The 121,013-nt window shown below is 33.4% G+C and overlaps 2 protein-coding genes and 1 pseudogene across 2 annotated transcripts; 2 read left to right on the forward strand and 1 right to left on the reverse strand.

The window, feature by feature from the left end:
• Nucleotides 1-6,238: 6,238 nt before the first annotated feature.
• Dtwd1 (DTW motif tRNA-uridine aminocarboxypropyltransferase 1) lies at nt 6,239-23,763 on the reverse strand. Its single transcript, XM_005316922.5, has 5 exons — nt 23,616-23,763; nt 18,508-18,818; nt 16,071-16,214; nt 14,487-14,745; nt 6,239-6,550 (listed from the first exon to the last, which is right to left on the reverse strand). The coding sequence occupies exons 2-5, from the start codon at nt 18,763-18,765 to the stop codon at nt 6,306-6,308; spliced, it is 906 nt and encodes a 301-aa protein (XP_005316979.1). The 5' UTR covers nt 18,766-18,818; nt 23,616-23,763; the 3' UTR covers nt 6,239-6,305.
• Fam227b (family with sequence similarity 227 member B) lies at nt 23,720-92,793 on the forward strand. Its single transcript, XM_078049018.1, has 11 exons — nt 23,720-24,018; nt 38,245-38,364; nt 43,530-43,583; nt 50,681-50,909; nt 51,192-51,194; nt 52,436-52,500; nt 56,076-56,111; nt 56,584-56,688; nt 58,298-58,396; nt 67,972-68,098; nt 92,648-92,793. The coding sequence occupies exons 2-11, from the start codon at nt 38,317-38,319 to the stop codon at nt 92,791-92,793; spliced, it is 912 nt and encodes a 303-aa protein (XP_077905144.1). The 5' UTR covers nt 23,720-24,018; nt 38,245-38,316.
• LOC101974971 (replication factor C subunit 4 pseudogene) lies at nt 81,452-82,717 on the forward strand (annotated as a pseudogene).
• Nucleotides 92,794-121,013: the final 28,220 nt, after the last annotated feature.

Raw genomic sequence — 121,013 nt, forward strand, 5'->3', positions numbered from 1 at the left:
GAGTTAAGATAAATCAAAGGCTGCACAATCTTTGCAAAGACTTTACAATCATTTCAAGCAATGCTTCATTAGGCCCTGTAGAACAGAGAATCTATGGGCATTTTCTACAGCACCTGATTCTCAGCCCAAGCGAAGGGGCTTATTTCAAGATTTACAGAAGTAGCTTTTTGTCCAATAGACTGGACTAATTTAATACAAAAGCTCAAAAGCTGTTTAAGAAAATGGTACCGATGAAGACACTACCATACAGTTAAAAAATAGGTATCTACCTCCTCTCCCACCTACTACAGGTCTTGTCCCCTCCCCCTTAACCTACCTTCTACAAAACAAAAAGACTGCTATATAAGTTATCAACTTCTATGAGATGAACCACTCCAAAACCTATCAAATGATTTTTAAATTTCTCATAGTTCTGTGACTTAACTAGTGATTCTTTAGCTTTAAATGATGCCACTTAAGGTGCCCCATAGAGCTGTATCCAGGTGCTGGCTGAGTTAGAGGGTTCAAGACCTCTCATACTTTGCCTAGTAACCTGATGGTTTCTACAGACTGAATATTTGTTTCCTCCCCAAATTCACATGTTGACATCCTAATGCTCACTGTTACAGTGTTTGGAAGTAAGACTTTAGGAAAGTAATCAGGTTTTGAGAGGTCATAATGATTGCACGCCATGATGAGACTGGTGCCCTTAATGAGATTAAAAAAGAACACTGCCCACCATGTGAGGATATAGTAAGAAGATGGCTGTCTGCAAACTAGGAAGAGAGCTCTTACCAACCCCCTAAACGTGCTGGAAACCCAATCTAGGACTTCCAGACTCCCAGCTCCAGAAATGTGAGAAATGAACTTCTGTTATTTAAGCCTCCCAATCTAATATTTTTGTTACAGTAAGCCAAACTGACTAAGAGTGTTGATATCCAGGTATCGCAGTCCTTCCCTATGTGGCTTTCCCTTCTATGTGGTGTCTCTGTACTCTCCACATGGCCTTCTTTCCAGCAGGATAACTTGGATTTTAATATGGTCACTCTGGAGAGTGAAACTAAAACTATCAAAACTTACTTTCATCATATTAGCCAATTAACTTAGGAGGCCATGCCAGATTGAAGGGAAAAGGAAATGAACTTCACCCCCGGAATAGAGGGTATGTATATCAGAGGAATGTGTATCAGAGGGTGTTTGAGAATAAAATTTGAAGACTATCACAAGTCCACCTTCTGGCCATAGTTCTCAGCCCACTCACATGCAAAAGTATATTTATTCTGTATCCTAAAATTCTTACCCCCTTACAGCATAAGTTTAAGTTCAGTATCTTATTATCTAACTCAGGTCCAGAAATGAATAAAATCCCTATTATTGTTCCTCAAGTGCAGATGCTGGGAGTGGCTTTTCTCAGCCAAAGTTTTCTAGGAAAGGAACACAACAGAAAAGGGGGTCAAGGAAACAGAAGGCACAAAACTAAAATTATTGTCAGTGTCCTCTACATTAAAGTCAGGGGATATTCTGCCAATCCTGGGAATAGTTTCCTTTACATTGCTCTTCTTGCTTCTTGGCTCCTCCCTCTGGGATTTTGACTACACCCCCCAGTCATCATTTTTCCACCCCCCCCAAAAAAAAATCACAACTAATGGGTTGGAAATATTTCCTCTAAATTCTGCTTTCAAATTGAACAATTTCTTCAGTTCATTTGTATCTTCCTATACATCACCATAAGTTAATTGGTACCTGTGATATTCACTTGGAAATTTCCTGAGGAGATCTATAAGCTCATAAGGTTTATTTTCTATATTTTATGTTAAGACAAGTATCTTGTCACTGAAAAAATTATTACTCCAACATATAATAATTGCTCTGCTTTCCATCTCCTAGTGTTTGCTCATTATTCCTCAAAACTTGGCTAATAGCTCATTACTATTTTTCTCTTGCTTCTGTAACAAATTACCACAAATTTAATATGTGTAAGCAACACAATTTATTATTATATAGTTCTGTAGGTTAGAAGTCCAACACAGATCTCACTGGACTAAAATCAAAATGTTGGCTAAACTAATTCCTTTCTGGAGGCTCTAGGGAGAATCTGTTTCCCTGCTTTACCTAGCTTCTTAGAGACTGCGTGCATCCCTTGGCTTATGGTTCTTTGTCCATTTGCAAAGCCAGCAATGGTGTGTTAAAAGCTCCTTTTTCATCACTCTGACTTCCTCTTGTGTTATCTTTCTTCTACTTTTAAGGATTCTGGTGTGTGTATTAGGCATAAGTAATCCAGGATAATCTTTCCATTTCAAAATTCTTAACTAAATCACATCAACGACAAGTTCCTTTACCATGTAAAATAGTATATTCAAGGTTCTGGGGATTTGAATGTGGACACTTGAAAGTAGTAATTATTGTGCCTACTATACTGTCTTTTCAGCATCCACTAACAGTTTGTCACTTAGCCCTTTCAATAGTCACTGAGGAAGCCTTTTGTTTTTCAGAGTGCAGAAGTGGGCCAAGGATTCTAGGCATATGGCTAATTGACCTAAAGCAGAGCAATCACATAAGCCTGCTGGTAATCTGTCACTGCATAAGGTTATAACTAAGGCAAAATGAGTGGTCAAGGGCTCAAGATATAGTGAGGCTGAAAACCTTTTCAGGTGCTTGAGATGTCCACTGATACTATCCAATGATGAGATATTTACATATATCTACAATAATGCTGTATAATCAACAACTAAACCTCAGTGGCATAACAATAGGCATAACTTGCTCACATATCTAAAATCAGGTAGGGGTTAATTAGGTGACACTGCTGATCTTGGCTGGGAATCATTCGTATATCTGGGGGTTGGTTGGCAATCAGCCAATCTCAATAGGATTTAGCTAGGTTGATGGGGCAAGCTGGCTCTTCTATGGGAACCTTATCCTTCAGTAGGCTAAAAGCCATGCATGTTTATATGACAACACCAGAAGTACAAGAGTAAGTAAAAATACAATAAATTTTTGGAAACACATATGGCCCAGATTCAGAGTCAAAGGGTACTTCAAAGGAACCTGAAAAAGCACCATGAATGGGAAAGAACAAAGAAGTACAGCAATTTTTTGCTGTCTATCACACCAAGGAAAAAAACAAAACAAGTACAGTCAATTCTTTGTTCTAACAGGTATTATCATCTTTTTTTGGAAAGAACTTGAGATTTTATTTGGCTTTAGTTGTGAATTAGCCTCTTTTGAAGTCTGTGGGTCATCTTTCTTATGCCAGCTGTGAGATGGGGGCAAATAAATGATAGGAATATTCTCTCTATTCTTTTCCTTCTCCCTTTCAAGTGTTATGTTTAGTTGGTTTTTAAATGGCAATAGATTTTTGGCTCAGGGAAGTCCAAATATAGCTCAAAGAAATTCAAGTTTGGCCCTGCTTAAATCAATTGAAACATTCTTCTATTTCCAGGGCCAAGTTTTAAATGTGAAGAAATCTCTTTTAATTCCATTCTTGTAAAATAACTGCTAATAAGTAAGCCAGTTAGTTTATCCTGCTAAGATTATGGAGCTAGTAATGTTCAAATCTCATATAATCCACTGTTATGGTTTAGATGTCAGACAAAGCAAGATTCAGAGGAGAAATGATTGGGGTACAGCCTTAACCTTATCAGTGAATTAATCCCTGATGGGATTAACTGAGTGGTGACTGGAGGCAAGTGAAGTATGGCTGAAGGAAGTAGTTCACTGGGTGCATGGATATGGGATATATATATATTGTATCTGGAGAGTCTGACTCTCTACTTCCTCAACATCATGTGTGCCATGTCACTCTGCCATACATGTGTCCCTCTGCCACACTTTTCCACCATGATATTCTACCTTAACTGGAGCCCTGAGGAATGGAGCTGGCCTTCTACGGACAAAGACCTCTAAAACCATGAGTCCTCAAATAAACTTTTCCTTCTTTACAATTATTCTAGTTCAGTCTTTTAGTCGCAGCAGTGAAAAAGCTGACTATAACATCCACATTCCTTTTTATGAATAGCAAAATATAATGGTGATCTCACTAAACAAAACCAAGTCAGAAGTCCCAGACTATCTAGACCAAGTTTTGCCACTAACTGTATGACCTATTGATAATTTACCTTATCTCTTTAGTTCTCTGTTGCTCAGGAGCTGCTCTAAACCACAATATCCTAAATATTATATTTCCATGGATGCTAAATAGGCATTATGTATTCAAGAAAGCTTAAGATATATTAAATGAAGTAAAAGTACAGAACGCTTATTTCAGGACTTTTCAGAATCTTTAATATGCTGTGCCTTTTGAATTTTCAAGAAATATAATGTGCAGCAAACTAATTTTGCCAAGAACTGTTTTATTTTTATGAATTTTGTTTTTTATAAAACATATTATATGTCCCAATGCATAAGCTTTGAGATATGTACTATTATTCCTAGTGTCTAATACATATTAGTCAGAGCCCCAGAAAGAAACCGAAACTTCAAGTGAACAAAAGCATCTTCAAATGAAGTCACTTTATTGGAGCATAATAAAATGAGTATTTATAAAAGTATGAGTAGGGATAAGGGAAAATAACAAAGGATAATGATCTACCCTGAGACTTAGCAACAAGTAGAACCCGTTACTACCTTTAAATGAAAATGTGCAAAGGGAAGGAGCATGGATCTGAATTTAGAGAAAAAACTGGGATAATTGCTTGGGAAGGGAAAGGATACCTGATAAAATGGCATTCTGTAAAAGGACACAATCGACCCATGAGGACCTGACAAGAAAAGGGCAGGGAAATAAATGATTTTCCCTTCAACCTCTAATTTCCTGCTGATGCATCTCATTTGTTGAATCAAACCAAAAGTCAGAGAACAAGGGAACATATTTCACAGGCAGGGAGCAGAACTGAAAAGAGTTAAGGGTAGATATAGAGAGGCAAACAAAAGCTATAGAGCATGGTAGGGTTCCATTCAAAAGCACTTACATCTGTTCTTAAGTCATCAAAACTCAGTCTCTCTTTATCTCTCTACCCTGTTTTCTTCTTCTGCCTTCATTCTAACACTGGATCTTTTCACCTGGTAGCATAAGTAGTCACTAGCAGCCCTAGCTTTAAATTATTCTTAGTTCATAATGCCAAATAAATAATAAGGGCTGGGAATATGGCACTTAATATTCTAGGTGCTGCTGAAAGCCCTTAATATACATTCATTCAGTTAATCCTCATAGTAATTCTATAAGATTGCCACAGATGAAAAAATTGGCATATGGCTGTTACATAAAAAAGCAAAGTTGAAATTTAGATTCAGTTGTCTAGTTCTAGAATATGTGCATTTAGCCATTGTACAATATTGCCTTTTGAAATGTAAATCCTCTCTCTCTCTCTCTCTCTCTCTCTCTCTCTCTCTCTCTCTCTCTCTCTATCTATCTATCTATCTATCTCTCAGTATCTCACTATTAAGGATTGAATCAACCCTTTTTGTTTGTTTGTCTGTTTTGACAGTGACTCACTAAGTGGCCCAGGCTGGCTTCAAACCTGGATCATCAAGCCTCAGACTCCACAGTAACTGAGATGATAGTCCTGCACCAATGTGCCCAGTTTAAACCCCATCTTCTACAGCATCCACAGGACTCATCAAAAAGGACTCTTTTACTACTGGGTCACGTGCTCAGCCCTGGATCAATCACTGCATTTTGGATGTGCTATAACACTCATCTTCCTAGGTCACATATCCCATCTCAATGGAGGACCATATGATTATTAACAATCTTCCCTTCAAAGAGATAACAGGCAGATGCAATAGGCAGTAAATGTTCATCACAGACAGTGAAGACTTAGAGAAATAGCACTAGAAACAAACTAGAGCTCTAATTCTAGGTGTGCCTACATTTGTCACTAACCTCAAACAAATCAGTATCAATTTTTTTTTTCAGCATAAACATTCTGACCTCATCTAAATCCAAAGGCAAAAATGTATAGGTGAAAAAGAAACAAAGACCTCTAATCAAATATTTAATTATAATTACATAGATAAAATATTTTATTAAAATATAGCAATAAAACTGATATGCCAAAATTGAGCAAATAACTTTCAAAATAAGGTTTTTTTTATTTTTTTAAATTTTTTTTATTGTTTGTTGCAAAATAAGGTTTTTAAATCAACTTTATCTCTGAAAAATTGCTTCAGATACAATTTTGTTTTAAAAAATATGGGTGAAAATGGAATTTTTTCAAGTGGTATTGCAGCTATTATACACAATTATTTCCCAAGAATAAACAAAGCACAACTATAAGTTTATTAATTTTAGCAAAATAAAATGATAGGTGGCTTGTTATCAACTACTAGGTATGTTTTGCTGTTTCCTTATCTCCAGAGCACTTGGCATTCTTTATCAAGTGGTACATAAAAGAGTAGAAAAATAAAAGATTGTCATATTGTCCTTTGTATTTTTCTTTTAATACATCAGTATGGTAGTCTACTAGAAAGTAGTAAATGGCTTCAATTGTGGAAAGGAAAGTATCTGGCTTTCCTTTTTGATGGCGCCAAAAGCAAGTTTTTCTTGTTTTCAATTCAACTTGTAACAACCCTGCCATAAAAAAAGAAAAAAAGAAGAAGAAAAAAAAAAAAAGAAAAAATATAAATACTTTTAAACCAAGGGTGTGATACAATAATAATGAATTCTTTAATTATTTTAAGGACTTTAAAGAAATACATAGGTAAGTTGCTTCAATCCAAGTAAGATTATGATTTTAAATGTACTGAGGTATATATAGAAGCAATATAAGACACAGAATAAAATCTTAACCATGAGTCATCCACCTTGTAGCAATGGAGGAAAAGTAGGTAACTTTTAATATACAAGTACTAGTCTTTTAAAACTTCAACCCACGACAAGACTAAATTTACCAGTGTTCAAAAGGATTTCATTTCTCTGAAAAACTGAATTTAAAATGTCATTCTTGAAACTTAATGGTTCTTAATACTGATAAAAGTTTACTTTTAGATTGTCACTTTTAGGCTACATCTTCATGATCAGACTACATAGAGCTATTTCTTTAGCTCCATCACATCCATGCTGCTTAGCCTCAATTACAGTCAGCTAGAATGACTTGGTCTTATACATATAAAGAGGAAATGATTAATGATGCAGAACTCTTTATCTTTTACAACTCAGATGTCAGCATGCAAACCCAAAAAGCTTTCAGCTCATCAGTTCAGTACTTAGGTTTGTGTTATATTCATTAGCCATATTTTTAGCATATTGTATTTCAAAGGGAAAAATAAAAGGGAGAAGGTAGCATCAAAATCAGTTAGTCCACTAACCAATTAGGAACCTCTGAGTCATAAATGATTTTTTACTGTCAGATTTCACTTTTACAACAAAGCTACCTCAGAAATATAAAAAATATTGGTTCCACAGTCTAGCTATTGTGAATTGTGCCGCTATAATCATTGATGTGGCCGTATCCCTATAGTGCGCTCTTTTAAGGTCCTCAGGGAATAGTCCGAGAAGGGCAATAGCTGGGTCAAATGGTGGATCCATTCCCAGCTTTCCCAGGAATCTCCATACTGCTTTCCAAATTGGCCTCACCATTTTGCAGTCCCACCAGCAGTGTACAAGTGTGCCCTTTTCCCCACATCCTCGCCAACACTTATTGTTGTTTGACTTCATAATGGCTGCCAATCTTACTGGAGTGAAATGGTATCTTAGGGTGGTTTTGATTTGCATTTCTCTGATTGCTAGAGATGGTGAGCATTTTCTCATGTGCTTGTGGATTGATTGTATGTCCTCCTCTGAGAAGTGTCTGTTCAGGTCCTTGGCCCATTTGTTGATTGGATTATTTGTTATCTTATTGTTTAATTTTTTTGAGTTCTTTGTACATTCTGGATATTAGGGCTCTATCTGAGGTGTGAGGGGTAAAAATTTGTTCCCAGGATGTAGGCTCTCTATTTACCTCTTTTACTGTTTCTCTTGCTGAGAAAAAAACTTTTTAGTTTAAGTAGGTCCCATTTGTTTATTCTTGTTATTAACTCTTGGGCTACGGGCGTTCTATTAAGGAATTTGGAGCCCGACCCTTCAATAGATGAGTGGATAAAAAAATTGTGGCAGCTATACACAATGGAGTATTATGCAGCACTAAGAAATGACAAAATCATAGAATTTGCAGGGAAATAGATGGCATTAGAGCAGATTATGCTAAGTGAAGCTAGCCAAGCCCTAAAAAACAAATGTCAAATGTCTTCTTTGATATAAAGAGAGCCACTAAGAATAGAACAGGAAGGAAGAGCATGAGGAAAAGACTAACAGTAAACTAAGACGAATGGGGGGAGAGAAAGGGAGAGAGAAGAGAAAGCATATGGAAATGGTAGGAGACCTTCAGTGATACACAAAATTATAAGAGGTTATGAGGGGCAAGGGGGAGGGGGAAAAAAAGGGAGAGAATTGAACAACAGCAGAGGAGGTAGAGAGGGAAGATGGGAGGGGAGGGGAGGGGAGGGGGGATAGTAGGGGATAGGAAAGGTAGCAGAATACAACAGTCACTAATATGCCATTATGTGAAAATGTGAGTATGTAACAGAAGTGAGTCTGCAATATGTATTTGGAGAGTTCAAAACCCAATTGAGTCAAATGTATGAAAGATGATATATCATGAGCTCTGTAATGTTTTGAACAATCAATAAAAAAATGAAAAAAAAAGAAAAAGTTAAAAGAAAAAAAAGAAATATACAAAATGAACAAGAAATAAATAAGAAATTTTAAGGTATTAAGAGATATGGAGGATCAAATGTTTAATAGGAGTTCAAGAAGGAAAAAACAAATAGATATAGCATTTAAAGAGATGATGCCTATGACTTTTTCAGGAATTATTTTTAAAAATGCAAAGCTACATATACATGAACCATAATGTATCTGAAGCAGAATAAATTCAATCTGTCTAGGACCAATACATAGTAATGTAACTGTGAAACATCAAGGAGAAGATTTTAAAAGAAGTTATTTAAAAGGGACATATCACATGCAAAGGAATGATAAGTGACAAGAAACTTTATTCACAACAAAAGAATGTTGAAGACATTGAAATAATATTGTCAATATGTCAAAAAAGAAAAGAAAAAAAACCTGGCAACAAATTGCATACGCAGCAGAATAATGCATCAAGGAAAAGCATGAAAACATTAAAAACATTAATAAACAAAAACTGAACCATGCCAACAAGAAACCTATTTAAAAGAGTTCCTAAAGAATATATTTCAGCAAAGTATTATATTATAAGAATGCTGAGCAAATAAAATGGTAAACATCTATGCAAATCCAAATAAAGGTTGCATGTATAAAACAAAAATGATAATATCTAATTTGTGGGCTCAAAATAAAGGACAGAACAAAAATAATGAATAGTAATAATAAGACTGTGAACCAGGAGAAGGCTGAATGAAGCATAAGTGTACCAAGTCCTTACATTGTCTAAAAGGACAGGTTAAAATATTGTTTGTTTTTGAACATTTTAAAGTGACATATCCACAATCCTCTGAAAGAATTCAGAAAGGAATTTTAAAAAAATGTCATTCAATCAAAGAAAAGCCAGGAAAACATATTTTAAAATATTCAAATAGAAATAAAAATTAAGACAGTAAAAACAGATCCAAATATATCAATATTCACAGCAATTATAAATCTGCTACTTAAAAGATAGATTATCAGCCTGAAACATGAGAAATATAACCTCTACAGAGTTTTCATTCAATATTGCATGAGGTCTTAGTTAACATAGCAAAAAGAAAAATAAAATTAGTTAATGAATTGATCACATGAGAACTGGAAGGAATACAAGTGATATTATTTGCACAGAAAATGCAAAAATCTATAAAAATTTAAAATATACTAACTTAAGTTAATTTTCCTCAAAATCTACCAAAAAGAAATTACAAAGATGAACCAGACTGCAAAGATATTTCAAAACAATAGAGGATAAATAAAACACTAGAAATTTCACAGAATAGCATGTGTATAAGGCAAAATAAACAAAATGCTGCTCAATACAATTAGTAACTAGATAAATGCAAATTATACCATAACAAGACAGCATTTATACACAACAGACTTGGAAAAAGCAGACACATGACATATCAACATAGGAGGGATTATGAATCAATGGAAACTTTTATATATTAATGATTTGATTATGAATTTATAAACCCACTTTGAAAATAATCTGGCATTGTCGTACAAAGCTGAACATTTTCATATTCAACAACCAACCAAACAATTCAACTGCTAGGTATGTTTCCTAGAGGAGTTTGCATATGTACAATAATGTTTATAGAAGCACTATTTATAATAGCAAAAACCTAGAAATAACCCAAGTGCTTTATCAATAGGAGATGAGACTATATGAGTATATTTATGTAGTCAGACATCAAATAAGACAACACATAACTTATGAAAACACATGCATATAATATTACAATCAAAAAAAACCCCAAAAGAATGAAAAACACAGAATTCAGGAAAATAATTTACTGTCAGAGGGAAAGGGGAATGATATGGAATAGAAAAACCAATAGAAATTATTGATATTATTCTGGTGCTGGGGCTCTTCACTGTTCATTATATCATTCTGCTCTATAACTTAATATTACATATTTTAAAAATAAACATAATAACTTACTTTAAAATGTAATAACATTCCCACTCTCCCACATCCCCCAAAATCCCAACTCTTTGCCAATACACATAGTGACAGAACTGTTTCTGGAAGTCAACTCCCAGCTCAGTTCTTTCCATTACACTTAGAATACAAACTAATCACACCCCCATGGATCAAAGACCAAATTCCCAGGCATGATATCTAAGGGCATTCACAATTTGAATTTCTCTAGTTTTTTCTGCCATTTGCATATGTATATATTGTAGACCATATTAAATCAGTTTTTTAAGTGCTAAATTATTTTTAATACCTTTATGCATAGGTCATTCTTTTGTCCTGAAATGTTACCCCTTACCAATTTATTCAATATTTCAACAGATAGCAACTCTAAGAATCTTTCAGAGATTCCAGGCAGTCTCCTAAATAATGCTACTGCACTTCACACCCAGTGAATTTTCTTATCTGTTTACCTGTTTATCTGTTTCCTAAAATCGATTATTTAGCAGAAAATGCCCAATACTGCTTGACATCTACTCTCTTTTTTTCTCATGTTAACCAACTTTCAATTCTTTTCAGTGTGGCATGTGTCCAGCTAAAAAACAATTATTCAGCCTTCCTTATAGCCAAGATAATCATGTGAACCAGTTCTGGCCAAAGAGAAAAAACTAACATCTATAAGGAGAACCTTCAGGAATGTAATTGTTTTCTATTTGTTTGACTTTTGTACTAAAACACACACACACACACACACACACACACACACACACACACACACACACACACACATATATCTTTTGCCCCTTGTCTTGCCTGGAAAAAATGTCCTATCTCCATGACAAGCTATATGAGGATGGAAGAAATAGTGAATGAGGAAAACAGAAGTATGAGCTCTTAATAGCATTGTGAAGTCCCTATACCAACCCTAGGCTATACACCTCTGGACTTTTTTGTGTGACAAGTAAACCTGATACTTGTTTAAAAGGTTCTAACTAGGCTTCTGTTCCATGCAGCTGAACACAACTATAATTGATAGCTACTGTAATCATTGAGAGGGCACAGTTTGCCTGTTTCTCCTTTGCTTCCCTCAAATCTAGGACACTGCCTATCCAGTAATAGGTATTCAACAAATATATGGCACAATATTCAATAAATAATGGAATAAATGGAAAAATTTTTAAAAAATCTGCATTTAAAGCATTCTGTCTAGGTAGTTTAAAAACATTTCAATTTAAATAATTCTGATTCAAAGACAAACAATAGTTATACCAAACAAAACTAAGACTAAGTCCTTTTAAAACATTTGTATCAATGTTAATTACCATCAAGAGGTAAAGGCAGACATTTGAAAATGTTCTAAGTTCTTAACTATCCTTAAACTCTTGTTTCTCTAATATTTCTAATATATTCTAAAATATGTTAAATATAAAAATAAATTTTTAGTAGTTATCACCACTAATCCAATATGTTTTTAAAATATGCTTTAAAATATATAGGAATCTTTAAAAATATGTTGAATTACATAAAAATTAACATTTAAAAATTCAACATATACACTTTAAAAATTCCCTTTCTAGTATATCTAGCAATTAATAACTTTTAAAGGAGAGAATTACAAATAGTTTTTCCCTCCAAAACTGTTCCTGAATTTCTCCAACTGCAAAATGAGAAATTCTTAACCTATCTGTGGTTGTTTTAAGAACTGAACAGGGTAATTCGTACAAATAGTCTTCAACTCAGAATAGTTTGACTTATGACTTTTTTTGTTTATAATGGTACAAAAGCAATATGCTTTTTTATAGAAATTATTCTTCCAATTCTCACCTTTTCCCAGGCTAATGATATGTAATATGATATACTGGTGAGATACTGGGCAGCAGCAGCAGAGAGGTGCAGCTTCTAGTCAGCCATGTAATCTGGAGGGCAAACAACTGTTTTTTATAGTCTACAGTGTTGCTAAGCTATGATGTTTGGTAGGTTAATTATTTAATTCAATTTCAACTTAATGATATTTACAATTTATGCTAGGTTTATCAGAATGCAACCTACTATAAGTCAATAAGCATCTATATACAATACAACACTTATTAACACAGTGAGTATAATGTAGGCAATGCTTATAAAAAGTACCACTTTAAAGATTTTGTCAGTACAATCAGAAAGAAGGCTAATTTTCATAAGAAATTAGAGTATACATAATTTTTAATAATTTGGACCACCTACTACAAAAGGAAACCAATTGTCTTCCTTATTTCCCCAAAGCTTCTATGGTCAATCTTCAAAAATGTTATATCACCCTATTCTTGTAGTTTTAGGTTAACCTTTTGTGATTAAATTAGGCACTCCATCTTCCTCTATGTAATGATTTAGATCTTAGCTGTCCCCCCAAAGCTCATGTTTAAAACAACTCATAGAAATTTAGAAGTGAAATTATTGGATTAGAAGAGTCTTAACCTATATCAATGAATTAACATTTGAATGGATTAATTGGGTGGTAATTATAGGCAGGTAGGTGTGGCTGGAAGAGGTGGGTCACTAGAGGCATGCTTCTGGGTTTTATATTCTGTCCTTGGTGAGCCAGAGCTCTTTATGCCTACTGATTGCCATGTCCTGAACTTCCTTCCTCCACCATGCCCTTCTGTCCTGACGCTGTGCCTTACCTTGAGCCCAGAGCAATGGAGATGATCATGTATGTACTGAGACCTCTGAAACCCTTAGCCCCAAATAAATGTTTCTCCTCTAAAATTATTCTTGTCAGGTCTTTTGGTCATCAGTGGTGAAAAAACTAACTTCAACACACTGTTGTGTTTTGACACACAGAGAAAATTACCCCCAGAAATTTATTTCATGATGTTGAAGGGATTTAGAAACCTCTTTTAAAAATTATGATCTAGGGGCTGTGGTTCAGTGGTAGAGTGTTTGCCTTGCACGTGTGAAGCACTAGGTTCAGCACCACATAAAAAATAAATAAATAAATAAATAAAATAAAGGTATTGTGTCATGTACAACTAAAAAAAAGTTTTTAAAAAATTATGATCTAGAGGGACTGGCGGGTGAGCAGGAAAAAAAATTTTGATCTAGCACAGAATTGAAACATACACTTTCTATGTGAATTGGGAAGAAGTAACAGAAATCCTTTGTACAAATCTATTTTGGGCAAATCTAAAGTACAAGAGACTTTGGATAATCTCTTTCTTAAACAGTTTTGCCAAGGATTTTAACTTATCTTCTTTCATTTGCTCCTTGTAATTACCATGTTAAGGTAATAATTGGCAAAGCCCCAATTATTCCCTGCTCCTACTGGCTCCTTATTGTACCATGGGGAATTATTGGGGCTTTCCAAATATGACCTCTATACATGTGAAATACCAAGTTCTGGAGAAGCCAAGTTACTTCCACAAGAAACAATCCATTTTTGTTATAAATCATTGGTTTTTCATTTCAAAACATTTTATTATTTGATAGGATTAAGCTGAACAAACTAACTCTAAACCTCAGTCTAATAGAAATTATGCTTCATTATCTTATTATGAATTCTGAAATTAAGAATGCACTTAAAAATGTGAAAATGTACCTTTTGCCAGACTTTACAGAGAAAATAATTCCAAATGTTTTACCAGTGTAAAGTGTTGAGAAGCCTGCAACTTAATTTTCAAATGGTTAAACACTATTACACACACACACACACACACATCTAATATAGGAATAGAAATAAGGCAAATGTATACATATTAAATATAATTTTACTTTTTACTATAAATCTGAAGTTTTTTGAAAATAAACATTGATAGAGGAGGAGCAATCTAAATAAATAAATAAATAAATAAATAAATAAATAAATAAATAAAAACCAAACAAACCTTTTTTTGTCCTTACCTTGAAGTCGCTCATCAGAGAATATTTTGTTTGTTTGGTTCCAGGTGCTATCTATAAAGATAATTTTTTTCAGTATTGCGTTTTTGCACATACTATCATTCAAATCATAGTCCTCCTGATCTTCAATTTTTTTTCGTTTAAAAGATGGCTTGTCAAGGTCATCATTTTGGCCTCTACTTTTATTTTGACTCCTTTTTTGCAAGTGAAAAGAAATATCTTTTATTGAGATAGACTGAGGTCCAGGAAAAACAAGTACAACCTAAAACAAACAAACAAACAAACTGAGGTTAGTTGTGTGCTATGATCAAAATAAGTTCAAAAGTGACCTAAGACTTTAGGGAGAAAATATGTTGAATATGTGAGAAACAAGTATTAGGTTAGTCCTACTGTATATGTTTCTTCAATATTCATGATAAAGATTTTGGCTCTTCCCTAATAATCTAAAATCATAATAACCATCTTAAAGTATTACTTCAAAATAATTTATTCACTGATTGAGAGGGCAAAGTTAAATGTATCTTGAATTAAAAATCAAAAGTACATTTCACAAGATAAAAAGGCAAAGTGCATGATAATTTATAAAAGAACCACTGACTACTGCTCAATGATTAAATACTATTTTCACCTACATGATAAGCAAAGATACATATATAGTGAATGCTGGCAAGGAATTGATGTAATGGGTCTTTATAGCCATTATTAATGGCAGGGTTCAATAGTATAATACAATGTGTTCCATTTAATCAACATAAGTGTATCTAGCTGACCAGAGAAAGAAATAAAAATATATTCCTAGATCTAAAACTCAGATATTATTTACAAACACAACTTAGTAAATAAATTCAATCAAACATATGTAAATTGATAAGAAAACCAAGTTCTTTCTGAAACAAATGAATATATAAATTTTTTATTTTGTTTCTAGGTTAGCCACACTCACAATGGCCCCCAGGAAACCTAAAGAGTTTAATGCTTCTTTCAAAAGTACCCGAGGCCTAATTTCTGAGACCTATTTATTGTAAGACCAGTAATATCCCACTGGTATAATAATATAAACTATGTGAAAACCAACTGAGAATCTAGACATGAACAAGGAAAACATCTGAGCAGTCAAGACACATTATAAAAGCTACGTACTACGCTTTTATTTTAGAAAAAATTCATGAAAAACCTTCTATCTCAGTCTTTCTTTTCTTCTTATAGAGATACTCCAACAACATTTCTAATTTGGTATCCCAGTCTGCCTCAAATTAGACAGCTAGATGCTGTATTAGAGATGGAAAATGATGAGAGAAGAAAGAAAAAGCAGGCATTGTAATACTGGCAAAGAGTAAAACTCTAAAGAAATAAGATAGAAAAACTGAAAATTTAGCAGAAGATTCCAAAAAGCATAATAGTTTAGGATCACTTGACCTGTGAAGACACCAATGAAGTAAACTACATGTTGTTTAATGTTATATGAGCATAATACTAGATTATTAAGAAAAATATTAAATTGTGTTTAAGTTAGTTCAGAAAAGCAACTGGTGTTTAAAATTAATTTTTATATTTAATATGAAGAGTTGTAAAAAATAAGCTTCCTACTTCATGGTCTTTTTCTTCATACTCTGGAATACAAGGGTATGTGTAAATGTTCACAAATTCAGGTGCTAAGAGTTTTGCATGTATAGCAGTACTTTTGCCATCTGTTTCATTTGGATGTTTAATGATGTCAATCTTCAATGGAAGCTAAAGTGAAGGGAAAAAAAGACAAATGAACAAAACAAATATAAAAATTATAATTTTATGTTAATAAAAGTCTATAAAACATCAAGTTCACACTAAGTTTCTATAATCATATTTTTCTAAACCAGAATATTAAGAATGGTGAAAGTCAAAACAAAACAAACCCAAATTTCTTCCTCAATATTGTTAATCATATTATAGATCAAATATATTCAACTCATTTAACACACAATCTGCTCCTAAAGCAAAGATCTAGTGTTATTTTACTTAATTTATATGGGTAATGAATCTAATTCCTCACATTTCAGTATTTTTGCCAAGAATATTTTTTATAATTCCTATAAACTCTAGGTTTGTTTATTTTATGCTATTTTTAAAGGAAATGCAATGTTGAACAATACTTAAGATTTAAAAATCAAGCTGAAATTCTTTTCCTTACAGATCCTCTCAAGCCAAAGGTATCCTCTGTTTTGAATGTTGTGATTTTCAGCAGCATATTTTAACAGCATAAATAACTATCAATTAGAAAAACAGTAATAGGTCTAAGAGATGTAATCTTTCTATCACAAATAACTTTCTTCAAAATCACCTTGCCCACCTTCCCCTTACTATTCATTGTGTTATGGATTACACCTGTCTCTAGACAAAATATACTCTCTCGGATTTCTTGAGTTAGAGATTTTCATTATTTTACTTTGATTTATTTGGTTTAGCTCTCTTTATAATGCCTATACACATCATGTATTCAGCCATAACCATGAAAATGTAAGCTACATCTTCCCCATTATGTATAATAAGAACCCCTCCTGAGATGGGTTCTTTACTTCAGAATTTAAAAGACGTTTTAAAATGCTATTTAAAAACATATTTCCTACCATCTTCAAGTGCCCATTCCATACTAAACAGGCAAGATTCTAGGAATTTGCTCTGAAATAAAAACTATTTTTCTTGTATTTTAAACTAAACATTTTAAACAAAGTTACAATTCTAATAATTATAATGTATATTATACCTGTGAAGCAATTGCCACAATCAAGACAATGATTTGCCACTACCAAAAGTCTTCTGTTTCTCCCCCTCTTCCTCAACTACTACACTCCCAATCCTCAGGTAATCTAGATGTCACTTTAGATTGGTTTACTTTTCTATAATTTTGAAATAAATTAAATCATACAGTAAGTATTCCTCATCTTCCCTCTTTAACTGAGAATAATTATTTTGAGATTCATCCATATTGTTGTATCATTATTTCCAAAGCTTTTTAAAAGGAGCAGTTGCTGTACACTACAAGGTAGGCCCAATTTCATACATAACTTTTTTTTTCTGGACAATTATGTAAATAACATACACCAAAAAGACCTTAGCCCATAAATAAGTACTTTAAATAGTTTTCAGTTAGGGTTTCAAACACCATTATCTGCTACCCTTCCACTTAGGCCCAGGGATCAATTACACATTAGAGTCAATTGCTTCAATCATCAAACCAACTTCTATTTATAGAAAATTTACCATTTAAGTAGGCAGTTCACAAATGATTTTACATCAGTCTACTTCTGGCTGAGCTCTACATCAGACTTTCCTCATGAAGCTCAGTCTCAGCTGACACTATATTCCCTTTCCCCAGGATCTCTGAGTACCAGGTCAGCATTGTCTTAACCCAGGTAAAGTAGGAAGAGAATAGAAAGGAAAAAAATAGAAAGCAGATCATAACAAAGTACTTTTAATTCTATTATTAATAAAACTGACTTCATTATATAATTGATGAGTTGAATATTCCAAAAGCTATCACCAATATTTTTGACCACCTGGCTATCTTGAAGGATATAATTTATAGCAAGGATACATGACTCTCATTAATAAATTTTGAAAATCTTGTACCTAACCTAATTTATAAATTACACAATAAAAAGGGAAAGTCTTATGAACTAAATTATCTAAATATCAGACAATATGCAAAATTTGTGACCCCAGAACCCAATCCAGGTACTGTTAGTTCTCAATGAATAAGTCTAAGATTTCTGATGCTATGTACAGCACAAAAACAGATCAAATTATAGAAATAGATGTTTGAATTCTATATTCACATATTTTATAGGATGATATATCTTAAATAATTGAGGGGACAGTGTTAACAATAACTGTGTTTACCAGAGGGCAGTTTCAATTTTCATTAAAAAATTTTGTTTTCATAATGACATTATTTATCCAGCTTATCAATTACATTAGAACCAGCACATATGAAACATCTTTTGAAAATCTATTTTCCTACTTTCAAACAATTAAATATCTTACCAACCTTCACAAGTGGAATCTGTTCAATAGGTACATTTTCAACTGGGACATAACATGTATAGCAGTAAAACATCCTTGAACCACCACATTTGAGACACTTTGATCTCCCACTTTGCTGAGCTTTTTGAAGAACTTCTTGAGATGCTAAGCATAAGTTTTGAAGGGGATTTTCTGAAGCTATGGAAGTAGTTTTGTTTGTTTCCACAAATTTTGAATTATTTTCTTCGATTTCTTTAAGAAATACAGATGGATTGAGAGACATTCTTCCTTCAAACTGAAGTTTAACATCTACTTCTAAAACACATTATAGGTGCACTGTGAATAAAAAAGTTGAAAGGTACAAGTTAAAACAGGAAACATTTTACAGTTTCCACAAAGAAAATTACTCAGTTTAATTCACAATTGTATGCTGGTGTTAGTACTCATTAAGAAATATTAACAAGTTTTAAAGCCACTGAATTGGCATACTTTAAAACATAAAATTAAGAAGCAATAAACTCACAATAGCAAATTACAGTTATATCTTTGGGTCCTTCCTTCCATAAAAATAGAAAGATGCTATCCTAAAAAAAATATTTCAAATATAAAGTTTAGGCACTGACAATCAATTTTCTAACTCCCTTTTTTGTTCCAGAGATGGAAATTTTGTTTTATAAATATTAAGAATTCAGTGGTTTCATATCCTGGTATCAGCCAGGAATATATTCAACTCTACACTGACCTTGAATTGATACTGCATAATATCATGTCCCTAAATCTCATCCTGGACTCTAATGAAAATATCAGTAAAATTTTGTTGGATATTATAATATAATTAAGTATGTGTGTATGTATATACAAATATTTCTATCCACAATTCCTGGATCGTAACTCTTTCCCCTTCTTCCCAACAGATCACAGAAACTCTAATCTTAAATTTTCATACCCACCTTGTCTGATTGTGAATGATAAGACTCAGGATTTCAGAAAGGATTCTAACCCATGGAGGAAGGAAGGCCAAAGAATCTAATAGAAGGACTTACTGAGTTCCACATCCAGTCTATTAGCAATTATGCCTATACAGTATAGTCTCCTTAAAAATCCAAAGGCACAGGTTTGGGTGTTTCTGGATAGGTAAACACTTGGAGGTTCCCAGAAAGGTGAATGAGGACTTATCCACAAGCCAGGAGGCCCACCTCAGCTCTTCCACATGGATAAAGATCTTGCATTAGGAACTACTCAGACCTTTCCCTGTGTATCACTTTCTTGGCTGCATATTTGTATACTTTAAAATATCCTTTATTTAAAAAACAGCAAAAGTTAGTATAGTATTTCCATGAATTCTGTGAACCATTCTAATAAATTAATCAAGTTTGAGAAGGGAGTTGTGAGAATCTCAATTTATAGCTGGTGAGTAAGAAGTTCTGGGGCCCAAACTTGCAACTGTATCTGAAACTGGATCTTCCTTGGGAACAGAGCCCTCACTCTGTGTAATCTGACATTATCTTCAAGTAGTGTTCAACTGAATTAAATTAGAGGATACCCAGTTAGTATCCACTGCAGACTTGCTGGATGGGGAGAAATCTCTACACCTTTTGAGGTCACAGAAGTTTTCTGTTTTGATTATGGTGTGAGAGTAGAGGAAAAACAAGAAAGACACTTTGTATTTCCTAATACATATATGTTCTAAAAGATACATTCCTCTACAACTTAAAGCACATATAACATATCCACTATACAGAGAGACATCTATTATCAGTTATCATTTATAAAATATTCTATAAGGTGAAATAAATTATATTAAAATTTAAATTTTACAGAGTACCATTTGATTAACATTGTCCACTCAAAGAATTTCTACTGTTTTCTAAAATTATACCGCATTCAAATTCCTGAGTACCAAAGATAAAATAGTAAAATAAGTTTTCCACTTGTGTATTCTTCATGGAAGCATGATGGCTGCCAAAATTGCATACCCTCGATGCAAGATATCTTTCAAAGGAGAAGAAAGACTGGGCCTTGTTAATTTGATATGCATTCCACAGTTGTAAAATGATTCTCTTACTATAAAGCTATATGGCATTGTGGTGTTTATGAAACTCCAGGCACTGCTGAGTACAAACAGTAACAGGAGAAATGTTATAATTCCCAACAGGAAACTAGCTGTGGCTTCCTAAAGAAAATGTGAACAAGAAGTCCAGAGAAGAATAAATATACAACATAATTTGCCATCAAGAAGTATGTGACCTAATTTTAATTATTCATTAAGAGTTTCTTTTTAGATTGTAAATCCCAGTAAGCTTGAGACTCAAAGGTATGTTTTAAAAAAAAAAAAAAAAAGAATGCTGGTAGTCACTGAAGGAAAAGGAAAACACACTTGCCAAATTTATCCCAGGGAAAAACCAAAATATGCATAGTAGATATTTCTGCCATGTACTGATAGGCTCAGATTTATATCTGAGGTTGCTCAGCAAAGGTGATTTTTAGAATGAGCAAATAGAATACATCTACTTCGAATGCCACTCCAAATCGCCTTCCTAAATAAAAGTGGCTTTTTAGTGAACATGCTTTAACAACTAGTAGAATATGAGATATTTAGACACTACCCTTTTCTTTTTTGAGTCTCAGAAGAAATTAGCAACCACATGAAAATCTTGTTTATCTCTAGAAAATGTACATATGAAACCAAATATTTTCTATACATTTTCAGATATTTTACAGAGTCCACCTACAGATTAAGGGAAGGAAATAAAAAAAACCTTAAGATAAAAAATTTAATCTAGGGACAAAAGCAACATTAAAAGTTTGGGGAGAGATCCTCTAAGTCCCCAGAAATGAGAACTACAGTCAGCCAACAAAGTTTCAATAATCACAAGCCATCCAGTACAGCCTTGCTGCATTCAGGATGCTAATTATGTTTTGTCTACACCCTGTCAGTCTGGGTTTGTTCTGGTGTCACCTGAGGTACCTTCTGAAAAACATTTTAAGACTAAGCATTCTGAGTTATCCAAATCAAGGCCTTACAAAAAAAAAAAAAAAAAAAAAGGACTGGACTAATTCTGGGTATACATGTGCACATGTGCTGTCAAACAGCTTGGCCCAGACATAGTGGGGTTGAAGAATCCAATTCCTGTGGATGCTATGAAGTTCAATATAATTGCCCGATATTCAACAAAAAATTATTTGCAGATATTCCAGAGCTCACAATGTACACTCTCTTGAGATGTCTCAGAAATATAACCCTGAATGTCACTAACTTATAACCCTGATTATCACTAATTTATAACCCTGAATGTCACTAACTTTCCACCCACATAACCAAGTAGATATGTTTTTTTTTTTCCTCTACAAAAATCAAACAACAGAAATATCTGAGATAGTGAAAGGAAAATATTTCTGGCTCTTTCCAGTGTCTCATCAACACACTCTCATCTGTGGATGAAGTAGCCACATAAAAAAAGGCTAAGAGGTTGTAAATCATGAAGAGCTTCCTCCAAAGGTCTCTGAAACCATATGATTGGAAATATACTCTGACCTAGCCAGTAGCCTACTTTAAATGTGTTCAAATAGTTTGTTGCAAACATGACTATTCAAAACCTTCAAAACAAACTTGCTAATATCAAATATATTTGGAGAAATGTAACTGGAGTTGTGGAGATTAAAGATAAAACATAATGAGTATTCCTAAGAAACTAACAAATACCTGATAGTATATCCACCATTCTGTAACTCAAGCTGAAAAAAGGAATGTTTTCACTTCTCCTTTTATTTCCCAAAAAAACTAATTAAACTCACCAAATTGCACCATTTCTACCTTTCACATAACTTTCTATTTTCAGACTTTAAAAGTCAGGACACTAATTCAGTTTCTTATCAAGTTATATGTGAGGTAGGGCAATCTCTTACACCTGTTTACCTCTTAAAACTTATAATTAGTTCCACATATTTGACACAGAAAAATGTACTTAACTTAGAAGCAACCTTTCAGAGAAGATTCACTCCAAACAGTCAACTCTGCAAAAGCAGAATTCTTTCCTGATCTCAGATATTCCTAATTCTTATGTAACAGGAGATAATCAACAAATATTTGTTAACTCAATCAAAACCATTCTGAGAAAAAGGTATACAATATGCATCTCATCTCATTACTGAATTACCTAACAAACTACCTCTGAAAGCCATCTGCAGCCTGTACAAGCAGCAGCCTGGCAACTTTTTTCCCCACCCCCTCCCCGACACACAAAAAATAATGATGTTAAAAACTCCTCGCTTTTCCATTATTCTAAGCTGACTGGCTTCCCAACTGAACATTATCTAAAATTCCCCTGTCCTTTGTTGTGGACCACTTCCGTACTGGATAAAACTCACTTCAAAAAAAAAAATTTTTTTTTCTGGAGTATTTTCAAGAACTGGTCACATAATATGTACAAGTTCAACATTTTTTCTTTTAATCCAAGATACCAAGGTTTTTTATACAGGACTAATGGCTCCTTACACAGCATCCAACATACAGTAGGCACACTGTTTTAAGTTTTTCCAAGTAGATGGGGTCCAATCATAAATAGTTCTTACATGTTGCTATCTTAAGTACTGATTTTATCATTCAACTCCATAGAACTGGCACGTGAAAACAGACTTCCTTATTTGCCTTACATACCCAAAAAAGAATTTAGACAAATGAATCAAACGCCTCCCTATGCTTATTATGTAACCATAATCTTAAGATTTCAAATACACTGTATGACCTAAGTATCCCTGTGTCTGTTTTAAGCTTCTTCCACGACTACCAATTTCCCGCGAACCCCTCCAGAAACTAAAAATTAAAGGATGGGGTCCTTAGAGGACTGACTTTGCCATGATGAACATGATAGAGGGAAAGAAAGCATCGTGTTGGGGGAGGATTTTTTGTTTTGTTCTGCGGAAAAAATTGGGAAGCCTTTTTTCCCAAAGGTCCCTCAAGACTCTCAAGCGCCCGCGCAGGGACCAAAGTCCTCCTCACAGGTGACACCCAGCACACCTCTGCGAGGGTTCTGACAAGGAAGGTTCACTTCCCACGGCCGCAAGGCTCAGGCCATGCCACTAGTCTCTAGACACGCGCAGAGACCAGCACCGGGAGAGCAGAGGGATGCAGACCTGCACAACCCGCGAGTCCTCTCACGGCTCCACGCGTCTTCCGCTCCGCCCAAGGCCGAGGCGCGCTCCGGGCAGTGATCCCGCGCGGACCCAGCGGAGCGCTTTCCAGGAGACACCAGAGGGCGGAGCCAAGCCGTTGCTGGAGCTGAGCGCCACGCAGGCCCCAGAGCGGAGGTACCTACCGCGCCGAGAGCCAGGCGGAGTTGGACGGGAAATCCCGCCCAGTCACTCAAGCCTCTCAAGGCGGCGTAACTTTTGTTCCGGGAGACTCCAGCAGAGAACAAGGCCGGGACATCCGCGGCCTGGTCTCAGAATCGCCAGACTCACACAGTTTCCTTCTGAGTCTGGGCGGTGCCACAAAACTGGAGAAGTTCTCGAAGTATACATTCAAGCCTTAGTTGCAGTGAGTTGTAAAGAAATGCTGATCCCCAAGAGCACTTTCCACTTTATCAATCCCCAGAACATTTTACTCATGAGAATTTAGTTCAGTGACTTTTCTGTGACTGTATCAAGATAACATTTCGTCTGCTGAATAGTTATTAGAAAAAGTTTGTATATTGATGAATTGGCTTGCATAAAAACATGTAAACAGAGTTGGTACCACTTCGCCTTTTTCGGATTTGAAGTTAATATGTTATTAAACCATTTTTCAATGCCCCACATTAAAGAAATCCTAACTGAAGAAGTGCGTGTTGCCGATTGTAAGATTCAGAAGCACAATAGTCAAATATTGAGCAATGTATTTATTTATTAAGTAGTATACTATGAATTGAGCAAGTCAGAGCTAAGGGACAGAGCTTTGCCCTGGATATGCTGGATATGTTTACGATGTAAAGTTTGAGTTGTACAGAAAATACAATATGATAGGGATTTCAGAAAAGCTGAGAATAAGGTAGTCAATGAAGGCTCGTTGATTGGGTTTGGGTAAGGCTTCAAAGAATGGTTATTATTTAGAGCACTCTTTTCCAGCTGGAAAGAGGATTGTATAGGACCCATTGGTACAGGTCTTGACACATTTGTAATAAAGAAAATCTCTTTCGCTTTTTAAATAATGAAATAATAAAACAGAGTAGAAATGTCAGTGCATGGAACTTAGTAAAGTATTGCTTTATAGAGCCATATATATATACACACACTAGGTTGTTTATATAAATAAAATGTATTTCTTGTTGTATAGTATCTGAAGAGTTTGAAAGCCACTAATTTAGGGAGAAAGATGAACTTTCTGGTTAGAGAAAGCAGCAATGGTGAAAAGTCTGTAAGCCAGGAATAAATAATTCAGAAGTATTTTCATTTTGAAACCAACTCTTACCAAAGCAGTTCAGTTATACAGATTAAAAAGAAAATGATACTATTTACTAGAATACTGGGTTGCTATGTCTGTGTATAGATTACTGGAAAATATAGTAGCCTAAAACAATCATTTTATTATTTTCATAAATTACATAGTCAGTGGAGCACAGTGGATCAACTTTTCTCTGGTAACTCAACTGAGAAGTCTGTATACTAGCAGAGGTCCTGTTTATAACGTGCTGGGCTTCCTCACAGACTTCTTAATAGGCCCAGAGCTTCCTTCCTCCCACCCTTCTTCCCTTCCCTTCCCTTCCCTTCCTTTACCTTCTTTTTCCTTCCTTTCCTTTCTATCCTTCCTTCTTACCCTCAAAAAGTAACAGAAATGAGTCCTTTCCAGATTATAGGAGAGAAGACAAAACTCACTTCTCAAAAGATGGTCAAAGAATTTGTGGCCAATTTTTGTTAAACCAACATACTGAATTTACTGCTATAACAAAAGACCCCAAAATATCAGAGGCTCAATATTAAAAAAAAAATGTCTAACAAAAGAGCCATTGTGAATGTCCCTAGTCAGATGAACTATTATACTCAAGGACACAGGCTTTACTTTTTTTTTTCTTTTCTTTTTCTTTTGGTAGAGAGGTTCTGCTGCCTCCTAGGATTTAGGGTCCATAGCTTATTGATAAGAATGAAAGCCAGGTGTGGTAATAGGCACCTATATTCCCAGCTGCTCCCAAGGTACTTGGGAGGCTGAGGCAGGACAGTTGTAAATTCAAGGCCAGCATGGTCAACTTAGTGAGACCCTGTCTCAAAATAAAATAAAATTTTAAAGGATGGGTATGTTGCTCAGTGATACAGCATGGGCCTAGCAAGCATCCTTGGTTCAATACCCAGTATCACAAAGTCGGAGTAGGAGGAAATGAAGAAAAGAAGAAAGAGGAATGATGAAAATTATCGAAGTTAGTCCTAAAAATTGGATACATCAATTTGGCCAGAATTTGATCCCACTGCCCCGACATGAAATACAAGAGAGACTGGGAAATATAGAAAAACATAAATATTGATAATTACTAATAGTTCGCCTCTGTGTTCTCAGTTATTATCTCCAAAGGAAATTGCTTTGAAATATTTTGAATAATTCTTCTGATATTACTCCACCTGTCTTAATATACTGCAGTTTCTTGTTTTTCAAATTTAGACATTATCCATTGTCTTCCTCCTGTGGAGGAAAATGATATAGTTAGTTCTTTCTTGACATCACCCCCAAGTAATGAACAGTCACTCTCTCCCTATCCACACATTCTTCCTGTCCCCTCATCTCAAAATATTGATTGATAATTTTTTGTTAAGTAAAAAGTTAGTGTTACCTCTATTATGTTTAAGTAAATATACAATCCAATGTCACATAGTATACTGTGATCACATTGACTTTTAATATAAGATTTTACTTTCCTTAATAATTTACTTTTTATGTAATTATTAGTAATCTGTCCTCAAACACAGCCAAAATGATAAGGCACAATACATCACTATAGCAGATATTTTTTTTCCTTACATCTATTCATTGTACAGTATTACCACCACTAGTCCATTCAAGATGAGTAACTTTCACTAATCCAAAACTACTGTCCTCTGTTGGATCACTTGTACCTTTTTTTCTTTGTTTAAACATTTTTGTGTGTGTGAAAAACATTCTCTAGTACATTTCTGAAATAATGTAATGGGAGTGTAGGAGACAAAGTTATGTACCCCCTTCCAATAAGTTCATATCCTAGTTTTTATACCCTTGGCAAGAGGAACTTTATCAGTAATTACATTAAAGATACTGAAATAGAAAAACTACCTTGGATTACCAGGCTTTAAAGGAGGGAGAAAGATGTCAGAGATGGGAAAATATTCTACACTCTTGGCTTTGAAGTTAGAAGAAACAACTGTGAGCAAAGGAATGTAGGTAATGGCTAAAAGCTGGAAAAGAGAAGGAAACAGATTCTGCCCTAGATCCTCTAGAAGGAACATAGCCCTGCTGACCCATTTCAGACTTCAGACCTCTGAAACTAAGTTAAAAATTCATATTGTTTAAACTACTAAGCTTAAAGCAATTTATTATAGCAGTTATATGAAACTAATATGAGGAAAGTGATGATTTTTTTAGTACTTTGCAGATGTGAAAAATACCATAAACATAAATATTATCTGTCTATATTTAAATTTATAGGTTGAAAGTCATTTTCTTGGAATAATCATCTAAAGTCTTCTTCTTTCTGATTCTTGTTTTTCTTAACATGTTTTTTTCTTCCTGGTATCTAGATTCATTTTTTTCCACATGAAGTTTTTATTGACTATTTAATTTATACCATTATATTCATATTTTATTTTTTCTTATTCTTTATCCATTTTAACATGCTATTTTGGTATCAGGATTCCATTATCTGTTAGCTCTATAATCTTAAAAACCTTTTTAAAATTTACTTTGTTATCCACATTGTATTTTTCTCAGATTTTATTTTTACTTTTTTATCTTTTGCTTTTATATTTATTCCTAAATATCTAGTAATCTTTGACTTTCTAGTCATAATGAATAATGAGTATTAAAGTGCTTCAGCATTATGTTCATTTTTTAAAATATTAAATATTAAAAATATTAAAGACCAAGGATTAAAGTGGTAATGGAATATCATTGTATTTAAATGGATTGTTACACCAACAACTTCAGAATAGTGCAAGGTTTAGCACTGAGAGTTTCTCAAGCATCTGTAGAGGAAATCAACTCAGGAAGATAAAAGGGGAAATCAGTGCATTAAAAATAAATGTGCAGTAGAGAGAAAAGAAATAAGGCCAAAATTTGCTCTTTGAACAGATAGATGAAATTGATACAACTTAAGATAGACTGTCCAGGAAAAATAAAATTCAAACTACTGATATCAGAAATAAAAAGTGAAACATCACCAAAGAACTTACAGAGAGTAAAACATAGAATGTTAAGAAAATAATATTTGTGACAAAATATTTGACATTTTACTTTCATGAAAGATACTTTACCAAAACTGATATAAGAAGTAATAGACTATGTGAATTATACTGAAATTGATAAATTGTATCTGTATTTGTCTGCTCAGGTTATGAACTTTTATCATTAGCTCCAAATCTTTATTCAGACTGTCAGAATACCACAGACAAAATGCTTTAAACAATATAAATTATTATCTTTTAAATATTTTTATTAGTTGTGGATGAATTTTTAAAAATTTATTTATATGTGGTGCTGAGAATCGAACTCAGTGCATCACACATGCTAGACAAGTGCTCTACCACTGAGCCACAACCCCAGCCTCTAGAAATCATTTTATCACATTTCTGGAGGCCAAAAAGATGAAGGTGTCTTCAGGATTGTTTTCTGTTGAGTCCTCTCTTCTTGTCTTGAAGATCACTGATTGCCTTTTCACCATGTCCTTTTATGGTCTCTTCCTTATGTATACGTGGGGTAGGGGAGAAGGAAGGAAGAGAACATGGGTAGGCTCTGGTGTACCTTCTTATAAGGACAGCAGTTCTATTAGATTAGGGACCCACTCTTGAGAACTCATTTAACTTTATCTCCTCAAAGCCCCATCTTCAGGTTACAATCCCATTGAGGGTTAGAGCTTTAATAAGTAAGTGAATGAAAGACACATTTGAATCCACAACAATATACTTAATTTAAAAATTTCCCATAATTTCAGGTTAGGTAACATTAACATCAAGGTCCACCAAATATTTAAGGTGGGAAGGAAAAGGTAGTACTCATCTTTCAGATTTCCATATTCTTTTAGAGAATAGGGGGGAAAATGGAGGCTTTTCCAATTTTGTTTCTATTTGTTCCTTTATTTTAGGCCAGGACAACCTTTATTGCCAGTTCTCATGAGGACATTGTAAGAAAGAAATTTTCAGGCAAATATTTTTATAAATAATGTGGTAGCTTTTATTATTAGCCCCAATTCTCCATTCCTTTTGGATGCATGCCTTTTGTCTTATGACATTGTAGTACCTCCCACCTTCATAAGCAAAATATATTTCCCCATACTTTGGCTCTGGATTTATCCACATGACTTACTATGGCCAATGGGACATTAGCAGATAAGATGCAAAGAGGAGCTTGAAATGTGCTTATACAGTGAAGCCTTTCCACTGTGCCTCTGCCATCATTATGAAAAAGAAGAGCTTCTCCCAGCTAACCTGCTGCTTCCAGGAGAATCAAGAAACATTTGGGGCAGAGCTAAAAGCAGAGCTCAGAAACCTACAAAAGAAGCACAGCCACTCAGATGAGAGGCTATTCTAGGTCAAGTAAATATAAAATCAACCTACAAACATATTTGGGAAATATTATAAGCCATTGAGTTTAGGGTAGTTTATTACACTAACTAGTCAATGTAGAAATACTTTCAGAGACTCTAAAAAAATAGGTGCAAATCACATTAAGCAATATACTTTAAAAAGAGAATACACTATGACCAAGTAGGGTGTATTCTGGGAATTCTACATTGGTTTTACATTTGGAAGTCTATCAATATAATTCACCATACCATTAAAGTATGATTATCTCAGTAGGTGTTGAAAAATCATTTATATGTGTAATAGCATTCATATTAAAACTCATGAGCATTTTAGGACTAGAAGAGAATGTCCTTACTCTGCAAAAATACCTATAGTGAATAATATAATTATGTTAATATGTTAAAAATTTCCTCTAAATATTGGGAACTGAATAAATATAGTTATTATTGTATTGCCACTTCTATTCAGTATTATAAGAGGTCCTTATTCAGTGAAGTCTATCAAGAAAAAGAAAGAAAAGCTATAAGAAAGAAAAGCAAGAACCACCATTACTGGCAGACAATATAATTCGATTTTTACAAAGTCCAAAAGAATCTGCATACATTGTTACACTATCAAAATTAATATGTGCATTTCATTGCTGGATATTAAATCAGCATTTAAAGTAAACTATAAGAACCAATAAAACCTGACTTTAAGATTTACTATAAAATAATATTAATCAAGACAGTATTCAGAAAGAAGTAGAGATCTCAGAAATAGACCTGCACTAGTAATAGTCAACTGATCCTTGACAAAGGAGCAAACATAATACAATGAAGAAAAGATAATATACTACACATAGTGTTAGAACAACTGGATACCCACATGAGGGGGGAAAAAAAGCAAAATCTAGACACAGACCTTACACCCTCTCAAAAATTAACTCAAATGTACAATAGACTGAAACAAAATGTAAAAGTGTAAAAATCCTATGAGATAGGAGAAAACCTAAATAACTTTGGTTTTGGTGATGATTTTTTTATTTAGTTATAACACGAAAGGCGTGATCCATGAATTGACAGAGTTCATTAAAACTTTAAAACTTTTGAGCTGGGATTGTGGATCAGCGGTAGAGCACTCACCTAGCGCAGGTGGAACCCAAGTTCGATTCTCAGCACCACATAAAATTAAAAAAGGCATTGTGTTGTGTCCATCTACAAAAAAGATATTCTCTCTCTCCCTCTCTCTCTCTCTCTCTCTCTCTCTCTCTCTCTCTCTCTCTCTCTCTCTCTCTCTTTAAAAAAAAAACTTAAAACTTTAAGCTTCTGCTCTGAGAAAGATACTGTCAAGAGAATGAGAAGAAGATTGGGTGTAAGTAAGCTCTTTACTGTGACCAAAATACCTGAAAAGAACAACTTAAAGAAGGAAAGGTTTATTTTAGCTCATGGTTTCAGAAATCTTGTCTATGATTAGCTGGGCAGAAACATCATGGCAGAAGGATGTGGTGAAAGAAAGCTCCTTAGCACATGGCAAGCAAGAAGCAGGGAGAGAGATGAGAGAAAGAGAACAAGTGGTGAGGATTCAGAAACAAGATGTATTCCCCAAGAGCATGCCCCCAGTGACCCACCTGCTCCAGCCATGTCCCACTTACCTATAATTACTACTTAGAAGGCCATTCACCTATCAATGGATTAATCTAATTGCTGGAAAATTCACTTGCTGGATTAATCCAATGGTTAATCCAGTGATGATAACTAAAAGCCCCACTTCTGGACCTTGGTGTATTGGGGATCACACTATCAAAACATGAAACTTAAAACAAAAGGTCTTGGATTCAATCCCCAGTACTAAAAGAAAATAAAGGAGAAAGAAAAGTACATGGGCTTCCAGGAGACATTCAAGATCCAAATCATATCCTGGGTAAAAATATATGCAAAAGACATATTTTATAAAGTACTGTTGTCCAAAGTATACAAAGAATTCTTAAACTCAACAAGAAAAAGTGAAAGTTTTGTTTTACAACCATAAACATCGTAGAAAATTGGAATACAGGGAACTGCTGTTTAAACATATTGGGTAATAAGGAACTCAGGACTAAACTTTCTAAGAGAAAAGTGAAATGAGTCCTACAATCCTTTCAATATTCTTCCTGAAATGCTTTCTAAACATGGCACAGCAAGGCAGAAAACCAAGTAGAACACATAATTCTTGTTGAATTGAAGAGACAACCGTCAGAATTTATGGAAACCAAGAAGTTGGATTTTTAGGGAAGATATTAAGAGAATGAGGAGATACGCAGAGAAACAATGTCTGAAATTAAAACTTCATTAGCTAGACTCAGTAACAGATTAGCATTTCCTGAAGAAAAGCTCAGTGAACTTGAAGACATGATTTTGAAACTATTCAAAATGAAGCACAGAAATAAAAAAAAAGTTGTAGGTTTATAGGCTCAAGCTATCTAAAAATAATACAACTGGAGTCCTAAAAGGAAAAAAGAGAGACTGAAGAAAAAACTGAATAGAGAATATTAGAAAATTATCCAAATTTGGTGAAAACCATAAATGTACAGATTTAAAAGTTCAACAAACCAAAGCCAGGCTGAGGAAAGAAAGAAAGAAGGGTAGGATATAGGGAAAGAGGGATAACACAATCCCATTAACTGTTGAATATGGTAATAAAGAGAATTTTCTTAAAAGCAGCCAGAGAAAAGAGACATGTTACATATAGAAGAACAAAAAATAAAATGAGCTAGAAATTGTTCCTCCTTTCTCTGTTTTCTGCAAGAATGTGTGTACAATTGCATGATTTCTTAAAATATTGATAGAATTTACTAGTAAAGCCATTTGTACTTAGTTTTCTTCATAAAATTTTTCATCACAAATTTATCTTTTAAAATTTGACTTAGGAAGGGCATGTTGGCAGACAACTGTAATCCCAGCAGCTTGGGAGGCTGAGGCAGGAGAATCTGAGTTCAAAGTCAGCTTCAGCAAAAGGGAGGTGCTAAGCAAATGAGTGAGATTCTGTCTCTAAATAAAATACAAAATAGTGCTGGTGATGTGGCTCAGTGGCTGAGTGCCCCTGAGTTCAATCCCCAGTACCCAGAAAGAAAAAAAAAAATTGACATAGTTCAATCATGTGTCACTTAATTTGAAGAACACTTAACTATGGGGATACATTCTGGGACAAGTATCATTAGCTGTTTTGTCATGCTAATGTCAGAATGTGCATACACAAATCTAGATGATATAGCATACTACATACCTCGCATACATTGTATGCACTAAGTTTTTATATGACTGGCAACACAGAATGTTTGTAATTCATTGAACTATGATGTTACAATGCTGTCAAGCATTAGATAATAGAATTTTTCTTCAACTCCATTACAATTTTATGAGAAGGACATTATGCATGTGGTCCCTTCTTGACCAAAATGTCATTATGCAGTGCAAAACTGTATTACCTTAAGTAGTTATATAAGAAAAATCAAAACATGGCCATAGAACATGTGTTTTAATTTTTATAGTTTACTTTCATAATAGCTCAACTCAAAATCTGAAAACAAACCAAATATATTTACACACACACACAAGTATTATACAGCAATAACATGCAATGAATTCCTGACAATGGACACAAGAATGACTCTCAAAAATATTATATTGATCAAAAGAAGCCAGACCTACGAATACATACCTATAAGTTCTTTCTTATGAAATTCTAGAACAGTCAAAACTAACCTATAATGAACTAATTTTTAGTTACTGAAAGCAAATAAGTATTAGTTCTAGTAATGAGGAATAATCTCAACTACAGAGCAGCACAAAGGAATATTTTTGGGGTGACCTAAATATTACACTTTGTAACTAAAGATTACATGAATATACACATTTGTAAAAATTCTTTGAACTGTCACTGAAAATTGTCACTTAAAATTGGCAATTTTACATCCATATTAAATAAGTTGCTTAATAAAGTTTATTTAGATAGGAAAATTTTTTCTATTTCTGTTTGCTAGAAGGCAACAAAAGAAAGAGAAAAAATATTTAAAAATACCATTTGCAATCTAAACATTTAAAAAATATCTTACCATGGAAACAGATCCCATCAAAAAGCACTGAGATAAATCTAATGAAAGGTTATATAATATTTCTATATAGAAAACTGATAAAACAGTTTCAGAAGAAAATTTAAAAGATCTAAGAGTGGAAAAAATTCATAATTTTTATTGATTCTAAGATTTAATATTGGAAAGATGTTAGTTGCCAAATTGACTAATATATATCATGTAACCCCCATCAAAATTTCATCATAGATTTTTTGCAGAATTTGACAATATGTTTTCTAAAAACATATTTTATGTTTCTTAACTATAAAAGGCTTAAAATAGTAATGACTACTTGATAAGGAAAACAAAGCTAGAAGATGTAAATTATATCAAGATTTATTAGAAAGACACAGTGATTGAAACTAAATCTTATTGTGAAAAAGACAGACTATAAGACAAGTGTAACAGAACTGCGTGTTCAGAAAAGCTATTCAGTTGTCTCTAATCACTTAGATTTATGGATAAATGGCACTGTAATCAGCAGCAAATATAGTATTTTAACTAATAAATTATGGATCAACTAGCTATCCAAATGAAATAACAAAACAACACAACCTTGATTTATTACGTCACTGAAAACATAGCAATAGACACAATACAGATCATACACTTAAATGTGAAACATAAAGGAATGTAGCATTTTAGAAGGTAAAATGCAATACCATCTTTTTTTAAATTTTGGGGTAGGCAAAGATTTCTCAAGACAAAAATGAAAAATTAAAGGACTTCATAAAATTAAAAGCACTATTCATGAAAAACACCATTGAGAGAATACACATTATTTTTGTCCTGACAGTGGATCTGTATTTCATGTGTGTGTGTGTGTGTGTATATATATATATATATATATATATATATATATATATATATATATATATATTAAATATATAATACACACATATATATACACACACATGCACACACACAATAGTAAAAAATTTACATTCTTAGTATGTAGAATTACTGGAACTTTCATACACTTGTATTGAGAATGTAAACAAGTACAACCACTTTGAAAATCTATTTGGCAACACTATAGTTGACCCAGTAATCTCATTCCTAGATACATAAATATCAAGTGTCCCAAAAGACGGTAACAAGAATGTTCATATTGACTTGATTAGTAATAACACATAAATAGGAAATGATTCAAATGTCCATTAGGAGTAGAATGTATAAACAAATTTTGGTTATGTTGTATAATAGAGTATTACGCAGCGATGAAAAACATGAACTACTTTTATATGAAACACCATGGATAAATCTTACAGATATAATGTCAAGTGAAAGAACCAAAGAGGAACCGTTTACATAAAGTTCATAATAGGCAAAACTTATTATCTAGAGTGGTAGAAATTAGAACCATGGTTATGCTTGAGGGGAATGAATGATTGGAAAGAGGCAATAATATACCTTGGTTTACTGGTTTTGTCTGTCTTGATTTGTGAATTGGTTATTTAGGTGCAGACATTTGTAAAAAAGTTATCCTTCAATATAATTAAAGTTTGTACAATTTACTGTACATATGTTTTACTTTAATGAAAAGGTTAAGAAATCAGTTTTACAAACAAATGACTTGGAAAAATAATCAACAATAAATACAACCAACTGTGTTAATATAGGGACTGTAAAAGAAGACATAATTAAAGATTTTATTATGTTTTTGTTAGTGCATTATAATTATCCATAGTAGTGGAATTCATTTTGACTTTTTCATATATGACAAAACATAATTTTCTTCATTTAAAGGAGTTTTTAAAAAATAAATTATGGTGGTGTAATATACAGGACAATGAAAGAGAAGGAAGAGTCTAAGATAATTCATAAAATTTCAAACCTGGATGACTGAAAAATCTTTGCCATTGAAAATAATAACAAGTCTTAGAGAGTAAGGACTTCTTTCAAGATACGATCATAAAATATGTTTTGAAAATACTAGGTTTGAAATGAAAAATCCCTAATATAAAATCTTTTTCTGTATACCTTTATTTTATTTATTTATTCTTCATGTGGTGCTGAGGATTGAACCCAGTGCTTCACATGTGCTAGGTGAGCACTCCACCACTGAGCCACAACTTCAGTGCCCCTAATTTAAAATCTTCATGTGCAAGTCTTCTATAAACCTTTAGAATAATGTGTCTTCAAAAGTCTTATGAATAAAAATCAGTTAAAATAATTACATAGATTTAAATAAATTCATATAAGGATTACCACGTTTTGAATCATAATCCACACTGTTATATTAAATATATTATAAATTATTGTAATATAGTTTTTCATCCCCAAGATAAACCTCACTTGAGCACGATTTATTATTCTTTTTAGACCTCTCTGGATTCAATTTGCTGATAATTTGTAAAAGATTTTTAAACTCTATTTTCTTGAGGGATGTTTTAATCTATAATTTCCCTTTTTTATTATCCTTGTCAGATTGACTTCATAAAATGATTTAGAAACTATTCCCTCCCCTATTTCTGAGTTTATATTAAATTGTTATTATTTCTTTTTTGATTATTTTATGCCATAGCCATGTATATCTAGAATTTATGGGAATATTTTAAATTACTAATTCATATTTTTAAAAATTTATTGTAATATTCAAATATATTATATCTGTTTCATTTGTTATTATTTTTTAAGGATTTGTCCTGTTCATTTAGGTTATTTGACTTACTGACATAAAGTTTTTAATTATATAACCTTTAACCCCCTTCATCACTTCTGATATTGGTCATTTATATTTCTCTAAGTTTACCTCTACTAAAGGTTTCTCAATTTTTTCACCTTTTCAAGGAACAACTTTTATTTTCTTGACTTTTGTTTTTACGTTTTTATTTCTATTCATATCTTTATATTTTTCTTTACATTTTATTTTCATTGTTTTTCTTCTAAGCTAAATGCTTTCCTCTAAACATAATTTTATCTCTATGACACAAATGTTGATTTGTTATATTTTCATTACCTTTATCATTCAATTCTAATTGTCATTATTATTTATTTTTAAGCCATGCTATTTAGAAATTAAGTTCTTAATAATTAAGGATTTTCTGAATGTCTTCACAACTGCTTCTATTTTAATTCTAATATAGTCAGAGAACATACTCTGAATTCAAATGATTTCAAGTAACTTTAATTATTTGAAAATTTTTAAGACTTGTCTTATGGTATATAGCATAGGTCTATCGTGTTGCATTACTTCTTTTTAAGAGGACTGTATTACATAGAAATCACTTTTTTTTGTAGTTGTAGATGCATGTTTTTATTTTATTTGTTTATTTTTATGTGGTGCTGAGGATCAAACCCAGTGCTTCAAACATGCTGGGCAAGTGCTCTGCCACTGAGCCTCAGTCCCATGTTCTATTACTATTAGTTGTGGAGCAGGCTGAACAAATGTTACTGCAGGGTGGACTGAACATTCGACCCCCACCCATCTGGTGCAATGGAAACCCACTTCTGGCCCCTGCCGGATCTGCCTGAGGACAGAAGATGACACCCTTAGCAACTACTGTATGATCCAATCACTGCACGCCAGTCAACAAGGCAGCTTAGAGACCCCATTAGATTTTGGCTATAAAAACTCTCTCCTGCTGGCCACCCCCACCACTACAACCCTTTAGCTTTGCCCTCTTTCTCTCTCATTATTCTCTCACTTTCTCTCTCTGTGCTTTGTGCTCCTCTCCTCTCCTTCCTTCCTCTCCTCTCTGCTCTGTCCCTCCCTCTTTCTCTTTCCCTGCTCTCTTTCTCTTTTCCTGCTCTCTTTCTCTTTTCCTTCCCTGTCAATCAGACACCACCGCCTAAAGGTCTCTTGGTCACTCAGAATGTCGTGGTCACTTTCCTTTCAATTACTTTAAAAGACTAATATGTTTACAGTTGTGTGATATGTTTGTTCTGTAGACATCAATTTGGTTAAGCAGCTTGATAATGTTACTCAAACTTCTTATCTTCTTTTGTTTTATGTATATGTGTATACTTGATTCATAATTCAGAGAGGAACATTAGATCTCAAACTATAAAGGTGGTTTATATTTCTCTTTAGTTTTTACCAATCTCTGCTACCTTTATCTTTAAGCTCTGTTATTAGATACAAAAACATTTAACATTATTATGACTTCTTAATTAACTGACACTATCAGTATAAAATATCCTTATTTATGTCTGATAATACTCTTAAGTCTTGAAGTCCACTTTGCTTGATATTACTATAGACACAACCAGCTTTCTTAGTAGAGTATACATGGTTCTAGAATTTCTATATGTTTCTTTTTTAGAATTTCCATTTCTCCTGAAATACCCATTTACTATTGTCAACATACTATTGTAAAATATTTAACGTATTTATAGTAGTTGCTTTAAAGTCCTTGCCTACTTATTACAATAACTGTTTTCCCAGTTAATTGGTTTATATCGGCAGTGTTTTCCCTGGACTACACATCTCATTTTCCTCCTCCTCTGTTTATCTTGTTCTCTTGTGTGTTCGACATTATATAACAAACATTGTGGAGGCTGAAATTTAATTTTGTTTAGTTTTCAGACAGCCTTTTCCTTTGGTATTTTGAGTGGTGGCTGATCTCTTAAAATTCTTCCAAAGTTGATTCAAACTTTGCAGGGTTAGCTGCAAATTTAATTAGATTGAGTTCACTTGTGATTAACTCAACCTCCAACCTCTCTTCCTTCATATCTACCTCTTATTTCTTGACAATATTTCATCTGAAACAAGTTGGAACTAAAGTTTTAGATATTTTTGATTCATAAATGAAGTCAATTCTGTCAAGGCCCTGGAATCTAAGAATCATGTGAATGTGTGATCTATACAATTTTTTTTCTATGCCCTTCCTCCATTGGTGCTTTCTTTGACAAAAATTCAAAAGTAAGGTCTGAGGATAAGTGAAAAGGATTGTTTGACTAAGCCATTTGTTTTTGCATTTGATGTCTTTACAGTTTGTTCTCCCAACTCACACTGATTCCTAGAGCCCACCTAATTTCTGTTCATTTCTGCAAAGTTACTGCACCATGGCAGGTCAATGGAAGCCTCAAGGGAAAAACAGAAGTGTGTTCCAGGTAAGGAAGCTATCACAGCTTTATGGTTGTTTATTAAACAGCATGTCTCTTTTTGGAATTCAAGTTATCAAAACATCCAGGGAGAGTCAGACATGGACTTGAAACCTCTTCTGTTGCCCAGGGCCTCATGTTTTAAAGGACCCTGCACTCAACTTAATGATCTAATGTCAACGTCTTTAAATTCTTAATAATTTCTGAACAAAGGGAATTTTCATTAATTATGTAATTGGTTGTACAAACTGTAATCCACTGATTTTCATTAAGTTCTTAGAAAAGAATGATTTTTATTTCAACCATGTTTTACTTGTTACCATGGAGCATCATTTATATTCTACCAAAAGCAGAAGGCTGTTCAATTTATGCCTCATCTCCTTTTAAAATTATCCCAGAGAACTATTGAATTTTATTTTGAAATTAGTTGAAACTTTCCTGTGCAAATTCACTTCCTTAACTCATTTTACTAATTCCCTTTAATTGAAATATATTATTTTCAATTTATTCTAGTAGTAATTTAACAGCTATTATAAGCAAAAAATGTCAACATTTAAATTGTTTTACTTCTGTGCATTAAAAAAATACACTGTGCATTAGTTTAATTCTGTGCATTAAAAAATACACTGATGAATGGGGAATGGAAGGACAGCAGAATAAAATAGACATTATTATTGCTGTGGGTATATACGTGACTGCATGACCAATGTGATTCTGCAACCTGTACACTCAGAAAAAAGAAATTATATCCCATCTGATTCAAATGTATGATATGTCAAGATCATTGTATTGTTATATGTAACTAATTAAAACTAATAAAAATACACTGATAGTGCCTTTTAATCAAACTGTTATATGCAATATCCCTGATGATATATCATAAACAGTTTTCTGTCTCTAAATCTTTGTCTTCCATCTCGAATATGTCTTACCCTTCTCAATATGACTAGCCAAAGTCCCATTTTTTCCATAAAATTCAAATGACAGCTCTATTCATCTTTTGTTCTATCTGAACACTTATTTTTGTAATGGTTGTCACACATGACCTTTATTATTATTTCTTATAAGTCACATATTTATTTATATTAATCATATATTTTAAAATATTAAGAGAAGTAACTACCCTCTTTAATCTTAAATGTGTAATTTTACCAAGCACATCCCTATAATTTTATAATGTTGGCCATTTTATATATATGAAATATATGTTTTAGTAAATAAAATATATATTTTAGTAAATAAAAACATGATGCAATCTCTTCATTCATGTTCTCATGACCATTAGGGCATTAAACTTCTGAATTCCTCTTATTTTTGCCTTCTTTTTTTTTTCTTTTTCTTTTTTTTTTATTGGTTGTTCACAACATTACAAAGCCCTTGGCATATCATATTTCATACATTAGATTCAAGTGGGTTATGAACTCCCATTTTTACCCCAAATACAGATTGCAGAATCACCTCGGTTACACATCCACATTTTTACATAATGCCATATTAGTGACTGTTGCATTCTGCTACCTTTCCTATCCTCTACTATCCCCCCTCCCCTCCCCTCCCATCTTCTCTCTCTACCCCATCTACTGTAATTCATTTCCCTCCATGTTTGTTATCCCATTCCCCTCACAACCTCTTATATGTAATTTTGTATAACAATGAGGGTCTCCCTCCATTTCCATGCAATTTCCCTTTTCTCTCCCTTTCCCTCCCGCCTCATGTCTCTGTTTAATGTTAATCTTTTCTTCCTGCTCTTCCTCCCTGCTCTGTTCTTAGTTGCTCTCATTATATCAAAGAAGACATTTGGTATTTGTTTTTTAGGGATTGGCTAGCTTCACTAAGCATAATCTGCTCTAGTACCATCCATTTCCCTGCAAATTCCGTGATTTTGTCATTTTTTAGTGCTGCGTAATACTCCATGGTGTATAAATGCCACATTTTTTTTATCCATTCATCTATTGAAGGGCATCTGGGTTTATTCCACAGTCTAGCAATTGTGAATTGTGCTGCTATGAACATCGATGTGGCAGTATCCCTGTAGTGTGCTCTTTTGAGGTCTTCAGGGAATAGTCCGAGAAGGGCAATAGCTGGGTCAAATGGTGGTTTCATTCCCAGCTTTCCCAGGAATCTCCATACTGCTTTCCAAATTGGCCGCACCCGTTTGCAGTCCCACCAGCAGTGTACAAGAGTACCCTTTTCCCCACATCCTCGCCAGCACTTGTTGTTGTTTGACTTCATCATGGCTGCCAATCTTACTGGGGTGAGGTGGTATCTTAGGGTGGTTTTGATTTGCATTTCCTTGACTACTAGAGATGGTGAGCATTTTTTCATGTACTTGTTGATTGATTGTATATCCTCCTCTGTGAAGTGTCTGTTCAGGTCCTTGGCCCATTTGTTGATTGGGTTATTTGTTTTCTTATTGTCTAATTTTTTCAGTTCTTTGTATACTCTGGATATTAGGGCTCTATCTGAAGTGTGAGGAGTAAAAATTTGTTCCCAGGATGTAGGCTCCCTATTTATCTCTCTTATTGTTTCTCTTGCTGAGAAAAAACTTTTCAGTTTAAGAAAGTCCCATTTATTGATTCTTGTTATTAACTCTTGTGCTATTGGTGTCCTATTAAGGAATTTGGAGCCCGAAACCACAATATGTAGATTGGAGCCAACTTTTTCTTCTATCAGACGGAGAGTCTCTGATTTGATATCTAGCTCCTTGATCCACTTTGAGTTGACTTTTGTGCATGGCGAGAGGAGGGGATTCAGTTTCATTTTGTTGCATATAGATTTCCAGTTTTCCCAAAACCATTTGTTGAAGATGCTATCCTTCCTACAATGCATGTTTTTAGCTCCTTTATCAAATATAAGATAGTTGTAACTTTGTGGATTAGTCTCTGTGTCCTCTATTCTGTACCATTGGTCCACCCGCCTGTTTTGGTACCAGTACCATGCTGTTTTTATTACTATTGCTCTGTAATATAGTTTGAAATCTGGTATCACTATACCACCTGATTCACACTTCCTGCTTAGAATTGTTTTTGCTATTCTGGGTCTTTTATTTTTCCATATGAATTTCATGATTGCTTTATCTATTTCTACAAGCAATGCCATTGGGATTTTGATTGGCATTGCATTAAACCTATAGAGAACTTTTGGTAATATCGCCATTTTGATAATGTTAGTTCTGCCTATCCATGAACAAGGTATATTTTTCCATCTTCTAAAATCCTCTTCTATTTCTCTCTAGGTTATTGATTGTGATATTGAGTTCTATAGTTTCTTTTTTCAACTTTTGTTTGGAGGATCTGTCCAATGATGAGAGAGGTGTGTTGAAGTCACCCATGATTATTGTGTTGTGGTCTATTTGATTCTTGAACTTGAGGAGAGTTTGTTTTATGAATGTCTCAGCGCCATTATTTGGTGCATAAATATTGATAATTGTTATGTCTTGTTGGTGAATGGTTCCTTTTAACAGTATATAATGTCCTTCCTTATCCCTTTTGATTAACTTAGTCTTGAAGTCGATTTTATTCGATATGAGAATGGCCACCCCTGCTTGCTTACGAGGACCGTGTGTGTGGTATATTTTTTCCCAACCTTTTACCTTGAGCCTGTGTATGTCTTTTCCAATCAGATGTGTCTCCTGGAGGCAGCATATTGTTGGATTTGTTTTTTTAATCCATGTTACCAGCCTATGTAGCTTTATTGGGGAGTTTAAGCCATTAACCTTTAGAGTTACTATTAATATATGGTTTGTACTTCCTGCCGTGTTTGATTATTTATCTCTTTTTTTTTCTAATTTAGTTTGTTTCTCCATGATTAGCTTTCCCCCCGTCCTCTGTCTTTACCGAGGCACTTCCCACTGAAGGTTTTGGTTATTGTTTTTCATTTCTTCCTCGTATAGTGTTTTGCTGAAGACACTTCTGTGCTGGTTTTCTGGCTACAAATTCTTTTAGCTTTTGTTTATCATGAAAGATTTTTATTTTGTTGTCATACCTGAAGCTTAATTTTGCTGGATACAGAATTCTTGGTTGGCATCCATTGTCTTTCAGTGTTTGAAATACATTGTTCCAGGATCTTCTCGCTTTCAGTCTGTGATGAAAAATCTGTTGTTGACCTAATTGGTTTACCCCTAAATGTAACCTGCCTCCTTTCTCTTGTAGCTTTTAACATTTTCTCTTTGTTCTGTATACTGGATATCTTTATAACAATGTGTCTTGGCGTTGGTCTACTGTGATTTTGTATGCTCAGTGTCCTGTATGCATCTACAATTTGTAGATTGTTTTTTTTATTCTCTAGAAATGTTTTTATGGTTATTTTTAAATACCTTCATACTTCTCACATTCATCTACTCATTTACTTATTAATTGATGCACACAGCAAGTATTTATATATTGACTGTGGTACTGCCACTGTGAAATTTAGATATTCAGCCATGATTACACCATTATTTCTATCCTCATAGAGCTATGAAATCTTCATGTTAACATGAAGAAACTTTTGTGGCAATAAAACCTTCCTAGAAGAAGTGACTTTTAATTCAATATTTAACATAAGAGCTAAATAGTCAAGAATGGATTGGAAGGAGAGAGACAGAGAGACTTCTAAGCAGAAGAAATAATGTGTGCAAAGTTTGTAAGACAAGAGGAGCAAGGATTGGTCTCAATTAAAATTACTTTCAACTCACAAAAACTACTGGATAATAAAAATAGGATTATTACTTATTAAACATTCAAATATTTAAATTGTTTTTGTGGATCTCACTAATGTGGCTTCTTAAAGTACTTCAGCAAGAGGATAATATTATCCATGCTATCTACAATAGCCCAAAATTTCCTGAAATTCTTGAAGGAATTTGAGATGAGGACATTCAGCAAGAATCATGTCGAATTTTTCTATAGACTTGTGTATCAAAGGAAACTGTAGAATTTGATTTAGAGGCTCAGAATTTAAATGTTTACCTCTGTTCTTTTTTAAAGTTCAGGGGCTTGCAAGATGAATATTTAATACTTTATAGCTCTGAAATTTTAACCATATTTAAATATATAGAAGTATTCAAATATAAGTATTGTACTTATTTAAATAAATACAAGTTACAAATTATAACTTGTACCATATTTTATTAAAATAAATATAAGTACAATCTAAATTTATGTCAATGAACAGTATCTATTTTGCTTCATTAGAAAATACAAGTACCTCCAAAGAGCATTGAAGAATTCTTAAAGCTTCAAAATTGGGTGAGTGGAACATTCTGCTTTATGTGCCAATGTATCTTTCTTTTATAGTTTAAATTTTAAATTTACATTTGTAATAATATTGTCTCATTTGGAAATAATTACATCATATTTTATCTGTGTTTATGTTATATATTATGCACAATTATATATATATATATATAAATTAATTATAATTGTATATAATAGTAGGCTCATTAGGATATATTCATAGCTGTGCATCGTATAATTTGGTCTGTTTCATTACCCTGTGCCTCCCATTTCCCTTCTTTCCCCCTGGACTTATTTCTCTACTCTACTGATCTCCCTTCTATTTTTGTGAGATTCCTTTTTTCCCCCTTTTTCTCTCTAGCTTGCATGGATGACAGAAAACATAGGATCCTTAACTTTCTGAGTCTGGCTTACTTTACTTAGCATAATGTTATTCTCCATTTCCATCAGTTTACTAGCAAATGACATATTTTCATTATTATTTATGTCTGAATAAAACCTCATTGTGTATACATGCCACACTTTCTTTATCCATTCATCTCTTGATGAATAGCCAAATTATTCTTAATGAATAATTTGGCTATTATGAATTATACAACTATAAACATAGATATGCTTATAACACTACAGTAGGCTGAATTTAATTCTTTTCAATAAATACTGAAGAGTAGTATAGATGGCTCATATGGTGGTTCCATTTCTAGTGTTTTGAGGAACCTCCATACTGATTTCCTTAGTGGCTGTACCAATTTACTACCCCACCATCAGTGAATAAGTGTTTTCCTTCACATCCTCACCAGCATTTATTATTATTTGCATTCTTTTTTATTTGGTTCATTTTGTTATATATAACAGTAAGATTCATTCTGACATAATTATAAAATGTTTATAATTTTATAACAAAATAAATATTTTGTTCTAATCCAGTCCCCAGACACTTCCCCCTTGTTATTTGTGTTTTTGATGATGACCATTCTGTGGTGAGATGAAATCTCACTGTACTTTTGATTTGCATTTCTCTTTTTTTTCATGTATTTCTTCTTTTGAGAAATGTCTTTTTATTTCATTTTCCCATATATTAATTTGTAGGTGTTTTTGTTTTGTTTTGTTTTGGGGTGTGCATGTGTGTGTGCACATGCTAAGTTCTTTAATTCTTTTTCAGGATATTAATCCACTGTCAGGAGAGTGGCTGGGAAAAAATTTCTCCCATTTCCTCCACTCTTTTTATGCTCTTAATTGTTTCTATTATTGCACTGAAGTTTTTAAATTTGACACCATTCCATTTATTAATTCTTTGTTTTCTTTCTTGAATTTCAGGATTCTTTTTGAGAAAGTCAGTGCTTGAACATTTATGTTGGAGTATCAATTCTATTGTGTTTTGTCTAGCAGTTATAGATTTTCTAGTCTGATTCCTAGGTCTTTGATCTACTTTCAGTTGACCTTTGTGCAGAGTTAGAGATAAGAATATAGTTTTATATCCAGTATTCCCAGCATCATTTGCTAAAAATACTTTTATTCCAGATATGGTTTTGGTGGCTGTGTCAAGAATCATAACTATCTCTGTGGGTTTATCTCAGTGTCTTCTGTTCTATTTCATTGGTCTTTGGATCTGTTTTTATGCCAGGATCATGCTTTTTTTTGTTATTACAGTTCTGTATAATTTGAAGTTGGGTATTACGATATCTCCAACATTGCTCCTTTTGCTCAGAATTGCTTTGGCTATTATTTTATTCTTCCATATGAATGTTTGAACCATTTTTATTCTAGTTGTGTAATGATTGTCCCTGGGTTTTTTGATTGGAATTGCTCTGAATCTGTATATCTCTTTTGGTTCTATGGTCATTTTAACAAAATTAACTCTGCCTATTCAAGAACATGGAAGTCTTTCCATCTTCTGGTGTCTTCTTCAATTTCTTTCTTCAGTGTTCTATAATTTTCATTATAGAGGTCTTTCACAACTTTGTATAGACTTATTATTAAATGTTTTATTGAGGTTTTTTCAATGGGGTTGTTTTCCTGATTTCTTTTTCACAAGATATTATTTTTAGGATATTATTGTTTATATATTTTAGGATGTTGATTTTTTTATCTCGCTACTCTGCTGAATTTGTTTATTTGCTCTAGAAGTCTTCTGTGAAGCTTCTTTGATCTTCCAAGTATAGGAACATATTATCTACCAATAGTGGTATTTGATTTCTTCCTTTCCTATTCGTATCTCTTTTATTTCCTTCTCTTGTCTAATTGTTCTGCATAAAATTTCAAGTACTATATTGAATAAGCATGTGAAGAATAAACATCCTTCTCTTGTTGCTGATTTTAAAGAATATGCTTTCCATTTTTTCCCATTTACTATGACATGGGCTTTGTTTTATGGTATAGAGACTTTATGATGTTCAGGTAAGTTCCTTCTATCCCTAGTTTCTTCAGTGTTTTTATCATGAATTGGTTATAAATTTTGTTAAAGGTTTTCTCTACATCTATCAAGATGATTATGTGATTTTTGTCTTAAATTCTATTTATGTGGTAAATTACATTTTTTGATCTGCATATTGAACTGTCTTTGCATCCTGGAATGAAATCAACTTGATCATGATGTATAATCTCCTTAATGTGTTGTTGAATATGATTTTTATTGATGCATTTTAATTATACATAATAATAGGTTTCATTATACCATATTTGTGCAGGCACAAAACATAATTTGATCAGTCTCATTTTCTAATACCACCTCTTTCCTTCCTCTCTTACCTCCCTCACCCACTTGCTCTAATCTACTGATCTTCATTCTATTATCATTATTATTACTTTAATTAGTACATTATAGTTATATACATATGTATGTGATTAATTGTGGTATATGGATATACCATAATTTGATTTTGTACCCCAATATTTTCCAATACTCTCCTTTCCTTCCTTCTCTCAATCCTCTTCCTCTACCCTATTGGTCTGCTTCCTAATTTTGCAAGATCCCTTCCTTTTTTTTTTTCTCTCCATCTAGCTTCCACATGTGAGAGAAAACATACAACTGTTGATTTGCAGAGTCTGGCTTTTGGCTTTTGGCTTCTTTCTCTCTTTCTTATTTATTTATTTTTTCTTGTTGTTGTTGTTGTTGTTCTGCTATTGAACCCAGGGACATTTTACCAATGAACTACATTCCCAGTTATTTTTTATTATTAGACAAGCTGTCACTAATTTACTTAGAGCCTTGCTAAGTTGCTGAGGCTTGCCTCAAACATACTATCTTCTGTTCTCAGCCTGCTGAGTCACTGGGATTATAAGTGTGCAAAACTACACCAGATTTGTAGCTTATTTCATTTAGCATGATATTCTCTAGTTTCATCCATTAACCACCAAATGATATCATTTCATTCTTTTTTTGTGACTGAATAAAGTTCCATTGTGTGTGTGTGTATCTGTGTCCCATTTTCTTTATCCATTCTTCTTTTGACCAGCACTAGGCTAATTCTATAACTTGTGATTTGTACTGCTATAAACACTAGTAGGCATGTATCACCACAGTATGCTGATTTTAGTTCTTTTGAATAAATACCAAGGAATTGGACAGGTGAGTCATACGGTAGTTCAAGTCCTACTTTTTTGAGGGATTTACTTACTGCTTTCTAAAGTGATTGTACTAATTTTCATCCAATGTATAAGTGTGTCTTTTCATACCACATCCCCCAAGGAATTATTATTTTTATTCTTGGTGATGACCATTCTAATGGGGGGTGAGATGAAATCTCTGGTGGAGTTTTGATTTGCATTTCTAAGGATGTTGAACATTCATATATTTGTTGACCATTTGTATATCTTCTTTTGAGAAATATCTTTTTATTTCATTTTCCCAATTATTGATTAGACTATTTTTGTTCTTAAGTTTTTTCAGTTCTTTATGTGTTCTGGATGTAAATCTGTCAGAAGAGCAGCTATCAAAGATTTTCTCCCTTTGGATAGGTGCCCTCTTCACATCCTTATTTCCTTTGATGTGCAGAAGCTTTCTAATTGGATGCCATCTCAATTATTGATTATTGGTTTTGTGAATTAGCACCCACATATTGGAAAATACATTTGACCTGTGGTTCTTTGGGATTGGCTTATTTTGCTTAGCATGATATTCTCCAGCTTCATCCATTAATTGGCAAATGCCATAATTTCATTCTTTAAGGTTTGAGTAATATTTCATTGTGAGTATATACCACACATTTTCTTTTTCCATCCAACTTTTGAAGGGCACCTAGGTTGGTTCCCTGGCTTGGCTATTGTGAATTGAGCTGCTATACACATTAATTGATATGGGTGCATCACTATACTATGACGATCTTAAGTCCTCTGGTTATACACTGAGGAATGGGATAACTGGGTCAATTTAAAGTTCCATTCCAAGTTTTCTAAGGAATCACTGTACTGTTTTCCATAGGAGTTGTGCCAATTTGCAGTCCCACCAGCAATGTATGAATGCACCTTTATCCCCACATCCTTATCAACATTAATTGTTGCTTGTACTCTTGATAATTGCCATTCTGAGTGGAATGAGATGAAATTTCAGTGTAGTTTTGATTTGCATTTCTCAAATTGCTATAGATGTTGAACATTTTTTATGTATTTGTTGATTGATTGTATTTCTTTTTCTGTGGAGTGTCTGCTCATTTCCTTAGTCCATTTATTGATTGGGTTATTTGTTTTATTGGTGTTAAGTTTTTTGAGTTCTTTATATATACTGGAAATTAATGCTCTATCTGAAGTGCAGGCAGTAAAGATTTTTTTCCCATTTTGTAGGCTCTGTCTTCATGTTATTGATTATTTCCTTTCCTGTAAAGCAGCTTTTTAAATATTGAATGAAAATGGTTTCAGTGCTCCAATTAAAAGATATAGACTAGCAGAGTGGATTAAAAAACAAGATCCAACTATATGTTGTTTGCAAAAGACTCATTTTAAAGGTAAAAACAGCCACAGACCGAATGAGAAAAGATGGATAATGATATTACATGCAAATGGGGCCCCAAAGTTGCTACTTTTATATCTTACAAAGCATATATCAAACAAAAAATAATCAGAGAATAATGATGATGCTCACATGAAAACTGAAATTGAACATTTATCTCTTGTCATATACAAAAATTAACTGAAAATGGATTAAAAGACTTTAAAATAAGACTTGAAGCTGAAACTACTAGGGAAAGAAAACATTGGGGAAAGCTCCTTAACAGTGGTGTGGACAATGGTAATGACCACAAAAGCACAGATAAGAACAGCAAAAATAAACAAATGGGATCACATCAAATTAAGAAGCTTCTGTACTGCCACAGAAATAATTAGCAACATGAAAAGACAACCTACAGAATGAGAGAAAATATTTGCAAAATATCCATCTGATAAATGATTATATAAGGAACTCAACTTAGTAGCAAGAATACTTTATTAAAAATGGGCAAGGATATTTCTCAAAAGAAGCATACAGATAGCCAACAAGTTCATGTAGAGGTGTTCAATATTACTAATTATCAGAAATACAAATTAAAACCACAATGAGATGTCACCTCACACTTATGAGAATGACTATATCAAAACGACAAAAAAAAAACATGTTGTCAAGGATGCGGAGAAATGGAAACTTTGGACAGTGCTGTTGGTATTGTTAATTAATAGAGGAACTGTGGGAAGAATCAGTATAAAAAATTAGAACTACCATATGATCCAGTAATCCTACTTCTAGATATATCTTCAAAGGAAATGAAATCAGTATGTCAAAGAGATACCTGCACTCCCAAGTTCATTGCAACTGTTGTTCACAACAGCCAAGAAATGCAATCAACTTAAGTGTCCATCAACATATGAATGGAAAAAGAAAATGTAATGTGTATATTTTTGTGTATGCATACACATATATACATATATACCCATATAATGTAATGGAATATTATTCAGCCTTACAAAAGAAATAATTACTGTCATTTGCAATAACACAGATGAACCTAGGAGACATTATGCTAAGTGAAATATGTCAGGCCCCAAAAGACAATTACTGCATGTTTTAACTTACATGTAGAATTTTTTAAAAAAAGTGGAACTCTTAGTTTCAGAGAATACAGTGATGATTGCCAGAGGCTTATAGGGGGAGTAGGAGAAATGGGTTAAAGAATAGTTTTGGTTAGACAGAATGAATAAATTCTGGAGATCTATTGGACAGCATGGTGAATCTAGTTAATGTATATTTGCTGAGAATAGGTCTTAAAATTCCTTACCACAAAAACAAAGCATTATAAAACCTATATGAGGTAATGGATGTGTTAGTTAGTTTTACTTTGGTAAAAATTTCACAGTATATATATATATATCAAAACATTATATTGGCGCACACCTGAATTCCAGGGGCTCAGGAAGCTGAGACAGGAGAATCATGAGTTCAAAGCCAGCCTCAGCAACAGTGAGGTGCTTAGTAGCTCAGTGAGACCCGTCTCTAAATAAAATACAAAATAAGGCTGGAGATGTGACTCAGTGGCCAAGTGCCCCTGAGTTCAATCCCTGGTACTCAAAAAAAAATAAAACCTCACATTATATTGTGTACTATAAATATGTACATTTTTGTCAGTTATACCTCAATAAAGCTGGAAAAAAATAAAATTAAGAGAACTGCCTCATATCTTTCCTCCTCCCTCTCACCAACATACTGAGAAACTACGTCAGCTCCAAAGGGACTAAAATGACTCTAAGTTTAAACATAATGTGTGATTCTGAATTTGATTATTTTCTGTAGAGCACATCATTAGTTTAAGTGATAAAACTCGAATAGAGTGAGATTAGATAAAAACAAAATATTTATGCCAATTTCCTGATTCTGGTGTTATATTGTTATTTTGTAGGAGAATGTATTTGTATTTTTTTAAATATATGCTAAAGTATTCAAAGATGATGGGCCATAAACAACTTACTTTCAAATGATTCAAGAAAAAAATTTCTTATAAAAGCTCTAGTAGTTTTTCTGAAGTATTTTTTCTTACTTTTCTTTAAAAATGCTGTGAAATAAATCTCAAGTTTAGCTCATTGATTTTGAACTCTATTATTTAAATTTATTAAAAATGATTTAATTGTTTCCTCTCCATTGGCAGGATTATTGGCCCAAAGAAATCCACTTAATAGAAGATAAATATGTACATGATATGAACAGAATAAAAGAAGATAGTTCATTTACTTCAATTTATACACATCTATTGAAAAATGTCCCTCAAATATTTGAAGCAGACATGAACGTGGAGTTAAGATTAAGGGAATGTTCACTTCTTTTGCAAGACCATGCATCCAAAATATTTGAATGGGACAAAGTTATTTGCAAAACAAGTAAGCCTTATTTTTTTAAATAAGTAAAGTTATGGTATATGTGTCTGGGTGTCTATTAGTCTATCTTCTGCCTCTATATGTGTTCTCATAAAGAATGAAATACAAGAAGAATATCTTAAAATATAAAAGATATCTTAAAATATCTTAAAACAAGAATATATATTTTAAAACCTCTTCATTTTAAAATGATTCAGTATAGATTTTCAGCTAAACACAAACATGTAGTTTCAAAGATAGGGTTACTAGGACAACAGTTATTAACCTTGTAAAGTTAGAGTGTAGGTAGTAAAATATCAGGGAAACATGGAAACAAGATTTTATCAACTGATATTGAAAGTCACAAGCAAATCCTCAAGAGTCAGGATTAAAGAACATAAATTTCTAAAGCCGAACAGTAAAAAAGGGTAAGAGTTGATTACATGGGCTAGGTTAGGTTTTATAGGAGTATTCAGAATATGGTGAGGAATAAATGAAGGAGTAAAAAGCATTCTGCAAGTAATGATAATGATAATTTTTCCTTTTCAGGATTTGTGTACTTTTCTTAATTATGTTGATTAATACTTCCAGAATAATTTTAAGTATTAATGGTGGTTCTTATTCTTGATTTAATGAAACTTTGCCATATAGAAGTCTTGAAAACAATGATACTGGTTATCTTCTATTTTAAATAAATAGTTATAATGTTTAGATATTTAGTATTCTTCTTTGACTTTAGGTTTTTCAAATTCTGAGAACATTTAAATATACTATTAAATTCACTATTTTAAGTTTTCATGTTGTTTTAAATTGTAAAATTTTATCATTTTTTGAATTCATACAAATTATATATATATATATATATACCTTATATGTATATGATATGCAGATTATGTGTGGGATATATATATACACACATATATGAATATACATATATACAATATCTATACACAGTATATATACAGACATACATATGAAGCTTATGTGTGTGTGTATATATATATATTCATAAATTCTTTTCTTAAATAAAATATCTACAAGTAAAAGAAAAATAGGAACATATCTCTTCAAATATTCTTCCTGGTTTAAAAATAATAATTATAAATATATACCTATATATTCATGGTTCTCAGTATATAAATATCAGAGTTTATATTTAAGTCTAAGTATCTAACTTCAAAGCCATAACCTTTCTATCGGCCATACACCATTGTGCATAGTGCTTTATTTAAGGTAATCATGAAATAACCAAATCTAAGTCACTGAGCTGTTTGAAAACATGGACTTGTTCAGTAGAGATTGATTGAGATAAAAATTTAGATAGAGATAAGAGCCATAGACATGTTAGGTGGAATATGATATTTCAGAAAAACTAAAGAAAACAAAAGATATGTAATAGTTCTAGTTATTCACTAAGAGTATAACTAGTATTATGTTTATGAAAATCATTAGTTGATCTCAGTGAATAGTTTCACATAATTTCTTTAAACTATTGAAATTTTTCATTTCTAAAGGATATATTTACATATGTTTTGAATTCTGTTTTTAAGGTTATGAGAAATTGGAAAGACATAAGGCATTTCTAGAGAAGTACCATACACACAAAAAGATAATGGTATGATATTTATGTTTTTATCATTTTTCAAAAATTGTATTTTCACAGAAAATATAAACATTGTAATTTCACAGATAAGCACTAATAATATTTAAAAATTATTCTTTTTAGTCTTTGGTTATCTAACAATGATGTCTGTGTTTTAAGTAACTAGCTGGACTCTTCTTTTCACATTCAATTAATTACTGTTGGCCTCTTCACATTACAAATTATTTGAAGATTCATTTAATGTATAAATATTCCATCCTTTGGTTATTTAGCAATTTGTAATATACTTACTAGTATATTAGCCCTCTTCCTTTAGAAAAAAATAAAAATTTTTATGACCATTATATTTGTCAAATTTAAAAGTCTTCTTGAGATTTTGATTAAAATTATAATATACTTTTGAATTACTTATAGATAGTCCATAGTCCTTTTCAAAACTATGGTTTAAAAGCTGGATGTGGGGGCTGGGGATGTGGCTCAAGCGGTAGCACGCTCGCCTGGCATGCGTGCAGCCCGGGTTCGATCCTCAGCACCACATACCAACAAAGATGTTGTGTCCGCCGAGAACTAAAAAATAAATATTAAAAATTCTCTCTCTCTCTCCTCTCTCACTCTCTCTTTAAAAAAAAAAAAAAAAAAAGCTGGATGTGGTGACATGTGCATCCCAAGAACTCTGGAGGCTGAGGCAGGAGGATAGCAAATTCAAGGCCAGCCTCAGCAACTAAATGAGCCCCTAAGCAACTTAGGGAGACCTTGTCTGAAAATAAAACATAAAAAGGGCTGGGGATGTGGCTCTGTTGTTAAATGCCCCTGGGTTCAATCCCTGGTACAAAACAAAACAAAAGTTCTGAGATTACATAATGTTAAAGCAATAAAAAGACTTTGTCTCTCACAACCACACACCTCATTTCATGTTATTTTTAAAATTTCAAATAAGTTTTCATCTTACGCTTCATTATAAATTACTAAAGTAGTAACTTAAGAAAATTTATATTTTGACAATTGAATTTGTGATTGATACGTGACCCATTTCCTTTCTAATATTAAATTTTTTTTTTTTTGTATTTGGTACCCAGGATTGAACTCAGGGGTGCTTAACCACTGAGTCACATACCCAGCCCTTTTTTCTTTTTATTTTGATCAGGGTCTCCGTAAATTGCTTTGGGCCTCACTACATTGCTGAAGCTGGCCTTGAATTTGTAATCCTCCTGCTTCAACTTCCTTAGTCAGAGGGATTATAGACATTTCCACTATGCCCAGTTAAATATTTTATTTTTTTTAATGTATATAAACCTGATAGGCAAAATTTTTGATCATTTATGTATATGCCATAAATTGCATGTCTTTTACTAATAGTTTTAATTAGCTTTGTGTTTCTATTATTGTGAATTGCCTGTTTATGAACTTTGATTTTTTTTTAGCTTATTTTTATTTCTAAGAGCTGTTTATGCTTTAAAAATATTAGCTCTTTTCAATAATATGTTATTTTTATCCTACCTTCTCTTAACCCAAAAGTGTTTTTTACTATATTAAATTTTATATTTTCAATTATATGTAATTTTTACAAAATTCCTTCAGGGTTATTATATTTTAGAAATCTTCCTTTATCACAGAGTCATAGACAAAGTCACATGTGTTCTTTTGTATTATTCTAGTAGTTTTTTAAAACTTTAATTCTTTAATCTATCTGTTATTTATTCTAGCAAGGGCATAAATTGTAATCATGTTATTTTAAGTCCATCAAGAAATTTGTGTGATTTTTCTCCATAACAGTTCTACACATTCTTTGTTTTTATTTCCCCCCTAGGTATTTTCAATTTTCATCAATAATATCAATGTTTTTTAATCTGTTATTAACTGTGTTGTTCTATTGAAAATTATCATTGCTATATAGATATTATTCAATTGAAGGAGATATTACTGTTTACGGGTTTATCATGCTGTCTCTGACATTTATGATAAGGGTATTTGTACTTTGCTATTAAGTATAACTTTTAATATTTAGATACTTACATTTTCACATTAATAACATTTATTTTTATTTCTAGTTTATTAAACTATATATGTATGGGAGTAGATGTAGATTAAATGTAAATATCACTGGGCTCAAAAACTTGAAGAAATCTCAATGGTTTGAAATTAGAGGGAATGAGTCCACTGTAGTGAAAGCAGAAGTTATTTTCATCCTTTAATCTGTGAATATGGCAGATTATATTGTCAACTTTTCAGAAGTTGAATCATCCTCACATTGTTAGGTTGTACTTTTTAAATGCATTACTGATTTTATTTTGTTTTATTTAGATTTTTGCATGTATGTTTGATACATTATTATTTTTTCTGTTATCTGTAGTCAGTTTCAGTACCAAAATGATAATAACCTCAGAAAATAATGCTCTTAGTTTTAGCTCTCTTTCTAATTTAAAATAGTTTGTAGAATATAAAGATATTATTTTTCCCTTTGGATGTTTTATACATAATGATGAGTGAAGATAGCCAACCCCCAAAACCCAAAAGCCTAATGTTTTCTCTGATATAAGGAGATTGATTCGTAGTGGGGTTGGGAGGGGGAGCATAGGAAGATTAGAAGAACTCTAGTTAGGGCAAATAGGTGGGAGAGGAAGGGAGGGAGCATGGAAGTAGAAATGAGGATGGAATGAGATGGACATTATTACCCTATACATGTATGAAGACACAAATGGTGTGAATATACTCTGTATATAACCAAAGATATGAAAAATTGTGCTTTATATGTATAATATGAATTATAATACATTCTGCTGTCATATACAACAAATTAGAATAAAAACCTTTTTTAAAAGTAGCTTGCAAAAGTTATTAGCTAATTCATAATTTATGTTGCTCAGTGGAGTTAGGTTGCTGGAAAACTTTGTGGAAATTAACTAATTACCTAAATAGCAACTCTAGTAAATTGTCAGAACTAATATTAAGTGGGAAAAAGCAAGTTACCAAGTAATATGTGCAATTTATATCTTTTTAAAATTTCAAAACACAAAAGTCGTCTTGGGGCGTGTGTGGAGTATGGGTGTGTGTGTGTGTGTGTGTGTGTGTGTGTGTGTGTGTGTGTGTGTGAGAGAGAGAGAGAGAGAGAGAGAGAGAGAGAGAGAGAGAGAGAGTATTTTTAAGTGAATGGAAGGTATATAAGCCAAAAAGGAAAAAAAAAAGGGATTTTAGTGACTATCTCAAAGAAATGGGAACAAAAGAGTAGGACTAGAGATCATGGTCAAAGAGAATCTAAACTTTTATTATGTAAACTATTTTATTTTAAATCTGCTGTCTTAAAGCAAATTCTGAATGTCAATAAAAACCTATTATAGGTTGTGGGAACATTGGAACACTGGTAACTATATTATTCATTAAATTTTACGCAAGTTTTAAAAATTCTGACCCTTGAATTTTATGACTATCAAAGTCTCTTGAAATTACCCTTAGATCAATTAAAACCAACAAAAGCATTATTAATCATTGTAATTAAATATACATGTTTTATTGGACTTCTTAATTGGAATTTTAACATGTAAAAATTCTTTTACTTAGAGTTTTAAGCTTTTATTTTAAATATTTTCCAGCTTGCAGATGAAATGGGGACACAGAAGAATATAGAGGTATTCAAAATTTCTGTTTTTCTAGATTGTATGTTCGAAGTATTACATGGGGCTAAAAGAATGGTTGTAATAATATAGATGTAACTATAAATATAGATAGAGGTGCCAGAAAAGAGAATTGAGAACAGGTATAGAATCTTTCTCTTTCTACCTATTTCATATTTATATGTAGTGTAGTTTTGATCATTTTTATACAGGCCAAAGTTAGTTCTGAATTGTGGAGTATTTATTTATTGATTTATTTTTTGCTTTTGAATCTGTTATATGAATATGAAAGGGCTCTTAATTTTTCAGAAGCAAAAATATGAAAATTTTTCTTAGGAGGAATATATTTTATTCTTAATAGATTAACATGAAACAAAATAATTATGTTAGAATGAGTTAAACGTATGTGTCTTATATAGTCATATGAAACTACTATACTAAGAAGAGTGAAATAATTACTATTCTATAATATTTCCCATTTTTCTAGGGTTGCAACTTCTCAGGATTCAAAGCAAATGAGCTTACTCAATTACCCAGACATTTGGATGCTAAACGAATTTATCTTTTTATTTTAAAAGCCCATGACTTTGATGTATGTAAATATTATTTTTATTGTATAATAAACTTTAAGAATATGATTTAATGAATCACACTTTTACTTAAAGCTACTATAAATTAGGTGTTAAGCAAGATACATTTACCAAAAGAGAATGTATTAGACACCATATTAGTGCCTCAGGAGTCTGAGGATGCTAGTGTTCACTGGATTGACATGTGACCATAACAGGTACTTTTTCCTGTTTCTGCTCCATCAGCTTAGGATAGTTTAGCCTGCTACTTTGACCTTGAAATAACTTAATAGAGCCATTCTCCATAGGCCTTTTGTATGTTCCTTTTTAAGCCTAAAAATATTCTGGGGCATTTTTTGTAGTATCCCTACAGAGTAACCAATGGAATGATGAAAATATACTGGTATAGAAAGGTAACTAGGTTGTCAACTAGTGATTATCAGGGATGGGTTGAGGTTGGGATGTTTACAGATAAAACTGATCATTTTTTCCACTGCATTTAAATTTTCTACTTTTTATGTCTCAATACATTACATGTATTATTTTTCATTAAAAAGTACTAGATATAAGTTAAAACTCTACTGGTTACGTCCATACTATACTTAGTGGCCTATTTAAAAGAAGTACTTCACAAAATACATGATAAATAATTTTCTTGCTACAAAAGTTTGTATGATGTCATTTTTGTTGACTTTTATTTGAGGAACATGAATTGATATTTGTGGATTTTATTAAAATAGATGTTGAATTCTACTGAATGTATTATTTATAACCTTTTGTGAAGAACAAAAATGATCTTTGAATCTACAATTTTAAACCAAAATTGGTAAATAGATTTAACCTTGTGAACCAATTTTGATGAATTGTCTACTTAAAGGGAACATATTGATGAAGACAGCTTATTGAAATAGATATTTTTGATTAATTGTTGGCACTTGTCTTCAGTGAAAAATAGGAAAAATTATGGCATTTTTGCTATTATTGATCTATCCTAAATCATCTTTTGCATAGTTACTAGCCAAATGTAGTTATTGAGCATATGAAATATAGATGATATCACTGAGAACCTGAATTTTAATATATTTCTTTTAATAAATTTATTTACAAATCTGAAAAATAGCATATGACTCAATTATTTAATAATGCTCAATTGTGCAACAAAATTATAAATATGTATTTTATGAAGTCTACAGATTTAATATTTCTGATGAAAATAGTATTTAATTTGAAATATGCTATGAGTATAAATATATAATTCAAAGATCTAATACTAAAAATAATATAAAGTTATTTATTAATAATTATATATAAATTATTAATCATTAATCATTATATTAATCGTTATTATAATCAAATTATTAATCATTAATCATTGTATATGTTATATACAATGAGATATTATTTTAAATATATATTCAGTTTAATAAATAAAATGTGCAATTAAAATTAATTTTACCTTTTACTTTGTAAATAACTATTAGAAAGTTTAATATGTACATGGCTTATGTAAATATCTATTTGGCTGTGATAGTCTATGAACATTGAAAACACACTCTTTATAAGGCATATTTACACTAACATGTTTTTTTAATATATTTTAATTTGGTTTCTATGTATCTTTTTTCCCCATAGGAAAGAATATTTAAAATCTGGAAGAGTCATTTTCTCTCAGAATCTTCCATTGCTCTTTTGCATGACTCCTTTTGGTGGTGGTTTCTCCATAAATTTAAGGCAAATAAGATTTTTTAAGTTTTTTTAATAAGTTGATTTGTAGCATATAATTAATTTGTAGGTAGAGAGAACACTGGTAAAAATGTTTCTCTATCTTTTCATAGAGATTAGCTTTTGAACAAAATTATCATGTATGTAATATTTGTAGACTTTAAAAATCCTGTTTAAAGTCTCCTTTTTCAAAGGAGTAAGACTTTCATATGATTTCAAAGATCCTAAATCTTTTTTAATCAGAAAAAAATAGTGAAATAAAACACTGTAGTGAGCAATAAAATTGAGGATTTATTTAAAATTGTAATGTGCTGATAAACACTAAACAGAAAGTCCACTGTAAATCACTGATATTGAAAAAGTTTAGTTTGAAAATATAAGTATGCGGTTATAGAGAGTCTTTATTTGATTCAGAAGCATTAGAACTTTTGATTAGGATTAAAAGGATAAGGAGGGGATATTTGGGAAATAATAAGAATGGAAATAAGTGGCACATAGACAGTGTTTGACTAGAAGTAAGTATGTTCTAATATTCTTAATATTTTAAAAAATTGTCCATGGTACCTTGGTTCCCTCCAAAAGGTGCAAAAGAGTGAAAGTGTATCACTTCCACACAACTCCATACATTAACAAAAAGCCATATGACCTACAAAGTCACAATATTTTTTAACCTATTATACAAAGTAGATTCCAAAGCACTTAATATTACCAGGGATAGAGGGAATAAATACATAATGATAAAATGGTCAGTTCATCAATATGACATAAGAATACTAAATATTTATGCACCTAATAAAAAGTTCTTCAGAACACATTTAATAAAAACTTTTAACACTTCAAGGAGAAATAGACAAACTCATAAGTATAGTTCAAGATTTCATCATCTCACTCTCAGTAATTGGTAAAACATACAGAAAATCAGAAATTACGTAGAAGACTTGAGCAACACTGACAAACAACCTGACAATTATAAAACACTCTTCTAATCTTGCTCACTTTGTGTTGCTATAACAGAACACCACAGAATAGGTGATTTGTAATGACCAGAACTTTATTGGCTAACAGCTGTGGAGGTGGGAAAGTCCAAAATATAGGGGTCTAGGAGCCAGTATTTGACAAGGTTCTCTTTGCTATGTCATCCCATGGCAGAGAGCCATGAGGAGATATTATGGTTTGGATGTGAGGTGTCCCAGAAAAGCTCACATGTGAAAAAATACAAGAAGGTTCACAGAAGAAATGATTGGGTTGTGAGAGTCTTAACCCAATCAGTGAATTAATCCCTGGTAGGGATTAACTGAGTGGTAACTGAAATTCGAGGGTGTGACTGAAGGAGGTGGGAATTGGGACATGGGTTTAGGATATATATTTATATTTGGCAAGTGGAGACCTCTCTCTGCTTCCTGATCACCATATTAGCTGATTTCCTCGGCCAAACACGCTTCTGCCATCATGTCTTGCCTCACCTCAAGCCTTGAGGAATGGAGCCAGCCTTCTATGTACTAAAACCTCTGAAACTGTGAGCCCTTATATAAACGTTTCCTACTGTACAGTACACAGCAGCAAAAAATCTGAGCAAAACAGAAATTGGTACTGAGAAGCGGGGTCCTTGTTGTGACTAACCTGACCCTGTGGTTCAAAAGCTTTTTGATGTTTTTGGATTTGATGGGAGAAATTTTGAAATGTGTAGCAGTGTAAGCTGGAAAAGCTTTAGTTTGTTGCAACCGGAGATTAATGGTCGATTCTGGTGGGAGTGCAGAAGACCATAATGGTGATAGGACCATGGCCAATGAAGTCTGGGCTCAAGAGGGTTTAGAGGAAAAGGAGGAGACTATTGGTAATTGGAATAGAGTCCATTTGGGTTCTGTTCTGGCTGAGAAGTTGTCTGCATTTTGCCTATGTCCTGAGATTCTCTGTGAGGCCAATTTTAAAAGCAAAGGACTTCTTAATCTGGTGGAGGAAATTTCTAGGCAGCATAGCATTCACGTGGTGGCACAGATATTGCTGGCAACTTTTAGCCAAGTTTATTGTGATATTCAAGAGCAGAAAGAAAGCAGGAGGGGGGAGATTTGAAAAACTTAGACTTGAAAAGTGAAAGTAAAATTAAGGCTAAGGAAATTGCAGTTGTTAAAGACATTACTGCCACTAAAGAAATGTTAAAGACTTTGCACAGAGACAATAAGAAGATGGCTTAAGGGCATCTCAAGAGCTGGCAAGACCACACCCATCTCAGGCTCAAAGAAGTAAGGTGAAAATTCTTTTGAGAAGAGATCAGTGGGGCACCCTTCTTGCACAAAGGGACCTAGGAAGTTTTTTCAACGTACTCAGCTACCCTGACACTCCAAGGCTGCAGCAGCTATGGTCCCTGGAGGCTGGGCTATTGCTCAAGATGATGACAGACCTTGGTGTCAACCATGTGGTGTTGGTTCTGCAGGAATTCAGGATGCTGGAGTTAGGGGGTCTTGGAAGTTTCCAACAAAATTCCTGGAAAGGCAGGCAAGGTGCAGCAAGATTGGAGTCCCTGAGGGCATCCCTTGAGAAGACAGAGTATGGAGATGTGAGGAGGAAGCTAAGTAGCAATGGAGATCCCTGAGATTAAGAAATGCCAGTAACATGGGACATTGTCCTAGGAAAGCTGCAGGAATCAAACAGGGACAAGCCAACAGAAAGGCCACTTGGGCTGCAACAAACAAGACCACAGGGGCAGAGCTACACCAGCCCTTTGGAGAGGACATCATGCCATGTGCTCCAGATGGTGGACACAGACCTATGGGACCTGCTTGCCCAGCTGGATTTTGGTCTTGCTTTGGTCCTATCCCTTCTTTCTATGCTTCTCTTTTTGAGAATGGAAATGTTTGTTGTGTACCATTATATATTAGATACTTGTAGATTGCTTTTAATTTTATAGGAGCTCACAATGTAAGATTGCCTTGACCCTCAGGGAAAACTTTGGACTTGAACTTTGAGCAATCTCAGAACTGTTGAGACTATGGGGACTCTTGGGAGTGGACTAAATGTATCTTGCACTGACAGATGAATGTGAGCTTTTGGGGGCCAGGGGCAGAATGTTATGATTTGGATGTGAGATGTCCCCAAAAGCTCCCATGTGAGAAAATACAAGAAGGTTCAGAGGAGAAATTATTGGGTTGTGAGAGTCTTAATCTAATCAGCGAATTAATCTCCTGATAAGGATTGAGTGATAACTAAAGTGGTAAGGTATAGCTGGAAGAGATGGGAATTGGGGCATGGCTTTGGGATATATATTTATATCTGACAAGTGGAGACTTGCTTTCTGATAGCCATTTAACTGCTTCCCTCTGCTACAATGTCCTGCCTCATCTTGAGGCCCGAGGAATGGAATCAGCTGCCGGTGGACTTAGACCTCTGAAAGTGAGCCCCCAAATAAATAAACCTTTCCTTCTCTATAGTTGTGAAGGCTAAAACAGAAGGAGTTGAACCACTTCCATAATAGCATGTTCTCATGACACAAATGCCTGCTATTAGGTCCCACCTCCAATACCACAAAATCAGGAATCAGGTTTCTAACATATTTACTTGGGGAGACACATTAAAACCATAGTACCTATCAACAACAGAAGAATACACATTTTTCTTGAGTGCACATTAAATATTTACAAAGATATACAATTTTCTGAAATAGGAAAACATCCTAATAAATTTATAATAATTCAAACCATACAAAATGTTTTCATGCAAAATTGTATTATAAAATGAATAACAGTAAAGTATGTGGAAAAATCTCCAAATATTTGTAAATTAAAGAGCATACTTCTCAATAACCACAGGTCACACCAGGAATCAATATGAAAATCAGAAATTATTTTGAACAGATTAAAATTTGTAGAATATAGCTGAAGCTGTATTTAGGGAGAAACTACATTATAATGTATGTCTGTATTTGAAAAAAAAAAGGAGAACATTCTCAAAAACTGTGATCTCAGCTTCTTTTTTTATTTTTATTTTTTAGTTTTCAATGGACCTTTGTTTTATTTATTTATATGTGGTTCTAAGAACCAATCACACATGCTAGGCAAACAATCTGTCACTGAGCTACAACCCTAGCCCTCAGCTTCTATCTTAACAAGCTAAAAAAAGGAAGTATGAGTGAAACTTAAAGTAAGTGTAAGAAAAAAAATAATGATCATAGTGGAAGCCAACACAATTTAAGAAAAAGAAATTAAAGAAAAATCATCAATGTTTAAAAAAGAATGAACATAAAACTTCAGACTCTTCCAAAAAATTGAATCTCATCCTAAAAGTTAGGAAGCATGACCAAGGTAGCAAATTCAGACAAGATACTACAAGAAAAACAAACCAAAAATTACAGATCAATATTTCTTATGATGAGTATGGATGTAAAATTCATCAAAATATACTAGCAAACCAAATCCAGTAGCATATTAAAAGGATATACACCATGACCAATAGGATTTATTCCTGAAATGCAAGGATAATTTAACATATGTTAAATAACTTGATCTAATGGATACTTTGGTAACCCAAATGTCCAACAGCTGCAAGATACATTTTCTTATCAAGCATACAGGAAACATTTACAAAATAATGATTCTACCATTTTGCTATTTAGTTTCTTAAGATACACACACTAGGTTGAATTATATTAATCAAAAACATATCCTGGAAATTTCTGTCTTGTGCAAATTTCTTTTCTCCTCTTCACAGGTGTTAACTATAGATTATGTAGTTGAAACATGCTTTCTTGAGTAAATTATATTTGTATATATATATATATATATATGTATATATGTATGTATATATCACTTCATTTAATTCTCAAATAACTGTATATGTCAGAACCATTGACATAAGTAATCAAGAATTGCTATTAGTGTTATTATTACTATGATAACAGCAAAGAAGTTAATAAACAAGTATGCAAATTATATTGGTAGTTAATAGACCTGGATTATAGTCCAATTCTTGAGTATTTAACTGGATAGCTTTATGTGTAGAAGCTAACTCACAATAAGGATGAAAATGAAGGGAAGAATAGAAATGCAGTAGATAAGACAATGAGGAATGGAGGGAAGGGACGGGCTATAGACAAAGGAAAGACAGTAGAATGAATCTGGCATCTGACATAATTTTTCTGGGTACATATATGAAAATAACACAGTGAATCCCACCTCCATGTACCTCCATAATAATGGGACTCCAACTAGAATAAGATATATTCTGTGCTTGTATAATTATATTATAAAGGATTCTGTCATAGATGACTGAAAAGAACCAATAAATTTTTAAAAATAATAATTCCCCTTGATATTTCTGAGATCAGAGCAGTCACTGAAGTAGAAGGATTTAAGCTAGGTGATAAGTAATTTCATTTTAGGTCTAAGATCTATTAATAAATCTATCTATAAATCCCAGGTTATTTTGCTTGACGGTTTCATTACAAACTACCTTAAATTTGAAAATTTGGGGGGTTTTGTTACCAAAAATCATTAATTCCAGCTTGCACTTCTATAGCCTATGTCATAAATGAGTTGGAACTGTTTAATTCACCTTTATTGTGTAATGACTTAAGATGCTAATCCACCTCTTTGTTGCTTAGTAGTGCAAGAATCAGGGTGCTACATTGGCACTTTAATATTGACATTATTTTTATATATAGATGTGTTTCTTCTTAAAATATATTTCTTTTGTTTCCAATTTAGCTCTTTTATCATAATTGTATTAGTTCTGTCTCATTCCTTATTGCTTTAATTTCACTCTGTATTACTGATAATGAATGAATTAGAAATTTAGGGAACTGAAGTTAACTAAGCCATTGATTACCTTCTACATAATAAATACTGTGCAAGAACCTTCATTAACTCCTCATGTTTGTGTTTTCTGTGTACCAGGTATCACGTTTTTGAAAAACGTGATCTTTGTCCCTATTTAATTTTACTACACTTCTTTAATGCATTGTATATCTGTCCTACACCTGTCAGATAAGAAAACTGGGCCATAATTATCTCACCAAAGGTAATGCAACTAATAAATAACAGAGCCAGTATTCAAATTCAGGTTTGCATGATGCCAAAACCCATCCTCATTCCCTTATACCAATTGACTTCCCTTTAAGAATAGAAAAACTACTGATATTATACAAATATTCCCAATTGTATTTTCCCCTTATATTTTTGTGCATTATAATTATACATATTAGTAGGATTAATTGTAATATTGATTTTAATTTCATACATATTTTAATTTTCAGCCTAACAAAAAAAATCAAGATTGCTTATTTGATAGAATTTCAGAAAGTTATGTGACACTTTTCATTAGCATACCTTTAAGACGGAAAGATGCATTTTTTCAGGTAATGGTAGAAATGAACAGTTATGTTAATTATTTTTAGAGTGAATTAAATAGAAAAAATAGTTATTTTGTTTAAACATATACAAGAACACATTTTGTTACTTTGAAAGAAAAATTGTCTGATATACAGTAAGTAATGGCAATATTTTAAAAGTTATGCTCTTACTGTCACTCCCCACAAGAATATAGTATTCTCATGCCTCAAAGTCTTACAGAATATTTAGTATAATATTTTGTATGATATTAATAATTTGAAAAGTATTAACTTATCCTATATACATTCTTGGTTTTGTTCAATTTACCTACAAATTGATTTATTTTTTTCTTTATGATGAATCATTTGAATAGATTTCCTATATTATACTTAAGAACCAATCATTTGTTACAATAAAATACAATGCATAAAATTATGACTCAAATGCTTGTTTTGATTTTTTGCTGTTATACTATGAATAATATTAATTAAAATAATATTCTTGAGTAAAGTAAAATGAAGAATGTAGAAATGTTATTGGAAATGTTTATATTTAATAGCTAGCATTTCAAAACACAAGCCATATTCAAATACTTTGTTGCTTTGGCAATCTGTAAATCAGAAATACATAATTATTTTAGAATTTGTAAATGTTTTCATTGCTAATGTAGATTTAAAATACAAAGTGTCCTTTATAATGAAAATATATATAAACCTATATTCACAAAGTTTTCAAACATTTATGTTCATCCTTGACCTATCTTACTCACAAATGCATATGTAAAATGTGGTAGCGGACTTGGAATAAAGAAATTCAGCTTCATGTCTGTAATCTGATACAAATTACCTACATAATTTGCTCAACCTCTCAGGTTCATAAGTAGGTTTTTGGTTACATTAAATGTTAAATAATTGTCATGTGGAACAATATTGTTCTGAAAGATAAAGTAGGATTTCCTTTGCTAATATTGAAATTGTTTTTTCTTATTTTCAGGAAAAAAAAGTTAATGATTAAAACTTTGTTGTTAAATTAGCTGAAAATTTAAAAAATGTTTTTTTCTAACCATATTCTTTCACTAATATGTCCTTTTGTGGATTTTATATTAATGTGCATTTACTAAGTATACTAGCCTATCTACACTGCTTGATAAAATAAAGCAACTTCATCAAATGACTCTTTAATAAAGGATAAGGATGAAGTGGTCCCATTAGATATCCCCCATTCTCTAGTTCTTGGTCCTACTTTTGTGATCTAAATGTTCTCCCCCAAGATGTGTGTGTTATTTAATAGAAGATATAATTGTAACATCTCTCAAATCATGACTTGACTTTTTCTGGGTTCCTACTTTAAGTATCTTTTTCCAAAGGAAAATTAGAAGTTGTTTAATCAGGATTCAAAGCCATATTTGAGAACAAAATGTACATACCTTAGTAATTAGACTCATTGACCTATTCTTTCAATAAATCCTCTCCCTGCTTGCATGTTTGAGAACCAGGCCACCTTCCTGTAGGTTGCATATCCCAGCAGGAATATTTAAGTAGAGGTGGAGCTTCATCTCTTCTTGTCCATTTTCCATTATTTTACACTCATTCAACTAAGTGAGGGTTTCATTGCTCTTGGTTCATGTAATTTATCTTACAAAAGCCAGAGAAACTTATTAATGTTTAAGAATGAAAATATTTTCTTCAGTTCCCACTATTAAGTACATTAATATGAACCCAAATATATTTAGTGTGATGTTTACTTCCCTTTCTTCCAGTGTCTCACAACAATATTCCTTCATTCCTTATTCACCTTATTCAATATTTTTACTGTTTACATAATCTTATACACCACAGATATAATATGTGATCATTTCTGGTTGTAAAGATATTTATGGTTCATTCAATAAAATTAAATGCAATACATTACAGAGGGTTTTTTTTCTTTTTCTCATATATCCTCCCACCCCACAAAAAGATCTTGGAGGTCTTAAAAGATACACTATTTTGCTAGCAAATCTGAGTACTATTGGATTAGGTAACCATATTGTTTCTTATTGCTGCTTTAATAAGTTATTATGAACTTATTAAATGTAGTTGTTTAATACAACAGAAATTCATTTTCTTAGCTATAGAGACCAGAAGCCCACAGTGAATCTTACAGGGTGAAAATCAAGATGTTGGCAAGATTGTTTTCTCTAGAAGCCTCCAGGAAGAATCCATTCTTTGCCTCTTCTAGCTTCTGGTGGTGGCCCATAATCTTTTGTTTATGTTTATATCACTCTAGTCTTTGCCTATACTATTATCACATTACTTTCTTCTTTCTTATCTCATCAAATTTTGCTCAGCTTCACTTTTCTAATGACTTTTATGATTACATTTAAGAGCCCACAGGATAATCCAAGATAAATTTTCAAGATCTTTAATTATAACTATAAAATCCTTTTGTCTTATAAAGTAACCTCTACAAGTTCTAGAGATTAGAACGTATGTATCTTTTGCACCATTATTCAGTGTGCCTCGGGGACCTCTAAGGACCCTTCCATTTCTAAAATTTTACAGAATTAAGGGATTACAAGTTGATTGTAAACACTTATCTAAATGAAAATACTAAAATAGTGATATAAATCTCTTTAATATAAAAACTTTAACTTTCTGGATGTAGTCATAACCTGAGAGAAATTTAATGGTTTGGAGATTTGGAAGCTAATGAATACTAATAGTTCTATATATTTGATGACATATGATCATGGTTTTAATATTTAAACAATACTGGAGCTGGGATTGTGGCTCAGTGGTAGAGTGCTTGCCTAGCATGTGTGAGGCACTGAGTTCAATTCTCAGCACTGCATATAATTAAACAAAGTCCATTGACAAAAAATTATTTTAAAAAATACTGATTATATTATGTGAACGCATTGAAATAAGCTCCAATTATTTAAACTTATACTTTTATAATGATAACCTATATACATCATTTTCTAAGTGTGGATAGCAATACTAAGGTTTATGGCTAATACCAAACTGTCTTAATTATTAATTTCTTTCTTTATTTATTATTTTGTAAAATGTTAACACTTAAATTAATGTAATTTTTCAACTTTTTTTGGTTCATGCCCCTCAATTAGAGATACAAAGAAGTAATAAAATGGCTAAATACAAGCCATAAGAAAAAAATATATATATCTCCCAAGCTAGTAATTTCTCTGATAGTTAAGATATGTTATATAAAACATGTTTGTATGTTATATAAAATTAACATAATATGACTCCATTTTGGTAGATATATCCTGATTGTCTGGCACAAGCTATATATGCAACATTCCGGGAAGCATTTCCAGAATCTAGTAACCTCTTTAATGATGAATTTAAAGAAGACCTAGGGAATAACATTTTTCTTTGGATGTCAGGTATGAAAATATTATTTAAGTATTGGTTATTATTTTGGTTCCTAAAATTTGGGGATTGCAGTGTTTTATTTACTTTTCTCAAAAAAAAAAACCTGAGAGTTCTTTGTCTTAGAAGCATCCCATTTTGAAGCCTAGTTTTAAAAATTATTTTCTTCTGAAAATTTTATCAAAATTAACTACTTATTAACTTTAGAAGCCAAATATCTTTATAAATAGTGAAGTCATTATAAAAAATGGATTGCCACAGAAATAAAATAATTTAATGTGTATATAGAAGACAACTATTTTAAGCTGCTCTGAAGAATAGAAAATTTTTCTACAGATTTGTTATAGACTGAATTATGCTTCCTTCCAAATTTATACATTGAAATTCTGTAGTTTTAACCCACATTACACCTTGTAATGTGACTATATTTGAAAATATAAAGATTTGTTAAAGTGAGATCATATATGTGGGTCCTAGTCCAAAATTATGTGTGACCTTATGAGAACAGGGAGAGAAGAGTGATGTGAGCAAGATGACAGAATAGGAGATACCAGTCATCATTCTCCAACAACAAGAATAGCAACAAAACTATTTAGTTATCCAAGAACAAGAATAGTTCCAAGGAGGGATCAGGAGTCCAACTAAGAATCTGCAGCAGGGTACCCATTCTCATGTCAGAGAAAGTGGACTTTAAGCCAGAATTACTCAGAAGAAACAAAGAAGGTCACTTCACACTGGTCAAGGGAATCATCCAACAATAAGATGTAATGACTATAACTATTTATACCCCATACAATGGTGCATCTATGTACATAAAATAAACTATCTTTAATATTATGAATCAAATAGACCACAGATACAATAACACTGGGTGACTTCAACACACCTCTCTTTCCTTTAGATAGAGCACCTATACATATTAGGAGTAAAGGCTCTTCAGATAAATATATATATTAAAAAAAAATATATATATATATATATTGGGGATTGCAGTGTTTTATTTACTTTTCTCAAAAAAAATATATATCATTAACCAAATGGATCTAACAGACATAAATAGAATATTTCATCCATTCACAATGAATTCACCTTCTCAGCAGTGCATGGAACATTTTCTAAAATAGATCATATTTTAGGTCACAAAGCAAATCTCAGCAAATTAAAAAATAGAGATGATTCCTTGCATCCTATCATATCATAGTGGTGTGAAATTAGAAATCAATGCCAGTATAAAGGTCTGGAGTGGGGATGCTCAGTGAGTAGAGCACTTGCCCAGCATGCTCAAGGCTATGGTTTCAATCCCTAGCACCACCAAAAAGGAAAGGAAAGGAAGGAAGGAAAGAAGGAAGGGAGGGAGGGAGCAAAGGGAGGAAGGAAGGAAAGATGGAAGGAAGGAAGGCCAATATAAAAAACAAAACACTCTAACACCTGGATAATAAGTAAATTCACTTTTGAATGATGAATAGATTGCAGAAGAAATTAGAGGAGAAATAAAAAAATTTTACAAACAAATAAGAATACTGATACAACGTATCAAAATCTCTGGGACAGTATAAAGGCAATGCTAAGAGAAAAATTTATAGCACTGAGTTCATACATTAAAAATAGATACCAATTAAATAATCTAACATTATACCTCAAAGCCCTAGAAAAAGAAGAACAAACCAATATCATTTTAGAAGACAGGAAATAAGAGCTGAAATCAGTGAAATAGAGAATTTAAAATAATATAATGGATCAATAAAACAAATAGTTGGTCTTTTGAAAGGATAAACAAGATTGATAATCCTTAGCCAAATTAACCAAAATAAAGAGGGAGAAGAGTAAAATAAATAAAATTAGAGGTGAAAAAAGAAATATCACATACTCCACTGAAATCCAAAGACTCATCAGAAACTATTTTGAAAATTTATACTTTAATAAGCTAGAAAATCTTGAAGATAATAACAAATTCCTATAGACATGCTCGACCCAAATTGAACCATGAGGATATAGAAAACCTAAACATATCAATGTCAAGAAATGAAATTGAAACAGATATCAAAAGCATTCCAACAAAGAAAAGTCCAGGACTGAAAAGATTTTCAGACAAGTTCTATAGGACCTTTAAAGAACCAATACCAATCCTTTTCAAATTAGGTAATTAAATAGGAAAGGAGAAATCACTGCCAAATTCATTGTATGAAACCAGTATCACCCTAATACAAAAATCATACTTCCAATACCAAGACACATCAAAGAAAAAACTTCAGGCCAATATCCTTGATGTACCTCAATGCAAAACTTATTAATAAAATATTGTTAAACTGCATGTAAAAACACATTAAAAAGATAGTGCACCATGATAAAAGGAGTTTACTTTCAGGGATCCAAAGTTGATTCAACATATGAAAATCAATAAATGTAATTCACTGTATAAATAGACTTAAAAACAAGAATTACATGATTATCTCAATGAGTATAGGAAAAGCATTTAACAAAGTGCAACACCAATTCATGTTTAAAACACTATAGAAACTACGATAGATAGGATAGAAGGAAATTTTCTTAATGTTGTAAAGGCTATATATGACAAACCCAAAGTCAACATCATATTGAATGGAGAAAAATTGAAAGTATTTCCTCTAAGAATAGGAACAAGACAAGGATGCCCACTCTTACCACTCCTATTCAACATAATCTTCGAAACTCTAGCCAGAGCAGTCAGACAAGAGAAGGAAATTAAAGGGATACAAATAGGAAAAGAAGAGCTCAAATTATCTCTCTTTGCTGATGATATGATCCCATATTTATAAGATCAAAAAATTTTACCAAAAGACCTCTACAACTGACAAACAAATTTAGTTAAACTTCAGGACACAAGATCAACATATATAAATCAATCATTTTCTTATACTTCAATAGGGAGCCTGCTGAAAGAGAAACTATGAAAACTATTCCATTCACAATAACTTCAAAAAAATAAAATACTTGGAAACTCATCTAACAAATGATGTCAAGGGCTTCTACAGTGAAAACTATAGAACACTGAAGAAATTGAAAAATATTTTGGTATATGGAAAGACCTCTTATGTTCTTAGATAGGCGGAATCAATATTATTAAAGTGGTCATACTACCAAAAACATTACACAGGCTCAATGCAATTCCCATAAAAATACCAAGGACATTCCTCACAGAACTAGGAAAAGCAATTCTAAAATTCATTTGGAAAAATAAGAGACCCAGAATAGCCAAAGCAATCCTGAGCAAAATGAGCAATGCTGAAGGCAACACAATTCCAGACTTCAAAATATACTACAGAGCTATAGTAACAAAAACGACTTGGTACTGGCACCAAAACAGATACAAAGCAATGGAATAGAATAGAAGACACAGAAATAAACCTAAATAAATACAATTATCTGATAGTAAACAGAGGTTCCAAAAACATTTGCTGGAGCAAAGGAAGTCTTTTCAGCAAATGGTGCTGGGAAAACTGGAAATCCATATGTAGAAGAATGAAAACTTGACTTCTGTCTCTCACCCTGAATAAAAGTAAACTCAGAGTTAATCAAAGACTTCAAAAACTGTGAAACTTCTAAAAGAAAATGTAGGCCCAATATTACAATATGTTGGCACAGGAACTGACTCCTTAACAATATTTCTAAATTGCAAGAAATAAAACAAAAAATCGATAAGTGGGATGGAATCAAATTAAAAAGCTGCACAATAAAGGAAATGAGAGTGAAGAGATAGCTTAGAGAATGGAAGATCTTCACCACCTGCTCCTCATATACAGCATTAATATCCAGAATATATAAAGAACTCAAAAAATTGAGAAAAATAAATATATGCATATGTATATATAATCCAATTAATAAATGGACAAAAGAACTAAACAGAAACTTCTCAAAAGAAGAAATGCAAATTGCTGACAGATATATGGGAAAATGTTCAGCATCTCTAGCAATTACAGAAATGCAAATCAAAGCTACATTGAAATTTTATCTCACTCCAGTCAGAATGGCAGTTTTCAAGAATACAAATCATAGTGAGTATTGGCAAGGATGTAGGGAAAAAGTTTCATTCATGCATTGTTGGTGGGACTGCTAATTAGTGCATACATTCCGAAAGTAGTATGGAGATTCCACAAAAAAATAGGAATGAAGCCACCATATGTCTCAGCTATCCCACTCCTAGGTATGTACCCCAAAGGATTTAAAATCAGCATACTATATGGATACAGCCACATCAATATCTATAGCACCATGATTTACAATAGCCAAACTACTGAATCAACCTAGGTGTCCTTCAAGAGAAGAATGGATATAGAAAATGTGGTATATGTACACAATGGAGAATTATTCAGCCATAAAAACAATGAAATTATGGCATTTGCTGGTAAATGTATGGAATTTGAGACCACTATGCTGAGTGAAATAAGCCAAACTCAAAGCCAAAGGTAAATGGTCAAGTGTTTTCACTGATATGTGGAAGCTAGTCCAAAATGGGGGGTGGCAAAAGGGAAAAGGGGGTAAATTCCACAAAACTAGGGGAAAAAAGATGAATGGACTAGTTGAAAGGAACTAAGAGGGCAGGAGAAGGGACAAGATAAGGAAAGAACAGCAGAATGAATCTGACCTAATTTCCTATGTTCATATGCGAATATATCATACTGTATCTCAACAACATAATGTGTATCCACAAGACATTAACTAAAAAGTAAAAATTTTAAAAATTGATTAGCACAAAGAGTAGAAGAAAGGGAACAAGGAAAGAGAGTAGGGAGAGAAAGGGGATATGCTGGGGACCAAATTAGAGCAAATTATATTCCATGCTTATATAATTGTGTCAAAATGAATCCTAATGTTATGTATAACTAAAAGGAACCAATTTTAAAAGCCTGCAGGGACACAGTAGAGGAAGAAATAGAATAAGCACCAGAAAATGTCACTGAGGAGATCAGCATATGTGAAATATCTAGAAATGGCTAAGAACAAAGAAGGGTATGGGTTATCAGAATTCAGCATGTGGTAGGTACCAGTGTAATCCCAGAGGTCTGCTCTGCAAAGTATTATGGCAGTCAAGGTCCTTGTTGCCATGGACCTCAACAGCCCCCACATCAGGCACAGACTCCCTGAAGATTTCAAATTGGCTATCCACTTGGTGTTTATCAATACAGATCTTAGTAGCCTGCTCCATAAAGAACACTGGTAACATTTGCCATTGAAATAACCAACATCTATTGCTGTTGTGAACTTCCTAGAGCGGGAGGTGTTGCTGTGCTCTTACTTCAACAAAGACCCATTATAATGCTGCCAAAGACCACCACACCCTCAAATCTATGTATTCCCCAGATGTTGGAACTGCTGCCTCTCTGTGCATACTTGCACTCCAGGCCCAGACTCTATGGTAGCAGTGTGCATGCCCATACCCTGCATATCAAAACTACCATCTTATTGAACTACCATGCATCCTGGACCCCAGAGCTATAGTTACTCTGCACATGCTTAAACTCAAAACTCTCACTTTACAGCCATTTCATAAATGTCTATTTTATGGACATCAGAGTCACTGCTATAGCAGGAGCATCTTCAAAGCAGACTCCAAAGCAACAGTAATCTGCCTGTGCCCATGCCCTTCACCCCAGATCTTAAGGCAGATAGCCATACACATTGGATACCACAGCTAGTCCACAATGAGAGCATCCCAACCCTAGACCTCAGACATACTATAGTTCTACACACATGAACACGCCAGAATTTATATCCTCAGCACTCCAAAATTGCCTGCACCATCACTAATGCTATAGAAGGGTCATCAGTACCACTGTTTACCCTATACTCTGGTGCCATAGTTCCTCCTTCTGTGCCCATACTTCAGGTCCTGACTCCATGACAGCCTCATTGGCACTGCATATTAAACACTGATGCCATTGCTACAATAAGGATTCCCACAAGGTAGACCTGACCCCAAGTGAGATTTCTTCTGCCATGGGAGAAAAATATTTAAGAATGTCCCAGCAGCCTTTACCACTGAAAACCTTAACAGCCCTCTGAACTGCTGTGAAGACCAATAGACTTGGCCACTGAAAACCCCTGAAATCTTCACCAATGCTGACCTCAGCTAACATTGCAGCAGAGAAAGTAAGCTGTTGAAACTTCATCTGAACCACAGCCACAATACTTCACCTATCTAGCACTTTCTACTCACTCATAACTTAAGTTCTTTCATCACTGAAACCAGCTTGTAAAGTCTGAAAGAGATGAATGTTCCATCAAATGCACAGACATCAGTGCAAGGAAACAAGAAATTTAAAAATATATATATAATACAAGAGCACATTACACCATCAATGGAAGAAAATATTATCCAATAACCTACTCAAAAGAAACGGAGATATACAAATTTGCCTGACAAAGAATTCACATAATTATCTTAAGGAAGCTAATTGATCTAAAAGAGAATATAGATAGATAACTAAGCAATATCAGAAATATAATACTTGAACAAAATTAATTGTTGAATAGATAGCCATTCCAGAGTCTGAGCTTTTAAGGCCCTCAATGTTGAGTCACAGCTAGTTTAGGCCCAAGCTGTTGAGGAACACTGCAGAAACATAGACCCTAGTTTTGTGGTTGAATGGAGGGAAAAATTAAAAAGGATTTAAAAAAAGAAAATTTAAAACAAATAAAAGTGAAAACACAACATGCCAAAGCCTATGTGATACAGCAACATAAAAAGTTCTTTTCTTCTTTACTAATGTGTGTTAATTGGGCATATTAATGGGGATCATGTGATATTTCAGTACATTCATACAATGTGCACTGATAAAATTAAGCTTCCCTTTAGACACCTTCTGCTCTCCTTCCAGCATTGTTATTTTGATAGGAGTTGCATTGAATCTATGCAGTTTGAAAATTTTAACAATATAAATTGTTTGAATCCATAATTATGGAATATATCAACCTATTAAGTCTCCTGTTTTCAATTTGCAAATATTTCAATGAAATTGACACAGGTACATTAGAATAATTGGAAATAATAATTTAGAGATTATATATATTGTTATATTATACTAATTAGTGCATTATAATAAGTATATTATTATATTTTATATACTATAAGTTTTAATTGATGCTTAACATCTGAGATGATGGGAAAAAACAGGTTAATCGCTATTACTTAAAAAATGCATGAGAAATGAACTTTAAAAAGGAAAAGGTTTATTTGGGCTCACACATTTATATATTTCAGTCCATGGTTGACTTGCCCCTTTGTTTTGGTCCTATGCAACATATCATGGCAGGGGGCACATGATGGAGTAAAGATATTCACCTCATGACTGGTATGCCAAAGAAAGATAACAGAAGACATCAGGAGCCCACAGTCCCCTTAGGACACCTAAGACCTCCCACTAGTCCTGCCTCTTAAATGTTTCCCCATATTCCAGTGGTGCCATGGGCTGGAGATTAAGCCTATAACATATGAGCCTTTAAAGGACATTTAAGATCCAAACTATAGAAGGAGGTCTTTTAAAAAACACCTTTTCAAATGAAGTATTAATAACAGAATTTTTCTTTCACCATTTTGAATATAGCGAACACTCTCACTACCCCTGTCCTACAAAGTTTCTAATGAAAACTTGCTGATGGCCTTATGAACATTTTCATATATATGGGGAAACTTTTTTTTTGCTTTCAAAATTTTCTTCATCTTTGACTTTTTCACAGGATAATTGTATTAATTATAGAGAAATCAAGCAAAAGAAAATTAAGAAAGGAAGCAATCAAATTGTCCCTGCTTTCAGATGATATGATTTGATACTTAGAAGACTCTAAATACTCCCAAAAAGCTATTAGAACTGATAAATTTAGCAAAGTAACAGCATACAAAATTAAAAAACAAAACTATTAGCTTTTTCTATACACCAATAATGAAATAGCTGAGAAAGAAACTAGGAAAACAATTCAACTCACTATACCTTAAAAAGGAAAAACAAAGCTAGAAATAATCCTAACCAAGGAGGTAAAAGACCACTATAATAAAAATGATAAAACAGGAGAGAAATCAAAGATGATGCAAAAGTTAAAAAAAAATAGAACTCCCAGAACTGGAAGAATTAGCATTGTTAAAATGACCATACTTCCCAAAGATATCCATAGATATAATGCAATCAACATCAAAATACCAATGTTATTTTTCACACAACAGGGAAAAAATAAACCCTAAAATTTATTTGGAACCACAAAAGACCACAAATAGCCCAAATAATTCTGAACAAAAGAGCAATTCTGAAAGCACCACAGTGCCTTATTCAAAATATACCACAGAGCCATAGTGACAAAAACAGCATGGTTTTAGAAAATAACAGACATGTAGACCAGTGAAATATAATAGAGGACCCAGAAATAAACCCACACATATACATGCATCTGATTCTAAACAAAGGTGCTAAAAGCATATGTTGGAGAAAAGATAGCCTGCTGAACAAAGGGTCCTGGGAAAACTGAATATTCACCTGTAGAAGATCAAAACCAGATCTCCATTTCTTCACCTATACAAATTTTGACTACAAATGGATCAAAGACCTGAAACTACTTCAAGATATAGGTACACACATCAATTTCTGATCAAAGACCTGAAACATTGAAACTACTTCAAGACATAGGTACACACATCAATTTCCTGAATAGAACCTTCAATATCTCAGAAAATAAAAGCAAGAATTAAAAATGGAATTATAGTTTAAAAGCTTCTGCATGACAAAGTAATCAATCAACAGACAACCCACAGAGTGGGAGAAAAGCTTTGCTAGTTATTCATTTGCAAAAAATTGTTATCCAGAATATATAAAGAATTCAAAAATTACACTGTGTACCTATATGAAAATCAAAGCTATCTTGAAATTTCATCTTATTCTAGTTAGAATGCCTGTTATCAGATAACCAAAGGATAACAAATTCTGGTGAAGAGAAAAAGTAACCTTATACATTATTAGAATAGAAATTAGTACATCCACTATGGAAAAACAGTAGAGTTTTTTCAAAATTTTAAAAAACTAACATGGGATCCAACTATATGCCATTCCTGGGTGTATACCTGAAAGTAAAGAGATACCTGCATACCTTGTCTTTATTGCAGCCCTACTTACAATAGTCAAATAGAGAATCAGTCTAGATACTTGTCAGTGGATGACCAAATGTGGTACCACATTTTCTTTATTTGGTCACCCACTGACAAGTATCTATAATAGAATAATATACATTAAATATAGAATTAAATAATCTCATTTGCCAGGAAATGGATGATGCTACAAGATCAGCATGTTAAGTAAAATAAGCCTGACACAAAGAGACAAATATTTTCTGTGTTCTTTCATATGTGGAAAATAGTACAAAACAAGGCAAAAACAATATCAGAAAGGAGAAGAGAAGGGGACTTCGGGTGGAGAGGATACAGAGACAGGGAGGATGCAATTAAAACATGATATATGCATGCATGCAAATATCACAGTGAATCTTATTAATATGGATAATTAATATAAGCTAATGTTTATAATAGAAAATAAAGGAAAACATGCAAGGAAGGAAACAATGTAATAACAAAAATAAAGCAATCAAAGCATTGCCAAAGGACTTAGACATTTTTCCAAAGAGAAAGAGTCATCATGTATATGAAAAAGTACTCAATATCAATAATTATCAAGAGAAATGCAACTCAAATGCTCATTGAAATAGCACCTCAATGGCAAAAAGACTATTATCAAAAAGTCAAAATATAATAATAGTCTTTGGGGATATAGAGAAAAGGTAACCATTGTGCATTTTGTTATGCCAGACACTATTGGAGGTTACTCAAAAAATTGACAATAGAATATGATCCAGCAGTTCTATTTCTGAGTATATATCCAAAGGCAATAAAAGCACTGCCTCAAAGAGATCTGCACTCCTGTGCTCACCACAGCATTATATATTCCTAAAGTGCAAGAAGTAAAAGAGCAAAGGAAATAATCAAGAACTTGGACAGAGTGCCTAAAGAATGGGAGAAAACTCTTTGCCACCTGCAACTCAGATGGAGCATTAATCTCCAGGATATACAAAGAAAAAAACCTTAACACCAAAAACCAAAAATCCAATGAATAAATGGGCAAATAAACTGAACAGGCACTTCACAGAAGAAGACATATGAATGTTCAATAAATATATGAAAAGAATGTTGAACATTTCTAGCAATTACAGAAATGTAAATTAAAACTACACTGAGATTCCATCTCACTCCAGTCAGAATGACAATTAAAGAATACAAGCAACAATAAATATTGGTGATGATGTAGGGATATAGGTACATCCATACATTGCTGGCAGGACTGCAAATTTATGCGACCACTACGAAAAGTAGTATGGAGATTCCAAAAAAAAATGGAATGGAACGCCATTTGACCCATTTATCCCATTCTTCAATATATGCGCAAAGGCTTAAAATCATACTACAGTGATGCAGCCACATCAATGTTTATAGCAGCTCAATTCACAATAGCTAAGCTATGGAACCACCCTAGGTGCCCTTCAACAGATGAATGGATAAAGAAAATGTGGTGCATATACACATGGAAATTATTCAGCCGTAGTAAGACTGAAATTATGGCATTTGCTGGTAAATGGATGGAACTGTAGAAAATGCTAAGTGAAATAATCCAATCCCCAAAACCAAAGGCCAAATGTTTTCTCTGACATGTGGATGCTGACACACAATAAGGGTGATAGAAGGGAAAATGGGACGGGGGTGAAGAAGAAAAGTTCATTTGATAATACAAAGAAGAGTGAAGGGATGGAAGGGGAAAAGATATAGGAAAGACAGTACAATGAATTGGACATAACTTTCCTATGTTCATATATGAATACATGACCAGTGAAATTCCACATTATATACAACCACAAGAATAGGAATCTTAATTAGAATAAGTTATATTCTGTGTATGTATAATGTCAAAATATACTCTACTGTCATGAATATCTAAAAAGATCAAAAAAGATAGTCAAACTGGGCAGTGTGACTCATGCCTATAATTCCAGCAGCTTGGGAGGCTGAGGTAGGAAGATCTCAAGTGCAAAGCCAGCTTCAGCAAAAGCAAGGCACTAAGCAACTCAGTGAGACCCTGTCTCTAAATAAAAAATACAAAATAGGACAGGGGATGTGGCTCAGTGGTCGAGCGCCCCTGAATTCAATCCCCAGTACCCCTCTTTCCTCCCAAAATAGTCAAGTTGTAGAAATGACAGTTTCTGTCATTGGATAATGGATAAAGAAATTGTCACACACACACACACACACACACACACACACACACACACCAAATTTGCTATTTGATCATAGTGAATGATTCTTTTAATGTGCCATTAAATTCAGTTTGATGAAGATTTTTTTCCTTCAATAATATTCTTAAGAGATTCAGCCTGCAGCTAACTTGCTTTGATGTTTTATATTGAGATACACACACACACACACACACACACACACACAGAACTATTTTATTCAACCTTCAAAACAAAGGAAGTTCTGCCATCTTCAACAACAACATAGATGGACCTAAAAACATTATTATGCCAAGTAAATTTAGCCTGATACAAAAATAAAAAATACTACATGATCTCACTAAAGTTGGAGTCAAACTCAATGAAATAGAGAATAGAAGAGTGCTTACCAAAGACCAAGGAATAAGGAGAATGGGGAATGCTTAGTTAAAGAGTTAATTTGCATTTATAAGTTAAAAAAGTTCTGGAGACCTAATGTACATGATGACTGTGGTTGATGATACCACGTCACGTCCTTGAAAGTTTCTAAGAGGGGTAGAGAGAGAAGATGGGAGGGGAGGGGAGGGGGATAGTAGGGGATAGGAAAGGTAGCAGAATACAACAATTACTAATTGGGCATTATGTAAAATTGTGGATGTGTAACCGACGTGATTCTGCAATCTGCATTTGGGGTAAAATTGGGAGTTCATAACCCACTTCAATCTAATGTATGAAATATGATATGTCAAGAGCTTTGTAATGTTGTGAACAACCAATAAAAAAATAAAAAATTTTAAAAAAAAGAAAGTTTCTAAGAGAAGTATATCTTAAGTATGCTCACACCAAAATAGAAAGGTAATTAGGAGATGATAAATGTTAATTAATTTGATTGTAACAATAATTTCACACTGTATACGTATATACAAACACATTGTACACCTTGAATATGGATAACTTTTATTTGTTAATTTTACCTCAATAAAGAGGGAAAGGCAGAATGTATGTATATATAGAAAGGGTCACATGAGGACACGTTAAGAAGGTAACCATCTGCAAGCTAAGGAGAGGCCTTGAGAGAAACCAAACCTGCTAACACTTTGATCTTGGATGCCAACTTCTACAAGTGTGAGCAAATAAATTTCTGTTGTTCAAGTCCACCCAGCCCATGGTATTTTATGCCAATCCTAAAAAACTAGTACATATTTTTTAATTCAAAAGAAAAAATATTGCTGAAAACTGGTGAAATTTTAAATTAAACGACAAAAAAGGGACAGAGCAGACAAAAATTATAACCCAAACTTCTAACATTGTTTTCTAAAAATAAAGAAACAATCATAAGTGTGATGGGGAATAGAGTTTGGAAATATAAAAACAATCCATGTATATGCTGTATATAAGAAACTCACTTTAAATATAATGATATGTGTAGTTTAAAAGTAAAAGCATTGTACACTGGTTCAAACCCATGTAATTTTAAATCACAGAGAATGAACGTTAAAATAAATGAAAATTTTAAGGAATCAATGAAGAAAACAGGGTAATACTAGATGGAATGCAGAATGTAAAAAAATAATTTAATGCTGGGGTTGTGGCTCAGTGGTAGAGCATGTGTGAGGCACGGGGTTCAATCCTCAGCACCACATTAAAATATAAATAAAATAAAGGTATTGTGTCCATCTCAACTTTAAAAAGAAAAGAATTTAAATGTATAACAAATTTATAATATAACTTTACAAAAAGAATTAGGGGGGAAAGGGAGCTTACTATGCAACTGCAAAATGGTGTTTTGATTAGAAAAACTAAAGACAAAATAAATTATATATGAAAACTGTACTTTAGCTGGTAAAATTAAGGAAACATGAATTAACAGTCCTAAACTGCTTCATTCATAAACTGGGGCTCAACAAACAAATGATGGTGGAGGCAGGTTCTTACAATTATAAAGCAAAGTTATAGCTAAGCAAGAGACAAAGGCCAGAATTAAACATGTAAGTACTGAATTAGAGTTTAAAACACTTCGCGGCCGTTCCGTGGCGGGAACCCAGGCGACTGAAGAGACTGCACCTACTGCAAGTCTTCCGGTCCCGTTATTGTCTGAATTAGGAACAGAGCTGAGACTTTGCCACCACCTTGTCCTTTTCTCATTCCGGAAGATCCCAGAACAAGCCGGCAGTCCACTGGCTTTGGTGACGAGAGGCTGAAAGACCCAGGCTCTGCGGTTCCCGCGCGGGAAACAGGATTTGCAGGGTGAAGTAACCATGCAGGCATTTCTAAAAGGCACATCTATCAGTACTAAACCACCATTAACCAAGGATCGAGGAGTAGCTGCCACTGCAGGGAGCAGTGGTGAGAACAAGAAAGTCAAACATGTTCCATGGGTGGAAAAATATCGCCCAAAATGTGTAGATGAAGTTGCTTTCAAGAAGAAGTAGTTGCAGTGTTGAAAAAATCTTGAGAAGGAGCTGATCTACCTAATCTCTTGTTTTATGGGCCACCTGGAACTGGGAAGACATCCACCATTTTGGCAGCTGCTAGAGAATTCTTTGGGCCTGAACTATTTCGATTAAGAGTTCTTGAGTTAAATGCATCTGATGAACGTGGAATACAAGTAGTTCTAGAGAAGGTGAAAAATTTTGCTCAATTAACTGTGTCAGGAAGTCGTTCAGATGGGAAGCCATGTCCTCCTTTTAAGATTGTAATTTTGGATGAAGCTGATTCCATGACCTCAGCTGCTCAGGCAGCTTTAAGATGAACTATGGAGAAAGAATCTAAAACCACACGTTTCTGTCTCATCTGTAACTATATTAGTAGAATAATTGAACCCTTGACCTCTAGATGTTCAAAATTCCACTTCAAGCCTTTATCAGATGAAACTCAACAGCAGCGATTACTAGACATTGCTGAGAAGGAAAATGTCAAAATTAGTAATGAGGGAATAGTTTATCTAGTTAAAGTATCAGAGGGAGACTTAAGGAAAGCCATTACATTTCTTCAAAGTGCTACTCGATTAACAGGTGGAAAGGAAGTCATGGAAAAAGTGATCACAGACATTGCTGGGGTTATACCAGCTGAGGCAATTGATGGAATATTTGCTGCATGTCAGAGTGGCTCCTTTGATAAACTGGAAGCTGTAGTGAAGGAATTGATAGATGAGGGTCATGCAGCCACTCAATTTATAAATCAACTCCATGATGTGGTTGCAGAAAATGATAACCTTTCTGACAAACAGAAGTCCATCATTACAGAAAAGCTTGCGGAAGTTGACAAATGCTTAGCAGATGGCGCTGATGAACACCTGCAATTGATTGGGCTGTGTGCAACCCTGATGCAGCAATTAACTCAGAACTGTTAAAGTCAATAAAGTGAATAAAATGACTTTCTTTTTGTAAATAAAATGTTTTGAGAAAAAAAAGAGTTGAAAACATTGGTATGGTCTTATTTCAGCTTGTTATAAATATGAATAGATAGATTAAAAAGTAATTATGCATATTTATAAAAAATCACTGAAATAAAAGACTATATCTTGAAAAAATGAACTATCTGGCTCCTTGAGTAATTCTTTCTTCATCTTTAATTTCCACTAACTTAACTAATATATTAAAAGATAATATATTTTTTCAATGTTTTGGTACTGAGGATTGAACCTAGGGGCACTTTACCACTGAATTACATCCCAGCACTTTTTATTTTTTATTTTGAGACAGAGTCTTGCTTAGTTGCTTAGGATCTTACTAAGTTGCTAAGGCTGGCCTTGAATTTGCAATCCTCCTACCTCAACTTCCTAAGTCCCTGGGATTACAGACATGCCTCACCATACCTGACCTGTCATTAAATTCTGTCTCAGTCTTCTTTCATGTTCATTTGCTGTTCTTTTTAAACTTTTAGAACTGAAAACTTTGTACATTATTTTCATATTTCCCTGTTTAGTAGTAGAAGCTGCTAATGCTATGAATTTACCTATGAATATTTCCTGAGATTTCACTATAAAGTTCTAACTACAGGTATCCTTCATAATCTGAAGCTAATTTATTTCTGAAAATGTATCAAAAATTTTTTTCAAAAATTGGGAGCTGACATTCCAGTTTAACTAAGAAGAATAGCAGTGTGCTTCCAAACCACACAAAAATACTGACCAAATTCCCCAAATATCATTAAAACACATGTATCTATATAATAACCCACCAAGAAATTCTTCATAATATCAGTCACTTAATAAATTAAGTACCTGTTTAACCAATAATAAACTAAATACATTTGTGTGCAGCATTCAACAATATAATATGGAATTGGCAATAGAGAAGTGATGAAATAAAAAATGAGTAATGAAGTGATATGGTAAAACATACTGAAGATATTATCTAAATTAGGACAGGGTTGCTTATCTCTTCAGATGCTTGGCAGAAACACTGGGACACTTGGAGGACTAAATTTACAGGCTAAAAGAAGGGAATATGATAGTGATAATGCACACTTTCATACAACATAAGTATGAGACATGATCCTATATAGAGAACAGCTGACGTACAACTGCAGCATTAACTATATACTCACACCCAGAGTCCCAAGCAATTTACAGATTTTCAAAATGAATCAGTCATATTTATGGCTTTTGAAGAAAGAGAATATGGATTTGCAAGTTGTTACGGAGAATATTCAAATAACAAAGAATATAACAAAGAATAACAAAGTAATATTTATTTGCTTACTCTTTAAAAATTGTTTTTCACTTTCTATTGTTACTTATTTAAAATTATTCTATTGAAGTCTAATATACATCAAATGCAGAACATAAGTCTCAAGTATTTAACATGATTTCATAATATGTACATATATAAGTGCAAATATATATATAAATGAAATCACCATATACATAAGGACATAGAACTTTTCCTGCAAGTACCTGCAATTTTGATTTGTTTTCACCTGAGTCATATAGTGTTTTTAATAGCAAAGTCTTTTGTATTTATACTTCAGTTATTAATGTCTACTTTTTGTATTATCTTAAACACCATGGTTTGTATCTTATTTGTATTTTGGGATTTATTGAGTTATTCTTCTTACAGAATAATACATAATAGAATATTATAAAAGGTAGCTAGTGACTTGAAAACAAAGATATGCTCTCCATAGAAAATAGAATTTTTTAATGTATAGTGTAGTTCTATATAGACTGCTATATATGTGTGCTTTTATACAATTTTCTTTATATTTCCAGTGTTTCAATATGTGTTTTATCTTTGCTAAATGAAAAAATCCTTTTATCCTCTTAAAAATCATACGAGAGTCAGACATGGTGGCACACAGCTACAATCCCAGCTATTGGGGAAGTTGAAGCAAAAGGATCACAAATTCTAGAGCAGACTAGCAACTTAGCAAGACCCTGTCTCAAAATAAAAGTTTAAAAAGGAGTTTGAGACTAGTTCAGTGCTTGAGCCTTTACCAGGAATTCATGAGACCCTGATTCAATCCCTAGTACTTCAATAAATAAGCAAGTCATGTGAGACAAAAGAGAAATTTTGTCTTTTTTGTCTAACATAAATCTTCATTTGATGCAATTTAGATACACTTTTTATTTTTTTAAATAAAAAATTTTAGGTATTTTAGCCACTTATAATTAACATTGGTTAGATTTTTTCCTACCCTTTAATTATAGCTCTACTGCTGCAGAGACAAATTGATTTAACTTTACCCTTTGGGATGCCAAAGTTGATATTTTTCTTATAATCTTTTTACCCTCTTGCCATGATAATTTTGATTTCTTTGTATTACCTTTTCCAGTTGTAGTCTTATAAAACTTCCTGAAACAAGAAACGCTTTGTTTACTTTAGTTGAAACAGCTTTTTCTGTTATTTATGAAACATTAGTTTTGTACATTAGTGTTCTTGCTTTGCTCTTGGCAGTCTGCTGAGGAATGAGAAGTATAATTTGAAGACTTATAGGAATGACCAAAAGTAAACATTCCCAACTGGATTTACCAGAGGGTCTCAGAGTCTTTCCTTATGAAATTCCTGGCTACTTGCTTTTGCTTCATCTTAATCTGATCTGTACCTTCTTTCCTAATTATATAATAGAAACCAATTAAAAGATGAATTGCACAAGAAGTATTAAAATATATTTGTGTATATAATGATATATAGATATAAAATCCTATCTATATATTGATATAACAATTTTGAAATGACAGAAACTAAGAACAGATTAGTAGCTATCAAGTGTTCCAGGTGGGGGATAACAGAAAAAAGGAAGGGAAGAGATTAAGGATGGCAATTCAAGGGGTCCTTGTGATAGATCTATTCTGTTTTGTTTTGTTTTGTTTTGTTTTTTTTGAGATAGGGGGCCCGTCAAGTTTCTTAATTTCTAATCTGTTTGTAGTTTCTGTCATTTATTGTTATATCAATAAAATCAAATGATATGTAACCTTTTAAGATTGACTTTATTCACTCAGCATAATTCTCTGTAGATTCACTCAAGTTGTTGCATTGGTCAAAAGTCCATTTTTTAAAAATTTCTGAGTAGTATGTATTCCATGGCATTGATGTACCTGTTTTTTTTTAATCACCTACCCTTAAGTCTATTTTAGTGTCCTTCAGTAGTATTTTAATGTTTTGTTCATATAGATTTTGCATAAATAGTGTTAAGTTTATTGCCAAGAATTTAATCTTCTCAAGTATTTTACTTATAAGTGAGGTTTCCTTTACAATTATGCTAACTGGTTATTCTTTGTGTATATAAAGACTACTGATCTTTTCATGACAGAAACTACGAACAGATTAGAAATTAAGAACAGATTAGTAGCTATCAAGTTTTCTAGGTAGCGGATAACAGGAAAAGGAAGGGAAGAGGTTAAGGATGATAATTTAAGGGATCCTTGTTATATTTATTTGTTTGTTTGTTTTTATTTATTTATCTTGAAACAGGGTTCTGCTAAGTTTCTTAGGGCCTCACTAAATTGTAGACTTTGGCTTTGAATTCTCTGCTCTCCTGCCTCAGGATCCCAAGTCTCTGGGATTACAGGTGTATGCCACCATGCTCAGTTGTTTTGTATTTTTAGTTTATCAATATCTATATCCTGGTTGTGATATTACACTATATTTATGCAAAGTGTTACCATTCCAGGAAGCTACAAAGAGTACAGAGCACTCTCTGTAGTATTTCTTTCAGCTATGTGTTAATCTATAATTATCGCAAAGAACTAGTTAAATTTTTAAAAATTTCAAAACAACATTTTCTTAAGATAGAAGGCAATGATGCCTGTGGGAGAATAAGTCAATACAATGATTTTGATCAACTGCCAGTATCTACTAAAGCTAAATTTATGCATATATTTGACCCAACACATTTATGACTCCCAGGTAGATGCCCCACAGAAATATGCATATGTCTATAAACCAAAGAAAAGTAAAAAATGATCATAGCATACCTATCTATAATAATAATGATAGAAACTATCCAAATTCCCATCAATAATATGAAGTTTAGATGAATTGTGAAATATTTATATAGTGAAATATTATAAACAATAAGAATTAACAAACTATAACTATATGCAACACTGAGTATATTACACAAACACAGTCTGTGCAAGTCAGACAAAATATAGTAAATCCTGTATGACTTTATTTACATAAAGTTTAAAACTTGATAGAACTAATCTATTGTGTAAGAATAATGGATACCCTTGAGAATTGATAACAACTAGGAAGGAGAGATTTTAGGAGCTTTGTTACATAGGCTCCATGCATTAAATTTGTAAAATTTCATTGAGCTGTACATTTTTAATTCATATTTATATTCATATGCATCAATAAAAATATAAGTAGCAACTACATTATAGCCTCTATGATTTATTTACTCATGAATGTATTTATATATATTTTTTCTTACATTGCTTTCTCTCACAGTGCAATTCATCAATCATTACATGTTTTTTGAGTCTGTTTTCATAAATAATCTTTTTTACTTTACTGTTTTTATACCTCATTTGTGACTAATTATTTTGGATTGGTTGGAACACTTGTTGGAAAAAAATCTAAAAACATGTTTTTCTTATTTATTTATTGAGGAAATGTTTACATTATTGCTCTAAAATACTGAATTCAATGTTCTCCTCTTTAATATATCACACTTCCTTTTTCAGAATGAAGTAATCACTTTCTAATTCTTTTTACATTATACTGAGTTACATTACTTGCATTATCAATTGACTTTATTTTTTGGATAATTTTTTTCACAAGCAAACTTTTCATTACCAAAGTTATTTGTACATAACAAGGGAAAGAAGAGCATCAAAGATTTATTAGTTTTCTTTCTTCTTTTTGAAGGATTTTTTAAAATTTTTTAAGTCATACATGACAGCAGAATGTATTTTGACATATAATACATACATGGAATGTACATATATCAATCATATTGTCTGTTCTATTAAAGATTGTATTAGTTTTCTATTGCTGCCATAGCAAATTACTGTTTAGGGATTTAAAAAAAATCCAAATTTATTATCTTACACTTGTGGAGTAAGAAGTCCAAAATGAGTCTCAGCAAACTAAAATCAAAATGTTGATAAGATTGTGTTCCTTTTAGAAGTTTTAGGGAAGGGTCTGCTTCTTTGAGGCTTCTTAAAGCTGTCTGCATTCTTTGCCTCATAGCTCTCATCCGTCTCAAAGCCAGCAGTCTGATTAAATCTTTTTATACCTCACATCACTCTGACACTGACTGCTCTGCTTCCCTCTTCTACATGTAAGAGCCCTTCTGACTACACTCTTCCCTTCCACCAAAAAACAAGAACCAAAGCAAAACAAAGAAAAATCACCACCCTAATCTGCAAATACAAAACTATTCTTAAACCCATCAGGATTTCAGGGCAACCAACCCAAAATCTAAGGATACAAACATACGTTTCTTTAAGTAGATATGAGATGTAAGTCTTGCTTACCTGAGGGAGATGAAAAAAGACATTTGAAAAAATATGCCTTTAATGCATATTCTTAAAAAATAATAAGGTCTGAAGATCGGTGATCTAAACATCAATCTCAGATGAGAGAAACGGATCCTTCAATTTTTCCATCTTTAGATCTCAGTTTTCTATATTATTTCCAAAAAATCAGTCAAAGAATTAATCAAAGAAGTATTTAATTATGGTATTTTCTAGTAAATGGATAGAACTGAAGACTATCATGCTAAGTGAAATAAGCCAATCTCCAAAAACCAAAGGCCAAATGTTCTCTCTGATATATGGATGCTAACACACAATAATGGAGCCGGGGAGTGAAGAAAAGAAGTTCATTGGATTAGACAAAGGGGAATGAAGGGAAGGGAAGAGGTATGGAAATAGGAAAGACAGTAGAATGAATTGTATATAACTTTCCTATGTTCATTTTGAATACACCATCAGTGAAATTCCACATCTTGTTCAACCACAAAAATGGGATCCAGATTAGAATAAATTATGCTCTGTGTATGTATGTCAAAATACACTCTACTGTTATATATATATATATATATATATATATATATATATATATATAAAGAACAAATAATTTTTAAAAATTTCCAAAATTTTTTCATACTGGAAAACACATGCGTTTCCAGTTTAAAAAAGATTAAGAGAATGAATAAAATAGCTGATATCACAGTGTGTAATAGTGAATTCTTACAACCCTGAGCACAAAAAAAGAATAAAGTCAAATACTTCCAAACAACAGAAAAATTAGGAGACAGATGATATAAACCCTCTCATTAGCACCTCTGAAAACTTAGATGACAATGGAACAATGTCTTAATAATTCTAAGTGAATATTATTAATAAGTTAGAATCCACCTAACCAAATCTTCAGGATGACCTGAAGACATTTTCAGATGTATATGTCCTTGAATAGTTTCCTTGCATACATCTTTTCTTATGAAGCTTTTGGAGAAACATTCACAATCATAGAGAATGAATAAAGAAAGAAAAAATGGGATTCAAGAAATGGAGGTCAATGGAGCACAAAATAATGATGATCTGAGTTCCCAATATGGGAGTTGTGTAACAGTCTTTATGAAAAAAAAATTCAGATTGGAATCAACAGAAAGCTTTAAGAGTGTTATGGTTTGGATGTGATGTGTCCCCCAAAATCTCATGTGTGAGACAATGCAAGAAGGTTTAGAGGTAAAATGATTGGGGTATGAGAGCCTTACCCCAATAGGTGAATTAATCTCCTGATAGTAATTAATCCCCTAAGGTTACTGAAAGCACATAGCGTGTGGCTGGAGGAGGTGGGTCACTGGGGGCATGGCTTTGTACCATTTTGTATCTGGCAAGTGGAGATATGATCTGATCATCATGTGAGTCACATCCCTCTGCCACAGTCTTCCACCATGATGTTCTGCATCACCTTGAGCCCCGAGGAATAGAGTCAACTGTCCATGGACTGAGACCTCTGAAACCATGAGCTCTAAAATAAAATAAAATTCCTCCTCTAAAATTGTGCTTGTGAGGTCTTTTAGTCACAGAACGAATAACTGACTAAAACAAAGAGAGGTTCCAGAATGATAATTGAGTACCAGGCCTAGTGAAAATAAAAGTTCATATGGAACACAATAGAAGTGATGATAAGTTCATAGAAAAATAAACATAAAATTATTAACTTTAGAGAAAAAAAATTTTCTCAAGAAAATAAAGGTAAACACAGTGTACTACATGGCTCAGCTGTGAAGAAGATTTTTATATCATTAATATAATGAATACTGATATTCATATAATAAAAATGTATGAATACTAATATTCATACAATAAAAATTATAACAATTGTTATTAAAATTGTAACATATTTAACATTTGATGTAAAGTGTATAAAGTGAGTTTGTATATGGTGATTATGGGATAAGAGTGTGAAAGATGGCAAAATCTTCTTTCCTAGTTGGAAGTCAATAGATAATGCCTAAAATTAAAATGCCAATATCACTCTTTTTTGGTAGAATATGGATATGAACCAAATAAAAGTGTTTGATTTTAGGAAGCAGAATATGGTGTTGGTGATGTGTGAGGAATTATTGGGGTTTAGTAATATTTGATTCTTTAAACTATATGTCTTTATAAGTTAAGGAAATAAATGCTAAAATTTTAAATATATGTAAACTATCAGTTAATTGCAAAGATAATTTGGAGATTTCACTCTTTTATTTGTACTTCACTTGTTTCTAAACCCTGCATGATGATAATTTCCTATGAAATTGATCTTACTAAAGTATAATTTTAAAAGATAACATACTTCATCTGGGTCTCATGGCCCTATGTTAATGTTATTCTTTGGAGCAGTCCATGTTTAGAAATTAATATGAAAATTTTATTTGTAAATAATGCAAGATGTTGTCATAATTCAACCAGAGGTTAATTTGGAAAAGAGTGAGAGAAGTTAATTGATATTAAGAACTTATTGTGGACCAGGCAATGTGCTAAATAATTTCACATCTGCCTTGATAGAAAAAAATGGGGACTAAATTGAATAGAATTTTATATCTCATGTCAAGCACATAGAAAGCCTTCAAAAATATTTGAATCAATATGTTATCTCCCTTTTTATATCAGTTCCCAGAAGGTTTTAGCCCAGAAACGAAAGTGTTGTTCAACATTATATTATATTAACCATGTCTTTTATTTTCTGTATATTGGCATTTTTCATATTATGGAACTTTCTGACCCTTGGGTTTTGCCCTTCTGTGGTAAACCAGTTTCTAGAAATAGTGTCATAGTTTAGATGTGATGTATCCCTCCAAAGCTTACATGAGACAATGCAAGAAGGTTTTGAGGAGAAATGATTGGGTTTCAGCCTTAATGAATTAATCCTTGATGGGATTAACTGAATGGGAACTAGAGGTAGGTGAGGTGTGGCTGGAGGAAGTGGTTAATTGGGGTGTGGCTATGAGGTATATATTTTGGGTTTTTTTTCGCTATTTATTTTATTTTACATTTTAATCAGATGGGGTATAATTTCTCATTTTTCTGAGTGTACGAGTTGCAGAATCACATTGGTCATGCAGTCACATATATACATACAGCAATAATAATGTCTATTTTATTCTGGCTGGAGGAAGTGGTTCATTTGGGGGTGGCTATGAGGTATATATTTTGTAACTGGAGAGTAGAGTCTCTCTCTCTGCTTCCTGATCATCCTGTGAGCTGGTTTCCTCTGCCACACTCTTCTGCCATGAATGGAGCCAGTCTTCTATGGATTGAGACCTCTAAAACCATGAGCCCTCATATAAACTTTTCCTCCCCTACAATTGTTCTGGTTGGGTCCTTCAGTCACAGTGGCAAAAAGCTGACTAAAACAAATAGTAAACAATTCCCTATGAACATATTTCTCAGATATAAACCAATCAATCCAAAGGTCACCCTATAACCACCTCTTATTGGCTCTCATATCCCAAGCACTATCTGTCCTAATCATCCTAGGACCAGGTACCAGACAATTAGATAGCACCAGTCCCTATACCTAGAGCCTGTTGAAATAATTCAAACTAGCTATAATAACTATCATAAGCCTGGTTACCTGACCTTGCCCATTCCTTCCTAAGGAAAATGATTCTTGCCCATAGTTTCCTTCTCTTCCTCTGTTTCCTAACTGGTCCCAGTGCTTCCCCTGTGGTATACCCCTCTCCTCCTGGGAGTTACATATAATAAACCATCCTTTCAATGGCATCTGTTGACTTTATTATGCATCAAAGTTTCTATTAATACCCAAAATTTTAAATACAGGAAATCTATCACAAAGCACTCAAGTGAATCAAACTGAAGGCTTTTGTATATTTTATCTAGTAGCAAAATGCTGCTAATAATGCTAAAAATGTGATAACTGTAGCTGAAAACTCTTAGAAAATTCTAATTTGATAATGAATCTGGTAAATAATCCTAAATGAAAAACCACTACTGAGGAAAATATTGGCTGTATTTACGAGCATGGTATATATAAGTATATATGTATGGTAATAGTAATAATGATAATAATAATATTACATCATGTTTGTAGAGTGTGTTTGTAGAGTGTGTTTGTAGAGTGTGTTTCTATTTACTGCACACTTTATTACAGTTCAATTAATCCTGAAGTGCCCAAAGGGATTTTATTATTTTCAATTTTAAATACAGATGTTTAGAGTAGTTAAATGGCTTACATAATTCTACACAGCTTAAAAGGAACAAAAGCAGAAATTTTTGTTGTGAGGATGAAATATGTAAGTCAAAATTCTTTGACAAATTAAGAGGTATTTTTCAAAATCCTAATTTCTTTGGCTAAATATACACTCCATATTAACAGGACTAAAACCACGAAAAGGCTTTTGGGTTCACTGGAAACTAAAAGACCTCTCCACAACAACCATACATGGTAGCAAGAGAGCAACTGAAAAATCAATAAAGGAAAGAATTGCAAGTAGTCAAGAACACATAATATCTAGTAAGTAAAATTTTGGTAACTGCAGAATGGAAAAGGTAGCCAAAATCAAGCATATTAGATTATGTATAAGTCTAGTTTTTCTAATAAGTTATTTTTATGAAGGTCTTTAAATATTTGATGCATAGATTGTTTTTATAATAGTAACATATCTCAGTCTTTTTTCCGTTTACCTGTTATGATATTTTATATTGTTTTTTAGGAACTTTGTGTCTTTATGTACATTATATATATTCTCACTTTTAGCTATATTACTAATTGGAAGATAATGTCTTTCTAATAGATTTGTGTATTTCTTGTAAAAAAATACTATGATTAAGACTTGTTTTTTATTTAGTCTGATGCTATCTTAATTTTTAATAGAAATGATACTTAATTTATCTTTAATATAATTATTGATAGAGTTGGTTTTATTTCTATTATGTTCCTATTTGTTTTCAATTTTATTGAATCCATTCTTTGTTTTTCAATTCCCCTTTTCTTGCTTCTTTTGGTTTATTGAATATTTTTAGTATTCCATTTTAATTCTTCTATTGGCTATTTACCTTTACCACTTTGTATTTTTAAGATGGTTTAATAATTACAAAATGCATCCTTAAATTATCAAAATGCTACCTGAAGTTAATATTATATTGCTTCACTTAAAATGTAGAAACTTGGAGCAGTATGGTCTACATGTGCACTTTCCTTGTCTTTTGGGCTATTGTTGTCCTCTCTATAGTAGATGTAAACAAATAACAGCCTTCTATTAGTGTTATGAGTTTTGTTTCAAATAATTAATTTTTTCACTTTTTGAGGCCTGTTGATGTATAATATACTTCATATATTCAAAGTATGGAACTTTAAGAGTTTTGACATACATATAAAGAAACTGAAAACCCATCACATCTCTTCGGATAGGAAACGTATCTATCACTCCCAAATTTCCTCATGCTTTTAAAAAATTCCTTCCTCCCACATAGTCTCTAGGCAATCTAATATGTTATTTTTGCCACTATAATTTTATAATGGCAAATATATATATATATAATATACTATATATAATATAACAGAATCATAGAATGTTTGCTATATTGGGATGACATTTTTTAATCTGCATATTGTTGTAAGGTTCATTTGTGATGTTCATGTCTTAATAGCTTATTTCTTCACAATGCTGATAAGAGTCCAGAGTAAGGATAGAATAGTTTATTAATTCATCTATTGATAGACCTTTGCATTATTTCTAGTATTTAACTATTACAAAATAAAGCTGCAGTGAACATACATATACAAACCTTGTAAGGACATGGAATTTTACTTCTCTTTGTTGGAAAACCGGTAGTGGAATGCTTCCATAGTATGCTAGGAAGATGTATCATATTTTAGGAAATTGTAAAACACTTATCCAAAGCTTTACATTCCTACCAGCGTACAAGTTATACTACTTCCTCACTAACAGATCTTTAAACAATCTATGATTGAGTCTTGTTTTTAATGATGTAAATTTTTATTTTTATACTATTTAGTTAGGTTTTATTTTAGTTTCTCTAACAACTAGTGATGATGAGCTTTTCAAGGCTGGGGCTGTAGCTCAGTGGTAGAGCACTTACCTAACCTGAGCATGGTCCTAGGCTCAATCACCCCACACTGAAAAGAAGAAAATATTCTTTTCATGTCCTTATTTATCATTGCATGTTCTCTTTTATGAAGAAGTGAATGTTCAATTTTTTGGCCATTTTTATTTGCATTTTTTATCTTATTATTGAGTTATAAGAGTTATTTTTATATTCTAGATAAAAATCTCTCCAAACCTGCAGCTTTCTTCATTTTATAACAGGAATTTTTGAATGTCAAGGTTTGTTATTTGGCAAAATAAAATTTATCATTTTTTTCTGATATACTTTGAACTCTATTTAAGAATTTTGTTCTGAAACCAGTTTCAGCTCAGATTATCTTCCATATTTTCTTTGAAAAATATTATAGTCTATGGTTTTATAATTTATGCATGCAGCCGTTAACTTTAGATCTCCAGTTCATTTTTAGTAATTTTTGTTTATATGAAGTAAGCATCAAAGATAATTTATTTACATATTGTTTTAGCACCATTAATTGAAAATATTACCCTTTCCCCTTTTAATTGTGTTGGGACATTAGTTAAAACAGCAATTGACCATATATATATATATATATATATATAAATCTATACTCTATTCTGTGCTAATGATGTCAATACCAAACTATCTTGATAACTGTAGCTCTATAATTTATCTTGAAGTCAAGCAGTATTCCTCAACTTTACTTTGTTTTTACAAAATCATTCTGGATATTATTATTCATTTAATTTTCATAAATTTTTTTCATCTTTTTGTCAGTTTCTAAAATATATACTATGGAATTTTGATTGCAAATACATTGAATCTATAGATCAATTTGAGGAGACTTGATATCTTAACAAATTTATTTTCTATCCCATGAACATAGAATATATCTACATTTATTTAGAATTTCTTTAATTTCTCTCAGCAGTTTTTCTAGTTTTTACTCTAACAACACACCTTTGTCAATAATATTAAACATTATATTTTTAAATTTTTAATTTCAGTTTTTCACTGCTAGCATATAGAAATTATCATTTTTATATTAATCTTATATCCTATAATTTTACTAAACTTGATTATTAGTTCTAATAGTCATTTCATGTTTCTTAGCATTTCCTTCAAGATATGGGCAAGTATGCTCTCTGAGTATAAAGATCATTTTACCTCCTCGTTTCTTATCTCTGTTTTCTTTCCTGTCTCTGTTCTTTAGTAGCCGTATAACACTAAGCATCTTTTTAAATTTTTAAAAATTGACACATAATACTTATACATATATATGGTATATATGCTTTATGTCTATTTTTCTTGCCAATGTCTAGAACTTCCAAAAAAATGCTGACTTAAAAATGGTATCCCTATGTAATTCTTGATCTTACAGGGAAAATGTTACATCATTTATCTTTAAGTTTGTTTTAGGCTATATAGGTTTCTCTAGATGACCTTCATAAGATTGTGGTAGTTCTATTCCTAGTTTGCTATATTTTTTAAAAATCATGAATAGATTAGGATTTTGATCAATCCTTTTTTATCATATATTATGATGAACATACGTTTTTATTTTGTAGTCTTTTAACATAATGAATTATGTTGATTTTTTAATGTTTAGCCTAACCTTGCAATCCCATTTGTCATGATATATTAACATGATGTATTTAAAAATACATCATGTTAATATATCATATATATATTTGATATAAATATAAATAATACATTTATATTTATATCAAATATAAATGTATTATTTATATTCAATTTGCTAAAATTTTATTTTCTTTTCCTGTAATTTATTCCGTTTCATTTAGTAATTTGTGTAATGTCCCCAAACTTCTCATTTCAAAAAGAGTTAGTGTAAAATTGGTGCTATTTCCTCTTTACATATTTTGTAGAATTTACCAGTGAAGCTTCTGGGCCTGGAATTTTCTTTGTGGGAAAGTTTATTACTACAACATCAATTTTTACAATAGATATAAAGTACTCAGACTATTGATTCCTTCTTGAGCAAACTTTGTAATTTTGGGTGAATATTTTATTCCTTTAAATATGTTTGATTTTTTTAGGCTTCTCAGAAACCTAAAAATATTTGTAATTCATTTGAGACTTTCTTTTAAGGTTTATTAGATGAGCTAGAAGTTATTCATCTATGCCTAATTTGCTTCCCCTACTAAGGATATCCTTAAGTACTTCAAATTCTATGTATAGGTTTGCCACTCTGGCTTCTGGAGCAACAGATTTCTGTGAACCCAAAGTATTGTTTTGCCACTCCGTCATGTGGCAAATGTTTAAGGATAATCTTCTTCTGGTATCTAGAATATCTTTCTCCTCTATAGAATGTTAACCTGTGACCTTAACTTTCCCTGACCTTTCTGAATGTTAAACTTTATTTTCTTAACTCGGTGAGACCACTGGGTTCTATCTGAATTTCCACCCCTTGTACTATACATTGAAAAGTCATTTTAGATACATTGAATCTACAGATCAATTTGGGGACACTTGATATCAAATTTATTTTCCATCCCGTGAGCTTAGAATATATCTACATTTATCTACAATTTCTTTAATTTCTCACATCAATGTTTTCAAGTTTTTACTCTAACAACACACCTTTGTCAAATAATAATATTAAACAACTATAACAACTGAAGGTTCCCTTACTTGTTTCTCTTTTCTTTAGAGTCACTGTCCTGTACTGTCTGTTGTCTAACACATGGTAACCACTGTATCATATTTTGTCCAATTTTTTCAGTTAAGATAAAACAGAAAATTCAGTCCTGTTACTCTGTCATAGCTAGATGTGGAAGTGACGATATGTGTTCTTAAAAAAAAAGAAGAGAAATTTTTTTCAATAATCTACATTTATTCACATATTTATCATTCCTGGTGTTCTATTCCTAACCATAAATCTGAGTTTCCATCTAGTGTCATTTTTCTTAAACCTGAATAGATTGCCTTTTGACAGTTCTTATAGTTCAGGTCTGCTAGAAATGAATATTCTCAAGTCTATTCATCTAAAAATATCTACATTTTCCCTTGTTTTTGAAGGTTATTTTCACTAGATGTAGAACTCTAGATTTCCTTTTTATTTTATTTTCTTTGTTTAATTTCCAGTAAATTATTGGTCCATTATCTTCTGTATTATTTCTAATGAGAAATCAAGACATTATTTGTATCATTGTTTCCACTATGCTTGGGGTCAGCAAACTTTACATGTAAAAAGTCAGATTGGTTTCTGTCACAGAATATTATTTTCAACTCTCAAAAAATATGAAAACTATTCTTAGGTTGCAAACTACATGAAAAATAAAGACTGGATTGACCTGGAAGCTATAATTTGCTGATCCCCTATTCTATGTAATACATATTTTTATCCCTGTCATTACTATTAAGATTTTTTTTCTTTATCTTGGTCTTACTTGAAGTTTATTGGTTTTCTTAAATCTGTGATTTGATGGTTTTCATCAGTCGTGAAAAAAATCTCCTATTATTCTGTTCTATTTCTCTTCTCCTCTGGGAATCCAATTTAACCTGCATTATATTGCTTAATATTGTCACAACTTACTAGGTCTTTTTTTCACTCTTTTTTCCTCTGTTTCACAGATTTGATACTATATTTCTTGTTAAGTGATCGTTTTCATTTAAAAACAATAAATTCAATATGCTTCAAACTACCTGAATTTCATATTAATGAGAAATCCTGTAAATGTATTGTACATTTTATTTACCCCTAAATATACAGAAAAATACATTATACATTTGACCCTAAACCATGACAAGATTTTTGTGTTTCTGGATGAGATCATCTAAATCTGTGGGAATGGGAAATGAGCAGAGAGGGGAAAGGGATTAGAGGTTTAATGGGTGCTTCTTTTTATATTGCTCAAAATTAAAATATAATAGTTTATGTTCAACCTGGAAAAATCTTTCACTTGAGGTATGTACTTGATAATGTGTATTAATTTAGTAGAGACTTATTAATAATCTTATTTGGCAGGTGGCTTTTATTATCATCCTTGTAAATGAGAAAACTTAAACATAAGGAGATTAAACAACTTGCTCAAGGTCACATAACTGATAAATACCAGAATGTGAATTTCAACCCAGGAAATTTTGGCCTTTGGAGTTTGAATCAATGACTTCACATACTGCCTCTTAGTCATTTATATTATATTAAGATTTAAAATCATCATCATAAGAGATAACTTTTGATTTACTATATAGACTTAATCTCTCATTTGTGAAAAATGTGAATGAGGATTTAGATCCCTTCCTGGATTAAATTTTAATAGGTGAGAAGAAAGAAGAACATATGTTGGTAGAAAGACCAGAAAAGGGGCAGAAGAGGGGATGTAGGGGAGAAAGGTACTTGTTTCCTAATTATATTTGCAGATCCCTTTAGAAATAGTAAGTAATGGTTTGGTGTCAATGTGGTGCAGAGGCTAAATTATGACAGCTAAATTATGATCTCAAAGTTCTAAACCTCTTAAAAGAATAGCACTTTCATTGGCAAAGCACATATCTGCTACATAACCATTTTTTTTAATAGGGGAACTAAAAGCAAAACTTACCAACTTAAAAACATAAAGGATTAAAGAGATTTTAAAATTTTTTTGCTGTTGTTTTCTGCAAACTTCTGATTAGGTTGTGACTTCTAGGAAATCTGTTTAAGGAAGAAGTATGTTAAAATCTGTGTTTCATGATATGAACTTTGATGATTTCTTTGATGAGTTCTATCTGCTTTTAATTCTGCTTTCTGAGTTTTTATATTAGTGTAGGTAAATACCCCTTCTCACACAATGATTTAGGATTCTAGGTTAATTTTGTCTTCTGGATTCACCATACTATTGAATTCAGTAGTTATTGTAATTTATCTGTGTCAGAAAGTAAAAAGGAGTAGGTTAAAAGTCTTGGTTCAGAAGTGGCCCACATCACTTTCAATCCATGCCATTAGTGTCAACAAGTTATGGTTATACATAAATGTAAGGAGGTCTAGAAATAGAAACCCTGGCTGGTAAACTGTTACATAGGGATTATACTATGGAAAGGTGAGAATAATTTTGGAGGACAGCTGATTGTCTCTGCCACAAGCATTCAGTTAAAAGAATAGTGAATAATCCTTACTTAATACCATGCTTTTGCTATGGCCAGTAATATAATTTTAACTAGCTATAATGCAAAAATTTTGAGAAGTTGTATCCACCACCATGGGGTCTTAATAATTTCCAATATTAAAAGATTTTTTATGAGTGTAGGCTGATATTAATGAATGTGAATTTTTGATGTTATATAAAGAAATGTATAACATTAAACCAGTATTTTCTAAAAGACCAATACATGATGTTTTAAAAAAAATCATACATGGATTTCTTTTAAAGTGCTAGACCAACAGGCTTGTAACAGAGTTCACATGGCATGGTAATAAGGTTTCAGAGTCCACACTGCAACTCACAATTAAGAAGCTACATCTTCTTGGGCTGGGGTTGTGGCTCAGTGGTAGAGCACTTGCCTAGCAGTGTAAGGCACTGGGTTTGATTCTCAGTACCACATATAAATAAATTAATAAATAACAAATAATAAAATAAAGGTCCATCAACAATTTTTAAAATATTTTTTTTAAAAAAAGAAGCTATACCTTCTTAAGTTTGGGTGTAGAATCAAAGAACCAGTAATAAAGAAAAGGTCTTAAAATATTTCTATTTCTAAATAATTCTGGTGTTCTATGACACAGCCAAGTGAATATAATTAATAATAATGCATTACTGTATCTCAAAATAATTTTGGGGGGGATTTGTTTCGTTTCTCTTTTTCTTTTTGGGGGGGAACCAGAGATTGAATTCAGGGGTACTCAGCCCTATTTTGAATTTTATTTAGAAAAAAGGTCTCACTGAGTTGTACAGTACCTCACTGTTATTGAGGCTGGCTTTGATCTCATGACCCTCCTGCCTCAGCCTCCCGGACCACTGGGATTACAAGTGTGGGCCACCACACCTGGTTTTTTTCATTTTTTGGTATCAGGAATTGAACCCAGGTGTGCTTAATCACTGAACCACATCTCCAGTCCTTTTTATGTTGTGTTTTTGTTTTTGTTTGTTTGTTGCTTAATTTTGAGACAGGGTATAGCTAAATTGCTTAGCCTCATTAAATTGCTGAGGCTAGATTTGAACTTAAAATCCTCCTGCTTCAGCCACCTAAACTCATAGGATTACAGGTGTGCGCTCTTATATCTGGCCCTTACAATAATTTGAAGAGAGAAATTTGAATATAGTCATCATAAAGAAATGATAAAATTTTAAAGTGACACATATGCTAATTACTCTGAGTTGATCACTACCCAATGTCTACATACATAAATCAAAATATCATACCACATAAATATGTACAAATGTGTTATATTTTTTATTTTTAAAATAAAAATTCCTTCTTCTAACTTATCTATATAAAGCTATATTTCCGTTATATACTTTAATACATAAATATCTATTTCATAAAAATCACAACAGAATCAATTGTGACATAGATACGAGTTTTAGTCAGGGATCAAAAGACCTGACAAAGACAAATTTAGAGGAGGGAAGTTTGTGTTTTCAGAAGTTTCAGTCCATAGAGAACTCCATTGCTCTGGACCCAAAGTGAAGCAGGACATCATGGCAGAAGGGTGTGGAGGAGGAAAGCAGCTCCATGAAATCAGGAATCAGAGAGAGCTTGGCTCACCAGAAACAAAATATAAACACCAAAGGTATATCAGTGATCTACTTCCTCCAGCCACAGCCTATCTGCCTACAGTTACCTCCCAGTTAATCTATATCAGTGGATTAATTCCCTAATTAAGTTAAGGCTGTCATAACCCAATCATTTCAACTCTAAACTTTCTTCTGTTATCTCACACATGAGTTTTTGGGAGACTCTCATATTCAAGCCATAATAATATGAGAATCTAGCTGTATTCTTTCAAGCCAGGTTTTAAAGAATGTGAAACAATCTTACTATTCCCAAAATTTTTCTTGAAAGTATAATTTTTTCATAGAAGATGTTTTTATATTAACATGAAATGAATTTATTGCTATGCTTAGTGAATTAAACAATTTTAACATTTTGTGCTTTTTTAATTTTTAATATAGCAAATATTAGTGCAGTGAAAAACCTACCTAAAACAAAAGTTCCAGTTCTTCTCAAGAATACACAGGACTCTAGGCAAAAAACTGAAGGCTACTATCCTATTGGCCCATGGCACATCCTGCTTGTATTTTAATAGCATCTGTGTTACATATCTTCAAGCTGGACTTAGTTATCTCCTATAAAGAATCCCTGAAAATAATGATCAGATAACTTATTTATTGGTGCCATAAATATGATTTTTTACTTGGAGACCTTCCTACAGTCATTAATGTTTCTTTGGCTTTACTATATTTAGCTTGTACATTGAAGATTTAAGTGTATTTGATCAAGTCATATAGCTCCCTGAGTCTTACGTTTCTAATTGAAAAATTAATTAATTAGAATAGATTATTTCTGTTTTCTGTTATTCCATGACTTCTAGCCACAGGTGCTAAATAATCTTCCAAAGTAGCTGCTGACTGTTGAGGTGGGGTTAGCAATAAAGATGGTGATATAGGATTCATGATTGTAGAGCCCTTTTCCCCTTCATAGTGAATGGTAGTGGGTGGAGGAGTTGTGTATATTAAAACTTAATATTTGTACTGGAGAAAGGCATGTCAAAAGTGAATTAGGGTAAAACATGAGTACACATATAGATGCATGCTTAAGTATGACTTTCAAGGAATAATCTGTGCTCCATGCTATTTCAAAATTTCTTTTCCTAATCCAAAACACATTTTAAACATTTTTTTTCTTGACCCTTGAGATGCTTATTGTCATGTGGACTTATTTCCAGAATTTTAATGAAAATAATTTTCTGTTTTAGTTCTTAATGAAATAAACAGACAGTGAATAGTTAAACTTTGCCTTCCAAACAAACTGGCATAATATCTCCATTTTTAGGACTGTAATGTAAGCAATTATAGAATTTCAGTATCTTAAATGACTAGATTTACAAGCCAGCTCCCCTTAAACAATGTATTTGTCAGATTATTTATAATCCTAAAGTTGGAATGTTTATTTCTTTTATTGTGGTGCAATACCATTTAAGCTTTTAAACTCAAATATTATTTTTAAAAAATGTTTTTATGCTTATCCCCAGTATTTTGGGGTGGGGGTACCAGGGATTGAACTCGGAGGCACTTGACCACTGGAATCATATCCCCAGGTCTCACTGAGTTGCTTAGTGCTCAGGCTGGCTTTGAACTCTCTATTCTCCTGCCTCAGCCTACTGAGCTGCTGGGATTACAGGCATGCACCACCACACCCGGATTCTCTCCAATTTTAAACCCAAGTTTTCCTCTTTATCTTGACTTCGGGGTTAAAACATGAATGAGCCTCATGATTCTTATAAACTATAGTTTAAACTAAAGCTATAAGAAAAATCCTTATGTTCAATTAGTATATAACTTTAAAGTAACTAGTACACATAGCTCTACTTGGTGCTATGCAGAAATAAAGCATAGTAGTTATTTATATCCAAGTATCATTTGATATTTAGCAAGAAACATGTTGCAGAAATACTTTAAGTAATAGCCAAATGAGTTAGGACTCCATGTAATAAAGAACTACTTGAATTTTAATTTGTACCTCTCTTTTTGCTATCTTTTAATTGCTAGCATTGCTCAGGGACAATTAAAAAAAAGAATCCTTAAACTAGGATATAAGGTAGTACTTTGAGATTTAAGCCTGTAAAATCTCCACATTGTGATTTTCATCACATATCATTGAAATAAAACCAGGAAGTATATGCAGCATACAAGTGAGGAAATCCCCAAACTTCCAGTGTGATAGCAGTCTAATTAAGTTGTATTGTATTATTATTAGTTAAATTTTATACTGTGTGAAGAAAGACTTGTGAACAGAGGTGTTGTGTAAAACATAAGGCATAAAATAGAGGTAAACTTAAAAAAAGAAACAATAGAAATTGGCAGTGTTTTATAGGAATATCCAGATTTGATCATTATGATCAAAAAAAGTTTTCATAATAATTTAGATAATATATGCTTATATATATAAAATCATTTTTACCTCTCTTTTCTTTGAGTTTGTACTCACCAAAAATCTTTTAATTTTTAATTTAGCTTCGAAGATCAGAACCCATGCTACTTTAAGAAACAGAAGCCTCTGGGCTCCACAGATATTTCCCCAGACTTGCACAAAGGTTGAAACATTACAATGCTAAATAAATTCAGATGCGCAATTGTGACCCCAGCACCCAAAACCACACAGATCTCTTCACTAAAGGTCATTTAGTACAGCAGGGGGTGCCACTAGAGAATCAGTGTGCTTCCCCTCTGGGACTTGGGGCACACCCACCACCCACTCACAGTGCAGCTTCCAAATGTTCTTGCCACCAGAAGCATCCACCCAAGCAGAGCCTAGAAACATGTATGCCATGGCCCACAACCACTTTCATTTCTGGAAGCCTCTGCTACCAGTAGAACTTGCCCCTACAGGTCCTAGCAACATGTTCCCCAAGCTATACTCTCCTAGTGCTGCTGCTGCTATTTCAGGAGGCCTCCACAATATCAGAGGTTCCTGAACAGGGCCATCATTCCCTTTGCTAAAATGGCCACACAGTAGGTACCTTACCTTCACTGCCTTGCACACCATATATGCCTGAGCTACTAGAGTGTCCCCATCCCTAAATGACTCTTGGAGACAGATGTAATCTCTGAACCTGGATACACACACACCACCCAAAGCTGATGATGACAAAGCTCTATGGAGACTATACCACAGTGATGGAACAAAAGCCAATGTGACACCCTAAGACATCCTTGGGAAAAAGTATTTTATTACAAAAGCCACCCTTTGCTGGGCATGGTGACTCATACCCAGAGGTTCCAGAGGCTGAGGCAAGAGGATCATGGGTTTGAAACCTTCCTCAGCAACTTAGTGAGCTGTAACAAACCTAGTGAGAACCTGTCTCAGAATTTTTTTTAAAAATTAAAAACGGATGGGGATGTGGCTCAGTGGGTAAGCACCCTTGAATTCAATCCCCAGCACCAAAAAAAGCCACCCTTTGAAATTTCTAGCAATAACCAATCTTCCAGATGCACAAATATCAACAAAGGGACATAAGAAGTATGAGAAATCAAGATAATATGATGACTCTAAAGAAACACAGTGACTCTCCAGCAACAGACTCAAAGAAAAGAAACTAATGAAATGACTGATAAAGAATTCAAAAGAATAATTAAGGAAATACAATGAGATATAAAAGAATACAGACACACAATTCAGTTCAATTAGGAAAAAACTTATGAATGAGAACTTTAGCAGAGACATAAATCATACAAAAGAACCCAAGATTTTGGAACTAAGGAACTCAATAACTTAAAATATACAATAGAGAGCCCCAACACAGTTGAAATCAAGAAGAAAAGAATCTCTGAGTGTGATGACTTGTCTTTTGAAATATCCTAGCCAGACAAAAGAAAAAATAAAATAGAAAAAAAGAATGAAGAAAGTCTCTGAAACATGGAACATCATTTAAACAAACAAATATTTTAATTATGGAAGTTCTAGAAGGTAAAGATAAGGAGAAAGACATAGGAAATATATTCATTGAAATAGTAGCTAAAAATTTCCCTATTCTTGGAAAAGCTGTGGACATTCAGTCCAGAAAGCCCAAAGGATCCCAAATAGATTTGACCAGAAGAGGTCTTCTGCCGCAGTCTTGTTGAGCACAAATCACAAGCCACTCAAGCAGGAACAAACTTTATTTCCGAACTCCCCCGGACATCACCCACGGGGCCCTCTCAGGAACCACACCCACCAGAACTGCCTCCACCAGAACTTCACCAACCAATGCAAACTCCCCAGGAATCCCCGCGAGAACTCCCAAACTAGTGGGCACCAGAAGTGGACAGCAGGAGTCTATATACAACTGAATATACAGCTTAACATAACCAACATCATCTCAATGGCTCTCTGGCATCACCGTCACCTCTCAACCACTCCCTTCTGGCAAAATGCCATGCGTCATTCTGACTCGGCTGTGGCTCTCAGGATCTCCCCCCTTCTGTTTAATTAAACACCAAGCATGTAGCTTAGGGACTGTGCCTATCTTAGGTTGTCCAATACTACATATGGTCCTTACCTGTCATCGGATGAGCTGACCTCAAGGCGTCAGCCTCCTGTCTTAGGTTGGTACCATTGCAATTGGATCCTACCCGTCATTGACTACTGGTCCAGCATATAGCCATACTTGTGGATAGGCCTTTGTACCCATGGGGGGGTGAGGTTCTTTGCCTCACCTCTGTTGGCCCCCAAATACCAGTGGGGGGGTGAGGTTCTTTGCCTCACCTCTGTTGCCCCCCAAATTTTAGACCATCACAGGCAGAAGGGAGGAGAATGCAAAATGCAAGGACACCAAGCCAAATGATGGCTCTTTTTGGAAAAATTGTACCACCGATGACACCATCAGCAAAGATATTCCAGCACTACCACAATTCGCTGCACCAACAGATAGTTCACAGTGCATACAAGTGATACATAGTCCAGGCAAGTTCTGCAAGCAGTTCAAAGCAGAGGAATCTATTAATATGTCCATTTCCTCCCAAAGTAAATCAACTCCTTGATTGAGCATCACTTGTTGAGTTACATTATTCATTGATGCATCAGTTTATACAGTTTGTTGTGATAGCTATTGCAGAAGCTGTAGTTTGGTTTTATATTTATCTTTACCGGCACTGGGATGAAGATAGAAATTCTGGCAATGATGGCTAAAAAAATAATTATGTAACATTCCAGCAGGCACTAAAAGAAAGCAATTTTCTAAACAATTTAGTATCCTGAATAGAATTAGATATAATGAAAAGGAAAGGTAAAAGTAAACAAACAGATCTGTTAACCTTTTTTGTACATATTTTAAAACAATCCTCAACAGCTGTTTACCCAATTTAATAAACCATTTAAATCATGTGAATAATAAAAATATTTGGATCCATTTTTTCATCATTGCTCCTCATATATGATATATGGACATATGCACATACAGACATACAATACAAAACACAAGTGTGTACACATAACGTACAACACATAGGACAATAGTAAAGGCCTTGTAGCTTTTCACAGGTGAAATCTCCATTGCAATGTTTAAAAACTCCACAGTCAAAAAATAGAACTAATCAGAAAAACATTAACCTAGGTCTGTATGAGCTCAAAAGATAAAATAGAACTTCATGATGTGGTAAAAGGCAATAATAAAATAGATATTGAAAAAAGCATCCTGGTTACCACCTGGGTTTGACTCTTCTTTGGATATCCCATTGTTTTTCCTGTAACTTGCATATGGGTCTGAAGGTATTCCCACAAGCAAGCCCCAAGGTTTTTTACATTTGAAATAGGCTTTAATGGTGTTCATTATTCATTAGCCTCCAGGTGTGGGAGAACCACTGTGGCAGATGTAAGGATATCAGCTGTTATGAATTTGAGCCAAGTCATCTTCTTTTTAGTCTGTAGAAATTGCTTTAGTTAATCTCTCTGGAATCAAAATTGGCTGCTGTTCTCCCTGTGGAAACACACAAACACCCCCAACTCCAGACAATCACTGGGTCAGGACCTTTCCATTGTCCTGGTAGGATATCCTTCCAAAGTACCTTGGGCTTATGTACATTTTTTTGGACATATATGCCTTTCCGCAGCACTAAGCCCTGATGAATCCAAATTTTAAAAGTTTAGAGTAAAAAGGGTTATTTTAAGTTTATCTTTGGGGGATATATACCCCTTCCCAATTCCCTCTTTTTGCTTTAATAAGTACATTTTAATAGTTTGATGAGTTTTTTCAACTATGCCTTGTCCCTGTGGATTGTATGGAATTCCTGTTATATGAGTAATGCCAAATGATGAGCAAAATTGTTTAAAAGAGGTAGAAGTATAACCAGGGCCATTATCTGTTTTTGACTGTTTTGGAATGCCCACAGTGGCAAAAGTTTGCAAGCAATGAGCTATAATATCTTTAGTTTTTTCTCCAGCATGAAGGGAGCCCATCAAAAATCCAGAAGAAGTATCAACTGTAACATGCAAATATTTTAATTTTCCAAATTCTGGCAAGTGTGTCATGCCCATCTGCCAAATATGGTTAGGTATCAGTCCTCTAGGATTGACTCCAAGATTAACTTGTGTTAAAAAGGTCACACAATTTTGACAGTGTATTATTATTTGTCTATCTTGTTATTTAGTTAATTTAAAATGCTTTTTAAAGTATTTACATTGACATGGCATCTTTTATGAAAATTTTTAGCTTCTTCTAGTGAAGAGAAAATATGTATGTCATGTGTACTTTTATCTGCTGAATCATTGCCCAAACTAAGGGCTCCAGGCAATCCTGTATGTGCCCTGATATGCCCTGTAAAGAATGGATCTTTTCTGTCCCAGATTAGACTTTCTATAGTGGAAAGCAAAGAGAAAACAGTAGAGGAAGGGCAAATCCTACCAGCATCTATAAGGGATACTATAGCATTAACTATATACTGACTATCAGAAAATAAATTAAATACAGAATCTTTAAACATCACAAAAGCTTGTAAAACTGCATTAAGCTCTACCTTTTGAGCTGATTGTTTGGGTACTAAAAATGTAAAAGTTTGATCAGGGGTAACTACTGCTGCTGTACCATTATTTGACCCATCAATGAATATATTTGGAGCATTCATGATAGGTGTTTTTCTTGTCATTTTTGGGAAAACTATAGGATGCGAAGACCAAAAAGACAACAAAGGGTTAGATGGTAAGCGGTTATCAAATGAAACATTAGATTTACACATGATTATTGCCCAAGTATTTAACTCATAAGCTAACTCATCAATTTGATCCATAGTATATGGAGTAATAATTTTATTGGGAGAAATTCCAAACACTCCCTTTGCTGCTTTTATTCTTTTGAGTATTAATTGTCCTAGAGCCTCAGGATACCTAGTAAGAATAGTGTTAGGAGAATAAGATAAATGTATCCATAATAATGGACCTTCTTGCCAAAATACTGCTGTAGGAATATTTTTGTTGGTATTACAATAAATAATAAAGGCAAACTTATATCAATTCTATCTAAATGCATATTTTCCATATATGTTTCAATGATTTTTAATGTCTTTCTTGCTTCAGGCGTTAACATGCGGGGTGAATTTGGATCTGATGGACCTCTTAGGATATTAAATAAAGGTCCCAACTCTCCTGTTGTTATGCCTAGATAAGGCCTTATCCAATTTATGTCTCCTAATAACTTTTGAAAGTCGTTAAGTGATTTGAGTTGATCTACTCGTATTTGAATTTTTGGTGGATGGACCATGGTTGAGGATAATAGAACTCCTAAATAATTAATTGAAAAATTTAATTGTACTTTATCTATTGCTATCTCTAGATTATAATTTTTTAATAAGTTTGTAAGTATGGCATAACATTCTAGCAATGTGTTTTTATCTTTCTGTGCTAATAATACATCATCCATATAGTGAAATATTTGTAGTTCAGGATTTTGATTTCTAAGTAGCTGGATTGCTTTGTTAACATAAATTTGACACATAGTTGGGCTGTTAGCCATCCCTTGAGAGAGTACTTTCTATTCATATCTCTGATCAGGACCTTCATGATTCAGTGCAAGGATAGTAAATGCAAAACGTGGACTATCCTCAGGATGAATTGGAATTGAAAAAAAACAATCTTTAATATCTATAGCTAAAACATACCAGGTTTTTGGCAAAGCAGACAATTGGGGAATCCCTGATTGAGCAGGTCCCATAATAACCATCTCATTATTAATGCCTCTTAAATCTTGCAATAATCTCCATTTACCAGATTTCTTTTTGATGACAAAAATGGGAGTATTATAGGGAGATACAGAAGGTTGTATATGTCCCTCCACTAATTGTTGTTTAACCAGGTCATGGGCTACTTGTATCTTTTCTTTAGTCAGGGGCCACTGAGAAACGCATACTGGTCTTTCTGATTTCCAAGTAATTTTTATTGTCTCAGTGACCCCTCCTGAAAACCCAATCCATGTCTGTCTCTTCCTTGATCTATTTGTATTGGTGCTGCTATACATTGTTCTTGTTCTCCTAATCTTTTTCCTTTCCTAAAACCTTGTCTAGCCATAATAGTGGGTGCATTTGGATTGATGTTATTTGTTAATGTCAAACCTAATTGATCTAGGACATCTCGTTCCCATAAATTTATAGGAAGATGATCCAGTACATATGGCTGTATAGTTCCTTCACATCCTTCGGGATCCTTCCAATCTAATACCATCTCATTTCTATGGGGATTAGTTGCCACCCCTAGGCCTCAAAGCGTTTGAGTGGCTTGTTGTAACAGCCAATGTTTTGGCCATTCTTGATGAGAGATGATGCTAATGTCTGCACCTATGTTCAGTAGCCCATTAAATTAATGTCCTTGAATATTTAGTTTTAGCATTGGGCGAGAATCTAAATTAAAAGAAAGCATGGCCCAATCTACACCTGTGGAGCCTAATTCCCTGGAACCTCTTTCTATAGTACTACTGGAAAATTTATCATGCAGGCTGGGTATTATTAATAACTGTGCTATTCTATCTCCTGGTGAAATTACTGATATACCCCTTGGAGAACTGGCTATAATTTTTATTTCACCTTCATAATCAGGATCAATTACCCCAGGACTTATCATAAATCCTTTTAGAGTAGAAGAACTGGGTCCCAATAATAAGCCTACTATTCCTTGGGGAAGAGGTCCTTTTACCCCTGTGGGAATGATTTGAACTCCCATCTCTGGAGTTACTACTGCTCTGGCGGAGGCTCAGAAGTCCAACCCTGCAGTCCCTCTGGTTTGTCTGATGAGGTATCTAATGGATAATGTGTCCTGGGCACTACCTTGATGGTGTTGCTGGGTTCCTCCATTGCCCTGTTTATTTGTGGTCATGGGCCCCGGAGCATTGCGGCCCCCTGTCCATTTTTTGGCAATGGAGCCCGATGCTTTTCTCCACTATATCGTGGGTAAACACCTGGTCCTTGTCCATTTTTTGATAATGGAGTACCCTCTATGGTGGTTTGAGAATGGCATTCATTAGCCTAATATCTTCTTCTATGGCATCGTGGGGAAATACCCGGTATTCTACCCCTTTGATACCTAGTTTTGTTAAATCCTCCTCCTATGGGGCAACTCCTTTTAAAATGTCCAGTTTGTTCACAATTGTAGCATGTTTTTGGCCTGGCATCTAAAGCCTGTTACACTGCAGCTGCCAAGACTTGCCCTTGTTCATTAATGTCTCTACATAATTTAATATATGTGTTTAAATTTTCATGTTCCTATGGTCTAATGGCCTCCTTGCACCAACAATTTTCTTGTTCAAAGGCTAGCTGTTTAATTAATGGCATTGCTTGTTCTGTATCCCCAAAAACTCTGGTAGCTGTTTGAATAAGCCTATCTACAAATTCAGCTTAAGGTTCATTAGCTCCTTGTATTACCTTAGATGACTGACCTTGTAAATCTCCATGTCCTTGTAAAGTCTGCCATGCCCTAACTGCATCTGCAGCAATTTGTGAGTATATAGCAGGATCATATGCAATTTGTTGCTGCTGATCCTCATAAGGTCTCTTTCCTAACAACATATCTAAATTTCTCTGAGGATAACCGGCTGCTGCATTTTGCCTAGCCGTCTCTGTGCAAAATTCCTCATTGGCAACCTTCCATAACAGGTATTGTCCTCCATTTAGCACAGCTTTACACATACTAGTGCAATCTGCTGGTGTCATGTTCAAGTTGGTAATGGATTCGACCATGCTTACAGTGAAGGGTGCTTGAGGACCATAGGTTGTTACAGCCTCTTTTAGCTGCTTCACTATTTTGAAATCTAAAATATGGTAATTTTGCTGCCCTCCTGCCACCTCATACAGGGCATGCTAATCTTTGAGGTCCTGTCTCAGGATCCCATCTATCAACTACGGAGGTTGAGGGCCACTCAGCATATGTTGTCTCCATAGGTGGAGCTGTTGGTTGGACACTTACGCCCTCCAGTGATAGAAAGGTGTTAGTAGCAACCTCCCGTTATAACTTCTCTCCAGATAGCCCCTCCTTCTCTAAACTTTTTTCACCTGTCTGACTAACTCAACAGACTTCCTCTTTTACTTGATTTAAGATGTCTTCTCCTAGACGAAGCAAACAAGATTGTACCAATGTCCATTATGGTAATGTGCCAACTGGCAGAGTTCCTGGGCTTTCCTTTTGTATCTTTTTTAAATCTTCACCATGATGGCTCCATTGTGATATATTTAATGACCTCTCTTTAATGAACCATGGGCTACACCTTTGTATCGTCTTAACGTATGCCCTAACTGTTCTTCATTTTACTGAGATGCCTCCTTCCTCTAGCACTTTACTTAATGCCCTTTCGGTTTGGTTCTTATTAATTTTTAATTCCATATTTCTGTGAAGAAGATACCCCTCACTAAGATAATGCAAAACAAACCTGAAAAAAATGAAACAAAAATGGAACAAAAATTCATTATATCAGCCTTTCTATCCTCCTGAAATGTCCATCCGTCCTTTCTCCCTATCTTTTCCTCAGACGCAAATAGTTTTTCCTCAGATGTGAGCGGTTTTTCTTCCATCCCACCCATCTCCAGGGACTGGCAACTTAAAACAAAAGGGAAACAAAACGAAATAAGAATCTTAAATGGTTACCCATTCTCTCGCCTTCCCTCAGAGGAGAGCAATTTCACTTACCTCCAAGCTTCCCCACATGGGCCACCAAATGCCACAGTCTTGCTGGGCACAAATCATGAGCCACTCAAGCAGGAACAAACTTTATTTCCGAACTCCCCCAGACACCACCCACTGGGCCCTCTCAGGAATCACACCCACCAGAACTGCCTCCACCAGAACTTCACCAATCAATGCGAACTCCCCAGGAATCCCCGCAAGAACTCCAAACTAGCAGGCACCAGAAGCAGATAGCAGGGGTCTATATACAACTGAATATACAGCTTAACATAAACATCATCATCTCAATGGCTCTCTGACATCACCTCTCAACCACTCCCTTCTGGCAAATTGCCATGCGTAATTACGACTAGGCTGTGGCTCTCAGCAGTCTTCTCTGCAGCATATTATCATCAAGCAGTCAAAAAGTCCAAGACAAAGAAAGAATTCTAAAAAGATTAATAAAAAGCACCAAGTCACATTTAAGGTTATCACCACTAGAGTGTCAGCAGTTTTCTCATCATAAACCTCACAGGCCAGGAGAGAATGAGATAACAGTGTCAAATTTCTGAACAGAAAAAAATAAAACAAAAAACTACAAAGAACATTGTACCCAGCAAAGCTGTCCTTCAGAAGTGAAGAAATACTTTTCAAGAGAGGCAAAACCTGAGGGATTTTATTATTACTATTCTGCTCCTACAAAAAAGCAAGGCTGACAGGAGTCCTGCATCTAAAATTGACAAGATGATAACTACCATCATAAAAACACATGAAAGAATAAAATTTAATGATAAGCAGATACACAAATGAAAAAGAGAAAGGAATCAAACTTTATCACTTAAGAAAAACCACCAAACAACAAAAATAAGAAGCTAATAAAATGGACTAAAATATTTTTTATTGGTTGTTCAAAACATTACAAAGCTCATGACATATCATCTTTCATACATTTGACTCAAGTGGGTTATGAACTCCCATTTTTACCCCAAATACAAATTGCAGAATCACATCGGTTACACATTCACATTTTTATGTAATGGCATATTAGAGACTGTTGTATTCTGCTACCTTTCCTATCCCCTACTATCCCCTCTCCTCTCCCCTCCCATCTTCCCTCTCTACCTCATCTGCTGTTGTACAATTCTCTCCCTTGTTTTCCCCCCCCTTTTCCCTCACAACCTCTTATATGTAATTTTGTGTAACATTCAGGGTCTCCTACCATTTCCATACGATTTCCCTTTTCTCTCCCTTTCTCTCCCCCCACTCGTCTCTGTTTAATGTTTATCTTTTCCTCATGCTCTTCCTCCCTGTTCTATTCTTAGTTGCTCTCTTTATATCAAAGAAGACATTACGCATTTATTTTTAAGGATTGGCTAGCTTCGCTTAGCATAATCTGCTCTAATGCCATCCATTTCCCTGAAAATTCCATGATTTTGTCATTTTTTAGTGCAGAGTAATACTCTGTTGTGTATAAATGCCACATTTTTTTTATCCATTTATATATTGAAGGGAATCTAGGTTGGTTCCACAGTCTAGCTATTGTGAATTGTGGTGCTATTATCACTGATGTGGCAGTATCCCTATAGTATGCTCTTTTAAGATTCTCAGGGAATAGTCTGAGAAGGGCGATAGCTGGGTCAAATGGTGGATCCATTCCCAGCTTTCCCAGGAATCTCCATACTGCTTTCCAAATTGGCCTCACCAATTTGAAGGTCCCACCAGCAGTGTACAAGTATACCCTTTTCCCCACATCCTCACCAGCACTTATTGTTGTTTGACTTCATAATGGCTGCCAATCTTACTGGAGTGAGATGGAATCTTAGGGTGGTTTTGATTTGCATTTCTCTGACTGCTAGATATGGTGAGCATTTTTTCATGTACTTTTTGATTGATTGTATGTCCTCCTCTGAGAAGTGTCTGTTCAGTTTCTTGGCCCATTTGTTGATTGGGTTATTATCTTATTGTTTAATTTTTTGAGTTCTTTGTATATTCTGGATATTAGAGCTCTATCTGAAGTGTGAGGGGTAAAAATTTGTTCCCAGGATGTAGGCTCTCTATTTATCTCTCTTATTGTTTCTCTTGCTGAGAAAAAACATTTTAGTTTAAGTAAGTCCCATTTGTTGATTCTTGTTATTAACTCTTGGGCTATGGGCGTCCTATTAAGGAATTTGGAGCCCGACCCCACAATATGTAGATTGGAGCCAACTTTTTCTTCTATCAGTTGCAGAGTCTCTGATTTGATAACAAGCTCTTTGATCCATTTTGAGTTAACTTTTGTGCATGGTGAGAGAAAGGGGTTCAGCTTCATTTTGTTGCATATGGATTTCCAGTTTTCCCAAAACCATTTGTTGAAAATGCTATCCTTCTTCCATTGCATGCTTTTAGCCCCTTTATCAAATATAAGAAAGTTGTAATTTTGTGGATTGGTCTCTGTGTCCTCTATTCTGTACCATTAGTCCACCTGCCTGTTTTGGTACTAGTACCATGCTGTTTTTGTTACTATTGCTTTGTAGTACAGTTTGAACTCTGGTATCACTATACCTCCAGATTCACACTACCTGCTTAGAATTGCTTTTGCTATTCTGAGTCTTTTGTTTTACCATATGAATTTCATGATTGCTTTATCTATTTCTACAAGAAATGCCATTGGGATTTTGATTGGCATCGCATTAAACTTGTAGAGAACTTTGGGTAATACTGCCATTTTGATGATGTTAGTTCTGCCTATCCATGAACAGGGTACATTTTTCCATCTTCTAACATCTTCTTCAATTTCTCTCTTTAGGGTTCTGTAGTTTTCATTGTATAGGTCTTTCACCTCTTTTGTTAGGTTGACTGCCAAGTATCTTATTTTTTTTTGAGGATATTGTGAATGGAGTGGTTTTCCTCATTTCCATTTCAGAAGTTTTGTTGCTGAAATATAGGTATGCCTTTGATTTATGGGTGTTGATTTTATATCCTGCCACTTTGCTGAATTCATTTATTAACTCTAGCAGTTTTTTTGTAGACCCTTTGGGTTTGTTAGATATATTATTATATCATCTGCAAATAGTGATAATTTAAGTTCTTCTTTTCCTATTTTTATGCCTTGAATTTCTTTTGTCTGTCTAATTGCTCTGGCTAGTATTTCAAGAACTAAATTGAATAGAAGTGGTGAGAGAAGGCATCCTTGACTTGTTCCAGATTTTAGAGGGAATGCCTTCAGTTTTTCTCCATTTAGGATGATGCTAGCCTGAGGTTTAGCATATATAGCTTTTACAATGTTGAGGTAAGTTCCTGTTATCCCTAGTTTTTCTAGTGTTTTGAACATAAAGTGATGCTGTACTTTGTTGAATACTTTTTCTGCATCTATCAATATGATCATATGGTTCGTATCTTTAAGTCTATTGATGTGGTGAATAGCATTTATTGATTTCCGTATATTGAACCAGCCTTGCATCCCAGGGATGAATCCTACTTGATCATGGTGCACAATTTTTTGTTATGCTTTTGTATTCGATTCGCCAGGATTTTATTGAGAATTTTTGCATCCAAGTTCATTAAAGTTATTGGTCTGTAATTTTCTTTCTTTGAAGTGTCTTTGTCTGGTATCGGGACCAGGGTGATGTTGGCCTCATAGAATGAGTTTGGAAGAGCTCCTTCTTTTTCTATTTCTTGAAATAGATTGAAAAGTATTGGTATTAATTCTTCTTTGAAGGTTTTGTAAAACTCCGCTGTATACCCATCCGGTCCAGGGCTTTTCTAGGTTGGTAGTCTTTTGATGGCTTCTTCTATTTCTTCCTTTGTTATTGGTCTGTTTAAATTGTGTGTGTCTTTCTGACTCAATCTGGGCAGAGCGTATGACTTAAGAAATTTATCGCTATCTTCACTTTCTTCTATTTTATTGGAATATAGGGTTTCAAAATACTTTCTAATTATCTTCTGTATTTCTGTAGTGTCTGTTCTGATATTGCCTTTTTCATCCCATATGTTAGTAATTTGAGTTCTCTCTCTTCTTCTCTTCGTTAGCATTGCTAAGGGCCTGTCAATCTTATTTATTTTTTCAAAGAACCAACTTTTAGTTTTATCAATTTTTTCAATGTTTTCTTTGTTTGTTTGTTTCAATTTCATTGATTTCTGCTCTGATTTTAATTATTTCTCTTCTACTACATTTGCTGTTGTTTTGCTCTTCCTTTTCTATGGTTTTAAGATGTAGTGTGAGTTCATTTATTTGTTGGTTTTTTCTTTTATTAAGGAAAGAACTCCAGGAAATGAATTTTCCACTTAAAACTGCTTTCATTGTGTCCCATAGATTCTGGTATGTTGTGTCTGTATTGTCATTTATCTCTAAGAATTTTTTTATTTCCTCCTTTATGTCTTCTGTAACCCATTGATCATTCAGTAACATATTGTTCATTTTCCAGGTGATGCAGGATTTTTCCTTCCTTCTTTATCATTGATTTCCAGTTTCATTCCATTATGATCAGATATGGTGCATGGTATTATCTCCACATCTTTATATTTTCTAAGAGTTGCCCTATGACATAATATATGGTCTATCTTTGAGTAGGATCCATGTGCTGCTAAGAAGAACATGTATCCACTTGACGATGGTTGATATATTCTATATATGTCAGTTAAGTCTAGGTTATTGATTGTGTTATTGAGTTCTATAGTTTCTTTATTCAGCTTTTGTCTAGAGGATCTGTCTAATGGTGAGAGCAGTGTGTTGAAGACACCCATAATTATTGTGTTGTGGTCTATTTGACTCTTGAACTTGAGGAGAGTTTGTTTTATGAACGTTGCAGCATCATTATTTGGTGCATACAAATTGATAATTGTTATGTCTTGTTGGTGGATGGTTCCTTTTAACAGTATATTGTGTCCTTCTTTATCCCTTTTGATTAACTTAGGTTTGCAGTTGATTTTATTCGATATGAGTATGGCCACTCCTACTTGTTTCCGAGGACCATGTGAGTGGTATGATTTTTCCCAACCTTTCATCTTCAGCCTGTGTATGTCTTTTCCTATCATATGAGTCTCCTGAATGCAGCATATTGTTGGATTTGTTTTTTTTAATCCAGGTTACTATCCTATGTCTCTTGATTGGTGAATTTAGGCCATTAACATTTAAGGTTACAATTAAAATATGGTTTGTACTTCCAGTCATGTTTATTTATTTATTTATTTTAGTTTGGCTAGTTTTTCCTCTTTGGTTATTTTTTCCCCCTTTACTGAGATACCTCCCACTGTTTGTTTTTGGTGCTATTTTTCAATTCCTCTTCTAGTAGTATTTTGCTCAAAATGCTTTGAGTGCTAGTTTTCTGGCTTCGAATTCTTTTAGCTTTTGTTTATCATAAAATATTTTAATTTCATTGTCAAATCTGAAGCTTAATTTTGCTGGATACTGTATTCTTGGTAGGAATACATTATTTTTTAGCATTTGAAATACATTGTTCTAGGATCTTCTCGCATTCAAAGTCTGTGATGAAAAATCAGTCATTAACCTAATTGGTTTACCCCTGTATGTAATCTGCCTCCTTTCTCTCATAGCTTTTAATATTCTCTCCTTGTTCTGTATGTTGGCTATCTTCATAATTATATGTCTTGGAGTTGGTCTATTATGGTTTTGAATGTTTGGGGTCCTGTAGGCTTCCAGGATTTGGCAATCCGTTCCATCTTTCATCTCTGGGAAGTTTTCTAGAATTATTTTATTTAATAGGTTGTCCGTTCCTTTGGTTTGAACCTCTATACCTTCTTCTATGCCGATGACTCTCAAGTTTGGTTTTTTTATGACATTCCATATCTCTTGAATAGATTGCTCATGAGATTTACGCATCCTTTCTGTGTTGACTATATTCTTTTCAAGTTGATAAACTTTGTCTTCATTATCTGATGTTCTGACTTCTACTTGATCTAGTCTATTTGTAATATTCTCGTTTGAGTTTTTAATTTGGTTTATAGTTTCCTGCATTTCTACGATTACTGTTTGATTTTTTTTTAATCCCTATCTCCTGGTAAATCTTGTTTTTTGCCATTTGAATTTGTTTGTTTAATTCGTTTTCAAAATATACTTTTTGCAAAAACAAATGTAGTTCTCCTTCTGGTGTTTGCATTTTATTTTAACTCCAATAATGATAGTAAAACATGAAGGGATCTAGGAAAACCAAGAGAAATTTTTAAATAATAGTTCTTCAAACTGTTTAAGAAAGAAAAGACAAAGATAGAAAACCAGGTATCCCCTCCCCCAGTGCCTGCAAGGTAGGCGAACCGGCGACCCATGGGCAGGTCAGGCCTAGCAACCTGTTGAGTGACAGAGCTGCCCAACGCGCCTGCAGGGAACGTGGTCCTGCGACCCACCAGCAGGTCAGGTCCAGCGGCCGGCTGAGGGGCAGGCTCATCCCCTCCCCCAGTGCCTGCAAGGTAGGCGGGACTGTGACCACCGGCAGATCAGGCCCAGCGGCCTGCTGAGGGGCGGAGCCGGCCCCTCCCCCAGTGCCTGCAAGGTAGGCGAACCGGCGACCCAAGGGCAACCTACCGAGTGACAGAGCTGCCACACGCGCCTGCAGGGAACGCGGACCTGTGACACACCAGCAGGACAGGTCCAGCGGCCTGCAGAGGGGCAGGCCCGTCCCCTCCCCCAGTGTCTGCAAGGTAGGCGGACCTGCGACCCATTGGGAGGTTAGGCCCAGCAACCTGCGGAGTGACAGAGGTGCCCCTTGCGCCTGCTGGGTAGGCGGACCTTCGACCGGCCAGCAAAGCAGACCTAGGGCCCGCCAGCGTGGTAGACGGATCACACCAATTGGAGGAGGATCACAGCCACTACCTGCCCTGCAAGGGAGACTTTTCAACTATACAAGAGCAATACAAATAAATAGAGGGAAAATTTCAAAAACACAACAATTTCACCAAGCAGAAAGAAACGCCAGCAGTATGAAAAGACAAGGAAAGAAAGGACCACAGGCAATGCAGGTCAACTCAACTTTAGAAGAGGTAATAGCTGCAAAAGATGGAATGTCAGATAGAGAGGTAAGGATATACATGCTTCAGATGATCTGGAGTCTCAAGGAAGACATGAGACAGCAAAATCAGACAATGAAAGATCACATTGACAAGGAACTACATTAACAAATGCAGGAAGTAAAAGATCAATTTCACAGGGAGATAGAGGAAATAAAAAACAAACAAATAGAAATCCTAGAAATGCAGGAAGCAATAAACCAACTTAAAAACTCAATTGAGAATACTACCAGCAGAGTGGATCACTTAGAAGATAGAACATCAGACAATGAAGACAGAGTATTTCAACTTGAAAAGAACATAGACAGCTCAGCAAGTCTGCTAAGAAACTATGAGCAGAACGTCCAAGAAATATGGGATAATATCAAAAGACCAAACTTCTTGTCATTGGGATACAGGAAGGCACAGAGATCCAAACCAAAGGAATAAACAATCTATTCAGTGAAATAATACGAGAAAACTTCCCAGACTTGAAGAATGAGACAGAATCCCAAATCCTAGAAGCCTACAGGACGCCGAATGTGCAAAATCATAAGAGATCCACACCTAGACACATTATAATGAAGATGTCCAACATACAGAATAAGGAGAGAATTTTAAAAGCTACAAGAGAAAGGAAACAGATTACATTTAGGGATAAACCAATCAGGATAACAGCTGATCTCTCAACACAGACTCTAAAAGCTAGAAGATCCTGGAATAACATATTTCAAACGCTAAAAGAAAATGGGTTTCAACCAAGAATCGTGTATCCGGTGAAATTAAGCTTCAGGATGGAAGATGAAATTAAAACATTCCATGATAAACAAAAGTTAAAAGAATTTGCAGCTAGAAAACCATCTCTTCAAAAAATCCTTGGCAAAACACTACAGGAAGAGGAAATGGAAAACAATAATGAAAACCAACAGTGGGAGGTAGGACAGTAAAGGGGGGAAAATAATCAAAGAGGAAAACAAATCAGGTTTAGTAGCATAAATAAACAAATATGGCTGGAAGAACAAACCATATCTCAATAATAACCCTAAATGTTAATGGCTTAAACTCACCAATTAAGAGACACAGGCTAGTTGAATGGATCACAAAACAAGACCCAACAATATGCTGCCTACAGGAGACGCATTTGATAGGAAAAGATATACATAGACTGAAGGTGAAAGGTTGGGAAAAATCATATCACTCATATGGACTGTGGAAACAAGCAGGAGTGTCCATACTCATATGAAATAAAATAGATTTCAAACCAAAGTTAATCAAAAGGGATAAAGAGGGACACTACATACTGCTCAAGGGAACCATACACCAACAAGACATAACAATCATAAATATATATGCCCCAAACAACGGTGCTGCTATGTTCATCAAGCAAACTCTTCTCAAGTTCAAGAGTCTAATAGACCACCATACAATAATCATGGGAGACTTCAACACACCTCTCTCACCACTAAACAGATCTTCCAAACAAAAGTTGAATAAAGAAACTATAGAACTCAATAACACAATTAACAACCTAGACCTAATTGACATATATAGAATATACCACCCAACATCAATCAGCTACACTTTTTTCTCAGCAGCACATGGATCCTTCTCAAAAATAGATCATATATTATGTCACAGGGCAACTCTTAGACAATATAAAGGAGCAGAGATAATACCATGCATCTTATCTGATCATAATGGAATGAAACTGAAAATCAACGATAAAAGAAGGAAGGAAAAATCATGCATCACTTGGAGAATGAACAATAGGTTACTGAATGATCAATGGGTTTTAGAAGACATCAAGGAGGAAATTAAAAAATTCTTAGAGTTAAATGAAAACACAGACACAACATATCGGAATCTATGGGACACATTGAAAGCAGTTCTAAGAGGAAAAT

This window comes from Ictidomys tridecemlineatus, chromosome 5, assembly GCF_052094955.1.
Source record: "Ictidomys tridecemlineatus isolate mIctTri1 chromosome 5, mIctTri1.hap1, whole genome shotgun sequence".
NCBI classification, from domain to species: domain Eukaryota; kingdom Metazoa; phylum Chordata; class Mammalia; order Rodentia; family Sciuridae; genus Ictidomys; species Ictidomys tridecemlineatus.

Bases quoted from the DNA above. Each gene is read 5' to 3' on its own strand.
- Fam227b (XM_078049018.1), top strand. From the start codon at position 38,317: ATGGCAGGTCAATGGAAGCCTCAAGGGAAAAACAGAAGTGTGTTCCAG. The intron at 52,501-56,075 runs GTATGATATTTA...AATATTTTCCAG, and splicing joins ATACACACAAAAAGATAATG to CTTGCAGATGAAATGGGGAC. The intron at 58,397-67,971 runs GCAAATAAGATT...CCATTTTGGTAG, and splicing joins GGTTTCTCCATAAATTTAAG to ATATATCCTGATTGTCTGGC.
- Dtwd1 (XM_005316922.5), bottom strand. From the start codon at position 18,765: ATGTCTCTCAATCCATCTGTATTTCTTAAAGAAATCGAAGAAAATAAT. The intron at 16,215-18,507 runs GTTGGTAAGATA...CCTTCACTTTAG, and splicing joins AACAGATTCCACTTGTGAAG to CTTCCATTGAAGATTGACAT. The intron at 6,551-14,486 runs GTAAGGACAAAA...TTTTTATGGCAG, and splicing joins CTCTGATGAGCGACTTCAAG to GGTTGTTACAAGTTGAATTG.